The 144179-nt window shown below is 30.1% G+C and overlaps 16 protein-coding genes across 17 annotated transcripts; 10 read left to right on the top strand and 6 right to left on the bottom strand.

Moving 5' to 3' along the window:
- Positions 1–1696: 1696 nt before the first annotated feature.
- Positions 1697–3651, top strand: LOC119604697. Its single transcript, XM_037957476.1, has 4 exons — positions 1697–2028; positions 2097–2631; positions 2689–3558; positions 3634–3651. The coding sequence occupies exons 1-4, from the start codon at positions 1697–1699 to the stop codon at positions 3649–3651; spliced, it is 1755 nt and encodes a 584-aa protein (XP_037813404.1).
- Positions 3652–5413: 1762 nt separating this feature from the next.
- Positions 5414–11291, bottom strand: LOC119604696. Its single transcript, XM_037957474.1, has 4 exons — positions 10863–11291; positions 10259–10802; positions 9269–10129; positions 5414–5485 (listed from the first exon to the last, which is right to left on the bottom strand). Exons 1-4 carry the CDS (start codon positions 11216–11218, stop codon positions 5414–5416), a joined length of 1833 nt encoding a protein of 610 aa, XP_037813402.1. The 5' UTR covers positions 11219–11291.
- A 2600-nt stretch (positions 11292–13891) lies between these two features.
- LOC119604695 lies at positions 13892–15855 on the bottom strand. Its single transcript, XM_037957473.1, has 5 exons — positions 15581–15855; positions 15203–15523; positions 15005–15134; positions 14851–14947; positions 13892–14682 (listed from the first exon to the last, which is right to left on the bottom strand). The coding sequence occupies exons 1-5, from the start codon at positions 15691–15693 to the stop codon at positions 13892–13894; spliced, it is 1452 nt and encodes a 483-aa protein (XP_037813401.1). The 5' UTR covers positions 15694–15855.
- Positions 15856–20513: 4658 nt separating this feature from the next.
- LOC119604694 lies at positions 20514–23099 on the top strand. The gene is made up of 4 exons (XM_037957472.1): positions 20514–20525; positions 21233–21438; positions 21493–22018; positions 22086–23099. Exons 1-4 carry the CDS (start codon positions 20514–20516, stop codon positions 23097–23099), a joined length of 1758 nt encoding a protein of 585 aa, XP_037813400.1.
- Positions 23100–24567: 1468 nt separating this feature from the next.
- On the bottom strand, positions 24568–26460 carry LOC119604692. The gene is made up of 4 exons (XM_037957471.1): positions 26135–26460; positions 25899–26070; positions 25564–25863; positions 24568–25503 (listed from the first exon to the last, which is right to left on the bottom strand). Exons 1-4 carry the CDS (start codon positions 26458–26460, stop codon positions 24568–24570), a joined length of 1734 nt encoding a protein of 577 aa, XP_037813399.1.
- A 12644-nt stretch (positions 26461–39104) lies between these two features.
- Positions 39105–40996, top strand: LOC119604691. Its single transcript, XM_037957470.1, has 2 exons — positions 39105–39944; positions 40004–40996. Exons 1-2 carry the CDS (start codon positions 39105–39107, stop codon positions 40994–40996), a joined length of 1833 nt encoding a protein of 610 aa, XP_037813398.1.
- Positions 40997–43873: 2877 nt separating this feature from the next.
- On the top strand, positions 43874–45752 carry LOC119604690. Its single transcript, XM_037957469.1, has 2 exons — positions 43874–44704; positions 44760–45752. Exons 1-2 carry the CDS (start codon positions 43874–43876, stop codon positions 45750–45752), a joined length of 1824 nt encoding a protein of 607 aa, XP_037813397.1.
- Positions 45753–53159: 7407 nt separating this feature from the next.
- On the top strand, positions 53160–55914 carry LOC119604689. The gene is made up of 3 exons (XM_037957468.1): positions 53160–53999; positions 54059–54925; positions 55870–55914. The coding sequence occupies exons 1-3, from the start codon at positions 53160–53162 to the stop codon at positions 55912–55914; spliced, it is 1752 nt and encodes a 583-aa protein (XP_037813396.1).
- Positions 55915–62582: 6668 nt separating this feature from the next.
- LOC119604686 lies at positions 62583–65132 on the top strand. The gene is made up of 3 exons (XM_037957463.1): positions 62583–63416; positions 63513–64392; positions 65110–65132. The coding sequence occupies exons 1-3, from the start codon at positions 62583–62585 to the stop codon at positions 65130–65132; spliced, it is 1737 nt and encodes a 578-aa protein (XP_037813391.1).
- Positions 65133–65234: 102 nt separating this feature from the next.
- Positions 65235–66802, bottom strand: LOC119604685 (acetyl-CoA acetyltransferase, mitochondrial). Its single transcript, XM_037957462.1, has one exon. It carries the CDS (start codon positions 66678–66680, stop codon positions 65442–65444), a length of 1239 nt encoding a protein of 412 aa, XP_037813390.1. The 5' UTR covers positions 66681–66802; the 3' UTR covers positions 65235–65441.
- A 614-nt stretch (positions 66803–67416) lies between these two features.
- On the top strand, positions 67417–69147 carry LOC119604678 (26S proteasome regulatory subunit 10B). Its single transcript, XM_037957454.1, has 5 exons — positions 67417–67715; positions 67786–67905; positions 67969–68689; positions 68749–68889; positions 68950–69147. Exons 1-5 carry the CDS (start codon positions 67610–67612, stop codon positions 69050–69052), a joined length of 1191 nt encoding a protein of 396 aa, XP_037813382.1. The 5' UTR covers positions 67417–67609; the 3' UTR covers positions 69053–69147.
- LOC119604679 (tRNA (guanine-N(7)-)-methyltransferase non-catalytic subunit wuho) lies at positions 69037–70439 on the bottom strand. Its single transcript, XM_037957455.1, has one exon. The coding sequence runs from the start codon at positions 70323–70325 to the stop codon at positions 69195–69197; it is 1131 nt and encodes a 376-aa protein (XP_037813383.1). The 5' UTR covers positions 70326–70439; the 3' UTR covers positions 69037–69194.
- An 858-nt stretch (positions 70440–71297) lies between these two features.
- Positions 71298–72208, top strand: LOC119604681 (UDP-N-acetylglucosamine transferase subunit ALG14 homolog). Its single transcript, XM_037957457.1, has one exon. The coding sequence runs from the start codon at positions 71401–71403 to the stop codon at positions 71965–71967; it is 567 nt and encodes a 188-aa protein (XP_037813385.1). The 5' UTR covers positions 71298–71400; the 3' UTR covers positions 71968–72208.
- Positions 72209–72441: 233 nt separating this feature from the next.
- Positions 72442–76028, bottom strand: LOC119604680. The gene is made up of 3 exons (XM_037957456.1): positions 74881–76028; positions 74249–74803; positions 72442–73532 (listed from the first exon to the last, which is right to left on the bottom strand). The coding sequence occupies exons 1-3, from the start codon at positions 75833–75835 to the stop codon at positions 72559–72561; spliced, it is 2484 nt and encodes an 827-aa protein (XP_037813384.1). The 5' UTR covers positions 75836–76028; the 3' UTR covers positions 72442–72558.
- Positions 76029–78144: 2116 nt separating this feature from the next.
- LOC119604682 (arginine/serine-rich coiled-coil protein 2) lies at positions 78145–82623 on the top strand. 2 transcript variants are annotated; one of them, XM_037957458.1, is made up of 4 exons: positions 78145–78316; positions 78576–78758; positions 80899–81039; positions 81105–82623. In XM_037957458.1, exons 1-4 carry the CDS (start codon positions 78254–78256, stop codon positions 82305–82307), a joined length of 1590 nt encoding a protein of 529 aa, XP_037813386.1. In that variant the 5' UTR covers positions 78145–78253; the 3' UTR covers positions 82308–82623. The 2 variants fall into 2 exon arrangements, with proteins under 2 accessions (XP_037813386.1, XP_037813387.1); XM_037957459.1 differs by lacking the exon at positions 78145–78316 and adding an exon at positions 80288–80582 and having other exon boundaries at positions 78559–78758.
- Positions 82624–83545: 922 nt separating this feature from the next.
- LOC119604688 (thyroid receptor-interacting protein 11) lies at positions 83546–143634 on the top strand. The gene is made up of 7 exons (XM_037957467.1): positions 83546–83915; positions 88437–88553; positions 133479–136798; positions 137631–137794; positions 137860–138063; positions 142645–142911; positions 142984–143634. The coding sequence occupies exons 1-7, from the start codon at positions 83703–83705 to the stop codon at positions 143310–143312; spliced, it is 4614 nt and encodes a 1537-aa protein (XP_037813395.1). The 5' UTR covers positions 83546–83702; the 3' UTR covers positions 143313–143634.
- The last annotated feature ends 545 nt before the right edge of the window (positions 143635–144179 follow it).

Below are 144179 nucleotides of genomic sequence, written 5' to 3'. Positions count from 1 at the left end.
AGTTGGGCGAATACGACCATATAACACCCTACATGTGATTTAGTTTTCATAATAAAGCATTTAAATTGTACCTTGCCTCAGATTTTGAATAAATTTTTGGACATTTAAGTCAAATTTTGAAGGGTACTTTGTATAGGGGCTATGTTCAATTGATACCCTATAGTTATAAAATTCATGAGGGTCATCAAGGCTAGTATAGAACTTGGTTTTGCAGCTTTTTGTCGAGATGCGATTATATTAAACATAATTATGAACTTAAGAGCCCTATTCAGTTGTATGGGGGATAGGTGAAATAATGGACCGATGTTAACCAGTTCCAATAGGCTTCGTCTTCAAAATTGCGACCTGTAGTTTGATTACAAGGTTTACAAGACCTATTCGGAGGTTCAGTTGTATGGTGGCTAGGTGAAATAATGGACCAATCTTAACCATTTTCAATAAACTTCGTCCCTGTGACAATAAAAGACCAAATTTCATTGAATTAAATAAATTGGCTCAGAAAATTATTCTAAGCCGATATATTTTAAGGTGGGTATAGGACTAATATTATTGTGTGTTACAAACATCAACACAAACCCAATATACCCTCTCCACTAAAGTAGTGTAAGGTATAAAAACTATGTAGTGATAGGACCTAATTTTGTTATACCCTAATATACATATTGGATCCTCATTAGATCCTAACATCTAGCCATGTCCGTTTGTTGAAAATACTATAGAGTCCGAACGAAGTGAGCTACACCGCTATGGTGGTGTTGGGGGGTGTTGTAGAGCAATCGACTCCGAATCACTTCCCGTCCACCGCCTGGTTATCTGTCCTATCGTCAAAACTAAGTTTCATAAAAGTCTAAATGATACTGCTAAATTTTCGTAATGATCGGGCCTCCTTTGACCCTAGCCCCCATTAATAGTCCACTTCAGAAAATTACTTGTATATCAATAACTCACTTATAAACATATAGTATCATAATGAAATTTTGCACAAATAACTTTGATGTAAACGTAGATCCCCCTACCAAAGTTTATAAGGATGGATCCCATATAACCATATATTACAATCAGTTCAACATTACATATAGGAACCATAGAAATGTAAATATTCCCCGAAAATGAATTTATTGTTAATAATTCATTCAAGAATATCGGTATTGCGACAAAATTGTGCACATATAAAACTAATATCAAAAGAAATCGTATTACTAATTGAAACCTTAATTAGTCCATAATTGACCACAGCTCCGACATAATTCATTAACCAATATCTATATTGAAACAATTGGCCTAATCATTTCATAATCTAATAAGGACAACGAATATATATATACTTCTACTTGGTCTACGGTCAATGTTTCCATATGTTACAAACAGAATGACAAAATCAATATACCCTTCATATTTTTTGATAATGGATATAAAAATGGCGAATAAAACAAACTATTTTTGAAAAAATACAAAGTTATGATTATTTTAAACTTAATTAAATATATTTTCTATCAATCACAATCAAACATAACCCCTCATTAACTGTGGCAAATTATTCTCTAAACCCTTCAACTATAAATTGTAAAGGCTAGTAATTATAAATCAAATATCACAAATTTATAAAATATATAAATCAATAAAAAATTCTACAAAATATGAACAAACTATTAAACATTTTAAAATTTGTAACGAACAAAGAGACCACGGAAATATAATGTTATTTAAGAAAATTTTATTAATTAATTTATTAGTGATTTTAACACTATTAACAGCCATTCAAGCTGTAGAAAAAGAAGACAACCTGCTGAGTGCTACTTTAAGAGTAATATTTGCCAATATATTCAAACCGAAATCTATGAGTATCAGTGTTATAGTAAATATAAGTAATCATGAAGATTTTACCTTTAGTCAAGATATATTGGACGATTTAATGAGTATCAATAAAAATATTCAATTACCAGTGACAATAAATCAATATACAGCTTCAAAGTTATTGCATTTTATACAGGCAAAATTAATATTTACCAATTCAGCAGAAAATGTCAGGTAATTTCTATATCTATAGAAATTTAAAATATGTATTTAAATTTGCTTTGACATTCTAACTCTTATAGAAAACGCATGGAGTATCTTTTTCAAAATAATGAAATTCAAAGTTTATCTACAAAATATTTAATTATCTTAAATAATCAGGATTCTCTGCACAAAAAGCTTATAGAAATGCATAACATTTTCCAAGATTTCTTTAATTTATATATTGTTGATGTTGTCATATTACTACCGGAAGCTGATTCTTTGTGTATCTATACCTATAAACCATATGACCTTAAACATTGTGCTTTTACCGAGCCTATACTACTGCAATGTTATTTAAAAGTTCCTGATATACTTTCTTATAATGATTTGTTTCCCATAAAAACTAATAACTTCTATCAGTGTCCCTTAAAAGTAGTTCTCTGGCATACACCACCATTTGTAAATATAACATATCGAAAAGGAATTGCATACTATACTGGATTTGATGTGGAAATATTAAAAGATTTGTCAGATTTTCTAAACTTTTCCATAGAAGTTATACCCAATGAACCTCCAGAATTATTAAGTGGCGAAGTTTTTAGTAATTACACGGCTATAGGGGTTTTTAAATTGGTAAGTTTATAAACCTAAAATTGTTTATCATAAAACCTTATTCTATATTCCCATTAGCTATTGGAACGTAGAGCAAATCTAAGTATTGGTTTTATTGGATGTAAACCCAGACGTTCGCAATTAACTACAGGATCAATGCCATATTTTCTAACAGAAATTTTAATAATTTTTAAAAACTATCAAAAGTATACAGAATATTATCTACTATTTAGGCCCTTCACCAACTCAACTTGGGGTGTTTTTATAATCGTATTAATTTTAAAACCAATATTTAAACGTATACTCTGTAGAAATTTTAAATTACAATTAAGTTTTCGTAATCTTTTGAGACTGCAATGGGTATTTATGATTTTCTTACTACGCCTTGCCTACGAAGGATCTATATTTGAAACCATACGTAAATCACCCTATAAACCTTTACCACTCAATCTAAATGAATTGGTACAACAAAATTATTCCCTAATAACGGACTATGCCACAGCACGTATGTTAAAGGAAATTACTATTCTTGAGAACATCACAACAATTGTGCCGGGAAATCCTTCAAGTATTTTAGAGCTTATAGATGACTTACCCCCCAATACTGGCGTCTTAAGCTGGGATACTATTGTGGCTCAATTTATGAAAACAAGGTTGCGTAATTATAATGACTATGCCATCGTTCGCGATAAAGTTTCCAATGGTATGTGTTGTATATTCTTCCCGCGCTTATCATTTATGGCACCATCAGTAGATTTGCTACTTAACCAGTATAAAATGTTTGGCATATTTAATAAATATATGAAACAGCTCGGTTTTGAATATTTACCTACGACTACAGATCAATTAAGGACACGTTTCAGTTGGAATTCCAAAGCTCCTTTGGATTTGTCAATTCTAGTGGCAGTTTTTAGATGTTTTGCAGTAATGAATATCGCCGCCATGTTGGTATTTGTATTGGAAATTTTAAGTTCTCATTGTAAGGTTTTAAAGTATATTTTTACAAAAATATTTAAATTCTAGAATAATATAACTTCTTAATTGAATAAATCGTCGTATAAAAACTAATTAATATTTATATTGGAAATCTGAGCTAAAGTAAGTAAGTACGGATATCTACTTTACGTCGCCAACTTAGTATTTCAGAACAAAATAATATAATTACCAAAAATGTTCTAAAGAAGTGTTTTAATTTATAAATGTAAAGTTCAAAAAAAACTTAATAATGATCTGAAATAATCGATCATTCCATTTTACATTCAGATAATCATTTGGTCCCCAAAAAATAATTTCAAAAATTATAGTTTCACACTTGAGGTATCATAGACTCGTTTTAAGCCAGCACTGTTTACAGTTTATTTACAAGGGGAACACTAAAGTGACGATTATCTTTATCCTAGTTTACAAGGAGTACATCCTTGGCGAAAAACGAATTAGAGCCAACCAGGTGGTTAGACGTTAGTGGAAATCACTATCTTTTTCGGATGCATTGACTCTTTGTCGAACTGCTGGGTATTACCCATCCCAGCAGTTCCTTCGGACAGTCCCGAACTACCTATTTAACCTGCCACTTTGGGTTGCCCCTAGCCACCGACTGTCCATGTGACTAGCTATTTTAACATGTGCTTGTCCTATTAGGAAAGGATAACGAAGAGTCAGACGAAAATCTTAAGTTTGTTTTTTAAGTGTCCCTTCTCTCGCTTACAAAGGGGACAGACACTAAAGTGAAGATTATCTTCACCCTCGTTTACAAAGAGTACATCCGTGACAAAAGACGAATTAGAGCCAACCAGGTGGTTAGACGTAAGTGGAAATCACTGTCTTTTTCGGATGCATTGACTCTGTGTCGAACTGCTGGTATGGTATTGAAAGTGGACAATTTCGGTGCACTATCGCAAAATTGATTACAGTTATAAAGTTTTTGATTATCAACAATAGTAGATACAAATTAGTTTTGTAGACCTAGAATTTTGAGCCCTATATTTCCAAATAAACTACATAAAATCTTAGTTCCTAACTGTCTTAAGTTCCTAAGTGTAATAACTTTATTAACCCCAATTATCTTCCTATTTAATAAAGACATTTTTACTTACCTTTCTTCTCCACGTAAACGAAGCTTGTTGTTGTTTTTGTTTATGTTTACACTTTTATTGCAAAGCAAACAAGAAGGTGCCCAAGAAGTTTTAGTTTATTTTAAAAATTTGCACTACATTGTTAAATATTTTACAACTCTTTAAGTATATTACAATATCGTAACACTTTGATACACTATTTTTAACAAATATTTTTAATTAATTAATATATTTTTCAAAAATATGCAAGAAAAATTGACAAGAAATTTATTTTTTCAACGGCACATGTTTAAGAAAAGGAGGCAACTAAAAGAAGATACGTTTTGTTGTTGTTGCTTATGCTTATACTTTAATTGCAAGAAAAAAAACGAAAAGGTACCCCAGAACTTATACTTAGTTTATTTTAACAATTTGCAACCAAGTTTTGAAATATTTTTTAACTCTTTAACTTTATTATAATATCGTAACACTTTAAAACACATTTTTAACAAATATTTTCAACTAATTAAAGAATTTTCATAAAAATACAAGAAAAGTTGCCACGAAATTAATTTTTTCAACTGCACGTGTTTAAGAATAGAATATAACTAAAAGAAGAAGGAACAAACAAAACATAAACAATGCATTGATGAGCGAGAGAGAGTGACAGTGCAAATATGACGTCATGATATAAAGAGTAACAAAAAAGGTAAACAAAGAGTTTACAGTACAACAACAACAACGAAATAACATTAACTAGCAGCAGCATGTAAAATTTTTAAAAGCGAACCATTTTTATGTTTTCCAACCGATTTCATAGGTACCTATTTTTGGAATTTATGGGATTAATTTTCAAAAACTTATTGGCCACGTCCAAGACAAATTTTTACCCTTTCAGAACAGTCATATTATTTCTAAACAAATTTTGATTCTGCCCCAAAAGCTAGAAATTTAATTTTCACAAACAAAATTTTTATTTTATAAACAGTTTATAAATTAGATTTTGTATGGAAATTTTGTTTTATAAACCATTTATAAAATAAAAATGTTGTTTGTGAATAAGGGGGAAAATGTAGACACAAAATTTCAATAAATTTTATAAAAATTAATAATATTTAATTTCGACTATAGACTAGACTGGCGAAAGTAGTCCAGCCTATTGGATAGACCATATACTAGAGTATAAACCAGACTATAAACTAGAATATAGACTAGGCTATAGACTAGACTATAGACTAGACTATAGACTAGACTATAGACTATAGACTAGACTATAGACTAGACTATAGACTAGACTATAGACTAGACTATAGACTAGACTATAGACTAGACTATAGACTAGACTATAGACTAGACTATAGACTAAACTATAGACTAGACTATAGACTAGACTATAGACTAGACTATAGACTAGACTATAGACTAGACTATAGACTAGACTATAGACTAGACTATAGACTAGACTATAGACTAGACTATAGACTAGACTATAGACTAGACTATAGACTAGACTATAGACTAGACTATAGACTAGACTAGACTAGCTAGACTAGACTATAGACTAGACTATAGACTAGACTATAGACTAGACTATAGACTAGACTATAGACTAGACTATAGACTAGACTATAGACTAGACTATAGACTAGACTATAGACTAGACTATAGACTAGACTATAGACTAGACTATAGACTAGACTATAGACTAGACTATAGACTAGACTATAGACTAGACTATAGACTAGACTATAGACTAGACTATAGACTAGACTATAGACTAGACTATAGACTAGACTATAGACTAGACTATAGACTAGACTATAGACTAGACTATAGACTAGACTATAGACTAGACTATAGACTAGTCTATAGACTAGACTATAGACTAGACTATAGACTAGACTATAGACTAGACTAGAGACTAGACTATAGACTAGACTATAGACTAGACTATAGACTAGACTATAGACTAGACTATTTACTAGACTATAAACTAGACTATAGATTAGAATATAGACTATAATATTTACTAGACGATAAACAAGACTATGGACTAGACTATAGACTAGACTATAGACTAGACTATAGACTAGACTATAGACTAGACCTATAGACTAGACTATAGACTAGACTATAGATTAGACTAGACTAGAGACTAGACAAGACTATAGACGATATTACAGACTGGACTATAGACTTGACTATAGGCTAGACTAGACTAATAGACTTGAACTATAGAATAGACTATAGACTAGACTATAGACTAGACTATAGGCTAGACTATAGACTAGACTATAGGCTAGACTATAGACTAGACTATAGACTAGACTATAGACTAGACTATAGACTAGACTATAGACTAGACTAGACTAGACTATAGACTAGACTATAGACTAGACTGTAGACTAGACTAGAACTAGACTATAGACTAGACTATAGACTAGACTATAGACTAGACTATAGACTAGACTATAGACTAGACTATAGACTAGACTATAGACTAGACTATAGACTAGACTATAGACTAGACTAGTAGACTAGACTATATGACTAGACTATAGACTAGACTATAGACTAGACTATAGACTAGACTATAGACTAGACTATAGACTAGACTATAGACTAGACTATAGACTAGACTATAGACTAGACTATAGACTAGACTATAGACTAGACTATAGACTATACTATAGACTAGAATGTAGACTAGACTATAGACTAGACTATAGACTAGACTATAGATTAGAATATAGACTATAATATTTACTAGACGATAACAAGACTATGGACTAGACTATAGACTAGACTATGGACTAGACTATAGACTAGACTAGAGACTAGACCATAGACTAGACTATAGACTAGACTATAGACTAGACCATAGACGAGACTATATACTAGACTATAGACTAGACTATAGACTAGACTATAGATTAGACTAGACACTAGACTAGAGACTAGACAAGACTATAGACTAGACTATAGACTGGACTATAGACTAGACTATAGGCTAGACTATAGGCTAGACTAGACTATAGGCTTGACTATAGAATAAACTATAGGCTAGACTATAGAATAGACTATAGGCTAGACTATAGAATAGACCATAGACTAGGCTATAGGCAAGACTATAGACTAGGCTATATACAAGACTAGGCTATAGACTAGACTATAGAATAGACTATAGACTATGCTATATACTGAACTAAAGACTACAACATAGACTAGACCATATACTATAACATAGACTAGTCTATTGACTTGACCGTAGACCAGACTATAGACTAAACTACAGATTAACGCTTGTATTTATAAAAAAATCTTATTTTGCTTTTAATGCACTCAATAGTTAAAGCACACTTTAGCCTTAAAACCCATTAATAAAATTGTGATATTCATAAACAAATAATAAACGTATATTAACTATTGTGCTGATTTATGTTTAAGTTGGCAGCACTGTACAATATGGCTGTCATTTTATGTGTTAGTGTTGCGTACAATTAGGATAAAATATTCGTTGATTCGGTTTTCTTAATTTCATATTTTTGTTTATAATAGATTTTTGACAATAAAAACAAACTTTTAAGAAAAATAAATATATATATGGCTTTAATAAATGTCTATTTAGTTCAGATGTATAAATATAACATATAATTTCTAATTATTATTAAAAGTATCCGAATAACGGATATTTTGCGACAAAATATACATCACTATGACACATTTTCTTATTTTTACTTATTTTCCTTGTAATTTTTGATAAATTTTTGCAAATATAGATAAATTTCTTTGATATTTGACTAATTTTAATGCCGGCGAATATATTTTGCATTAGTATAACACTAATCAATATAATTTACATGGTTAATTACTTTATGGCATTATATTTAACCAACAAACTTTGAAAAAGCCAAATCAAATGATTTTGTCCATCATTTGGTTGACAGACGAGCATTTCCAAATTGCCTAAAAATAGTGCTGGACAATTGGAATATTGTCAAATATTCATGCATTAATCCAATAATGCCTAGATTTGAGTTTTTTCCTCAAAATATAATCGTTTAAAAATTTTTTGGGATTTTATTTACAAATTTGTAAACGTTAAAATTAGAATTTTTAGATTTTATTTTAAAAGAAACCATAATTAGTTTTCGCAATCAACCTAAAATTACCGGAAAAATCTTTATCTGAGAAAAAAAATTGTTAAAAATCAACTTATTGTTGGCTTAAAGAAGGGTCGAGCCTACAATAAAATTCCTCTAATTGTCAATGGTTTATTGAAGGTGTTTTAAGCTATTTCACGTTATAAATACGATTTTCCTGAATTTTGCCTAAAATTGTTTAATAAACCTAAAATAAGTTTTTATAAATACAGCCGTAAGAAAATAAAATATGTAACTTAAATTTTTATTTTAATTATTATATTTTTATTAAATTAAACTATTTTTACATTAAATATTTAAAAAATCTATAATAATTTTACACCAATCCGACTTTAAACTCAACAATTCCATTAGGAATATTCCAAATGAAAATAACAGTAATACACCATAAATACAAAATAAAGCAAATAATAATTGAAATGATAATTTAATAGGTTCCTTTACCTTGGGTTGCGGTTGTCGCGAATAAAATAAATAATAGGATTCAAAGCGACCCATTATACCAGCTGATAATATACGTAAAATTAATTCATCTGTGCGAAATCTTATATAGGTATGACGTGGCATATAAAAGACTATAGGTGTCGTTAGTACGGATTGTTCCAAAATTTCCACTCTTTCATTTGGATTCATTTGATTGTATGATCTGATCGAATAATCCAGTAAACATAAAGCTAACCTCTCACTACTCGAAGAGGAAATGCGTTTATACAATTTACTTGTAGGATTATTTGCATCAACTATAGCGGTATTTGCATCGGGTATAGACGCTCTCAGGACCTTTTCCACAGCTGGAAAGGCATATATGGTAAAATTATTGTCGACAATTTCATGAATGCTCTTAAATGTGTTTCGAGCTCGGCCATCTTGCAAAAGTATATATAATGCTCCCGAATAGGCTGATCTTAGTACAAATGTATACAATAAAAAGACCATTAGTATATAACGGGCAAAATTTTTATGCGGCAGAGCACCATGTATAGAAATTCCAAATAATACGGCGAGTAAATTTGTAAATGGTATACGATTTCCTTTGCCATATATGAAATCCATTAATTTCGATCGACCCAAATAACGTATGAAGTATATGAATAAAATACCAAACATTATACTAGAACTAAAACAAGACCAAATAATATAACGAAATGGTTTCATGAGGCGTTCGAAGGACGTCATTTTCCGGCCCTGGGGAATGGCCAAGACATAAGGTACAAATAAATAACTTTTGCTAGCTTGCATTGCATCGGAACGAATCTTGTTGTACATCAGAGATATTATTGTAATATTTGCTTGGGCCTCAATTATCTGAATTAAGAGAGAAAAGCTTAAAACAAGAATTGCTTTTTATTCCTAACATTAGTCATACATTAGAGCGGGAGAATTTTTAATTACTTTCTTTCAGCTTTTCCCATAGGCAAATTATTCAGTACTCACCATTTTCGTAGCACCCGTCGCAGTACCATTCGCATAAACATCACCTCTATCCGGTGGGTCTGGAACATTAAGATGTATTTTAAAATTCATCAATTCACCCAATAAGCTAAGTAGCGAACCCTCTATACCATGTAATCGTAAGAATTCACCACTTATTGGATCTCTATCCACATAAATATATGGCGGATATTGCCAGGTAGCCACCGATAATTCACAACCAAACATATTATCCACCTTGCTGGGGAAAATTGCCTTCTTAACCTCAAAACCAGAGAAATTCTTTTCTATATCACGAAATGATATATAAAATTCAGGCATTGATGAATGACATTTATTTTTTGCAAAAGGAAAATACGTATAAAGATAAGGATACTTTCCCACCACCATCAAAATATTCACATTGGTGCAATACAAGTTAAAAAGACGACGAAATATTTCCTTGACATGACTCAAACGTTCGTGTTCGGTACCGGTATAGATTAATAGGAAAAAGCCATTACGATGATATTGACCCATAGGATCCACTAGAACGCGTTCAAAGTTTCTGTTAAAAAATAAACTTTTTAGTAATGTACGAAAAACTTTTTTATTTTTAAAAATTTACATGTAAGAAGTGAAACTGTCCAAAAACCAAATACTTTTTTCACGATGTACATTGGCTTTCGGAAATGGTTTTTTGAAGACATGGTCATTTACATTGTCCTCCTTGGCCTTTTCCTGCAATTCTCCTTCCGTGTAAAGCTTAATACCTGGCGATACCATGGCTCGTTTTATTATGTCATTAATTAAATCATTGTGATATAATCTATTCCTTTGATTAATGGCATATTGTCCAATGGTCACTGCTGATATTGTGTATTTGGCAAAATCATTATTAATTATCCAGAGTGTGGCCAATATTAAAGATAAATTAGATGTAGGCTCCACGGAATCCAATACAATTTCCGTTAATTTCGTCATCACGGTAGGTTTTTTTAGTATTTTTTTTAACAAATATTTATCTTCTAGATTTGTATTTGCATTGAATTACCATCTGCCGCCTACATTTATGGTCGACCTTTTTTGTTTGGAATCTATTATTAAACTGTGTTGTTTGCATGAGTAATGTAATTGAAATGTTTTATTGTAACCATTTAGCGGCAAATAATGTAATCATTTTATTAAAAACTAACATGCTAGATTAGAAAGTTATATTTAAGTTATCGTTCGGTATGTAGCTTCACTCATCAACTTTTAACAGACATAGAAATAGAAGAATCAGCCTTCCATCATCAATTCTATATTTTTTAGTTAACTAAATTTTGCTGAAGGGTAAAAACAGTTCAGCTAAGACTAATTTATTACAAATTATTTTGCGTCATATTTATCTCGTTTACACGAAACGTATATTGCAAAATAATTTTATAATTAAATAAATCGAAACATGCATTTAACAAGGTTGTATTCTTTGACTGTACATCAGTGTAAAAATTAGGGTAATATAAATATAAATCTATATCTATCTATCTATCTATCTATCTATCTATCTATCTATCTATCTATCTATCTATCTATCTATCTATCTATCTATCTATCTATCTATCTATCTATCTATCTATCTATCTATCTATCTATCTATCTATCTATCTATCTATCTATCTATCTATCTATCTATCTATCTATCCATCTATCTATCTATCTATCTATCTATCTATCTATCTAATCTATCTATCTATCTATCTATCTATCTATCTATCTATCATCTATCTATCTATCTAGCTATCTATCTATCTATCTATCTATCTATCTATCTACTATCTATCTATCTATCTATCTATCTATCTATCTATCTATCTATCTATCTATCTATCTATCTATCTATCTATCTATCTATCTATCTATCTATCTATCTATCTATCTATCTATCTATCTATCTATCTATCTATCTATCTATCTATCTATCTATCTATCTATCTATCTATCTATTCTATCTATCTATCTATCTATCTATCTATCTATCTATCTATCTATCTATCTATCTATCTATCTATCTATCTATCTATCTATCTATCTATCTATCTATCTATCTATCTATCTATCTATCTATCTATCTATCTATCTATCTATCTATCTATCTATCTATCTATCTATCTATCTATCTATCTATCTATCTACTATCTATCTATCTATCTATCTATCTATCTATCTATCTTATCTATCTATCTATCTATCTATCTATCTATCTATCTATCTATCTATCTATCTATCTATCTATCTATCTATCTATCTATCTATCTATCTATCTATCTATCTATCTATCTATCTATCTATCTATCTATCTATCTATCTATCTATCTATCTATCTATCTATCTATCTATCTATCTATCTATCTATCTATCTATCTATCTATCTATCTATCTATCTATCTATCTATCTATCTATCTATCTATCTATCTATCTATCTATCTATCTTCTATCTATCTATCTATCTATCTATCTTCTATCTATCTATCTATCTATCTATCTATCTATCTATCTATCTATCTATCTATCTATCTAGCTATCTATCTATCTATCTATCTATCTATCTTCTATCTATCTATCTATCTAGTCTATCTATCTATCTATCTATCGCTCTCTATCATCTATCTATCTATCTATCTATCTATCTATCTATCTATCATCTATCTATCTATCTACTATCTATCTATCTATCTATCTATCTATCTATCTATCTATCTATCTATCTATCTATCTATCTATCTATCTATCTATCTATCTATCTATCTATCTATCTATCTATCTATCTATCTATCTATCTATCTATCTATCTATCTATCTATCTATCTATCTTCTATCTATTATCTATATCTATCTATCTATCTATCTATCTATCTATCTATCTATCTTATCTATCTATCTATCTATCTATCTATCTACATCTATCTATCTATCTATCTATCTATCTATCTATCTATCTATCTATCTATCTATCTATCTATCTATCTATCTATCTATCTATCTTATCTATCTATCTATCTATCTATCTATGTTCACTAATGTTCACGATAATTTTGTGAACAGGATCTTATTTATTAATTCTATAAACATCCTAAAGGGTTTTTATTTATATTGTTTCTAGGATAGCGAAGCACCTTGGGTATAGCTAGTTTTGTAACAAAATATTAAAACTAAAATTTATAAAAAATAAACAGAAGGCTCTACGATCAGAGGGACGCATATCTGTGATCACTTAAAAAAAGTAATTTTTCGAGTGAAACATAATGCACTGTCTCGAAAAAACCAGAGGATCTAGGGTCAAAACGACGAAAATCTCCGATCATTTTATTTCTCACCAAAAAATTGAGCGTTTTCTGGCGAAACTGGAGACCTTACGGCCCAAAACAACACAAATCTGTGATCACTTTTAATTCCCACCAAAAATCGATTTTTTTAATGAAAACATAAAAAACACATATTCTGTCGAAACTAAAGGCTCAAAGACCTTAACCTTTGAGCCTTTAAGGTCCTTACCCTAATGTGTATATTTTAAATAAAACAAAGTTTCGCTGACTTACTTAAACATTATATATTAGATATAGTTTTAACTTTTAAAATATACTTGATTATATCTTATTTGGAAAAGGCTTTGACTAATAAAAGTTCCTATTTCTTTTGACATATTTACGCCATTTTCTACGTAAGCGCCTGCGCAACTTTTTACCAAAAAAGACACAAATTTCCAATAGAAACACTAATAAACTTACAGTCAAACCCATAATCAACAGACGATAAGCTGCAAATAAATGAAAATTTTTCATCGGCTTTGGACTGTCATCAGCGGTTTTAGGTTTAACACCATGATAGACCAGTTGACGTTGCCAACGATTCATTAAACCTTCATTTATATAACTGTCAATATAAGTATTGAAACGTTTCAAATAGGCCGAATTCTTTTTCATATAAATTGTTAACTGCTGAGTGAACAACTTCTCAGGCACCACATAAAAATCATTGTTAATGGGAGTTATAAGTTTATAATAACCATAATATTCTTGAGCCATTAAAAGAGCCAATTTATAAGGAGCATAATCCGGAGGATTTTTTAACATTTCAAATGACTCCAATTCGGTGGTATTTAAAATTTCCGCTTTTGATGCAAGCAAAGGCAAATTCGCGATAGAGCTGTAAACCACATCACTCATAAATATACGATATTTGTTGTAGTATAATTCAGCTATTAATTTTGGTAGAGGTTTCTGCAGATCAGATTTAATAAAATAAAACATAAAGGCTTGATAAACGGTGCGCAATATAAAGGTGGCCAATAACCATAACATTAAAAGAAATCGTGAAAACGGTACTTTAGGATCTTTAGCCACGGCTCCACCCAAACTTATGACAACCATATTATAAGCGGGATTATCATTTTCCCGGCCCAATACTAAAGATTTTAATTTTCGATTCAGATAGATGAGTATGAAGACGAGTATATTACCAAATCCATAAATACAAATTAAAACAATCCAAATTTCCTTTTCAAATGGTAGTAAAAGTTTTGTAAAAGGATCATAGCTATCCGTTTTCGAGGAGATTATAAAAAAATAGTTGCTCATGTAGTAGGCCACTGTGGGGGCATAGGGATCTTCTAAGGAGGTGGGTTTATAGTGAAAGGCTCCAATAACAAAATCAGTATTGGAGGTGAAGAGCTGAAATAAGGAAGATAAACAAGAGTAAAATACTTTTTAAAGGAAACTTTAAATTACCTTATTAAACACTCCTAGCTCATCATAGACAGTCTGATTAATTTCCTCATCATTCATCCAACGTATTGTAATGGTAAAATTCATTTTCCTGGACAAATATTCCAATAATTGTCCCTCCAAACCCTGATACCTGTTACGACCATCAACAGAATTACGTGTTAATTTAAAATACGGCATATCTTCCCAGGTGGCACAAACCAAAGGACAACCGTGTAAATTTTTGGTTTTGGCGTAACAAAATTCTTATGCAACCAATGGCCATCAATAAATTTATTATGGACAATGGGAGTAATACCCTTGCAGTGAAAGGACGTAAAGGGTAAGCTATGAAATAACAAAATGACATTTTGCACAGCATGTATAAGTATGTCGGCATGTGTGATACCATTAAGCCAATTTATTTCAAAAATTTCGTAAAGTTCATCGTAATAATGATTGACCTGGGGAACGGTTTGTAGAACAATAAAATAATAACCCTCCACAAAGAGATGATATTTATTAAGGTCTTTATAAAGAAATCTGTAAGAAAAAACAATTTGTTAACAAAATAATAACAATAATTTCAATTTTTCTCACTCCAATGATTCTGATGAATCCACCAATAGTATACAAAAATGCCTCTCATTATCTGTTGGTATACCAATGTTATTTTTTAAACGTATCGCAACATTACCACTCAATAATTCCATGGTTTCATCTATTATATTTTGAAATTCATGCAAGTATTTTTGATTTTTATTTTCAACTTTTATTTGAAAATTGAAAACCCTTAATTGCCTTATATCCACATAAAGTGTATTGATTATCTCTGCGAGAGCCTCGGAAAGATTCCGTGCGATTTCAAATTTATCATCTCTATACCAGTTATGACTAGGGACTATATTTTTCGGTAAAAGTATTAAAATTGTATAAAATATTAATGTATTTTGCGACATTACTTTGAAGCAGCTTTACACTTTGGTGGTTGTTGATAAACTGGAAAAAAACGTAACATAACACTAGGCGTTTATTAGCTAAGTTGTGTAAAGTTTTGATTTACATTATATTTATTTTTTGTAAATACCAACTATGAAAGTTGAGTGGTATATTATATTTAATCATTCGGTATGTAACACATAAAGATCTAAGGCGATCTACTGTATGTATGACTTTCTGTGCAAGGTACTATAAGTAGGAGAACAAAAAACACGATAAAAAATTTTCTGTTAACAAAAAATTCCGATATTGATAGTGGTTAATATCGGCCATAAAAACTTGATCATCTGATCGAAATCAATAGCAAGCGATAGAACTTAAATTTAATTAAAGCTGAGCAATATGAAATAGAAGTTCAAAGGTCATGAAAGATCAAAAAATAACAAAAAACTACTTTTTCATCTTACTCTTAAATAAAAACTCCAAGGAACTCTCTGTCAAGCCCGTCTGTTAAGCAGCAAATGAGCATTTTTATTCGGCTTTAGACTTTTATCAGTAATTTCACGATTGTCACCGTCAACTCTTTTCATTAAACCTCCCAACTGTTCATTAAACCTTCATTTGTATAACTTTCAAATATATAAATTTCTCAGGTACCACACTATTCTAATCGTTTGTCCTGATCATTTACGCTGAACTTTAAACATCCCTCAAGCAGCCAATCAAAACACAGATCGCAATTTAAAAATCAAAAATTGTGAAATAATAATCTGATTCAAAATTCTAAGCATATTTTAAAACAATTTTATAATGGTATGGTATCGGATCACATCAAAAACTAACAATACTTCTTCAAACTAAGTAGCTCAGTCCACTATATTAATACAACTAAATAATAGGGAACCCAAATATAAAACTTTATTCAACTGGATAGGCTAGATTAAAGTACATTGCTTCATATCCTGAAAAATACACTTAGGTCACTATTGGACCTGTTGCGATCTTTTTAGGAATAGTGAAAATACCTTATAAATAGATCTATAAAAATAATTATAGACCAACGTTAGGAAACTCAGTTTTCTGGACGTAGTTTCTTAGAATTTTCCGATCAGTGTTACTGATAAATGTAATATCTGTCCAGATATTTGGATCTACGTTCCTCAGATAAAGTGTTCCAGCGTTTTACTGCCCTCTCCGCTTGCTCTACATTTGTCTGAATCCTATTGTCCGATTTTATATACAAACATGGTTGTGCCAGTAGATCTGTGTGTCCACTAAATGAAACATACAATACAAACCTCGGACTTAATCTGAGTAGGTTTCTTGTCCAGCTCTTATAAACTATAACTATATTTTTATTTATCCTCATGATATTATACTGAATCCGAATATGACATCAGAATTTCACAGTCACATCAAGTACAATGAAAGTCCAATTTTTTGACATTATACTATAGTATTATCCTTTGTTATACATTCTTCGAGAAATTTAGTACATCTCCAGACCCTGATGTACTCGAGAAATTCAAAAGCCATATAAGATTTCAGAGAAGCTCAACCCTTTACAAAATATATCTTTATCGCTGGAGTTCGACCTTTTTTCAACTTTTGTAGGACAACTTTGGGTTCCAGAAATTTTTTTATTCAGTTACAAATTTTGACATTAAACAAATTTTTCTTTAGAAAAATGTTAAATATTTCAACAAACAACTATTCGAATAACTTTCTTTTCGAAAAAAGTTTTATTCAAAAAAATATCAAATCATATGAACACCCTATTTAAATCCCTTACGAGAACGTTATTCAATTATACCGGTCACATACCCTTTAAAACAAACCATATTTTTAGTCACGTGAATTAATGTAGACGTCACGTAAAACCATGTACATATATGTATATACATATGTATAGTGTGTAAACATGTACATACATATAAGGGGCTAACATTTAAACACCCAAATGTTTTTGAACAAAATTTCAGGCACCACAGCGCACGGCCAGACTAAACGCATATTCCACAAGTGCTATTTAGCAAGTAATACTGCTATATACAACCATAAAATCACAATAAATTAATGAATTTATAAAACTCAACGTAACGGACAATTGTTGCTCCAGTTACAACTATAGTGGATATTAATAGATTTGTTTGGCTACATACATAGGCTAAGGTGACCATGTCACACAACCTGCGGAACTATTTATTTTGTTGTCATTAATTACTAATTACACAACAACGACTGAACAGTGTATAAAAATAATATTAATGTGTAGTTAGTTGATTTGTTTACTTAATGTGTAAACAAATTAAATAAAAAACATAAAATACAAATGTATATAAAGTGATTTTTTCTCTTATACACGCACACATACATTTGGATGTGTTTGTATAGTAGCTATGCCTAAAAATATGCCGTGCTGTGTGTGAAATTTGTGCTGTTGAATGTAGGCTATAGTATTTAAATTTTATTATTATGATTGTTTTAAATTAAAATTAAAAAGCAAATAGTATATTTACGGAAAATTTTCATGTAGTTTGTGTAGAAATTTTAGTTTAATTAAAATTGTTAAATTTAATTTAATAATAAATAAATAAAGTTTAAAAATAAACTTATAGACTGAGTTTTAAAATCCTGTGGAAATGAAAAGAAATAAATATGTAACGTAATACTTATGTTGAAAAAAATAGATCTAAGTTTAAATTTCCAATATAGAACTGTAGTAAATTACATATGGGGTATTTCATGTCAATAGACCCAACTTTTTAAAACGATAAATTTGCACCATTGTTAGTCAATTGGACACAATTTTTCAACAATATCGGTCAAAAGAAAATTGCAGTAAGTCAAAGTTTGACATTTGTGCTGATATTTGTAATACACAAAAATATTGGTCATACATCCACCAATCGGCTTAGAATAATTTTCAGAGTCGATTAAGCCCTGTCCGTCGACCGTCAATGTAAACCTTGTAATCAAAAATTGATTACAATTATTGAAATTGAGCTGCACTGAATCCGAATCTGGGCTCATAACTCGAAGTATCGTGTCCTGAAGTTCACATTTTTTATACACTACACCACTATGGTGGGGAGGGTATATTGGATTTGCGCTGATGTTTGTAACATACAAAAATATTCGTCCTAGACCCACCTTAAAGTATATTAAAGTCGATTAAGTCTTGATGACCCTGCCAAATTTCATAAAGATCGGGCCACATTTGACCCTAGCTCCCATACAAAGTCCCCTTCAGAAAATTACTTGAATGTCCCAAATTAACTTATAAACACAAGTATCGCGATGAAATTCAGCACAATAAAATATTATGTAAATATAAATATATTCACAAAATTTTATCGGGCTTGGTCCATATTTGCCTCTAGCCCCCATATAAAGCCTCTTTCAGAAAATTAGTTTTTCATCCATAAATTGCTTAAATGTATCGGAACAAGGGAATATTGAAGATAAATGCTTTATTATGAAAAATAAATCACATTTAATATTCATAACTGGTGTAGGGTATCATATGGTCGGCCACGCCCGACTATACTTTCTTACTTGTTTCTTATAAAAATACTTTTGGAATTGTTTAAAAATGTTATGTAATTGCTGAGATATCATCCGTTGGAGTTGAATGACGGACAGACATAGTTAAATCGAATCAGAAAGTGATTTTGAATCGATTAGAACATCAGCAGGTAGGCATAGATCCAATATTTTTATTCGCTATAAATAATATGTACAAAGCATAATACCCTCCGCACTATGGTAGTGTAGGGTATAAATACCACGAATATACCGAAAACCACGAGTTTTCAAGCTTAAGGTGAAGATATCTCGAAGAACAAAGAAGATATTTAAATTGTTAGATCTTTATTTTAATGGAAAAAATGGATTTTTTTTCAAACCTCAGGACACTATATCTCAAATTCCAGAAGTTTTGGAGAAAAGATACAAATTCAGCGCGGCTTAATACTTAAGAAAAGTATAACTTAGTCTCAGGGTTTCGACTTTTTCAAAATTTTGTAGGCCTGTGCTATCGTTAACGAATTTTAAGTAAGCATTTTGTTGTTAAAAAGTTACCGAATTGCGGTACAGATTTACTAATAATTATTCCAGAGAATGCTCGGAAAAGTTTTAATGGGTTGAAGTCTTAAACCCCAACTAATGATTACAAGTAAATCGTTTTGTAATTAATGAATTATTTTACACTATTCACTTATTCCAAACGTCTATTAGTAATCTTTAACCTTACTAAGTAATGCCTGAAACGCCGACCACAAACGGTAGTTAATTAACATTTAAACAGAAATCTAATAGAATGTTTTAATAAAACAAGACGGTACGCTGAATAGGACAATACTAATTTCAGAATTTTGAGTGCCAAACGCCTGATGTGTTATCATTTTTTAGGAATAGATAACAAATTTTAAGACATAGTCTCCTTGTATACACATATTTATACCCTACACCACTTTAGTGGGGAGGGTGTATTGGGTTTGTGCTGATGTTTGTAACGCACAATAATATTGATCCTATACCCACCTTAAAGTATAACAATCGGCTTATAATCATTTTCTGAGTCGACTAAACTATGTCCGTCCATGTAAGTCGAAATTTTGAGGATAATTCAATGAAATTTGGTACATGATCTTCTATTGTCCACGGGACGAAGCCGAATAGGGCTTTTAAGTTCATAATTATGTTTAATATACTCGTATCTCGACAAAAAGCTGCAATACCAAGTTATACACTAGTCTTGATAACCCTCATGAATTTTATAATTATAGGTCCTCATTTGACCCTATACAAAGCCCCCTTCAAAATATGACTTAAATGTCCACAATTCAATCAACAATAAATGGCTTAAGTAAATCTGAGGAAAGGTACAACTCCACTTAAATGATTTATTTTGAAAACTTAATCACATTTTATTTTTATAACTGGTGTAGGGTATTCTTACTTGTTTTTATAATATTTGATAGTACTTAGTACTTAATCCCACTACATTTCATCCTTTTCAATCTCTGTTGCACTCTCCTTCCCCTAGAGAATTCCAAAGAATGTAATAAAAAATTTTCTGTATAATAAATTACCAAACAAATAGGTGTAATAAATATTTTATTACAAAAATTAAATACTTTTCTTATCATCATTGAAAAATCTACAATTCACAGAAATGTTTCATTCAATAAAGATTTCATTAAAATTTATTATATTTCTATTAGCCCACCAAAAAAGTCTCAGTTTAAATTTCAATTTAAATTCTATAAATGTCAGCGAAATGTCCTCGTATTTACAACATTTTAATAGAGAATTTTTTTCGAAGAAACTAGTGAATTGACGGTGGTACAAAGTGTTCGTCATAAAAGAGCCAAATATTATTTTAATGAATTATCAAGTGAATATTCTAAGAATTTAACGGATATGAAAATAAAATTGGAAGATGTTCATCACAATTATCATCATGATTTTGCTTATTTTAATATAATGTTTATTGATTCATATGAAAGTTTTCGGTAAGTGATAAACTGAAATTAAAATAATAAAACTTATTTATTTTTCATTTTCAGCATAATCGATCCGGGGCCAAAAACTGCCACCGAAGATTTCAGTGAATATTATTTGATTATATTATATTCCCTAAACAAACATCCTGAAAAAGAAATACAACAAATATTTGATTATTGTTGGTCCTATTATACGGTTAATGTGGCCCTATTGCTACAAACTCAGGAAGAGAAACCTATATTATTATACACCTATTATCCCTTTACACCAAAGTTCTGCCATAGTGTTCAATTGTATATAATCAATCATAATAAATCCATAACCAATTTGAAAGGTTCTGAGTTATTTCCCGATAAATTTCATAATTTTCACAACTGCACCTTAATGGCAGCATTGTGGAATGTACCGCCATATTTGACACTGCCAAAAAGGGGAAGAAGTCCAACAGAAATGGAAGGCATGGAAGGCTTTTTATTGAATGTTTTAGCTAATGTCTTAAATTTCAGAATAGCCTACGTAACACCGCCCAATAATGAACAGAGGGGTTTAGTGAAACCAGACGGCACGGTAACTGGAGCCATAAAAATGGTAATTGTACCCTTAAATATATAAAAATTTTCAAGTTTTATTCAAATTTTCTTTTTCTTTCCTCCAGCTAAATGATCGTGTAGCTGATTTAAGTTTGGGTTCTTTTCGCTGTACTCTGGAACGTTCTACAGCATTAAGTCCCTCGATGACATTTTACCAAACCATGCAAGTGTTTACGGTATTGGCTTTGCGTGAACCTTGGACGAGTTTTGAAATTATAGCCTATCCTTTTGATTTTCACATTTGGCTAGTGTTATTAGCCTTAATGCTATTTCTGCTAAGCTCTCCTCATATATTGGATCATTTACGCCACAAAACTTTAAAATTTATTTATGGCTTTTGTTCCCCAAATTTTATCAATATCAACATTATAGCTATAACCTTGGGTCAAACGGCCCACTTGTTGCCTCAACGCAATTTTGCTCGTTATATCTTATTTATGTGGATTTTATTAACCATGATTTTACGTTCCATTTACCAAGGTTCTTTATATGATTTTCTTAAATCACAAAAGACATTAGCTCCTCCAGATACTGCAGCCGAATTAACTGAACGTAAATATCAACTTATTTTGAATATGGCTACGGGGGATTCGTTTTCGGGCATACAAGTTATACGTGATAAACTAATAGAAGTTTTAATTATGAACATAAGTGATGCCGGTGGTTTTCCCTTATTGGAAGCAAATCCCCAAAAACGTTATGTTACCGGTACTCCCAAGGATTTTCTTACGTACTATGTCAATACTCACGATAAATATGGTGTTTTCCATGTTTTAAAGGAAACTATATTTTCCCAGCAGTTGTGTGTGTATTTTACGAAACATTCTTATTTAGTGGGGCCATTCGATCATGTTTTACAAAATTTACGTAATTTTGGTTTAATTGATTACTGGGCTGAACTGGTGTTGGATGATCGTTTTCTGGAAGAGGTGGATGAGGTGTCGACAGAAACTCCCCTTACTCTGGATCAGTTATCGGGTATCGTACAGATTTGTTTGTATTTGTATTTAATAACGTTTATTGTATTTGTTGGTGAAATCTTATGGTTTAAATTTAATAAAAGAAATCGAAGTTTTTAAATGAAAATGCGATTCACAATTTTTTCGTATTTCACTTTTGATGCCATTTAGTTAGTAAGTTAGTTAGTTAGTTAGTTAGTTAGTTAGTTAGTTAGTTAGTTAGTTAGTTAGTTAGCTAGTTAGTTAGTTAGTTAGTTAATTAGTTAGTTGTTAGTTAGTTAGTTAGTCAGTTTCAGTTAGTTAGTTTGTTAGTTAGTTAGTTAGTTAGTTCGTTTTAGTTAGTTAGTTCGTTAGTTAGTTCGTTAGTTCGTTTTAGTTAGTAGTTAGTTAGTTCGTTTTCTTAGTTAGTTCTTAGTTCGTTAGTTAGTTCGTTAGTTAGTTAGTTAGTTAGTTTAGTTAGTTAGTTCGTTCGTTTAGTTCGTGTTCGTTCGTTCTTGTTCGTTTTCGTTCGTTCGTTTTCGTTTTCGTTCTTAGTTCGTTCGTTCGTTCGTTCGTTCGTTCGTTCGTTCGTTCGTTCGTTCGTTCGTTTCGTTCGTTCGTTCGTTCGTTCGTTCGTTCGTTGTTCGTTCGTTCGTTCGTTCGTTCGTTTCGTTCGTTCGTTCGTTCGTTTCGTTCGTTCGTTCGTTCGTTCGTTCGTTCGTTCGTTCGTTCGTTCGTTCGTTCGTTCGTTCGTTCGTTCGTTCGTTCGTTTCGTTCGTTCGTTCGTTCGTTCGTTCGTTCGTTCGTTCGTTCGTTCTTCGTTCGTTCGTTCGTTCGTTCGTTCGTTCGTTCGTTCGTTCGTTCGTTCGTTCGTTCGTTCGTTCGTTCGTTCGTTCGTTCGTTCGTTCGTTCTTCGTTCGTTCGTTCGTTCGTTCGTTCGTTCGTTCGTTCGTTCGTTCGTTCGTTCTTCGTTAGTTCTTCGTTCGTTCGTTCGTTCGTTCGTTCGTTCGTTCGTTCGTTCGTTCGTTCGTTCGTTCGTTTCGTTCGTTCGTTCGTTCGTTCGTTCGTTCGTTCGTTCGTTCGTTCGTTCGTTCGTTCTTCGTTTCGTTCGTTTCGTTCGTTTCGTTCGTTCGTTCGTTCGTTCGTTCGTTTCGTTCGTTCGTTCGTTCGTTCGTTCGTTCGTTCGTTCGTTCGGTCGTTCGTTCGTTCGTTCGTTCGTTCGTTCGTTCGTTCGTTCGTTCGTTCGTTCGTTCGTTCGTTTCGTTCGTTCGTTCGTTCGTTCGTTCGTTCTTCGTTCGTTCGTCGTTCGTTCGTTCGTTTTCGTTCGTTCGTTCGTTCGTTCGTTCGTTCGTTCGTTCGTTCGTTCGTTCGTTCGTTTCGTTCGTTCGTTTCGTTCGTTCGTTCGTTCGTTCGTTCGTTCGTTCGTTCGTTAGTTCGTTCGTTCGTTCGTTCGTTCGTTCGTTTTTTGTCGTTCGTTGTTCGTTCGTTCGTCGTCGTTCGTTCGTTCGTTCGTTCGTTCGTTCGTTCGTTCGTTCTTCGTTTTTCCTCGCCCTTTTCTTCTCCGCCCTCCTCTTCTGCGCCTCTAATTTTTCGCGCGATAAAATTTCGATTAAAATATTACGAAGGCCACTAAATAGCACGCGCTACAAATCATATAAATACCCCATAAATCGTCCTGCTCAATTCTAGCATCTTGAAACATATGCTTACTATTTAGATATTTCGAATTTATAAAATTCTTCGCCCAATAACCAATTAAACCCACAGCATGTATATCCATAATTTCCGCATCCAATTGATTTATCAGATACGAATGTTTCTCTAAATAGAAACACATTCGCTGTTGCATTATAATCTCGGGTATAATATAAAATAATCCAGGCTTTTTATATTTCTCCGTATAATGGATCAGAAATTCCTGTGAGACCACAGCATAAAAATTTTCCTCATAATTATTTTCCAAATAAGCAATAGGTATTAACTCATCCGAAGAATCGATCACAATGCTTGAATGATTTGGAGAGCGTTGATAAAATGGTATATATTTAATATCATTATAAGTGAACAGATTCATAACCGCACGATAACTGGCATTAACCGCCTCATCCAGATTGTGTGGCAGGGAAGCGTGAATTTCATTGCGAAATAAATGGAACAATAAACCAGAATAAATGGAGCGCAATAAAAAGGTACTCCACAACCAGGTTATAAATATTAAGACGGAAGTTGGTAATTGAGGTTCTCGATGAATCGGAGAACCCAAAGCACAGGCAATCATTGAAAATGTTGGTATCGACTGTGATTGATGTAAACGCAACAAACGTGTAAACAAAATGATTATAAACGTAGTCACGGCTAAAGCATACCAGCCACAATTAGGAAATGGATATGACAAAACTTCAAAGGTTTTTAATCTATGAGCTGGTAAGTAGACAACTGATACAATGTAATTCTGATAATGCGGCATTGTGGTGCTATATTTTACATTCATACTCGTACGTTTGCGATAGAAACCAAAGACTATATCAGCAGTATGATCATCGAGCTGGAAAAAGGAAATTTTAAATAAATAACTTTGTAACTTTATTTATGGTACATTATTCACCATTTTTAAAGCACCATTTCCAAAGGGAGCTAAACGATCATCGTGTATTTTTGTACGTAAACTCAATGAAAAATTCATTCTTTTCGCCAAATGTTTTATCACATCCATTTCGAATCCACTATAAGTCATAACACCATCTTTAGCTCCGCTTGGGTATGTATAGGGTGGTATATTACGTACTGCAGCCACTAAAGGACAGCCTTGAAAATTCTTCAATTTTGGCAGGAAATAACCCTGATTAAGCCACGAGTCATTAATAAATTGATTGATTTTTTCCGGTATGGTATTGCCACATTTATACTTATAGGAAAATGGAAATATGTATACATAAATACTTCCCCCAAGGCAGTTTGTAATTGGACATTACAATTTATAATATGATTAGTCCAGCAATAGTCAAAAATCCCCTTCATATCGTTTTGAAGATGACGATCACGTTGCATAAGGAAAATGTGATAGTATTCATTGGTATCATAATCACGGCTATAAGAAACCACATCGATATCTCTGGAACCAGAGAATGTAAATATAATAGTTTTTGTTTTATTATTTTAAATAAATGCAGACTTACAAAAATGCTTCCAAAGAATCCACCAATAATAAATTATGATATCTGAGACCCTCAATTCTTACAGGTTTTTTATAGTCCACAAATACCAATTGTACAATCATATTATCCACCATATTAAAGAGATGTTGCATAATATTAAGATAAAAATTTAAAGGACTCTGACGACGACACGATACAACAATAACAAATGATGGAGCGACTTTTAAGAAAAATTCCTCAACTATAATTCTTAAAGAATTCGCTACAAAAGTATTTAGTTCGTTGGATTGTGTTTGAGCACCTTTTACAATCACCGACTCAAAATTTAATAAACCCGTTAGATTCATTTTATTAGAACCGTTAGAGTGCAATGTACTTTTGAAAATGTCGATTAGTTTGGATATGAAGTTGTTATAATATTAGACTCCACACAATTATTTCCGGAAATTTAAGTAGTAAAACTTTTTAAAACTATCCATTTATAAATAGAGTAGAAGCTATTACATAACTAGTTTCGTAATTAATCAAACACGTGTAAACTTTTGTACAATTAAGCATTAAATCATATAGAGTTAATTGAAAAAGTTTTAAAAAACAATTGTTTCTTGTTAAAAACATATGTACAGTGGGGGAATTCCGGAAAATAGGGAAATAAATAAAGGGCACTTATCAATTTTTTGGTGAGCTGGGCCAAAGATTCTTTACAAGTGTCTCAGATGGGAATCGGACCACCTACGACCTGCCAGACTAGAACATTAACCTACAGGAGGAATATATAAGAAACAAAAAAAATTGAGGTCATATTCTTAAAAAGGAGTTTTTCCATTGTTTTTCTATCCCGAATCCCGGAATATCTAAAAATAAATTCAGATTATCATGCCTAGAATCGATATAGCCTAATGTTACACTCTAATTTGTTCCACTAAAGATCCTTGATGAAGCCTGAAGTGGGGAAATACTGCATATTATTTAACTATTAAAAAGTTTATAATAAAAACTTATTAAAAGCGTGACACGAGGTGTAACTCAAAGAATAAAACAAATAAATATCAATAACAAAATAAATTTCCTTTGACGCACTTTCGAAAAGTATAAAACTAATTAAAACAATCATTCATTATATAATATTAAAAACCACTTTTTAGGCTAATTACTTTATATAATTTTATTTTTATTTATTTATTTCCATTTACTTCTTTACAAACTTATAATATTGATATTTATGACGTAATAGCTCCCATATAAAAATCATAGTTGCCACTATATAACCGCAAATTAAAATCACAAATGCCATATACAATTGCTTAAGACCAAATAACCGATCTGTGGCGTCATGTTCATGATGCAAAAAATTTAAATTAATTTCAGCATGATACCAAGCTTCCAAAAGACCAAAAGTTTTTGTCCATATAAGAATATCATTAAATTGATCAATTAAGAATGAATGTTTACTCAAATAAATACAAACTTCAAAATTCATAACATTATCGGGTAATAACTGGAATACGGATATCTTACGAAAGCGATGAGCATAATATTGAGCCACTACGAGAGGAGCAATGGTAACGCTAGTTCGAGCTTGTTGTAATGGTAAATTTTCCAAAAATTCCAAAGTCAAAGTTTCCGAAGTGGTATTTAATAGTATAATATTTAGAGCATTAAGAGCTTCAATATCCTCTATGGCATTGATACCAATTTTATTGATAATTATTGAATAATTTTCCTCCACCAATTGTTCTAATGTTTGGGGTATATGACGCCTCACATGAGTTCTAATTAAACGAAATAATAAAGCTTCATAAACAGCTCTCAAGATGAGAGCATAAATCATCCATGACATATTCAATATACGAGTAAAATTTCTTTGAGGCATAATACTGCCAGATACGCCCAATAATAATTGTAAAAGTTGAAGTATACTATTTTGATCGTTTTTAAAAGTTGTTTTTGCAGAAATGTTTTAAGATTATTATAGCTCCTATAGCGGCCAAGAATATTAACAATATTGAGTACCATGTATAGGTGCTAAAGGGATATAGAATAATTTCCGTTGATGTTAAAAGATAGGCATCTCTTAGTGAAACGGTTGCTATAACACTTTGAAAGTAATTTATGGTTGAGGTCGCCACTTGACTTCGTTATAATTCTCACGAAAGATCCCATACTAAGGTCGACTTCTCGATTTTTTAACTGCAAAAAATAGAGGTTTTATTATGTACACTAGATCTTTATAAAATTGTAAGATTATTCGCCCTTCTGTCCGTATAGCAATGACCTTAAACACTAAAGGATCTAAATTTGTATATGTTCATTAAAAAGGCCAACAAAAAATGATAAAAGTCGAATCCCTGACACCAAGATATACTTTTCTAAAGGAATACGTTATTCTAAATCCTAAGAATAAAGAATTTCTCCATTACATCCGGTTTTCGAAATACCTGATTTAAAAAAAGTTTAGGCCATTTTAGAGACTTTATAACAAATTCGGAAAGCTCAATACAATGTCGACGTGATCGTAAAATAAATTAATTCAAATAATCACTATTTGTCAATTTATGAATATTGCAAAGTTTAAAATATCTTGAGGAAGGAAATGTATATAACAGAGGATAATTAATACTTTATTTTAAAATTCGAGAGATTGGACTACAAGATTATATAACAGATTGTAACGTCTCAAATATGACAAAAAACTGCATACTTTAAATTTTAAGGACACAATTTCTCGAAAACTTGATGAGATTCTGAGTCAAATTCGGATTCAGCGCAGCTTTATTTTTTTAAAAAAAAGAAGTATATTTGATCTCTGGCATATAAAAATGTTGAGCTATATTATTAGTCCCCCTTTTCCAATTCGATTAAAAACAAAACAATTAATTTGCGTGCACATTTTATTGAATATTTAAAGCATAGACACAGACAGAAATACATAAATATAATATATTTTAAAGTTAATATAATGTTCAAAACCATGTTCAATCATCACAACATTCCTTCCTTTTTGGATCAAAGCCATACCATCACATTTTCTCTTCTCACAAATGACACTACCTGTAACAATCTTATCATATCTCCCCAATCAACATCAATCAATTAAAACATTTTCTTTAAATAACGGCGTTTTTCCCACCTTCTATATATTAACTCCAATAGAAACACCCCCATAGCCACTATATGACCTATTAAGAGAAATATAAAAGCCATTTTTAACTGTTTTAAACCAAAATATGATTTGCCACTAAATGACGTTCGTTAAAGTAATTCGTATTTATTTCTTGACGATACCAAGCCAAGAGCAGACCAAATCCTCGCAACAGCATCAAATCTTCATTGAACTGATCAATTAGGAATGAATGTTTGGAGGTATACATACACATTTGCAAACTCATAATGGTGTGTGGTAAAACCTTAAATAAACCTCCCTTGTTAAAGCTTTCAATATAATATTGCAAGTGAGCATAGGGAATGGCAGCTACCGAATGTTTTGCCTTTTCATGCGGCAAACTTTCCAAATATTCCAAAGCCAGGGTATCTAAAGAGGTATTTAAAATCAGAAAATTTAAAGACTGCAGTAGTGGCACCTCATTGAGTGCTGCAGCACTGGCTAGATTAACAATCATTGAGTAGTTCTTTTGTAATAGTTCTTCCAAGGTCTGTGGCATATTTCTGGTTACATGAGTGCGTATAAAGTGAAACATTAGAGCTTGATACACCGTTCTTAATATTAAAGAAAATATCATCCAGGTGGTATTTAAAATTCTACTAGCATTATAGAATGGTGTATATAGGGCCGGCATACCCAGTAGCATTAAAAGTATATCCAAACTCACTTGATCTAAATGTTTGGGTTTTAGTTTACGAAAAATCCATTTTGCGAAATTTACTACAGACAATGCGAAAGCACATAGAAATACTAAAATACACCAGGTATTATTGCTGAAGGGAAATAATATGATTTCCAATGAAGTCAATATATAAGCTTCACTCATTGTTACCACCGACCAACCGGTTTGAAAGTAATTCATTGTGGAAGTTGCCACAATATCGCGTGCACTAGTTTGACGAAATGATCCCAAACTTAAGTCAGCTTGTCGATCTTGAAGCTGTAATAATAGAAGAACAGAAATATTGGCATAACTATGGTGTTTAATGTTTGGGTGTAAACTAAAGCTATAAGGCAGGGATGGAAAATTCAATGCTATTGTATTTATTTAAATACTTTTTGGGAGTCAGTAGATCATTTATCAGAGCAGTCAATAGATTTGACCAGGGAAGTCTATAGACTAGTCTAGTCAATAGACCCGCCAAAAATAGTTTAGTCAATAATATAATCTACAAAACCTAGTCTATTATCTATTCAACAGTCTAGTAAATAGAATTGTCCATAGACTAGTCTAGTCCACAGATTACAGACTAATACACCGATTGAAAAGTCAATGGACTAGTCTTCAGATTAGACCCTAGGCGAGTAAGAGGACTATTCCATAGACTAAAAATAGTAAATAGACAAGTCCATAGAGCAGTAAATGGACTCATATTATAATTCTATAATTCTAAAAAAATAGTACTATTTCAAAATTTTAACTTTTGTGCTACTAACTATTATTTACCAAATTGCACTATATACCTAATGAACACATTCTTTCTATTCTCTGCCTTACTAAACCCTTTTAAAAGAATTTAATCTTATGACAAACATTTAAGATTCTCCATAACTTGCTTAAACACTTTCTAATTTTAATTTTTTTCCATAATAATTCGAATAAAAATATTATTACTGCTAATACGTAACCCATTACGAGTAATTTAAATGGCATTTCTAAATCCCTTAAATTGATTATATGATCCAAGTGTGAGTGCTCAGTTCTAGCATAATGTACATCTACCTCTTGCTTATACCAAGCTTCCACCAAAGAATAACCCCTAAGCATACCCAATATATCATCTAACTGATCGATTAAAAATGAATGTTTGCTCAAAAATATGCCCAATTTTAAATGCATAATAGTATTAGGTAAGACCCTAAAGACGTTGACTTTATGACGAACATCCGTATAGTATTGCTGAAATATTAAAGGAAGAGCTGCTGCTGTATATCTGGCCTTACTTAGTGGTAACTCTTCCAAATACACTAAAGGTTTTGTGTCATCGGGCGTATGTAAGGTAATAAATTCGGTATTATTAAATATTGGAACCTTTTGTAGAGCATTGAATGTTCCCGGTTCCACAACTAATGAATAATTTTGTTCTACTAATTCATCTAAAGTTTGGGGGTACATTTCGTGTTATGTGCGTTCGTATTACATGAAAGAGTAGGGCTTGATATACGGTTCTCAATATAAGGGAAAACATCATCCATGTAGCACTTAATATTCTAGTACTTTGAAAGATCGGTTTATATTGGGCTGGTAGACCCAATAGCATCGCAATAACATCCAATGAGGCATCTACATTTTTCAATATAGTTTTACGAAATTTACGACGAAGTAAAGCAGCGAGTCCTATTGCAAAAACACACATTAAAGCCAACAAGTACCAGGTACCGATAGTAAAAGGATATAACATGGTTTCTAATGAAGTCAAAATAAAAGCTTCACTCAGTGTCACAATGACCCAACTGGTTTGATAATAAGTTATGGTTGATGTAACCACTTCCCGGCGTTGTTTGGTCTGTTGAAATGATCCCAGACTTAGGTCAGCTTTTCGATCTTGAAGCTGAAACAGAAATAATGGAAATATGTACGCATGATTATGACAGGGGAAGGATTGATGGGAGGGAGAATTGAAAGAAAATGGGAAAAACGAAAGAATGAAAGGAGTGGAAAAGGGGGGCGAAAAGAGGGGGAGGGAACCCGAAGCGCGGAAGCGGAGACAAAGAGGAGGGAAGCGGGAGAGGAGGAGGGGGAGGAGAGGGGGAGGCAGAAGCAGAAAGGAGGGGGGAGGGAGAAAGGAAGGAGGGCCAGAGGACCGGCGCAGGAAAAAGCAACCGAGGGAGAAGAAAAGGAGGGGCAAAGAAGGGGAAAAACAGAAAGCCCGGGAGCGGGAAGACGGAGAGGAAGAGGAGGAGACAGACGGAGAGGAGCGAGAAAGGGGACACAGCGAGCGAGCGAGCGAGCGAGCGAGCGAGCGAGCGAGCGAGGAGCGAGCAGCGAGCGAGCGAGCGAGCGAGCGAGCGAGCGAGCGAGAGCGAGCGAGAGAGCGAGCGAGCGAGCGAGCGAGCGAGCGAGCGAGCGAGCGAGCGAGCGGAGCGAGGGAGCGAGCGCGAGCGACCGAGCGAGCGAGCGCGAGCGAGCGAGCGAGCGACGAGCGAGCGAGCGAGCGAGCGAGCGAGCGAGCGAGCTAGCGATCTGAGTCTATCTATCGATCTATCTATCTATCTAGCTATCTATCTATCTATCGAGCTAGCTATATCTATCGCTATATCTATCTATCTTATCTATCTATCTATTATCTATCTATCTATCTATCTATCTATCTATCTATCTATCTATCTATCTATTGAGCTTATGTAAAATATATAAATTCGGTTTGGACTTTGACATCGGTATTAGATTAATGATGTAGATTCTTTATTTATACGAATTTAAAATAATAAATGTAAAAATTAATAATTGTGAAAATGTAGACAAAAATTTAAGTAAATTAAAAACAATGTCTTTTAAATGAAACGAAAAATGTTTACCATTTATTTATTTTACAATAGCAATTCTACTATTATTTATTATATAAATATATAAATTTAAGATTTAACGTAAACCCCAATTTATAGGTAAATTTTATTATTGACGATATATAATTTATGCATTTAAACGTAATTTGCTGATAACGTGCAATTTTTTTAAGCTAATAGGAGGGAATTATAATAATACTGCAAAAACCTGTTGTAGTGATCAGATCAGAGGAATCAAACCCACGATTTCAACACTGATAGAAGTAGTTCACTACCCTACCTGGGTATCCTGGAGACAAATCTTATATTGAAATTAATATTTTATTTAAATTGTTTTATGATAAAGGCCCTGGAAATATATGATCCTACATGTGATTATTACAAACGAAAATTACCAACTGAAAACCTTCTGAAATACCTTACCATTCTCAAAAATAATCTCAAACAATTACGTCTTAACATCTTATGCAACAATTCCACGAAAAATACCACAATGGCCATTAGATAACCCATTAAAAGTAATACAAAAGCCATTTTTAATTGTTTCATGCCAATAATATGATTTGCTTCTAAATGTGTATTTTTTACATAATTCTCATCGATCTCTTTATTAAACCAGGCTTTGAAGAGACCAAAGCCTTTAACCATCATCAGTATATCATCAAATTGTTCGATTAGGAATGAATGTTTGGTGAAATACATGCACAGTTTAAAATCCATGACTTTTTGTGGCACAATTTTAAAAATGTCTGGTCTTTTATAAATCTCGATATAGTATTGGGCAAGTATCAAGGGAATAGCTACTGCCGATTGTGCAGCTTGATTTAAAGGTAAATTTTCTAAGTATTCTAAAGGCTTCTTGTTATCAGAATCATTTGTTATAATAAAATTAATGCTCCTAAATAAATTAACCTTTTGCATAGCATCAAATGTTGGTCGGTTTACAATCAATGAATAATTTTTTTCCACTAATTCTTCCAGATTCTGAGGCATATGACGTGTTATGTGGTTACGTATTAAGTGAAATAACATGGCTTGATAAAATGTCCTAATGATTAAAGAAAATATCATCCATGTTGCATTTAGTACGCGAGTTGTATTGAAGACTGGCCTATATTGGGCTGACATACCAACCAGTATGGCTAAGACATCTAAAGTAACATGATCCATATGTTTTCGCACAGTTTTACGGAATAAACGTCTAATTATTGCAACAACAACCCATGCGATAAAACCGGTAAAAGCCAATAAGTACCAGGTGTCATCGGTAAATGGAAACAATATAGTTTCCAAAGAACTTAAAATATAGGCTTCACTCAAAGTCAGAACCACCCAAACTGTTTGATAATAATTAATACTTGTTGTTAAGATCAGACTACGTTGTTTGGTTTGTCGAAATGATCCCAAACTTAAGTCAGCTTGCCGCTCTTGGAGCTGGAATAAAAATAAAAAAGAATCCAAGCATGACTATATTGGTTGATTTGGGATTTTCAATGCTAAACATTTTGGATCGATTATTTGGAGAATTCTCTCACTGGTTAGGCCCTAACAATTACAGACGATTCATTAAAAATGTTCTATAAAAAGAAAATACATCGAAAATTTTCTATAAAAAGAAACAATTTCTACAAAAAGAAAATTCATCTAGAATTTGCTTTAAATTCAAAAATCTTCGAAATTTTTCCTAAAATAAGATTTCCATCCGAGATACTGATACTGTCCGTAAATAGATATTAAAATTTTCAAATGAATTTCTACTCACCAATTTTAGAGCGCCAGTTAAAGAACCATTCTGAAGGACCACTCCACGTTTGCTGTCATTAGGCGGTACAATAACATCCAGGGAAAAATTTAACTTCTTCGCTAATTCCAATAAAAGTTTGCCCTCAAAACCACCCGATACATAGGTAACATTATTAGCATCCTGCGATAAGTACACATAAGGTGGAACATGCCAAAGAGCTGCACGCAAGGGACAACCGTAGAGATTTTTTAATTTCTTGGGAAATAAATCCTCATGTATCAAAGAAGTTCCATTATATTCATTCACTAAAGCGATCTGAACTTCATCACAATGACTTTCGGTAAACGGAAAATAAGTGTAAATTAAAACTCGTCCATTAGCTTTCTGTACTTGAATAATACAATTGATAAGATAATGCTGCCAACAATATTCGAATATTTTTTTCATTTCACCTAACACTAAATTATCACGAGTTTGTAGAAAAATAAAATAATATTCATTGCTATTCGAATCGGCGCTATAAGTATGTATTTCCGTTTCCCTGAAAATTTAAATATTACGTTACATTATGTAATTTAAAAATAGTCTTCAGTTTTTTAACTTACAAAAATGCCTTATAGGAATCCGTAAAAATCATATTGTATTGCCGATCTCCTGGTATTTTTCTATAATCATTATTATTCACAATAACTATTTGCAAAGGCCATTCATTCCATTCGGCAAACATTTTATGGAACATATCATTATAAAAGTTACACGTATGATTATTGCGACAGCAAAGGGTCAACACAAAATAACTGGACCAATTCGTAAAATAATGTCCAATAATATAGAGTAGACCGGCTGCTACAAATTTATTTATATGATTATATTGTTCACCCGATTTAGCGTGATAATCGTAATACAAAGCGCTTATGTTCATTTTGCTTGCGATGCACTTTCAACTCTGAATGAAGTTTTACAATTTCTATACGTTTTTATTAGTATAACTTACATGACTTATGATTAATGATAGTTTTAAGTACTTCTTGAAAATAAATAGTAATAAAACTTTTCAAAGAAAAGTTTTAGTAATTATTTAGTAAAATATACTTTCGAATAAACTTTTTAGATTTTGTTTGTATTAAAGGTCAATATCACTTTCACTGGATTATTCAAAACGTAACACAAAATTCATTAGAATACGAGTATTATGCAAGTAAGTTATACCGATATCAACCCCCTTTTTAGGAAAATTTAACAGTATAATATAATTTAAGCATAATTAAAGGTTATAGACAATGTTATATAAAGAGAGAAATTTAAAAAACAAGTAACAAAGTATAGTCGGGCGTGGCCGACCATATGATACCCTACACCAGTTATGAATATTAAATGTGATTTATTTTTCATAATAAAGCATTTATCTTCAATATTCCCTTGTTCCGATACATTTAAGCAATTTATGGACGAAAAACTAATTTTCTGAAAGAGGCTTTATATGGGGGCTAGGGGCAAATATGGACCAAGCCCGATAAAATTTTGTGAATATATTTATATTTACATAATATTTTATTGTGCTGAATTTCATCGCGATATTTGTGTTTATAAGTTAATTTGGGACATTCAAGTAATTTTCTGAAGGGGACTTTGTATGGGAGCTAGGGTCAAATGGGGCCCGATCTTTATGAAATTTGGCAGGGTCATCAAGACTTCTATAAAACTTAGTTGTGCCGTATTTTATCGATATATCTGTATATTTAACATAATTATGAGCTCAGAAGCCCTTTTCGGGGGGTTTTGTTCTATGGGGGCTAGGTGAAATAATGGACCGATTTTAACCATTTTCAATAGGCTTCGTCCTTGGGTCAAATAAAACGTGCGTGCCAAATTTCATCCAATTATCTCGAAAATTGCGACCTGTACCTTGCGCACAAGGTTTACATGGACAGCCAGCCAGCCAGCCAGCCGGCCAGACGGACGGACGGACATAGCTTAATCGACTCAGAAAACGATTCTAAGCCGATTGGTATACTTTAAGGTGGGTCTAGGACGAATATTTTTGTATGTTACAAACATCAGCACAAATCCAATATACCCTCCCCACTAAAGTGGTGTAGGGTATAAAAATCTTCAAAAATTTGTTTAATACACAATTCATCAATTTATACAAATAGAAATAAATTTTCTATAAAATGAAAATTAATAATAAAAATTTCTAAAAAAAAGAAAATCTATAAAAATTAAATTCACACAAAAATTATATAAAACGAAATTAAAAAAAAAAAACAATTTTTTCGAAAATTGTTGTATAAAAAAAATCAAAAAATTTTCTATAAAAAAAAAATTTTCTTTAAAAAAAATTAATTTTCTATAAAAGGAAAATTTATCAAAAATTGTTTATAACAGGAAAATTTATCGAAGATTATCTATAAAAGAAAAATTTAGCGAAAATTGTCTATAAAAGGAAAATTTATCGAAAATTTTCTATAAAAGGAAAATTTATTGAAAATTGTCTATAAAAGGAAAATTTATTGAAAATTGTCTGTAAAAGGAAAATTTATTGAAAATTGTCTATAAAAGGAAAATTTATTGAAAATTTTCTATAAAAAGAAAATTTATTGAAAATTTTCTATAAAAGGAAAATTTATCGAAAATTTTCTATAAAAGGAAAATTCATCGAAAATTTTCTATAAGGAAAATTCATCGAAAATTTTCTATAAAAGGAAAATTCATCGAAAATTTTCTATAAAAGGGAAATTCATCGAAAATTTTCTATAAAAGGAAAATTCATCGAAAATTTTCTATAAAAGGAAAATTCATCGAAAATTTTCTATAAAAGGAAAATTCATCGAAAATTTTCTATAAAAGGAAAATTCATCGAAAATTTTCTATAAAAGGAAAATTCATCGAAAATTTTCTATAAAAGGAAAATTCATCGAAAATTTTCTATAAAAGGAAAATTCATCGAAAATTTTCTATAAAAGGAAAATTCATAGAAAATTGTCTATAAAAGGAAAATTCATAGAAAATTGTCTATAAAAGGAAAATTCATAGAAAATTTTCTATAAAAGGAAAATTCATAGAAAATTTTCTATAAAAGGAAAATTCATCGAAAATTTTCTATAAAAGGAAAATTTATAGAAAATTTTCTATAAAAGGAAAATTCATCGAAAATTTTCTATAAAAGGAAAATTCATCGAAAATTTTCTATAAAAGGAAAACTCATCGAAAATTTTCTATAAAAGGAAAACTCATCGAAAATTTTCTATAAAAGGAAAACTCATCGAAAATTTTCTATAAAAGGAAAACTCATCGAAAATTTTCTATAAAAGGAGAAGTTATCGAAAATTTTTCATAAAAGGAAAATTTATTGAAAATGTTCTATAGAAGGAAAATTTATTGAAAATGTTCTATAAAAACAAAATATATCGAAAATGTTCTCTAAGAAAAAAAAAAAAAAATATCGAAAATGCTAAATAGAAAATTTATCGAAAATTTTCTATAAAAAAAAATTTATCGATAATTGTCTTTTAAAGGAAAATGTATCGAAAATTGTGTATAAAAAAAATTTATGGAAAATTTTCTATAAAAAAATTAATAAAATTTATCGAAAATTTTCTATAAAAGTAAAATTTATCGAAAATTTTCTATAAAAGTAAAATTTATCGAAAATTTTCTATAAAAGGAAAATTTATCGAAAATTTTCTATAAAAGGAAATTTTATTGAAAATGTTCTATAGAAGGAAAATTTATTGAAAATGTTCTATAAAAACAAAATATATCGAAAATGTTCTCTAAGAAAAAAAAAATATATCGAAAATGCTAAATAGAAAATTTATCGAAAATTTTCTATAAAAAAAAAATTTATCAAAAATTTTTTTATAAAAAAGAAAATATATCGAAAATTTTCTATAAAAAAAGAAAATTTTTTTATAAAAAACGAAAATTTATCGAAAATTTTCTATAAAAAAGAAAATTTATCGAAAATTTTCTATAAAAAAAGAAAATTTATCGAAAATTTTCTATAAAAAAAGAAAATTTATCGAAAATTTTCTACAAAAAAAAAAGAAAATTTATCGAAAATTTTCTACAAAAAAAAAAGAAAATTTGTCGAAAATTTTCTACAAAAAAAAAGAAAATTTATCGAAAATTTTCTATAAAACTAAAATTTCTCGCAAATTTTCTATAAAATCAAAATTTCACTCAAATTTTCTATAAAACGAAAATTTCTCGAAAATTTTCTATAAAAAATACTAAAAATTCTCCATTAATAGCAAATTCGCCAAAAAAATTACTATAAATTAAAAAGCGTTATTTTTAATAACATGTAATAGGTCAAGTGGATTCAGAAAAATAATACAAAATAACGAACAACCACAATTAGTAATTTTAAGTAAACATTATATCAAGGTTAACAAATAAAAAAACTAGTTGTTTGCCCATTCTTGCACCGATAAATATTTTATAACTTTATTTAGACATTAACAATGTCAACATTTTAATTAGTAACTAATTAAATTAAAACAACAATCAACTACTGTTTCACTACATTTAAAGAATCACACAAAATCAGTTTCGTTTTACAGTCTAACGCCATGAACGTTTCGATATTTCAAGACGCAAATATTAGACGTATCGGAGTTTTAGCTCAACCCGAATACATAAATGTATTTGTGGCCAATGCTCTACGTTTTGTTATACAAAATGTTTTTGCTAATATTACCAATGATTTTGTCTTTACATTATCAACCGGTGGAGGTCTGGTGGGATTTTGGTTTAATGATATAATGACCAAATTATTTGCAACTTGGGGTTTTATGGCCGTACAGCTGGTAATTTTGGATAAAAGGACTAAATATATGGAGGTGCCGGGAAAACGTTATTGTAATATGATTGTGATAGATTCGTTCAGAAGTCTGGAGAAGACACATATTGCGGAATACAATAAAAATTCTGATGGTTTGGAGTATTATTTTATATTTCTACAGATACGTGATAAATTACTTGAAAGGGAAATGCAAATGATTTTTAGATATTGTTTTGATAACTATTGGATACATTGCAATATTATGGTGCAAACGGCAAGAGGAGAAATATTTATTTACACTTATTTTCCTTTTAAGGAAAATAACTGTTTTCAGACACAACCGGAAGTTATAAATAAATTTATAGGCGAACGTTTCGAGAACGATGTAATGTTTCCAAATAAATTAAGAAATTTTAACAAATGTCCTTTGAAATTAACCACTTGGGATATACCACCGTTTGTAATTAATGGAACGGGATTTCAAGAAACGGATCGTGAAATAAACGGTTTTGAAATAATTATAATGATTGCTATAAGTAAAAAATTAAATTTTACTTTGGATATAGATATGATTTCCATAGATAACTATCATATGAATCAAACTCCAGCAATTATACCTATGAGAATGGTGAGTGGTAATGCAATTCAATCTAAAACAATTCAAACTTTAAATCTCTTTTATTTTAGCTCAAAAATCGTGAGACCAACATAACTATGGGTTATTTTCGACGTACAGCTTTAAGAGATCAACTTGCTACACCCAGTTATGTCACATACTATTTGCCTTTTGTAGCTGTAATGCTGCGTAGACAAACTCAATTTCAGTCTATGGGAATGTTGACATTTCCTTTCGATAAAATCACTTGGATTTTGATAATAGTGATTTATTTGTTAATTGTTTTAATGAACTGGTTAAATGTTAAAAATCGAATAGTACAAAATTTTCAAATACATCAAGTCTTTATGGGTATGCCTATAAAAAATACCCCCAAGGAAAGCTCAAAAAGAGTACGTTTAATGGTTATGCTTGTTACCTCATTCATTTTACGTTCCGTCTATCAGTCGCTACTTTTCCATCTATTTCGTACCCATTTCTATGAGTTACCGCCCGTAACTCTAGATGGCTTAGTAGCCCAAGGCTATAAAGCAGTTTGTTCTGCTATGTCGTTAAATTTCATAGTAAACGTACCACAAATTCAGGACAGGTCACTGCCTTTATATGTCATCCACAGTACCAATGAAATGTATCCCTTGTATTTTTTAGAAGTTAATCAAGATCAAAATTTCGTAGCCATGTCTATTTTCGAATTCACTTTATTCTACGCTCTCGGTATATTATCTCGGCATAATGCCTTGCAGATCTTACCCATTAATGTAAATGAACAGCAGATTGGTTTCTATTTCGTGAAGCATTCGTATTTGGTGGATCAATTTAATAATTACATTTTATATTTTCAACAAGCTGGTCTCTTGCAGAAATGGAAAGAATGGTCTAATATGGAACATCTAGTGAGTCAACAGAATGGTCATTCAACCTCTTATGAAAATGTTTTCATGGTTAATTTGAAACAACTGCTGGGATTTTTCTACGTAGTGCTAATGATGCACTCGGTAGCGTTTGCAGTTTTTGCTCTGGAATTATTGTCAAAGAAAATTAAGTGGTTACAAAGGATTTTTTAGAATTAATAATGAAGTTATGTTTATTATAAAGTTATAATGAAATTTTAAAATTAAATTAAAACAAAATACTTTTTGACAGATAATAAACTTATTTAAAACAGGATCCAGGAACACTACAAAATGATTAAAGGTTTAATAATTTCGAAGCTATAGCTCTCTTTAAAAATTCTTGAATTATTATCACTCATTTTGGAATCAAAACCACGTCTTCATATACATCATTGTTATATTTAATGAGTTAGTACGAATATTTAATGAATATTTAAAATTACCGAATCATTCCAAATAATGATAAAAATTTTATTCAAATTATTTAAAAAATATTTACATACTTGAAAATATTTCTAGCACTTTCTAGTTATTTGTAACAAATTATTAGAAATTGCAGAAATATGTGGAAAACCATATTTTTCAGTTTAAGATCACATATAATTGGGTTTCAGATTGCAATGAAAATGAAATTAATAAGTACCGTAGTTGGTAATGTTGTTGCCCGAAGGCTGTGGGTACGATTCATACCTGTGACTGTTGTAAAGGAGCGCACACCAGACCTGACCAAGGTGTATTTCTACTACCTATCTACCTACCAACCTAACTACCTAACTACCTACCTACCTACCTACCTACCTACCTACCTACCTACCTACCTACCTAACTACTAACTAACTAACTAACTAACTAACTAACTAACTAACTAACTAACTAACTACTAACTAACTAACTAACTAACTAACTAACTAACTAACTAACTAACTAACTAACTAACTAACTAACTAACTAACTAACTAACTAACTAACTAACTAACTAACTAACTAACTAACTAACTAACTAACTAACTAACTAACTAACTAACTAACTAACTAACTAACTAACTAACTAACTAACTAACTAACTAACTAACTAACTAACTAACTAACTAACTAACTAACTAACTAACTAACTAACTAACTAACTAACTAACTAACTAACTAACTAACTAACTAACTAACTAACTACTAACTAACTAACTAACTAACTAACTAACTAACTAACTAACTAACTACTAACTAACTAACTAACTAACTAACTAACTAACTAACTAACTAACTAACTAACTAACTAACTAACTAACTAACTAACTAACTAACTAACTAACTAACTAACTAACTAACTAACTAACTAACTAACTAACTAACTAACTAACTAACTAACTAACTAACTAACTAACTAACTAACTAACTAACTAACTAACTAACTAACTAACTAACTAACTAACTAACTAACTAACTAACTAACTAACTAACTACTAACTAACTAACTAACTAACTAACTAACTAACTAACTAACTAACTACTAACTAACTAACTAACTAACTAACTAACTAACTAACTACTAACTAACTAACTAACTAACTAACTAACTAACTAACTAACTAACTACTAACTAACTAACTAACTAACTAACTAACTAACTAACTAACTAACTAACTAACTAACTAACTAACTAACTAACTAACTACTAACTAACTAACTAACTAACTAACTAACTAACTAACTAACTAACTAACTAACTAACTAACTAACTACTAACTAACTAACTAACTAACTACTAACTAACAAACAAACTAACTAACTAACTAACTAACTAACTAACTAACTAACTAACTGAATGACTAAGAGTTTGAGTTTTGCTTTCGTCAGTTATAAACTTTACGGGCGGGTTCTCATATGGGGACTAAGATCAATATAATTTCTGGGTAAATATTGCTACTTGCTGAAATCGCTTACTAATTTCTCATTGAGGATCTAAAAGCCAATGTTTTTCTAAGCTTAATAATTTAATCAGTATTCAATTAGATTAAAATGCAATGGAATACAATATACAAGGAAAAATTAGAAGAACGGTTATAAACATCTACCTCAATAAGATAATATAATTATTTCTGAAACTTGTTCTATGGTACATTGTTCTGATTCTTAACTCTTTCTAAGAAGTTGGAAAATGATTGAAAAAGTTCTAGAAAAGTAAATGTGACATTGAAAAAGATGAGCTCTCTCACCGTGTTTTTTACAAATGTAATTCCGTAACTGAATGACTAAGAGTTTGATAGAGAATTTTTGCTTTCGTCAGTTATAAACTTTACGGGCGGGTTCTCATATGGGGACTAAGATCAATATAATTTCTGGGTAAATATTGCTACTTGCTGAAATCGCTTACTAATTTCTCATTGAGGATCTAAAAGCCAATGTTTTTCTAAGCTTAATAATTTAATCAGTATTCAATTAGATTAAAATGCAATGGAATACAATGTACAAGGAAAAATTAGAAGAACGGTTATAAACATCTACCTCAATAAGATAATATAATTATTTCTGAAACTTGTTCTATGGTACATTGTTCTGATTCTTAACTCTTTCTAAGAAGTTGGAAAATGATTGAAAAAGTTCTAGAAAAGTAAATGTGACATTGAAAAAGATGAGCTCTCTCACCGTGTTTTTTACAAATGTAATTTCGTAATCTGATTTATTTACATTCAAGTTCACAAAGCAAGCGAGAGTCTTAACCACTTCCATAACAAATTAAATTGTTATAAAATTTTATATCAATGTTAACACACAATAAATATTTATCTAGGACTATTCAGCTATTTTGATTTTCTACAAAATTCAAGGATTAATTTAATTATAACTAAAATAAACATTTTAATTAGACACGAAGTCCTTTGCTGCGTAAAATAAATAATTCAATGAAATTTTGGTAAAATAGGAAACACAATGGAAATACAAATACCCCATTTTCTTTTTGGAAACAACTATAAATCTAAACACAACTGTAAGTGTGTGCTGCTATATTTAAGGATAAAAGCAAAAAGAATTAAATTTTTTCATTCTGTCAACATGAACGTTTCGGTATTACAAGACGCATACTTACGGCGTCTGGAAACATTTACCCAACCGGAGGAAAGAAATTTTCTAGTGGCAAATGCTTTGCGGTTTATCATACAAAATGTTTTTGCCAAACATTCAAATTCATTCGTTTTTGCAATAGCAGCCGCTGGTGGACCATGGGAACTTTACCTTTATGACATCATGAATAAATTATTTTCCACTTGGGGATTTATGGCGGTACAGTTGTTAATACATGATCGCAAAACGGAACGTATAGAAGTATTGGGCAATTATTACAGTAATATGATTATGATTGATTCTTTTAAAAGTTTGGAGAATATTAATTTAGTGGAAAATAGACAGAATTATGACAATATAGAGTATTATTTTATTTTCCTACAAACCCATGATGAGCTTGCAGTCCAAGAAATGGAATTGATTTTTAGATATTGTTTTAATAATTACTGGATACATTGCAATGTTATGGTGCAAACGGAAAAGGGAGAAATATTAGTTTACACTTACTTTCCCTTTAAGGAAAATAACTGCTTTCAAACGCAACCGGAAATGATAAATCAATTTCAAGGAGACCACTTTGTAAGTGAGGATATATTTCCTGATAAATTAATTAATTTACAAGGATGTCCCATGAAAGTAACGACTTGGGATACACCTCCCTTTGTGGTAAATAAAACCAATAAAAGATATCCCAAATTAAAAGTAACAGGCGTGGAAGTGCTTATAGTTACTGCTATAAGCGAAACTATGAATTTTACTTTGGACATAGAATGGATTTCGTTCTACAAAAATCAATCACCAGATGCGGGTCTTTTAGAAAAGGTAAGTGAACTATTTATTTTTCTTAATATCTTACAAGAGACTTTTGTTATTTCAGTTACGACATCGTGAAACTAATATTACCATGGGTTTCTTTCGTCGTACCAATGTAAGAGACAAAATAGCCACGCCCAGTATTGTTACCTTCTACGTCCCCTTAAAAGCTTTAATATTACGCAAGTTAGCCTCACATGAATCCATGGATATATTAACATTTCCATTTGATGCCGAAACTTGGACTTTGATTATTGTGGTTTATGTTGTAATGGGAATTATTAACTCTGTGCGAACTAGAACAATTAAAGGAAGTATATTTCAAACTTATGAAATTATTATGGGCGTAACAACAAAGGATATCCCCAAAAGATCTTCAACAAGAATACGTTTTATGACAACAATTCTCAGTTCATTTATATTAAGATCCGTCTACCAATCCTTATTGTTTTTCGTATTTCGTTCCAATTTCTACCTGGCCACTCCTCAAAGCATAGAAGGTTTAGCTACCGAGGGCTACAAAGTTGTATCCACCGAACTAACAATGCAGTTTTTACTCTATGTACCTCAAATCGAAAATAAAACTTTACCCGTAATAGTGACAAATAGCTCTAGTGAAATGTCTCCCATGCGTTATGTGGAATATCGGCGAAATGAGAGTCTGGTTGCTATATCCATTATTGAATTCGCTTTGCGTTATGTTCGCGAGGAAATGACTTTTGGAACCGCTTTACGAGTTTTACCCATGAAAGTTAAAGATCAACAAATTGGTTTTTATTTGGCAAAACATTCATATTTAATCGATCGTTTTGATGATTATATCATGCGTTTACATCAATCTGGTCTAACAGACAAATGGCGTGAATGGGCCAATTTGGATTTTCAGGTTTCAAGGAAGCGTGTTAAACCCACTGCTTATGATAGTGCTTTAATGATTAATTTAAATCAATTTGCTGGTTTTCTAATGCTGATGATATTTTTGCATATATCTTCGATAGCACTTTTTGCACTGGAGTTGTTATCACAAAAGGTGAAATGGTTGAAAAGGTTCTTTTAATTTTATATAATACGAACTTTTAATAAAAAAATAAATTTGCACGTGTTTGAATAGAAATTGAGTTTAAATTTACAAACAGATGGTTTTTGAATAGAATTTCTCAAAAAAAAAACTTTTATAAAAAATGAAAAGAGAATTTATCGAAAATTTACTATTAAAAAAGAATTTATCGAAAATTTTCTATTAAAAGAGAATTGATCGAAAATTTTCTATGAAAAGAAAATTTATCGAACATTTTCTATGAAAAGAGAATTTATCGAAAAATTTCTATGAAAACAGAACTTATCGAAAAATTTCTATGAAAACAGAATTTATCGAAAAATTTCTATAAAAAGAGAATTTATCGAAAATTTTCTATGAAAAGAGAATTTATCGAAAATTTTCTTTAAAAAGAGAATTTATCGAAAATTTTCTATAAAGAGAGAATTTATCGAAAATTTTATATAAAGAGAGAATTTATCGAAAATTTTATATAAAGAGAGAATTTATCGAAAATTTTTTTTATAAAGAGAGAATTTATCGAAAATTTTCTATAAAGAGAGAATTTATCGAAAATTTTTTTATAAAGAGAGAATTTATCGAAAATTTTCTATTAAAAGAGATTTTTTTCTATTAAAAGAGAGAATTTATCGAAAATTTTCTATTAAAAGAGAGAATTTATAATAGAAGAGAATTTATCGAAAATTTTCTATAAAAAGAGAATTTATCGAAAATTTTCTATAAAAAGAGAATTTATCGAAAATTTTCTATAAAAAGAGAATTTATCGAAAATTTTCTATAAAAAGAGAATTTATCGAAAATTTTCTATAAAAAGAGAATTTATCGAAAATATTCTATAAAAAGAGAATTTATCGAAAATATTCTATAAAAAGAGAATTTATCGAAAATTTTCTATAAAAAGAGAATTTATCGAAAATTTTCTATAAAAAGAGAATTTATCGAAAATTTTCTATAAAAAGAGAATTTATCGAAAATTTTCTATAAAAAGAGAATTTATCGAAATTTTCTATAAAAAGAGAATTTATCGAAAATTTTCTATAAAAAGAGAATTTATCGAAAATTTTCTATAAAAGAGAATTTATCGAAAATTTTCTATAAAAAGAGAATTTATCGAAAATTTTCTATAAAAAGAGAATTTATCGAAAATTTTCTATAAAAAGAGAATTTATCGAAAATTTTCTAAAAAAGAGAATTTATCGAAAATTTTCTATAAAAAGAGAATTTATCGAAAAATTTCTATAAAAAGAGATTTTAGCGAAAATTTTCTATAAAAAGAGATTTTATCGAAAATTTTCTATAAAAAGAGATTTTATCGAAAATTTTCTATAAAAAGAGATTTTATCGAAAATTTTCTATAAAAAGAGATTTTATCGAAAATTTTCTATAAAAAGAGATTTTATCGAAAATTTTCTATAAAAAGAGATTTTATCGAAAATTTTCTATAAAAAGAGATTTTATCGAAAATTTTCTATAAAAAGAGATTTTATCGAAAATTTTCTATAAAAAGAGATTTTATCGAAAATTTTCTATAAAAAGAGATTTTATCGAAAATTTTCTATAAAAAGAGATTTTATCGAAAATTTTCTATAAAAAGAGATTTTATCGAAAATTTTCTATAAAAGAGATTTTATCGAAAAGTTTCTAAAAAAAGAGATTTTATCGAAAAGTTTCTATAAAAAGAGATTTTATCGAAAAGTTTCGATAAAAAGAGATTTTATCGAAAAGTTTCGATAAAAAGAGATTTTATGGAAAAGTTTCTATAAAAAAAGAGATTTTATCGAAAAGTTTCTATAAAAAAAGAGATTTTATCGAAAAGTTTCTATAAAAAGAGATTTTATGGATAATTTTCTATGAAAATTGAATTTATCGAAAAATTTCTGTGAAAATTGAATTTATCGAAAATTTTCTATGAAAATTGAATTTATCGAAAATTTTCTATGAAAATTGAATTTATCGAAAATTTTCTATGAAAATTGAATTTATCGAAAATTTTCTATGAAAATAGAATTTATCGAAAAATTTCTATGAAAATAGAATTTATCGAAAAATTTCTATGAAAATAGAATTTATCGAAAAATTTCTATGAAAATAGAATTTATCGAAAATTTTCTATGAAAATAGAATTTATCGAAAATTTTCTATGGAAAGAGAATTTATCGAAAATTTTCTATAAGAAGAGAATTTATCCCAAATTTTCTATAAAAATAAAACTTATCGAAGATTTTCTAAAAAAAAATATGGAAAATTGTTTCTATAAAATGAAAATTTATTTCTGTATAAAAAGAAGTTGTAGAAAATTCTACATAAAAATGATTTTACTCTGATTTGAAATGATTTGATTATGATTTTAAATCCGAAAAATGAACCTAGGTCTCATTGTGCGCTCCATTGTATCTAAATTTTGTTAGAATAATCCTTACGTAAGTGATTGATCTGTGAAAGGCTATCATTTCTAGGAATACTTCAATCAATATTTGTGAGGGTCGCTGCCTAGATATTTTAAACCTAATTTTAGGTTGTTCTAAAACCTTTTTTTAATTTTTAAAGACGCACATTTTAGCCTCCCCATTTAGTCTTGTAGTATAAAGCCCCCTTATATTCTCATAGACTTATTTGTTACACCCCCTTATATTTGTACTGATTAAGTATCTGATAGTCCATTTTTTTCATAATTTACATATTTGTAACAAATAATTACACATATTTTCTCTGTTTTATAGTTTTTGATAATTAACGCCAAAAACTGGAAATAAATATAAGCAAATATTAAAATATAAATAAAACCTGAACAAACATTTTAATTAGGTAACTTGTAATTAATTAATTTTTTTCCAACCCCTTCTAGAAATCCAAAAACTGAATACGGATATAAAAAGTATTGAATCACTGTCCTTCAAAACATGAACGTAACGCTTTTACAAGACGCACATTTAGAGCGTATCGGAGCTCACATACAGCCGGAAGAAATTAATCTTTCCGTGGCGAATGCTCTAAGATTTGTTATACAAAATGTTTTTGCTAATATAACAAATGCTTTCGTGATTACCATTTCGTTACCGGGAGGACCAATAGAATTTTGGTTTCATGATATAATGAGCAAACTATTCGCAACATGGGGCTTTATGGCGGTACAACTGGTGGTCCAAGACCACAAGGTCAAGCGTATTGAAGTAGCAGGAAAACGCTATTGTAATATGATTATGATAGATTCGTTTAAAAGTTTAGAGAGGACTTATATAGCGGAATATAATAAAAATTCGGATAGTTTGGAATATTATTTTATTTTCCTACAAACTGCGGATAGTCGTATACCACAGGAAATGAAAAGGATTTTAAGATATTGTTTTGACAACTATTGGATACATTGCAATGTTATGATACAGAACGCCAAGGGAGAAATATTAATCTATACATATTTTCCATTCCAGGAAAAGAACTGCTTTCAGACTGAAGCCCAACTGATTAATCAGTTTAAAGGAAATCGTTTTATAAATGACGTAATGTTTCCGAATAAGTTAATAAATATGCACAAATGTCCGTTAAAGGTAACAACTTGGGAAGCTCCACCATTTGTGATCAACAGTACAAGTCCATATTATCCAGTACATGACATATCTGGTTCTGAGTTTACCATAATAGTGGCCATAAGTCGTGCTATAAATTTTTCCTTAGATATTGATATGATTTCAATAGATACTTATGACAAAAATGAAACTCCTTTAAGTGGTCCCTTAAATAAGGTAAGTTGTTTTATATATTTCTTAAAATTTTATCTAAATTGTAATATACAATATATTTTTAGCTAATAAATCATGAAACTAACATTACCATGGGTTATTTTAGACGTATGACGGAAATAGATCAAATTGCCACACCGAGTTATGTTACCTATTATCTGCCCCTGGTAGCGGTAATCTTACGTCAAGAAACTGAATTTGAATCTGTCGGTATATTCACTTTTCCATTTGATAAACTAACATGGGGTCTAATACTATTAGTTTATGGTTTAGTATTGCTATTGAATACACTTAATATCAGAGAACGTAGAGTAGACAATTTTCAGATATATGAAGTTCTTATTGGTATGCCAATAAGAGTTATACCTAAAACAGTTTCGAGAAGAATACGTTTCCTTACCATGCTCATAAGTTCATTCATCTTGCGTACAGTTTATCAGTCTCTACTATTTCATCTATTTCGTACACATTTCTACAGAGCCCCACCTTTGACCATCGAAGGTTTAGTCGAAAATGGCTATACAGCTGTAAGCACAGAAATGTCTGTGTCTTTTATATGGAATGTACCTCAAATCAATGACATATCTTTGCCCTTAGTACTAGTATATAGTTCAAATGAACTGTTTCCTTTCGTCTATTTGGAAATGAAGCCAAAAGATAATTTTGCCGCCATTTCCGTAGAAGATATTGCTGTATTTTATGCACATAATATATTAACTTTTGGTAGAGTCCTACAAATTTTACCCATCAATGTTAATGAACAACAAATTGGTTTCTATTTCGTTAAGCACTCGTATTTAGCGGAACCGTTTAATAAATATATTTTATATTTTCAACAAGCTGGTCTCTTGGAGAAGTGGAAGGATTGGTCCCATATGGATTTTATAAACGAAGATAAGCCCAGTACCACAATGTATGAAAATGCATTGATGGTTAATCTGAAGCAGCTGGTTGGAATATTTTTTGTAATGTTGCTTTTACATTTGCTTTCGATTTTATGTTTTTTTCTTGAGTTATTATCAAAAAGATTTCAGTTTTTAAAAAGATTTTTTAAATAATTATTTTGATTAACATTTTAATAAAGTATTGATGTAATGGATGTAGTTGTTAATAAAGTCAAAAATTGATTATGTAAGGGATCTTTTGTACGATCAGCCATTTTCAGGAAAATTGGATAAGTACTCTTTGACTTCAATAAATGTTAGTTAGTTAGTTAGTTAGTTAGTTAGTTAGTTAGTTAGTTAGTTAGTTAGTTAGTTAGTTAGTTAGTTAGTTAGTAGTTAGTTAGTTAGTTAGTTAGTTAGTTAGTTAGTTAGTTAGTTAGTTAGTAGTTAGTATTAGTTAGTTAGTTAGTGAGTTAGTTAGGTTAGTTAGTTAGTTAGTTAGTTAGTTAGGTAGTTAGTTAGTTAGTTCGTTAGTTAGTTTAGTTAGTTAGTAGTTAGTTAGTTAGTTATGTATAGTTTAGTTAGTTAGTAGTTAGTTAGTTAGTTAGTTAGTAGTTAGGTTAGTTCGTGTTGCTAGTTAGTTAGTTAGTTAGTTTAGTTAGTTCGTTAGTTAGTTAGTTAGTTATTAGTTAGTTAGTAGTTAGTTAGTGTTAGTTAGTTAGTTAGTTAGTTAGTTAGTTAGTTAGTTAGTTAGTAGTTAGTTAGTTAGTTAGTTAGTTAGTTAGTTAGTTAGTTAGTTAGTTAGTTAGTTAGTTAGTAGTTAGTTAGTAGTAGTTAGTTAGTTAGTTAGTTAGTTAGTTAGTTAGTTAGTTAGTTAGTTAGTTAGTTAGTTAGTTAGTTAGTTAGTTAGTTAGTTAGTTAGTTAGTTAGTTAGTTAGTTAGTTAGTAGTTAGTTAGTTAGTTAGTTAGTTAGTTAGTTAGTTAGTTAGTTAGTTAGTTAGTTAGTTAGTTAGTTAGTAGTTAGTTAGTTAGTAGTTAGTTAGTTAGTAGTTAGTTAGTTAGTTAGTTAGTTAGTTAGTTAGTTAGTTAGTTAGTTAGTTAGTTAGTTAGTTAGTTAGTTAGTTAGTTAGTTAGTAGTTAGTTAGTTAGTTAGTTAGTTAGTTAGTTAGTTAGTTAGTTAGTTAGTTAGTTAGTTAGTTAGTTAGTTAGTTAGTTAGTTAGTTAGTAGTTAGTTAGTTAGTTAGTTAGTAGTTAGTTAGTTAGTTAGTTAGTTAGTTAGTTAGTTAGTTAGTTAGTTAGTTAGTTAGTTAGTTAGTTAGTTAGTTAGTTAGTTAGTTAGTTAGTTAGTTAGTTAGTTAGTTAGTTAGTTAGTTAGTTAGTTAGTTAGTTAGTTAGTTAGTTAGTTAGTTAGTTAGTTAGTTAGTTAGTTAGTTAGTTAGTTAGTTAGTTAGTTAGTAGTTAGTTAGTTAGTTAGTTAGTTAGTTAGTTAGTTAGTTAGTTAGTTAGTTAGTTAGTAGTTAGTTAGTTAGTTAGTTAGTTAGTTAGTTAGTTAGTTAGTTAGTTAGTTAGTTAGTTAGTTAGTTAGTTAGTTAGTTAGTTAGTTAGTTAGTTAGTTAGTTAGTTAGTTAGTTAGTTAGTTAGTTAGTTAGTTAGTTAGTTAGTTAGTAGTTAGTTAGTTAGTTAGTTAGTTAGTTAGTTAGTTAGTTAGTTAGTTAGTTAGTTAGTTAGTTAGTTAGTTAGTTAGTTAGTTAGTTAGTTAGTTAGTTAGTTAGTTAGTTAGTTAGTTAGTTAGTTAGTTAGTTAGTTAGTTAGTTAGTTAGTTAGTTAGTTAGTTAGTTAGTTAGTTAGTTAGTTAGTAGTTAGTTAGTTAGTTAGTTAGTTCGTTAGTTAGTTAGTTAGTTAGTTAGTTAGTTAGTTAGTTAGTTAGTTAGTTAGTTAGTAGTAGTTAGTTAGTTAGTTAGTTAGTTAGTTAGTTAGTTAGTTAGTTAGTTGTTAGTTTTAGTTAGTAGTTAGTTAGTTAGTTAGTTAGTTAGTTAGTTAGTTAGTTAGTTAGTTAGTTAGTTAGTTAGTAGTTAGTTAGTTAGTTAGTTAGTTAGTTAGTTAGTTAGTTAGTTAGTTAGTTAGTTAGTTAGTTAGTTAGTTAGTAGTTAGTTAGTTAGTTAGTTAGTTAGTTGTTAGTTAGTTAGTTAGTTAGTTAGTAGTTAGTTAGTTAGTTAGTAGTTAGTTAGTTAGTTAGTTAGTTAGTTAGTTAGTTAGTTAGTGCCTTTTCGAGAAAACAATCTGATAAAGGTAATAATATCTATATATGATAACTGAATTCAGCATTAATCCATTAAATAGTGTTCAACTTTAAATTTAAATCATAAACTTTGATGGTGGGTATATGCAGAAAGTGAGAACATCTAAACTATGAGTACTACAAATGTTTTAATTATGTGTAACTTCTTTATTTGAAGTAGAGCAATTATTACAATATTACCAGTGACCTCAACACTTATAAATAACCATTTAAAATCTAAATCAAAGTTAAACATTTTAATCAATAAATCTAATCAAAGCAAATACTGCATAGTAAATGTACTATAGAAAAGTTTTCTCTAGCTTTGTATGGATAATTTTTTTAACCACCATAAAAAATAAGAACCTTAGCAAATATTAGTTTTTTTTAACATTACTTAACTAAACATTTAAATTGGACATAAAAAAATGTCAACTCTTTTACTATTTGCACACATAAACGTCTATTATATTTTGAATATAAAATCATATACTCGACGACCAACAACATGAACGTGACAGCTTTTGAAAACGCGTACTTGAATCGTATTAACACTATCACTCAATCGGAGGAAATTAATTTACATGTAGCAAATGCCTTGAGATTTGTCATACAGAATGTTTTTGCTAAAATCAGCAAAACATTTGTGCTAACCGTAACAACCTCTGGTGGCCCGGTGGAATTTTGGCTACACGACACCATGAATAAACTATTTGCCACTTGGGGTTTAATAGCAGTGCAACTAGTAGTTTTGGATTACACAATCGCCCAATTAGATGTAGCGGGAAGACGTTATTGTAATATGATTATGACCGACTCATTTGATAGTTTGAAAAAAGCTAATATTGCAGAATACAATCGATATTCAGATAGTTTGGAGTATTATTATATATTCCTACAAACACGAGATTTACTTTTTGAAAAAGAAATGGAAAAGATATTCAAGTATTGTTTCGACAACTATTGGATACATTGCAGTGTAATGGTGCAGGATTCTAAGGGTGAAGTCTTGGTTTACACCTATTTTCCTTTTAAGGAAAATAACTGCTTTCACACTAAACCGGAATTGATAAATCGTTTTATTGGGAATGGATTCGAAGGAGACGAAATGTTTCCAGATAAGCTAAAGAATTTGCATGGTTGTTCTTTGAAATTAAGCACCTGGGAAATACCGCCATTTGTAAAAAATACAACCAATAGAAGATTTCCAGATATCCATGTATCGGGTTTTGAAATATCTATACTGATAACAATTAGTGAGAAAATGAACTTTACTATCAATGTAGAGTGGGTGGATATAGAAACCTATGAAATGCAGGAATCACCTGAGAGCAAGCCATTGTCGATGGTGAGTAAAATTATTAAAATTATAAGAAAATCCATTAAAACAAAACATTTCTTTTACAGTTGCAAAATTATGAAACTAATTTTACTATGGGTTATTTCCGTCATACAGCTGATAGAGATAAAGTTGCTACGCCTTCTTTTGTCACCTACTATATACCACTGGCAGGTATAATCCTACGTAAGCAAGCTAGTCATGAATCTATGGGTATATTGACATTTCCATTTGATAAAACTACTTGGATATTAATTCTTATCGTTTATACTATTATTGGAATGTTTAATATTTTCCAAAATAAACATAAAACCTCTAGTATATTCGAAATATTAGAGGTCATTCTCGGTATGCCTCTAGGCAATGTATCGCCCTGGACTTCGACTAGGATACGTTTTATGACAACAATAATATCATCGTTCATTCTACGGTCGGTCTATCAGTCATTACTTTTCTTTATGTTTCGTACAAACTTCTATCAATCCACTCCCATGACTTTGGAAGGTCTGGTCGAAGATGGTTATAAAGCTGTATCAACCGAATTGACTCTACGATTTCTACTCTATGTTCCACAAATTGAGGATAAAACTTTACCCTTAATAGTGATTAATAACACCAGTGAACTGTATCCCTTACGTTATCTGGAATTGTATAGTAATGAAAGTCTAGTAGCCATGTCTATAATCGAATTTGCCATACGTTATGTTCACGAAGAATTGGCTCCCGGTGGTGCTCTTACGGTTTTAGGCATAAATGTCAAGGATCAACAAATTTGTTTCTATTTACCCAAACATTCGTATTTTAGTGATATTTTTGATCTATATATTATTCGTTTACATCAGGCGGGTTTGTTGGAAAAATGGCGCGATTGGGCTAATTTTGAATATCCAGTTTCCCAAGAGGATTCCTCTACAGCCTATGAAAATACCTTGATGGTAAATTTAAATCAATTGTATGGTTTTTTATTATTCATGATATTTTTACTATTAATATCCATTGTATTATTTGTACTGGAATTATTGTCACTTAAGTTTAAATGGTTACAGAAGATTTTTTAAATTAATCACAAACTTATGAAGTATAAAATTTAAAATAATCACTTGCAATTTTAATAAAATAAATGTTATTGTTTTAATACTTATATGAAATGTTTAAGGTTAAAAATTTGGATTTAAAATTTTGAGGAAAATATTTGTTGTGGGGAAGAAATTATTTGGAAATAAATCTGTTATTTATATATGGCTGATCTGGTCGGGATAAATTTTGACATGGGAGTAGCCAAGTTTAAGTTTTTAAAAGGAACCCTACAAATGCTCCAGGGTCGGCACTATTAGGGCTCCTATTAATATGTAAAATTTTAAACGCGTGCCAATTTTTATTTCCCATCTGATTTCAAAGACTTTAAAATATGTATGTATATTGTTGGAAAGCGTACTGATAGTGATTGTAGATTTAAAAATTCCAAAAAAAATCTTTAAGAACATACAACAATCTGAAAGTTATCTTTACGGAGAACATTTCCTATCCTTTAAATACTACACTTCTTCACTCTTCCGAATTTGACCTATTTTTTTATAAAAATTTTAACCTTAGGCCAAATGTTATAAAATTCCAAACCTGGGATCAGAATACGGAAAAAAGCTTTGGAAATCTTGACATCTTCTCAATTTATGCCCAACATATTTTGCCGGACCCTAGGGAAATGTGAACCAAATTGTAATAATTCTCGGAATTTTCGTTCCAATGATTGAGAAATACAGTTTTTTCATAGTTGATTCAAAAATTACAAAAGAGAAGTTTGCTGCATTTGTTTCTTTACCCCTTATTTCATAAGCACATACATAATTCAACATTTTGGGGTTATTAATTGTCCCTTTAGAATGGCAATGAACTTGATATGAATTCATATAGACATTTCAATTAGACACCTAATTACCAGCTCATTAAATGTACTATAAATATTTATTATAAATAAATAAGTACTTATAAATAATGTCTAGTAAAAGTATGTTTAATAAACATTGTTTATTCATCACTTGCAACATTTTTATTAGGGCCCTCAGGTGAAAAACAATTAACCGATTAATCAATAAAATAAACAAAATATTTTTCCGACTTCAAATCCATATTTGCAATATGTTAAATGTTCGAACAATACAATCTCAAATATGGCCGATAGAGTTTTTTCTTAAAACAAGTTTTTTCTTCATCTCGGGAAGGAAATTATTTGAAAAATTGACCTTGCAAAAGAAAATTTTCATTTGAATCTAAATGTTGAGATTTTGATATCAAATGTTGTCCGGTTTATACATATTCAGTAGTATTTGTCCTTAGATCGAGAGCAGCATACATATATCAATTTGGAGTAAATTATTTTCTAAATTGCTACCTAATTCTGAGCTAATAATTTTACAATTATATATTATATATATTAAAACGCGAAATGTTAGTATAGGTAGGGTATAAATATACCACCATAGCGGCACTAATTTCTTAACAAACCAAAGTGAAATTGACACTTATTAATTGGATGGTAATTAAATAATAAATCATACTAATTGACCTCATAAACAATTGAACTATTTAAACCTAAGTACCACAAAGAAATTCTATTATTCTCAGTTTCAACATGAACCTAACGGTATTTGAGGAAGCCTATCTACGGCGGATCGAAACTATAATGCAGTCGGAGGAAATAAATCAGATGGTAACAAAAGCCTTAAGATTTGTCATACAAAATGTATTTGCCAATATTACTAACGCCTTTGTCATAACGATATCATCTGAAAAAGGACCAATACAATTTTGGCTACACGATATCATGAGTAAAATATTTCTATCGTTTGGCTTAATAGCAGTTCAACTAGTAGTATTGGATGACAAAAAATCTGATTTGGATTTACCGGGAAAACGTTATTGTAATATGATAATGATTGATTCATTTAAAAGCCTGGAAAAGACAAAGATAGTGGAGTATAATCGAAATTCCGATAGTCTAGAGTATTACTTTATTTTCTTGCAAAGCTATGATAAATTAATCGCCACAGAAATGGATAAGATTTTTCGATACTGTTTTAATAACTTTTGGATACATTGCAATGTTATGGTACAGTATGGAAATGGCGATATCCTTATATACACCTACTTTCCTTTTAAGGATCAACAATGTTTTCAAACTCAGCCGGAAATAATTAATAAATTCAATGGTGAACGTTTTGTAAATGAAATAATGTTTCCAGATAAATTAAGGAATTTAAACGGATGTAATGTGAAATTAACCACTTGGATAGTGCCACCATTTGTTATGAATAAAACAAATAGATTTTTACCACAACGTGAAATTTCTGGCTTTGAATTGTTCATAATGATTGCCATAAGTCGTGATATGAATTTTACACTCGATGTTAATGTGATTTCAATCGATACCTATAACCAGAATAAGACGCCTGAGACGGGTCCCATGAGAATGGTAAGCTCAATTAAACATTAGACATCTTTAACTTATGTTGGGAAACAATTTTCATATTTCTTCTTTTCCTTACAGTTAAAAAATCTAGAAACCAACATTACCATGGGTTACTTTCGTCGTACCTACAAAAGAGATAAAATTGCTACATCCAGTTATGTTACCTATTACTTGCCCCTAGTAGCCGTAATACTTCGTAAACAAAGTAAATATGAATCGTTGAGTATTTTTACGTTTCCCTTCGATAGCACAACCTGGATCTTAACATTAATATTTTATGGTTTAATAGTTATATTGAATAAGATTAATGTGCACCGACGAAAAGCGAATAGTTTTCAGATTTATGAAATTTTTATTGGCATGTCGGTGAAAAACGTTCCCAAGACTTCATCGAAACGTATTCACTTTATGACTGCCCTATTAAGTTCCTTTTTCTTACGTTCCGTCTATCAGTCATTGCTGTTCTATCTCTTTCGTACTCACTTCTATAAATCCCCACCGCTATCTCTAGAAGATCTTGTAGCTGAGGGATATTCAGCTGTTTGCAGTGAAATGTCTACGATTTTCATAGCAAATGTTCCACAAGTTCTGGACAAAAGTTTGCCAATAATTACCATTTACAGTGCAAATGAAATGTATCCATTATATTATTTGGAACTCTATCGTGATCGAAATTATGCTGCTATATCGATTTATGATTTTGCTCAATATTACGCCTATCAAATGTTACCGATCGGTGAGGTATTGCTGGTATTACCCATTAATGTTAACGAGCAACAAATCGGTTTCTATTTGGCAAAACATTCGTATTTGGTTGAACGCTTTAATAGTTACATTTTGCTCTTTCAACAAGCCGGCCTACTCCTAAAGTGGAAGGATTGGTCAAATTACGATTATCAAATCTCTAAACTAATCAGTTCATCGGGGCCTAAAGAATTTGTTTTTATGATCAGTTTAAATCAGTTGATTGGATTCTTTTTCGTAATGTTATTATTATATTTTGTGTCGTTTATAGTATTTTTACTAGAACTACTATCGCTAAAAATTAAAATTTTAAAAATGTTTTTTGAAATTTCTTTTTCGAAAAAAACTAAATTTATAAAAAATAATTGCAAAAAAACAAAGAAACGTGTTAATTACTTTAAGTAATTGCTTGTTTCTGAAAATTTATTAAATGTTAAAAATAAATATTTAAATATTTGTTGTATGTACCTTGCTTCAATTATTATTAAAATGTTAAGAAGAAATGATGAATAAATATTAATTAAATGTGCTACTCACTTATTTGTATTTTTTATTAAAATTAATATAGTCTATAGTCCAGGTATACTCTAGTCTATAGTATAGTCTATAGTCCAGTTTATAGTATAGTCTATAGTCTAGTATATAGTCTAGTATATAGTCTAGTCTATAGTCTAGTATATAGTCTAGTCTATAGTCTAGTATATAGTCTAGTCTATAGTCTAGTCTATAGTCTAGTCTATAGTCTAGTCTATAGTCTACTCTATAGTCTAGTCTATAGTCCAGTCTATTGTCTAGTCTATAGTCCAGTCTATAGTCTAGTCTAGTCTATAGTATAGTCTATAGTCTAGTATATAGTAGTATAGACTACTCCAGTCTATAGTATAGTCTATATTATAGTCTACTCTATAGTCTAGTCTATAGTATAGTCCATTGTTTAGTCTATTGTCTAGTATATAGTATATAGTCTAGTATATAGTCTAGTATATAGTCTAGTATATAGTCTAGTCTATAGTATAGTCCATTGTTTAGTCTATTGTCTAGTATATAGTATATAGTCTAGTATATAGTCTAGTATATAGTCTAGTATATAGTCTAGTCTATAGTCTAGTATATAGTCTAGTCTATAGTCTAGTCTATAGTCTAGTATATAGTCTAGTCTATAGTCTAGTCTATAGTCTAGTCTATAGTCTAGTCTATAGTCTAGTCTATTGTCTAGTCTATAGTCTAGTCTATAGTCTAGTCTATAGTCTAGTCTATAGTCTAGTCTATAGTCTAGTCTATAGTCTAGTCTATAGTCTAGTCTATAGTCTAGTCTATAGTCTAGTCTATAGTCTAGTATATAGTCTAGTCTATAGTCTAGTATATAGTCTAGTCTATAGTCTAGTCTATAGTCTAGTCTATAGTCTAGTATATAGTCTAGTCTATAATCTAGTCTATAGTCTAGTATATAATCTAGTCTATAGTCTAGTATATAGTCTAGTCTATAGTCTAGTATATAGTCTAGTCTAGTCTATAGTCTAGTCTATAGTCTAGTCTATAGTCTAGTCTATAGTCTAGACTATAATCTAGTCTATAGTCTAGTCTACAGTATAGTCTATAGTCTAGTCTATAGTCTAGTCTACAGTCTAGTTTATAGTCTAGTCTATAGTCTAGTCTATAGTTTAGTCTATAATCTAGTCTATAGTATAGTCTAGTATATAGCCTAGTCTCTAGTCTAGTCTAGTCTAAAGTTACAAAGTTCGCAAAGCAACAAAAAAGTCCATATATTATAATATTTGGAAAACGCAAACATCGTCAACATCTATTATTTAAGTAAATATTTAAATAATTTACTAATTAACCAATACTTTTACAACTACGCATTTAAATGTCAATTATTTTAGGCAGAAAAAACAAAAACTGAATTTATTCTCAAAGCATATAACGACATGAACGTAACAGCATTTCAAGACGCTTACTTAAAGCGTATAGAAACCATAATACAACCAGAGGAAATAAATTTTCTTGTAGCAAACGCTTTGAGATTTATTGTACAAAATGTATTTGCAAATATTTCGAATACGTTTGTCATTACCATATCATCCGCTGAAGGACCAGTCGAATTTTGGCTGAACGATTTAATGAGTAAATTATTTGTTAGTTGGAGTTTTATGGCATTACAACTAGTTGTTCTGGATCAAAAAACCAAACAAATGGAAGTGCCCGGAAAACGTTACTGCAATCTGATTTTAATAGATTCTTTCGAAAGTCTCGAGAAAACTAATATTGCCGCCTATAATCGAAATTCCGATAATTTGGAATATTACTTTTTATTTCTACAAATACCTGATCATAAAGCTAAAAGTGAAATGAGAAGAATTTTTAAATATTGTTTCGATAATTACTGGATTCATTGCGATATAATGTTGCAGAATTCAATAGGAGAGATATTGGTTTATACTTATTTTCCTTTTGAGGCAAACAATTGCTTTCAAACGGAACCCAAACTGATTAATCGATATATGGATGATCGTTTTGTGAATGTTGCAATGTTTCCAGATAAATTACAAAATTTACATAAATGCCCCTTGAAATTAAGCACTTGGGAGACAGCACCATTTGTTATAAAAGCACCAAATACAAAGTTTCCAAATATATCTGTATCTGGTTTTGAAATCCTTACCATGATTGCCATTAGTCAACAAATGAATTTCACCCTGGACATTGATTGGATTTCTTCGGAGACGTATTATGAACAGTCAGATTCTGGACCTTTGTCGAAGGTATGTGTAATCGTAAAAGTTTAGAATAATTACAGTATTATATTACATTCAACTGTATATGATTAAATGTGTATGTTTACAGCTTAAGAACGTTGAAACAAACATTACTATGGGTTATTTTCGACGTACAGCCGATCGGGATAAAATTGCTACACCCACCTATGTCACCTATTACATACCGATAGCCGCTATTATAATGCGCAAACAAGTGCAACACATATCTATCGGTATGTTTACATTTGCTTTCGATAAAACTACTTGGATTTTAATGATAATATTTTATGGCGTCATCGGAGCAATTCATAGTTTTAGAAATACGAATGGAACATTTCAAATATTTGAAATATTCATAGGTATGCCAGCAGCAAAGTTGCCTAGGAGAGCATCGAAGAGAATACGTTTTGCCACAATTTTATTAACTTCATTCATAATACGTTCCATCTATCAGTCGTTGTTGTTCTTTCTATTTCGCACCAATTTCTACCAACCAGCACCGATTACCTTAAATGCTTTAGTTGATGCTGGTTATAAAGCCGTATCAACTGAATTAACTAAAGAATTTCTACTTTATGTACCAGAAATTGAGGACAACTCCTTACCACTGATAACACTCAATACCACAGATGAAATGTACCCTTTGGATTATGTTTATCGCAATCCTAATGAAAGTTATGCGGCGATGTCTATTGCGGAATTCACTTTACGTTATGTTAGAGAACACATGTCAGTTGGAGAAGCCCTTATAATTTTACCCATTAATGTCAAGGACCAACAAATTGGTTTCTATTTAACGAAACATTCATATTTAATCCAACAGTTTGATTATTATATTTTGCATTTTCATCAAGCTGGCCTTTTAGATAAATGGAGAGAATGGGCAAGATTATATTATCGAGTTACCAGAAGTCGTATCTCTACCGCCTACGAAAATGCATTAATGATAAGTCTAAAGCAATTGTCTGGCTTTTTGCTTCTGATAGTCACATTATATGGAATATCAATGATCATTTTTGGTCTTGAGCTGTTATCAATGAAATATTGTAGATGGTTGCAAAAGATTTTATGATTCAAAAAGAATTAATTTTTTGTAAATGTTTAAAAATGTATGTATTGGGAAATTGAAATAAATCTATTTAAAAGAAATCATAATTCTATTAATATTAAGTTGGGCAAGGTTATAACAACAGCTGAAGTTTATAACTGACTTGTGGACTTGAGGACTCTCTGGAATTCTTGGATATGCACCGACCCTTATCATAGGACATATGTATAAGCACTCAACATATGTACAACTAGGAATTAGGTTTTTAGAGTATTAAAATTTTCATATAAAATTTCCAAATGTTCTATTATTTTTTCTGAATGAGGGCTTTAGTATTCAATGTTTAAAAGTCCTAAAATCTTTATATTAAAAACGGAATAACAAACCAAAAATATATTCTCTTAAGTAAACAATATTAGCAAATATTAATTTAGTCATTGTTAATAAATACTACATAGTAGTAAATACTTAAATTAAACACTAATTAACCAATACTTCTACACCTATTTAAATGTCAATTATTTGTAGGTGGAAAAAATGCTAGTTAGTTTATTCTCAAAGTAATCATATTTATCAACATGAACACTTCGGTATTTCAAGACGCTTATTTAAGACGCATCGAAACGATTATACAACCAGAGGAAATAAATATTCTTGTTGCAAATGCTTTGAGATTTATTGTACAAAATGTATTTGCCAAAATGTCGAATACTTTTGTCATTACCATATCATCCGCTGAAGGACCAGTCGAATTTTGGCTGAATGATTTAATGAGTAAATTATTTATTAGTTGGAGTTTTATGGCATTACAACTAGTAGTTCTGGATGAGAAAACCGAACGTTTGGAAGTTCCCGGAAAACGTTATTGTAATCTAATACTAATTGATTCCTACAAAAGTTTAGAGAAAGCTAATATAGCGACATACAATCAAAATTCCGATAGTTTGGAATATTACTTTATATTTCTACAAATACCTGATCATAAAGCTAAAAGTGAAATGAGAAGAATTTTTAAATATTGTTTCGATAATTATTGGATTCATTGCAACATAATGTTGCAGAATTCAGAGGGGGAAATACTGATTTATACATATTTTCCTTTTGAGGCAAACAATTGCTTTCAAACGGAACCCAAACTGATTAATCAATATATGGGTGAACGTTTTGTTAATGTTGGAATGTTTCCAGATAAATTAAAGAATTTACATAAGTGCCCCTTGAAATTAAGCACCTGGGAGACGGAACCATTTGTTATAAAAGCACCAAATACAAAGTTTCCAAATATATCTGTATCTGGTTTTGAGATTCTTACAATGATTGCCATTAGTCAAAAAATGAATTTCACCCTGGACATTGATTGGATTTCAACTGATACTTATTATGAATCATCAGAGTCTGGTCCATTGTCAAAGGTACGTGTAAACATTGTTTAAAACTTTAATATCATTACACCTTTATATTTCCTTAAAACGGTTATGATTATATATTTTGATTACATATCATTACAGCTTAAGAACCTTGAAACAAACATTACTATGGGTTACTTTCGACGTACAGCTGATCGAGATAAAATTGCCACGCCCACCTATGTCACCTATTATATACCGATTGCCGCTATAATAATGCGCAAACAAGTTCAACACATATCTATAGGAATTTTTACATTTGCTTTCGATAAAATGACGTGGATTTTAATGATCATATTTTATGGCATCATAGGAGTAATTCATAGTGTTAGAAGTAAAAGGGGAACTTTTCAAATATTTGAAATATTCATAGGTATGCCAGCTGCAAAGCTACCTAGGAAAGCATCGAAAAGAATACGTATTGCCACAATTTTATTAAGTTCTTTTATACTACGTTCCATATATCAGTCGTTGCTGTTCTTTCTATTTCGCACCAATTTCTATCAACCATCACCGATTAGTTTAAATGCTTTAGTGGATGCTGGTTATAAGGCTGTATCTACTGAATTGACAAAAGAATTTTTACTGTATGTACCAGAAATTGAAGATAAATCCTTGCCATTGATAACACTCAATACCACAGATGAAATGTATCCCTTGGGTTATGTGGATTACTTTCGTAATGAAAGTTACGTGGCCATGTCTATTATTGAATTCACCATACGTTATGTACGAGAATACATGGCCGTTGGGGAGGCCCTTCGTATTTTACCCATTAATGTCAAGGATCAACAAATCGGTTTTTACTTAACAAAACATTCGTATTTAAGTCGTCATTTTGACTATTATATTTTGCATTTTCATCAAGCTGGCCTCTTGAATAAGTGGAGAGAATGGACAAATGTCTATTATCAAGTTACTACGAAACGCTCTACTAGCGTCTATAGTGGAGAATTAATGATAAGTCTGAAACATTTGGCGGGTTTTTTATTTCTAATAATCACTTTATATGGAATATCAATGATCATTTTTTGCTTTGAGTTATTGTCAATGAAATATTGTGTATGGTTGCAAAAGTTCTTATAATTCACAAAGGAATGATTATGTAATTTTTGTAATAAATCAGGCTAGACTATAGACCAGACTAAAGACTATACTATAAACTAGACTAGAGACTAGTTTAAAGTCTAGTATTTCTTAACTGTTAGTTTAAGGTAAATTTATTTCGAAAGCCTAAAGATATGTTATAGATTCTGCTCAATTTTAAAATATTTATTAAATATGTAAATGTTTACCCAGACAAAAAATATTGTATGCTACATCTGGTAGTGTCTCCATATTGATGTTTATTAACTATAACTAATACTTTTCTCAGCCTTTATTTTAAGCGAATTTTCAGGTTTATATCATCTCTAACGTCCACTTTTATAAGGTGTAAACAAATTAAATAATAGCCGAAACCACCTAAAATGAATATTTCGTATCAATATTACAGTACGTTACAATTACCAGCTCAAATTCATTATACCTAATATAGGAGCGTAGCATAAAATGACACTGCAAAAATAAATTTTAATGAAAAAAAATTGCAAAACAAATCTTTATATAAAAAAATACTACTCCTACCACTTTCTTATCTAAAAAATATACATATTTAAATTAAAATAAATGATTAAATAAATAACACGCGTTCATATAGGAAAACCTGTTTGTTTTGCCTAAATTAAATTTGCAAATTTTAGAAAAAAAAATAGAAAAACAATTAAAAATTCTATAAACGTTTGATGAACTTCTAAAATACAAAAAAAGAAAACAAACTAAAAGTTTTTAAATCTTTATGCTTAATTTTATTTAAATACATTGTATTAAATAAAAAATATAGAACAGTAAAACATCATACGATCAACATAGTAGAAGATTACATAATTATTAATAAATTTTATATAAAAAAAATAAACACTTTAAATGCAAGACTGGTTTATAGGCACTTTTAAAAAGTCATCTAACGCCTGATTACTTTTTTTTACAAATTTACAATTTTTGTACCAAAATTGAGGAGGCACCACCACCACCGTTGCAAATGGAGGCACAGCCGTATTCACCGGCTTTGAGGGCATGAGACAAATGGGTAATCAAACGAGCACCAGACATACCAATGGGATGACCTAGGGAAACAGCGCCACCATGTACGTTTACTTTGCTGGGATCAACATCCATTTTACGCATGTTGGCCACCACGACCAAAGAGAAGGCTTCATTAATTTCCCACATGGCAACATCTTCCTTTTTGATGCCAGCTTTCTCCAACAATCTGGGGACAGCTAAAGCGGGAGCAATGGGGAAATCAATTGGATCGGTTTCGGCATCTTGGAAGGCCACAACACGAGCCAAAGGCTTCAAGTTCATTTGGGCAGCTTTGTCGGCGGTCATCAAAACCAAAGCAGAACCGCCATCGTTTAAGGTGGACGCATTACCAGCGGTAACGGTGCCATTTTCTTTTTGGAAAACAGTCGACAGTTTGCCGAACTTGTCGAAATTGACACGTCTGTATTCTTCGTCTTCGGCAACAATGATGTCGGCCTTGCGCTTTTGTTGAATGGTTACGGGGGCAATTTCAGCCTCGAATACCTTATTGGCCCAGGCCTCAGCAGAGCGTTTGTAGGAGTTGATGGCGAAATCATCTTGATCTTGACGAGTGATGCCCATTTTTTTGGCGGTGTTTTCAGCACAGTTGCCCATGTGGAATTTGTTGTAAACATCCCACAAGCCATCGAAAACAATACCATCAATGAGGTTAACACCACCATAGGGAGTTTGGCCACGTTTCAAGTAGTAAGGGACATTGGACATAGATTCCATACCACCGGCCACAGCAATATCAGCTTGTCCCAACATCAAAGATTGACTGGCAATCATGACGGCTTTCATGCCAGATGAACACACCTTATTGACAGTTGTGCAACAGACATTCTTAGGCAAACCTGCGAAAATGGCAGCTTGTCTGGCGGGAGCTTGACCCAAACCGGCTGACACTACATTGCCCATATAAACTTCTTGGACATCTTCCTTGCTAATGCCGGCTCTTTGAACAGCTGCCTCAATGGCCACAGCGCCCAATTGCGTGGCAGAAAGGGGAGCCAATTGTGATTGGAAACTGCCCATGGGAGTACGGGCAGCAGATACAATTACCACATCATTGATTTTTGAGCTAAAGAAACGGGTCTGACCAAGAGTGCCCATTAATCTGGAAGCCTTCAAAAATGCAGCCATCTTGACTTTTATGTTGTGGAAAATTTATTTTATCTATTCTATCACAAGCAGCGAACAACCCAACTGGTTGAATGGAAAAAAACGAACTAAATTAATATAATCCACACGGGTTTTCTTTCTTTTTTACGGAGCAGAGCTGTCAAATTGCATAACATCTTCAGATTCCACAATATTTCCAAAAGAAAGCAAAAACAATAACAAAACAACAAACGGCTGTTATTTTTAAATATGTACTACCAAAACCATTAACTTAAAATATTGTTAGTTATTTTAGTTTTTTATTTATTTTTTAAGTTTTTTCTTTTTTTTTTAATTAAGAGCACATTTGCACACTGTATTTTTTAACAAAAATTATAATTTTTTTTAATAATTGTTAAATCTTCTAATACAAATGAGATTTTTAAACTGTCAAAATATTGTGGTACTTAATAATATTGACAGTAAACACTTCCTAAAGTAGTAACAGTATGATTACAATTAGAATCGCTGACGTCAAACGATAAGCAACAATAACAATTCATCTATTATGTCTAAAAGTTGAAAAAATTGAAAATAGTCGAAGAGAGTCGGAAAAAAGTAGAAAAGAACGTTCCTTTAAAAAGTTAAGGGTGAAAATAAAAAACGAAAAAAGTGGAAAGAAGTTCAAAAAGTCGACTATTTGTTTTAACTATTAAAACTAATATTGTACCAATGAAATTCTGTTTCATTGAAAACAAAAGTTGGCAGCATCTTTTTTCAATTTTCATTCTGAACACTTCCCTCCAAATCGATGACAGCGGCATTTTTTGTTTTCGCAAGAAGAAGCATATTTGACAAATATAAATTTTGCAAATTCACGGAGCCTACGAAAATAAAAGAATACTGAAAATAATTTTTTAAAACATATAGATAATTCTCCAAATAACTAAGAAAAATACGTAAAATACACTATGACTACCGGTAGTGCTCCTGCTGATGGTGTACGAGAGAAGGCTCTCTTTGATTATCGTAAAAAATTGTTGGAACACAAAGAAGTTGAATCGAGACTTAAGGAAAGTAAGTACACAAAGTTCCAGTGATATGGTAATCAATTTTTAACAATTTTTTGTTTTAAATAAATAAACAGAACGTGAAGAAATCAAGGAACTTACAAAACAATATGATAAATCAGAAAATGACTTAAAGGCACTACAAAGTGTGGGCCAGATTGTGGGAGAAGTATTAAAACAATTGACAGAAGATAAATGTAAGTAGAGTTTATAAGGATAATAAGAGAGTTGAATTTAACACAAAAATTCCATATTAACAGTTATTGTGAAAGCCACCAATGGACCCCGTTATGTGGTAGGCTGCCGCCGTCAATTGGATAAAACTAAGCTAAAGTCAGGCACACGTGTAGCCTTGGATATGACCACTCTAACAATTATGCGTTATTTGCCACGTGAGGTAGATCCTTTGGTTTACAATATGTCACACGAAGATCCTGGTGATGTTACATACTCTGCTATTGGTGGTCTGTCCGAACAGATACGTGAGCTACGTGAGGTTATCGAATTGCCTTTATTAAATCCAGAGCTTTTCCTCCGTGTGGGTATTACCCCACCAAAAGGTTGTCTTCTGTATGGCCCTCCTGGTACTGGCAAAACTTTGCTAGCTCGTGCTGTAGCCTCTCAGTTGGATGCAAATTTCTTGAAAGTTGTCTCCTCAGCTATTGTCGACAAATATATTGGTGAATCGGCACGTTTGATCCGTGAAATGTTCAACTACGCTCGTGATCATCAACCCTGTATTATATTTATGGATGAAATTGATGCTATCGGTGGAAGACGTTTCTCAGAGGGTACCTCGGCTGATCGTGAAATTCAACGTACTCTTATGGAGTTGCTGAATCAAATGGACGGTTTCGATGCTTTGGGTCAAGTGAAAATAATTATGGCTACCAATCGTCCCGATACTTTGGATCCTGCCTTGTTGCGTCCTGGTCGTCTTGATCGTAAAATTGAAATTCCACTGCCTAACGAACAAGCTCGGTATGAAGGAAATTTCTTAAATTTGTATTATAAATTAATTTTTTTGTTTTATATTTCAGTATGGAAATCTTAAAGATTCACGCATCTAAAATCGCCAAACATGGTGAAATCGACTATGAAGCCTGTGTGAAACTTTCGGATAATTTCAATGGAGCTGATCTGCGTAATGTTTGTACAGAAGCTGGTCTTTTTGCAATAAGGTAAATCTTAACTCAGAAATTAGAAAAAACTAATTTTAAATTCTTTTTTTATCCCTTCAGAGCCGAACGTGAATATGTTATCCAAGAAGATTTTATGAAGGCTGTACGAAAAGTATCCGATAACAAAAAATTGGAAAGTAAATTAGATTACAAGCCCGTTTAATATTGATCTTTCATTTTTATTCAATACACACATAAAAACATTTACAAAATCAATATAAAAAACTATTAAAATAAAACAAATGTACTTTTATTCTATTTTGATGTTATTGTCACATTTATCCTTCTATTAGGATGTCATTTCTTCATTTCTGTTTCTCTTCAATGCGTCTTTTTTTACGTTCCAAATACTCGCTAACATTATCGTATTTCTTTTTAAACCACACTGATATATCCTCGGGAGTCCAAGTGTATTCTTTGAATTGTTCTTCTACCATTTCTATCCAATTTAAAGGTGCTTCAAGACCACTTGCTTTTATTACTAAATGATCATTTACAACTCCGGTAACATATAACCTATCCAAAGCGTATGCCAAATTACAGCAAATCATATCGCTAAAGGCTAGCAATTGTGGAGCAGAAAATTGCCATTGTTTATCATTATTTTGTGTCAATTCGTATGTAGCCACGCATTCATTAGGTTGGTGCAGTAAAACAGATATTTCATATTTACCGCTTTCTAAAGACTTTAGAGCCAATTTAATGCCAGGTGCCGGTAATTCTACTCTATTAAGTTCTTTGCCTTCTCTAAAATCCCACAATCTTAATGTTTTATCGCCAGAAATTGTAGCCAGAACATCATCGTTTAAAAGTTCCAAGCCGGCTACAAACTCTTTGTGACCCAAACAATAACTGTGTACATCATAGGTGGCAGGATAGTTGGTAACTCGTACTTTGTCATCTCTGTCACAGGTTATTATAAACTTTTCATCTTTGGACCATAAAATATCATAAACAATACTTAGGTGACCCAACAATAACTTAGGCACAGCTTCATAATTCTCACAATCGTATTCATAGCAATCGCCAGTTTTGTCAGTAACTAACAAACGTTTTGAATCACTGCTAAAAGCTAAAGCTGAGGAAGCTCTAGCCAATGACCTAATCGATATCAGCTTCGCATGTTCTGGTCTTAGATGATACAATAACAAGGCCTTCTGACCGGCCGTAGTTACCGCCAATAATTGATGATCTGGTGACATCTTTACATGTTGCAGTGTTGGCAGCTCCTTTGAAAAATTCTGATGCTGCTTTGTTTCCTCTTCCTGTTGTTCAGCATCATTGTTTATTTGGCTCACTATTTTCACTCCACATTTTGTTAAATCTTCCGGCAAAACAATTTCCTTAAATATTTGTAAGTCATTAGGATTCACAAATATTATACGTTTTGCCAAGGCAATGACTAATTCGGGTTCGGTATAAAATATTGTACTCATATTTGGTGAAATTTTTTCAACAATTAACTGATATAAACAATAAATATTTCATCGACACTTAATTCCCACGTTATTTTTTTATTGGAACATGTACAAAAAATGTAAATAGAAAGTACCAGGGTTGGAAAAGTTTATGCTATTGTAGTATTTTATACTAAAACTGAAAATTAATTAATATTTACGAATCACATTGTGAACAAGTGGAAGACTAACATATTACATTTTAATTTAGTATTTATTAAAAATTCGAAGAATGATTAAAAATTTTTAAATTTTATTTAAAATTCAGAATTTTATAAAAAATTCAAAATTTCATTAAAAATTAAAATTTTTATTATAAATTCAAAATTTATTTAAAAATTAAAATTTTTATTATTAATTCAAAATTTTTACTAAATATTTGAATTTTCACTAAAATTGAGATATTATTAAAAATTCAAATTTCACTAAAAATTCATATTTTCTCTAAAAAATTTAATTTTTCTTAAAAGTTCGATTTTTTCATTATATGCTTTATCACGTAATTTAAAATTTCCAATATAAAAACAAATTTTGACAAAATTTAAAATTTTATTAAAAATAATGTCTTTAATGCTTATTAAAAATTAAAATTTTTACTACTTTCAATATTATTTTTTCCAAAAATACAAGTTTTCACTCAAATTATCATTAGTAATTAAAGTTATCACTAAAAATTTAAATTTCTATCAAAAAAGTAATTTTCACTAAGAATTAAAATTTAAGTAAAATTCGTATTTTAACTAAAAGTTATAATTTTCACTTAAATTCTTATTTTAACTAATATTAAAATTTTCTTTAAAATTAACATTTTATTTTTACCAAAAATTTTATTTTAAGTTAAAGAAATTATTGGTGTTACAAATTGCAATACTTTTTTCTTCTTGGCAACACTTAAAAACATCTGATAAGATAAACACACAAATCAGCCGCTGTCATCTTAACCCTCAAATGACATCATAAAATTTCAACAAAAACACAAAATCATAGAATCTTAAAACACTAAACAAAATTTATTTATTAAAAATACAAATAAATACAATCAAAAAGCACAAATATGGAAACAAAGCCAGTTTGGTGTATCCTTGGCTCGGGAGGACATACAGCTGAAATGTGCATAATACTGCAAGGACTACTGCAAAAGACCAAAGATCTCAACAACTATAAACCCATGAAATTTCTTGTGGCAAATACAGATAAAACTTCCAAGGACAAAATACAATTAACAATGGATGAGTTAAAACAAAACGTCAGCGAAGATGATTTTATTTACATACCACGAGCACGAGAGGTAGGTCAGAGTTGGTTTACCACAGTATTTACATTTCTTTATGCTCTGGTCTGGAGCTTTTGGTTGGTTTTTAAAGAGAAACCCCGCTTAATATTGTGCAATGGGCCCGGCACTTGTGTACCCTTTTGTATAGCCGGCTTTCTCTCGAAGCTGGCACGAAGATCAAAAACAAAACTGGTGTATGTAGAAAGTTTTTGCCGTGTCCATGAGATATCGATGTCAGGCCGTATACTCTTGCCCTATTTGGATGTTATGATTGTGCAGTGGGAACCACTGACGAGAATTGAATATTTGGGTCGTAAAAAGATAAAATATTTTGGAAACATTTTGTAAATGTTGCGGCCAAATTTTATAAAAGTTAGAAATCTAAGATATTAAGAAAAACACAAAGGATTTTGTTTATAGCAAGTAAATTTAAAGGAAGGCGATTAATTGTTACTGATAATTGTTATTGATAGGAAAATTTTATAAAATTTTGTTCTTTTACATATTTTGTTATCGTAACAAAATACAAGTAATTTTTTTCTAAACACTTTGTAAATTTGTTCCAGCACTTGCTTCCTTTATTTTCTTTTCAATTTCGGTAATGATTAATAAAGCGAAAGAGACTAAAAATCTATTAAAATTTAAAACACTAAGCACATAATTAAATTATTGATATTTTATTTTATTATATTAATTACAAAATAAGCAATAATTCCATGTTAAAGAATTCGAAAAAATAACAATTTTTATAAAAGATACCAAATATTGTTATAGCAAACTAAACAGAAAACACATTTTGTTAATATTTTTATATTATAAAACATACAAGAAACAAGTAGATTTTAAGAAAAGAAAACTTAAAAAAATATAATAAAATATAAATGTAATAAAAAAGTAAAATTTGCAAAGCCTCCTTCAGAGTTGGAAAAATTCTTAAAATCATTTACCTAAACACTCATCCAAATGATCATTCATTTCGGACTCTTCCACCTCGCGCGCACATACCGGACATTGCCGTGTTGTTTTATAAATACTACGTTGGCGATAGAGTCGAGTGTTTTCATCTTCGGATGAAGAATTTAAATCAACTTTTGTTGTTTTCGTAGACGTTGACTTCTTTGAGTTGGGTGAACGTTTTATTCCAGCTCTTTGTAAAAATTCCAATTCATCATCATCTTCTTCCATGCTGCTAGCAGAAGCAATACGTTCCAAAACATCATCAGAATAGCCAGCATTCCTTAAAATATCTTTTGTAGATTTTCGTGAAGGACGTGTCTGCCTTTTAGGTCTAGCCTCTTTGGAGATGGCCGATAATTTTTTCATCGCTTTTTTCGGTGGTAAAATCTTAATGGCTATACCAGTACAACCATTCAAATGTTCTGCCATTACAGCTCTAGTCATTTTTTCAAGACATATGGGACATGTTATTATATCATAACCCTCATCAAATTGATGACGAGATGAGGTGGGTTGGCAATCATTTTCCCTCTTGAATTCTTTCATTAAAGTATCCTCCCCAAAGAATTCATCTATAACACTGGTGTCTGCCAATTCAGAGACTATAGTAAGATCTAAATTCTGTCCCGCAGTATCATCATATTCGTCATCGATTAGCTCTATGTCATCGTCACACAAATTTATAGACTCATCCATTATTTCTTTCTTAATCATGGTCTGACGTTGATCGAGTGTCATGTTTCTATTAATTTTCGGCTTTGTAATGCATTCCGAATCTGAATCATCTTCATCATCAGAGGATAAAGTTATAACTTTATTTGTTTGTTCCTGCAGCATGATATCATCGTCCACAACAATCCAATCATTTTTATTCGATGAAGATTTTTCATCGGCCACAAATATAATATCGTGTGTGTCACGCGACTCAGTTGAAATACGTCTACGTTTCGAATCACCTTTAATAATCGATGAAATTTTAATATTTTAAAAGCGTTTCATGTTTGCAATTTGGTAGTTAATTATAATAGATCCAATTAAACCTCTCTGCTACTTATTTGCTTCCAAATAATTTCGTTTAAAAACTTTTTTTTACAATATATGTCCTTTGAAATTTCGAACATACATATCTTAAAATGACTATATTCTGGAACAACTCTTAAAAGTGTTCGATTAAAATTTAAAATTTTCTATATTTTCTTTTTAATCCTTCCGACTTTTCCAACAAAAGTTTGAATTATCGAATAATAGTTTCAACTTTTAAAATTGTTCGACCTGAACTTAAATTTTCTATATTTTCTTTTTAATCCTTCCGACTTTTTCAACAAAATTATAAATAATAATAGTATAAATTTTCGCACAAAAGGTTTTTAGAACTCAGATATTCTAACTATTAAAATCATCAAATTCCACAAAAAAAAATGGATTTTCTGCTCCAATTTTTTACTAAACTCGATCTAACAGTATAACTCGATATTTTGATTAAATAATATATTATTTAAGATCCAACTTTGGATTTTACGAGAAACCCGAAAACTCTCAATTTTAAAAACATTGAACTTATTCTATTCAAAAATATTTCGAACTTATTTTCAATTATCAAGCAGTTGAAATAATCTTAACTATGGCTTTAATATATGAATAAAATTTAAAGGACTACATTCTATGCACTCACCTTGAGGTTTATCATTATTATAATTGTTTATTTTATCCCCAAATCCACCACTACCTTTTCCTGAATCATTACCAGCCGCATTATTGCCAAAACGTTTAGACCATATATCTCTTAAATGTTTACGATCAACTTCTCCTTCAGGACTAGACGATATAGACGTGTTACTTGTGCCATAAGATGACGAAGTTAGTGTACTACCCCGACCCCAATCTTCACGACTGATTGTTGTTGGCTTGACACCAGAAACAGGACGTCCGCTATTGCCATTACTATTACCAGAACCTAAACCACCTAAATCTCTAAAGCCCATAACATTGCGTAGATTACCACCCGGAGGCACAACAGCTCCACGTGTTAAGCTATTATTGCGACCACCGGAGGAGGTTGCAGGCGATGAACTAACATTAAATGGATCTGTTGATAGGCCAGGATATGAGGATGGTGGAAACGCTTTGGCAATGTCAGAAGTAGCTGGTGGTTTTGTATTAATGGTAGTAGATGATTTTGTTTTTGGGTTTAATAACATAGTACCACCACCATTTGTTTTAACCGGTCCTAAAAGGGAAAACAGGAAAGGTGTGTTGTTAAGATGAGGGGGGTAAGTTTGAAAATGTCAATTTTAAAACACGAACCTTTAAAGCCATTGTTAAAATTATTAAAACCCTTGATATTCGCTAAAGTTGAGCTGTTAGAACCTGATTTGGGAAGAGCAGTGCTCTTAGTTTGTGGTGTAAAGAACTTACGTAAATCATTACCAGCTGGTGCAGATGGGTTTTTATCATTTTCCTTATCTTTGGCAGCTCGTCCCTTTTTCTTTTTCTCTGGCTCTTTTATTTTCATAAAAGTACCGCCACAATTTTGTAAATGTGTGGCCCACCACTGATCATTTGGTCCGGGAGCACGATTCGAAGTACGCTTTACATAACCGAAGAAAGGTGAACGATCCTGGCAAATGCCATTACAACGCCACCAATGCTGCTTATACAATTCGACCTCATCATGGAAGGTGTGATAGACGGTGATATTTGTGCCAGCCACTTTATTTATAGCTCCCATGATTTTCTTAAAATTCGGACCATGACCACCATTACCCTCACGTATGTTTAAAACAAAACAATATGCATGTATCATTTCATGCAACATGGTCTCAACCAAGTCCTTTCTGGGTCTCAAACTCAACAAGGGCTGACTAAGACGTATGGTTATATCCATGCCATAGCGATTCCGTCGCGAATAACAAATTCCTGCACAGCTATACATACGTTTACTCCATTCCAAGGTAACACACTTTAAACGACTCTGAAAGAATTTCGTATCGAATTGACCGAAAAGTGCAAAAATATCTGGTGTGGGATCTAGCGTCTCCCACTGAGGATGCACTAAATTTTGTGTACGATTTAGAAAATCTTCATCTAGATTCGAGTGTGGATTACTGCGTTTAATTTGTAAAGGTTTTTTTGATACCACCAGATTTGTGGAAGGTTTCTTAAAATCAATTTCTTCAATATCACTATCACCATCACCAGCTTCGGCATTCATGCGTCTTTGCATTTCCAATGCAAACAAATAGTCAGCATCATGCGACATGATCTTGGAATAGTTTTCTTTTTTACAGATGTATTAATAATGAAATCTGTTCACTGTTTAAAATTCTATGTACTACATCGATTTTTTAAATTCCCGGATAATCACAACAATAAAGAATTCTCATCAAAATTTGCAAATATTTGGCGCTTTTCACAGCTGCTTGAAAATAAACAAAACTAGTGTAGTATCCCTGCCAGCAATTTTGTAGACGACTATGAGAAAAATTCACTTCTAGTTTACGTTTACAGACTGACTATAAGTTATATACAATGTAATGCAGAGCTGTCCCGAAATTTCGTATTTGGCAACGTAAAGAACCGACTTTTACGAACTTATATCATAACTTGTATTAAAGCGAAATGTAATTTAGATAACTAGTAGTTAAATTTTAAATATATTTAATTAAAATGTAATTAATTAATACAGTAGGGAATACAAAAGAAAACTATAACTTGACTTTTCTGCAACTAACTTTAAGTTAGTTAATAAAGAGTTACCTTTAAGCTAATTTTTTAGTAACTAACTTTAAGCTAGTTGAAAAGTCATGCAGAATCGGATAATTGACTACTGCGTAGGACATCGCCATGTTAAAATAGTCAGTTGGCTCCATTAAAAATAATCCAATAATCAACCATTACTAGTTGATGAAAAAGTCGGCTTTTAATGCATTTAAAGTTAGTTGAGTTGCTGGCAGGGATACTACAAGAAATCTTTGACCGAAACTAATACATACAGAGTGATTTTACTAAAGCGACACGGCCACACATAAAATTTGTTTGACTCAAACGGTAAGTTTTTTGATTGTGTTAGTGAAAAAACTCACATGTATATGTGCGGTGTGAGTTTTTTTTTACTAAACAATCAAAAAACTTACCGTTAGAGTCAAACAATTTGATGTGTCGCCCAAAGTAAATTAATAAAGTAGCGACACGAGTTGTTGTACAACAAACGTCTACAAAAACCACAGGCAATTTGTTTTTGTTCGAAATACTCAACTGTCAAAATTTGTTTACAAAATTGAACCAATTATTAATGGAAAATATGGCATTATTGGTGCGCTTTCCAAAAATATGTTGTTATTTATATTAAAAGTCACAGAGTTTTCTTTATTTTTTAAAAATTAGAACATTTTTAAAAATATTATACACCTAAAATACACTTTTTCACATTAAATACAACAAATTACTCAGAAATTTGTACAAAAGCACGCGTTAAAATTAAAACAAATATGGCAACATAAACATTTTTGACAAGTAAGCCCACAAATAGCAAGTTTAAAAAAAATAGTCAGCTGTTCAAATGAGTCTACTTTATAAATTTACTTTGGTGTCGCCATGGCGCTTAACACACTTGGATAATTCCATCAATAATGACAGTCAAATGACCGGTAAAATGACTGTTGATGTAGTAAAGGGTTTAATTGGCATATGAAAGAGTGAAACAACTACATTTTTATTAATATATATATTAAAATCTATATTTCCATCAACAATGACAGCCAAATGACCGATCAAATGACTGTCACTGTGTTTCAGAGTTGTATTTTTCGTCGTTATAAATTCATTGTTTCTACGAAAGCCAAAGGTCAAGAAGCGAAAAATTAAAAAAATTACCAAGTCTATAAACTATTAAAAGTAAAGAGAATTATTATAAACTGATTTTAAAAAAGTGCAGGAATATGAGCTGAAGATAAACACTTTGGAGTTTAATTAATCTATGGTAACATGAATACTTACTTTTGATTTTTATATTTCGATATTTCTATGTATTTCCTTACAAACAACTAATTTCCACAAATTAAAAGGAGCATCAGAGGATTTAAGATTCTGCGAGGTATGTAAAATGGTTAAATGATTGTTAATTTATGTATATGCTTAATATATTAACAAATATATATCCGTCAGTTTTGACGGATATATATTTGTTAACTGTGATGGATATATCCATCAAGCATGATCAGTCAATCGTGACTAATATTTATATCATCCTTGATTACTAAACATCAAAAGAGTGAGCAGCTCAAATATATGTGTTAAAGTCGATAGAATTCATAAGAGCGAGAGTGATGCAAAATCACATGTACACAAAAGTTTCCATCACTTTTTACATATTGCCCTTAAGAAACAGATAGAAACTTTTGATGGATATTTTCATCACTGTGCCAGTCAAATGACCGGCCAAATGACTGTCACTGTTCTTTTAGGGCAGTGAATGAAAATTTAAAATGGAGTATTTTCTGGTACTTCGAGGTAACACTGAGTACAAATGTATGCAACTCTGTTTTCTAATACTATATTTTACAGTCATTAATTAAATTGTCGAAAATAATCAATATTAAAAAAAAACGTAAGAAGAACGTTTATCAAAGTGATAGAAGAAAAATTAAATTTTGTTGCAAATTAAACCAAATTAATATAAATGGAAGGTCTTGTAAATTATAGTAGCGAAGATGAACAAGACGATTATTCCTATACAAAAGTGGTAAATATAAAATTAGTTACTAAGTAAAAGACATAAAAATATGTTAGTTTGCAAACGAGAAAAAAAGATGGCTGACTACTAGGAAAATCTCCTTAGTGTAGAGAAAAAAGAAAATACATACTAAAAAATTGGATATTTTTAGGGAAAGAAAAAAATATTTCAAAAACAGAAGTTATAGAAATTTTGTTATAAAATATTAGTTTGTACTTTTAAATAACACCTTATTTGCTGTTTCTGAATAGTTGCCAAATTCCTTTAGGCTGTACGAGAACGTGGTAGCGGCGGTAGTGGTGCTAGCACCGGACGAACTGCCGATGCCAGTGGATCGTTGAAACGTTCCTATGATCATCACTCGAAAAGTGGCAGTTGCGAACGTGATGTCTCACCCCATCGCAACAAAGGCGAACAACGTTTCAAAACAGGAAATAGCAATTTCAATGAGGTAATAATAAATTTTATGTCAAATTTTTTATTAAATTTATTAAATTGCTTCTTATATGGTGTTATTAGTTAAAAATATGTACATATACATTCTATGGAAGTTGTTACAGTGTCTTCGGTGTTAGGAGAACCACATAGAATGTTTAGATGTTATTTTTGGTTTTTGAAATAGATCAACATCAGCATAGAACAAGTGTTAGATGTCAATCATTTTGCTATGTAACTAGCAAGTTTTATTTCAGTCGAAAATTTATTTTTTTCATACAATTTTTGTTTGAAATTGAAATTTTATTGTTGTGTTGATATAGTGCTCTAATAAAGGAAATGGTAATTTAAAAGTATCTGCTTTTTGACTTTTTTTAAGTTTTCTTTTATAAATTTTCTAATCATTTCTAAAGCAAAAAATCGCTTAACTTTTACATACACCGATTATCTGATAGTTCCAATTTAAAATTCGAAAATGTCGAATGTTACTTAAGAAGTTAAATAATCCTATCAATCATTAGGATTTATTCAAATTTAAAACCAAAGGGTGTCCTATTCGTTGGAATTTTATATAATTTTTATCTATTTTTTCACAATCCTATAGAAAAGTTACTCAGAGCAAATTACGTATCATTTCCATTGAAATCCATCAAAGTTAGCCTATGTATCGATTTAATTTTTTTAACTTAAATAATGATTTTAAACAAATTTCAACTATATTTTGAAAATTTTAAGAGGTTTCATTTTGAAAAAAGTAGTAGATGTCTTATGTTGAAGAAATGGAATTCTGTGATAGGATTTATAAAATAAAAAATATTAAAATTCGCACACAACGTCTGACTTAAAAGAACTATGTATTGTGAAAATATAACGAGATATATGACCATCAAACATGCTTTCGACGTGTTTGCAATTTCATATATAACAATGATTTCAAGAAAAACTGTAAATTATTTTCTCCAGCAAACCTTTTATTAAATAACTTTTACAGTTTGATACAAAACTTTGTTTATGGAAAAATTTGATTTCAATATACAAATTCAACTCGTCTAAATTTATCTTAAGTGATATTTTTCTCATTACGATTTTTCTTATTGGTCAAATCCAAGTTGAAGCCTAAACGAAACTTATTAGAAATACATTTTATAATTTTTTGACTTATTACATTCTGTAAAATCGCATTAAGATCTAGATTATTAGCTACTTTCTCTATTGATGGTATGTTTATCAAACTTTGCTGTATTTTAGATCGTAAAGTTAAAAATAATATGTTTTGAATCTTAATTTCCTTTTCATACCTAAAAATTTACCAACAAATTTGAAAAAAGCTATTATTATTTTCAAGTCCATTGTGTTTTGTTGTAGCTGTTAAATTCTGATAAAACTTTTCGTTTAGGGATTTATAAAACTCTCGTATATTTATTTAAAATATTATTCATTTTTTATTGTTGTTTTATTTAGTTTTACTCATTTTTACATTATTAATTAAATATCAACTTTTGTTATTATTATATTATATAAACCAAAAAACCAAAAACAAAAAAGAATACAAACCTAAAGTTTTTATACCATAAAAAACTCAACCTAAAAAGATTTCCAAAAAACTACTACCGATCACCATATAAAAAGTTGTTACAACATCACTACAACTCTATGTAGAAAGAGTTAGAAATATGATTGAAAAACTATCACATATCAATTATCAATTAGTAGCCGCAATGTAACACAATACAGGCTTTATATGTATAAGTCGCCTGACCAACTCCTTCTCTACGTCCCTCTAAAATGATTCAATGATTAGTAGGAGAGTCTTTGAATTGAAAAAATGCAGCTCTTAAACGTGAGTATAATTAATTTAAGTTTTAATAACACTTCTATGAAATTCTTTTGCAGACGTTTGTTTTTATCTTAAAAAAATAAAAACAACAATTATTTATTTCATTTTATATAAAATTAGTATTTTTCAAAAATAATAAAAAAGGTAAAGGAGTAAAACTAAATTTTAAATTTTTTTTGTTTATCTTTAGTATTTTACTAATAGTATTTTAAACACAAAAGGTTTAGCATAGTTTTTTAAATTGATATATAAACTTTGCTCTTTTGCAGCTGGAGTTATTAACATTTTCAGTATTCTTGCACTAACATTTCTCTTACAGGACAAATACAAAATCGACAGAAGAGCTGACAAATCGAGAGATCACAGAGATAAAAGAGAGAGTAAAGAATCAAGAAATACTAGAGATTTAAGAGATGAAGGCAGAGATAATGATCACGGTCATAAATATGATTACAAAAAGGTATATACATAAGTCTGAGATTTACAATACATAAACATGAGCTTATTTTTTTTTAATTTTTGCAGCATGACGATCACAAACGTTATAGAGAACCAAAAGGAAGGGACTATAAACGTGATGGTAACGATTATTACCGGGACGATAAAAGATATAATCGTTATGATGATAGAAAATCATCATATGCCTCCACAAACTGTAAAGATCGTTTCAATAATTCTAAATCTCGTTATGACGAGAGAAAACAATATGATGATCATCGTTTCAATGATGAAAGAAGAACAACAAATGAAGAGAGACGTGGTGGTGGAAGCAGTTTAGGTTCCAATTTTGATGATCGAAGAAGAGGAGATTTTAGTGACAGACGTAATTATAATAATGATGATGACCGAAAAACGGATCGCCGTAATAATGATGATCGCAGAACACAACGTTCCTACAATGAAGATCGTTCAAATGCATATCGCCCTAGACGTTCAAATTCTCCATCGCTTTCACAGCGTAACAGTAGCAATAATAAATATAGTGAACGTAAGGATGACACCAGACGTGAGCGCAAACGTCACTCACGATCTCGATCTCGTTCTCGTTCAAACTCGGCCGATAATTTGAATGAATCTAATTTAGCGCCAAATAACAATAATTCTACACAGAGAACGGCTGCAAATGAACTCGCTACAGAAGTCAAACGTCCAGAGGTAGGAGAATCACAAACATCGGAAAAGAAACCTCTACCTTCAGCTCGAAATTTTGAAGCTCTTTTATCCCTGCCACTTAGTGAAAATGCACCTAAACATCCTAACGTTGTTACAGTACCTGCGGTCAGTGCTGCTGCAGCTGGTTCAAATGTGGCAACTGCTACTGTACAATTGCCCAGTTATTATAATCCAAATGTCATTAATCCTAATAAGTATGTTGAACAAATGCAAAAACGTAAACTCATATGGGGAGCGAAAAAAACCGAAGATTCAGCCTCCAAATGGGGTCATGCCCAATTCTCGCAGGATCAAGATGGCAAAGTTGCCTCAAAATTCATGCGTCTTATGGGCATTAAAAGTACAACTGGTAGTGGAGGCGGTAGTGATTGCACTACTTCACCAAATGAAAGTGAAAAAAAGTCCCCGATATCTACCTCCCCTTCGAATAGTACCGATGTTAAATCTCGTGAAGCCATGTTTTCTTCAATGGAACAACAATATGAAGTAGCACGTCAGGTTACACATACTATGAGGGGCGTTGGTTTAGGCTTTGGTTCATCGAGACCTTATTAAGTTGCCTCGCCCTGGACCCTTAACTAAAATAAAGAATTAAATGCGAATTTTAAAGTTTTTATTCTTTAAGGCCTTATTTTGTAAATTGAACGTTTGAAAATTGGAAAAAAATATTTCAGTATTCTTTTTCTATTTAGTTAAAGAAAGCGTTACATTTTACAAAATGAGAATATTTATTTCATCAAACAAATATGAATTTTGTTAATGTGTGTATAAGTTTTACATTAATTTTATTTAAAAAAACAAAAATGTAAACAATATTCTAGTTATCCTGAATTTCAAAATAAATAAATGAGAAATGTGTATTAATTTAAAATGTTGTGTAAATTTATTACAAGTTAAAATCAGTTAAAGGCTAATTGGATATGAGTCCGCAGTAATGAGTTTAGCAAAATTAAGGCGAATCATGCCAGCTTTCTGGAGAATAATTTTATTAGTGATGAGTTTAATTATATTAATTTTATTAGTGATTTGGCATTATACCGTTCGCATTCTAAATTTATATGGAATTTGGTTTGATTTCTTGAATTTTTTACCAAGGATATCTCTTGATTCAGTTCTAATCAGATTGTAAATATAATTAAATTTTGTTTGTGAATTTCCCTAATTAATAGGAATCTGTAGGGGGTAATTTTAAACCATCGGAATAATAAGGTTTTAAAAATTACATAAAAATGTTTAATCCGATTTTATTTTTTTAAGTACAATAAAAAGACAAAATCTTCTACTATTTAAAAAGTATGTACCCCTCTATACGAATTTGAAGTATTAGGAACTGAATTTAAAGTTAACAAATTTGAGACCAAAAGTCGGATAACATTTTAAAATCATTTTTTTTTTTTTTGGAAAACTGACGATTTCTGGGTATATTAGATTAAAATTTTAAATATGGTGTGAAATACTCTACTAGATCTAAAACTGCATTATTTCACTTGGAGAGTGCTATTAATTCGCTGGACTTTGGCTGAATTTAATGTCAATAGCAAGTTTTAATCAACTCGCCTTAAACCTAATTAATTTATTTTAAAATTTATTTCTTAAATAAATTATATTCTTTACTTGTGTTTTAAAAAATTTAAATAAATTAATTATAAATAAATTTCCCACTGTATACTTTACAGCGGTTGTCATTCCAAAACAACTAATGCAAAATCAACCGCTTTATTTTGTATTTTCTCCAGACCAGCTGTTGTTGACACAATAACAACAACAACATAATATCAAAATAATAAATACAACACAAAAATTCTATTTTGCCAAGTTGTCATCATCCCCAAAAAAATAATAAGAAAATTTTGCCTAATTTTTTTTACATAAAATAATCTATATATTTTAAATAAACAAAAGAAAAAGTGTATGTGCAAAAAGTGTTTGTTGCAGTTGTAGTGTTCCAAAATGTCTTGGTTAAATAATAGTTTAAATACGATAAAGGGTCAACTGACGACATTGGCCCAAGAGATTCTTGAAGAAACTGCAGGTCCTGGCGATGCCGAATATCATCGCAGTGCCACACCAACGGTAGATAATAGAACTGCCATAGAAATATTGGCCGATACGCAAAAAGATAAAGAAGATTTAGATAAATTGTGCTCTGAAAAAGATATTGAGGTAAGAGTTGGGATTGAAGAAGTGTGATGTGTGTGCTGCATGCATTGAGAGAAAGAAACGTTGTATATACACTCAACTGCATCTAGTATAGATAGAAATTTCGATTTTTTACCAATTGTTTGTGTAAAATGTTAACTTTTTTATTCCAAAAGGAAGTAACATGTTTTTGTTGTCCAACATTACAACACAACTCCTATTTTAATCGATTATTACACTACTTCCCATTTGCTAGTTAAACCTTTTTTATTAATGCTTTCAAGCTGCTAATAAAATTAGCAAACAATAGTGTAAAGTTGTGCAATTATTACTAGGATTATGCCCCTCCTCCGTCGTTTTGTCATTACAACATCAAGGTCATGAAAAATGGTCATAAATAATGATAATTTTTGTAAATTGCATCCTTACAAGTCTTAATAAATATGTACATACGTATGTACATATGTATGTATTTTATATTTCTATTGCTTGTATGCTGGAGAAATTTTCTTTAATTTATGATTAAAATCATGCATGCTTGCATTAATTTACGTGTTTTCGTTGCGGTAAGTTTACATTTTATTAATTGTAAAACTTTGTGGTTTTTGACCAATATTCATAATAAAATGTATTACTTAATATCGCCTTAATTTTAGTTTGAATTGCAATATTTTTCACAATACATACATACATATGTATATATTTGAGGTTTTATTTTAAACTTGGGATTTATTTACTCAAAATTCCTTTACATAATGTAAACATATTCTAAGAAAAATATGTACATATGTATGTATATATGTATGTATGTATTTTTGAACTTGAAGGCGATAAAAATATTTTTTCTGCGAGTCATTAGATTGGCTTTATATAAAAATTTCAAAATATGACGTGTTAAAAAAAGAATGGTCTCAATTGCGCAAATGGCGTCAAATGCGCCAAAATAAACAATTGGACTCCGTTATCTCACCAATGTTGGATATGAAGTATCTGCTAAGGAAACTGTTTCTCTTAGCGGATAGAGAGGGGCATTCCCTGTCTTTTCAACTGCGACAGTATTAATTCAAGGAGAGCCCAAGCCGTAATGCATGTCTGCCTAGTACCTAGCTCCCGGTTTTTACTGATATTAACATTGATATATCCCAACTATTTCTGGTTATAAGGTGTCTTGTACATTTAGCATTGAAAGAAGTTCGCAATAACTTGGTTCCCCCATTTTCAGCCTTTTAAAGAAAGTATACTGCTTTTGATAAAACTTAACGGGTTTGCTACTGAAATTGCGTTGCTTATATGTATTTAATGTTAGATCCAAGCTTTAGATTAGATATCTTAAAGATGCCTGCAGTTTTGACGGAGATTAAACTTTTATCTTTAAGATGACCAATTGGACTTTCAGATGTCATGACAGATTTATAATGATATAACGACTCAAATATAGCGAAAAACAGGATATCTCAATAGCCTGATGTGATGGAGAAATTCTGAGCTTTCTGAGGATATGGATTTAGCGATTCTCAATCCTTTAGAAAAGTATACTTTGGCCCCTGGGTTAAAAATTTGCTGTCCTGTGTGATTATGGATTTACTATGGAAAATTAAAGACATTGAAGCGATATAGTATACTCACAATTGGGACGAACGACGAATTTTTCGGAACGAATATTCGTCGTCAGAAATAGAACACACTTGGGTATATGAAGATGTACACAATCATTGCGTATGACGTAATTCGTCGTACGTAACGAATTGTGCGATAGGTTTATTTCTATTTCTTACGCAGACGAACGACGAATTAATTGGGGAAAATTGTTTTAAAACCAATTCCGGTAGCCCGAATTTGCTGAAATTTTGCGGTTGTGGGTACAGCTAATGACAATACAATATTATGTTCGAATATTCGAAATTATATTCGAAAATTCGAAGTTATGTTCGAAATTTTTTTTATGCTCTTAAAATAATCTCTGGGTCATAAAAACTAAAAATAAAATTTTGAAGCTGTTAAAATAATCTCAAAATTGGGCATATTCACAAAAATATAATTTTAGTTCTTTTCGAGCCCAATTTCCTACATTTTCTAATTTCGAAATAATGTTCGAATAAATTTTAAAGCTGTTAAAATTATCTCAAAATCGTGGAGATTCACAAAAATATAATTTTTGTTCCTTTTTCTTACTTTTTTCAATTTCGAACAAACAAATTTTGAAACGAATTCGCAGTACGAATAATTTGATTGTGATCCATTCGACGAATTTACGCAACGAATTTTTGTCGATTAGTTTGTCGTGCTATACGAAATTCGTCGTTCGTCCCAATTGTGCGTATACCAATAGGCAAGAAATAGACATATGTATATGAAAAAATAAAAAATATATTCAAATATAGACCTGATCCTCATAAAATTTTCAACAGCCTTTGTCTATGTTGCAACAAAAGATCATACACCAAATTTTGTTGAATTATCTTTAAAAGTTTTAATGTTGTCTATTTTATAAGTCGTTTAATAGAATTGTCCAAATATGTTATTCCTATTCAAAACCACATAAAGGGTTGCTAGCAAATCCCACTATGTACATATATTACATATATTTTTATATAAGTCTTGAATAAATTGTTTTTTTCCAAGGAAAAACTTTCAGATATCTTTTCTCTTATGTAGCACTTTCAACACAAATAACATACTTAAAGTACAATTTTGGAAAACAAATTTTGAATTTGAATTTTACATTAGTTTTTTGAATTTTATTCACCTATTTTGCTAATTTTTATCAGATATGACGAAAGTATATCTGATAGATGTATTAAAGACATTGAGCCCGCTGATATCTCAAGTTTTCAAAAAAATTCAGTAAATATTTGAACTGATCCTTCTCATAAAGGTGAATGCTAAAAATATGAAGGAGAAGTACTTTTAAGCTATACACTTTAAGGTACACAAAAGGCCTATTTTGGATAAAAGTTTGTGTGTTCATTTGAAATACATATTTGCCAACTAAATATTTTAATTATTACTACTTAAAATTTTTTTATACACTCCTAAAACTATGCTCTGTAAAATTTTAAATGTGAAAAAAATAATATTGAAATCAATATTGCCAGAAAATGTTTTGAAAAATCAGCACCCCCATAAATTATCCCTTCATCAACTAAGTTTTTTGCCTACCTTTTTTAAGAGAATTTTGTTTTTTGTTCATAAATAAAATTCAAAAACAACAGGTAAAAAGTAAAATTATGTTTTCCAATTGAAAATAGAGATTGTGTAGAATGGGAAAACCAAGAAAAAAATATTAAAATAAAAATTTTGGTGCATTTGTTGTTGCATTTTTATTATTTTTCATCAGAATTTGCACGTCAATAAAGTATTTTGCATATTGAAATTTCCAGTTAATTTCGTTGGGTTTTTCAAATTATTTTTTAATTGCTTTTTGGAATTTATTGTTTTATTGTTAAAAGGACTCGTGTTAAGTATTTTTCAATGCATATGAGGTAGAATATCAAGATTCTAGCATGTAATAGTTCTATAGTGGTAAACGGTGATATCCCCATACTTAGAGTGGCTAGGATGGTACTTAGTGTTAGCTTTATTGAATAAGAATCAATATTATACAATTCTAAATGAAATTCACACAGTACTCCCCAAACAGATGGGGTTTCCGTAATGTAGTTTTTGTTTATCAATACAAAATGACCAAAAACCCAGATTATATTTGTTATAATCTATAGATTTATACCCCACTAAAATTTTTTTCTAGGTCCAAATCCATTGATTTCCTAATATATCATGTATCCAATTCAAAATTACTTATTATTTTCGAAATTAAATCAAAGAAACGATAGATTTCATGTTAAGTCAAATATTGAAAAATTCTTATAGGTATATAGGATAATAAATCGGTTAAGAAATGTCCAAACTTAGTCGTTCCACTACTAAAATATCTAAAAATTGTTATTCTAATACATAGGAGTAATAAAAATATTAAATTTTATAAAATAATGCAGCAATATTAAAAAAATGAACAAAAAACCTAAAAAAGCAAAATACTTTATTGACCTTAAAAATTAACAATACGTTCACGTTTTAAAATATAAGATATTCTTTAAAAAGTACAACAAACAAATTGCTTTATTTTGCTAAAAATAATTGTTCAGAAAAAGTTTTTTTCTTAAAATTTATAAAATTTTACATAGGCGAATTACTTAATTGATTCACTGTCATATGTCAAATTTTGTTGATATTTAAACTTAAAATATGTACAATTATTCATTGTAATCTTCTTTAGAGATTTACAATCAAAATATCATAGTAAGAAGTAATGCATAATGTGAAAGGAATGTGTCCAACTGATTCCAATTTATGTTATTCAAATTAAAATAAAATCAAGCAAGAGTGTTAAATACTGCTATGTTTAATTTAATATAATTCTTACTATAGCATATTGATATATTGACGCTTTAAATTAAAAATAAGAGAAAAAACTTTTTTTCTTTCCAAAATTGAAAAATAAAATAATGCAATATAATTTTATTAAATCTCCGATTTCTTTTGCAGATTTTGGCACTTCGCAAACAGATTGAAACTTTACAAAATCAAATAAGTGACACTGGAGGAGGTAGCAGTGGTAATACAACAAGTGGAGGTGCCAATAGTGGACGTACTTCAAAAACGGTAAGTTATATTTGGCTTTTATTTAAATAATCAACGAAATACTTCTTTTTAAATAACTGTTCCAGTTGAGGTTTGATAAAATTAAACTGAAAATATATTTTATATTTATAACGATTTTAATAAATATGGAATTAAATACATAAAATTTTATTAAAGAAGAATATGTATTTATTTACATTTTGATAAAAAAAAAATGCAACGTGTGCAACGTATAAATGTTTGTTGTTTGTTTGACAGAGTTTTCTGTTTACAATCAAATGCATTTTCAAGATAATCGTCTGTTATCAAAAGATAACAATATTTGATGTAATATACATATTTATGTTGTATGCTTATAAAAAATATTATTCATATTATACTTTAAAGTTTTATTTTTTACCTGTCAATAAGCACATATTATTCAGCTTTTTAGGAATTGATTCATTTTGGATTGAAGCAATACATTTGAACATATTTTATAGTATCAAAAAACTGCCTTTATTCAGTTCAACCATTGGTCAGGAGAAGAACAAAAGTATTTCAATTAAATAGTAAAGAAATCATTATTTTATACTTCTGGTGTCGGAAGGCATTTACTGTGAATTTGTATGTTTAATTTTTTTTCATTATTTCCAAAAATATTTGAATTATGCACATTTTTGGAATAATGATTAGGCCTACTTGAAAAAAAAAACGTTTTCGTTTGTATCTGTCATTTTTTTCGGATTTTCTATTTGCTTTTTCGCTCTTATTTTAACAATATAATGTTTATCATTATTCGTTTTCTGTTTGTTCATTTTGTTTTATATTTTTATTTACTTTATTGCACACTCGTACAATAAAATAAAAATCCTACATTTATACCAATTTTTCTTTTTTCGGTTACAAACTCACATTTATCTGCCATAAAATATGGTCGTCATTTAATTCAGAGAATAGCACATTTGATTAAATTAAACTTTATCGAAAGGTTATCCGTTCGAAAATGTATTTTGTAACCAACTGTACTGCAAAGAATATGTCATAATATGAAATGTTAATTAGTTTAATATAATGAATGATAACAATTTTATTTTTCTGATTTTTATTATATTGCATGTTCAATAGTTTTATTGGTTAAATGTTATAGTAGTAGTTATTAAAGATTTGTTGAATTATTCGAAATATGGACTTGTATGTTGCAAACTTTAAAATATTCAAACTAGTGATTATAAAAACATTTTGAATATTTTATAATAAACATTGTTGAAAGTTTAAATAAGTTTCTTTTAAATGTTTTTCCAATCATCTGTGATACACCTCAAACTCCTTGAAATATCTGTAGAAGTGATGCTTTTGTCTTTTATGTTGGGAGTAAATAAGAGGCATACCACCGCTTCTTCCGTTCCCTAAATAAAGAGAAACTAGATTCTTTACATCCATTTGAATTTTTACGTAAGACCGATAATGTGGTAATTGTCTCATGCCGTATATAAACTCAACCTCCAACGCATGCTATCCAAGTTAAGAGTGGCTGATTGATATTACCTGGTTTTACCAGTCTGAAAATTCAACCCGAACTCCTTCAAATATCTGAGTAGACGCTATGCTTTTGTCTTTTATGTAGGAAGAAAATACCTCCATATAGTTGAAATGGTAATAGAAGAAAAATAAATAAAAATTTCAGTATCATGCTCTGCACTCTAGGACATAAAATATTTCTCATTGTGTCTAGTTCCACTTCGTCTTCAACGACTCAATTTCTTGCGAATGCTGGAATTGAGCTGTGACGGGTTATTATTCTCACTAGAGTGCCTATACTCTTCCAATCTAATCGTAATAGTACTCAAGTTGCTTAACCTCGGACAGAATCCTATAGTCGTGAAAGATAGGAAGTTTTACCATCCTATCTGTTCTATTAAGGTCCAGATCCGAACCCTGCTTGACCCCAATTTCATTATAATAAAATGAAAAAATTAAAATGAGAATGAAAAATCTTTGAAAGCTCAAGGTTCGGACAGGTTTAAAAATGGCATAGAATAATGCGTTCCAAATCTGAACCCATTAGAATCTAATGCAGAATCCCTTCACCCTAGACATTCGGGTAGACTTTCGAATTGAATTGTCTCTGAAGCAGGACATTAGTGTGTAGATGTAACATAGACTTTAGAGAACACCCTCTCTGCGGTCTCGGAAATTTATTGCTGAGGAGGGCTTGATCATGGAACTTTCCAAGACGCTAATAGCGGAAAAGTGTGATATTTAGGTTTCATAATAGAAACACAATGAGTAAAAGCTTAGATTCGTTAACCTGGGCTTTACGACAGCGTTGGATCATCAATTTGATGATAGTAAGAATCCAGATGTACATTCTATAGCAGGATATAACCCTTGGTTGTTTTATGATTTCATTCGATAAAATAAAGCTAAAAACAAATGTTTGAAGACACTTCATAAGAAGCGTGCGAAAAATGTACTTTCAGAATAAAACATATCGAGGGACTATATTCAATAGTCCCTATCTAAAATAATACAAGTTTTCAGGAGAGCAAAAAAACTGTTTATTTCGCTAGTTAGTGAAGATTTTTTAATTTTTTCTTCTACAATATATTTCTACGACCATATACTAAACCCTTATATAAAAAGAATTTTAAATTTTGCATTATTTGCAAAATTATTCACAAATTTATATCAGATAGAGCTTATTTTTCTACGAAAATATTCATTCAACCAACAGAGTTTTTCATGGAAATATAAAATTTTTATTTGAATTAAAATCAATAAATATTATATTTTATACAATTTAATGGAGGAAAATAAACCAAATTGTTGAAAAAGCAACAGATTATAATGTTTTGGTCCAAAATCAAAGTTATATGGTTAAACACGACAATAAAATTTATTTAATTAGTATCATAATGAGCGATATCTCAAAAACTATTAGACCGATTTTAAACATATTGACGGATTTGTGTTCAGCATGTCCAAATTATTAAGAAGACTTGTTTTGCAACAGAAAATCATCCAAAGGGATAGAGTTTGAAGCAATTTTTGGATAAGATAGAGAGTTTTGCATTCAGAATTTTTCTTTTTTTAAGATAGAGAAATTTAAAAAAAGCTATAAAATTGCCAAAAAATATTTTTTTTCTTTGAAATTTATATTACTGATGCGGGATAGGTTGCTGAATATTTTGCCATCAAAATCTCATTTTCATAAAAATGACAGATAGCGACTATTGAATATAGTCCCTCGATATAAAAAATTCAACTATAAAATTGCTCTTGTATAACTAACAGATTGATTTTTGTTAAAAAAAAAGTAATATTTCTTCTTCCTACGACAGTGAAAGAACATATTATTTAATCGTTTCATTTGGACGATTTAATTACATATCAATTTAATTATAAATTCTTTTTCAGAAACCACATAAATAACTTTAAAAATGTTCATGCGTCCCCATTTTGTTCTATATATTCTTTTTTTATCTTAAATAATGCTGATAGAAACCAAATTTTATTATCTTTAAAAACCACCCTAATTAATGTCTATATTTTGTTTATCATATTTGATTGTTGCTGTTGTTATTATAACAATTTCATTAGTTCAAAATGCAAATCATGTCCTACACTCTTTCAACAGGATTTTTATCTCCCTCAATGTGTATATGAGAATGTAAATTCGATAATATTGATTGATCTTATCTTACCAACATTTAACACTATCTATATATTTATCTATTTAGTCCATATTGTGTTGTCACAACATCTATCACCTGGTCTAAAAAAAATATGGGTGGGTGGGGGATATATTAGTAATAATATTTCTCCCCCATTGCAGCTTTTTCTTTGGACGCTGTGGGTATATAAGTGGCTTCACTGACTAGATTATATTCATTTGTATATTTTGAACTCTGTCATAGTGAACCTGCATAAAAGTGTATTACATAAATTACTTGCAATTTAAATAGTTTTTTTTGTTAATTTTTTTCTTATATTAATTGCTGTTATACATTTAATTTTTTGACCTGAATTAGTGTAAATTTATTTGTATACGTTGTGTTTTATTTTCGTTCGTTTTTTCTAAAGAAACGTGTTAAGCATTTTAAACACTTGTTGAAGGGAAATTTATTTATCTAAATTCAAATTTAAATATTTGTTTAAAGCTGTTTTGTTGGCGGAAGTTACACATAATGTTGTCGTTGTAATAAAGATAAGAAAAAACTAATTATTATAAATACAAAAAAGAAATTACCATAAGGTAAGTTTAAGAGTTGTTATTTTATACTTTTTAACAAATATTATTTTTCCTTTGTGTTCAAAAGAATATTTTCTTTTTCAACTAAATGATTATTAGTTAAGACAATTTGCGTTTGAATGGACATCTAATAGAAAATATGTACATTTCTATAATATGCGAATACTTGTATAAAAATTTGTTTTACTTTGAAATTTAATACACACGATTCTGATTACCCTACAGACCGTAACAGTTGTGTGTAGATGATTTTGTTTAAAAATATATTATTGTAATTTAATTTTGAATGGTTTTAAATCAGTTTAACTTTGCATTTTTGGTGAAGTTAGTATAACATTTTTATTGTAATTGAAAATCCCTCAAATTTTAAAATAATTGCTTTATCCGTTCAGGAGCGCCACCTATCGGAAAAATTAAGGTTTAGAATTTTTATCTCTGTTCCTTGCTACTTGAAAAGGCAACAATTTAAATTTCTTCCTTGCAGTCCGTTGTTTTCGGACTAGCAAAATGTGTTTTGGAAGGACAAATAGAAAATGTTTTAAAATCCTGGTAAAGCTAATGTTTTGCTTTAATTTTTTACCGAATAAATTAAAAAACGTTAGAAGTTTTCCATATAAAGTTAATTTTAAAACTGCGATCAACAGTAACAGAAAAATTATAGGTTAAGGACAATGTAAATCTCTAAGCAAGAGAGAAAAGAGATGGGAATCCTTCCCAAAGTTTATCATTAAAAAAAAACAACTTCATCCCATAATATAGACTAGATTACATCCAGATCCCACAATGTTTCTGAATATAAATATGTATAGTGAAGTTTATTCCCTAGCTATTTTTTTCCTTTGTATTGTAGGACTATGGCAAATCATTTGCTCTATAGTCTTTCAGCATTTTCACGTAACTCACAAAAGTCGGTAGGAGTATTGTTTCATTTATCTATGAAAGCTCAAACCGAACAATATCCGGTTAATGTTTATACCTAAAGTTCTTAGGCAACTTCTATTTAATTCTTTTAGTACCCCAGTTGCCTTTGCATCGAGGTTTGAACGTAAGGTGTTAGACACTGCAATTTATTCTACAATTTCTAAATTTATTGTTAGTATCGCGAAATCTGTCAAAAATCTTCCTAAAATAGTTACAAATAAAAAACCCTTCTAATTCAGTAAAATACGAATCTTTTTAGTTCGTTTGTCAGTATCTGGGTATATAACGAAACTTTGTTTTAGCTAACAGTTCTATCAACGTTATCAGATCTTTTTGATATGATGATTTAACTACATGTCTCTCCATATAAATAGCTACAACAGGTACCGATGTAACGAACACCAGCATCAGTTCCGTTGCCTTGCATATCACTAGGATCTCAACTTAAAGATCTGCAGGTTTTTGTATAAATGAATATATTTCGTCATCCATCAGTTCTGTTGCATTGCAGATCAATAGCATCTCAGCTTCAAGATCTGCAGTTTTTTATATAAATGAAAATGTTTAGTCAAATATTGTTTTATTTTAAACACCTCTTAAAACTGTTAGGGATTGTCCTATAATAGTGACAAGATGTTGAAGTGCTTCACGTGAACACTTGCCGTGTTGGTCTTATTTCATGATGGTACTTTTTCAACCACTTGGTGAGTTGACTAGACAACTCACCACCGCTCCTTTGTGTTTCTTGCCGGTGACAATTTTTGTACATGGTTTTGCCGATTCATGTACAAGCACTTTGGTCATGTACTCGAGTTATCTAATCTTTGACCATTGCTGCCTCGTTGTTTAACTTCCCAGATGCAAAAATATCACTTCCGTTTACAAGCACGCAGATGGGATGGCCTCTATTGAGGCGGCAACAGCACCAAAACTAAGAGACCAAAACACGAATCCATTAAATAAGCCGAGAACTTTGTTCTTACTCACAGAGAACACACTGTGGTACCTGGAAAAGGAAGGAAAATTCAATGCCTCTCATCCATCACCATTCAAACCATTACACTATACATTCATTCGACTCATTGAGAACAACATCCGACATACTTACTCTAGATATATGTGTGGGCAAAATCCGTATACTCCAATTCCACAGTCACTCCTCTGTGGGGTGCATCAGTCTTTTAAGCGACATTATCTTCCCTCAAATTTAGTCTTAAACCACAGCCACCACATGCACCCCGGTGGGACCTATCCAATAACCGGAACAAGACAAAGTCCGAAACTCTACCCTGCTGGCTATCCAATAATACCTATACTCTGCAGTTCAAACAAATCCACATAACTTCTACAGCCTTCTAACGCCTCAATAAGATCACTTTCAGTAATTTTCATTGAGTGCTAGCAACTGGGCAGTCATTGAGGTTGGAGCCGTTTCCTGTCAAGATGTCGTAGCTTTATTAACGATGTTTGTTGAATATATATATGTTGAATGCTGGTAGGAACACAATGTAATTTAGATACTTATTCAGTTTTTTACTCAATGGCACAAAGTCAGTCAATACTATCCTTGTTTTCAATGATGATTTACTCCAACTATATATGTATATTGTAAGCGATCAGATAAGTTATTTAATTACAGTTTTTCACGTAATATAAATGTTTATGTAAACATTGTTTGGTCTAATATATAAAATCAAAAGCTGCGTTCAAAATGTAGCATTCTCTCTTAGTCCTTCTTGCCAAAATGTTTTCCACCCATTCCATTTGTTTTTCACTTTATTCAGTTCAGTTTCTTAGTTAAACAAAAAAAAAAAAAAACACAAGTGTATTTTTGTCATTTTAATTTTTAACACACATATGAAACATATGTTAGACTTATTATTAAACAATTTTTTTCTAACTAAACTATATACGTTTGTTTGAATATCTTTGGAAAAAGGTATTTTGAAATCTACACGTAGATACATATTTGAAACTTACAAATATACAAAGTTATTTTGTGACACATTAAATAGAGTTACTGCAAGCATGCATACCTGCATATTCATACCCGGCCAAGTAACGTTAAAATACTCTATAGTATGTGTGACTGTAAACAAATATTAATGAACAAATGTTTCAATTGTGTGTTTAAGTTATAAGAAAAACTAAAATTAAAAGCACTATTTAACTATTTTTCTTTATTACTCGTAGTTAGATACTTTTAACAAGTACTTTTGTACAATTAGTAATTAAATGAAGGCCAGTTTAATACTAATACTGGCAAATGTAAAATACATATTGCAGTGTGTTTTAAAGTAAAATATTTACTTAATTTTTTGTTGGTTTAAATTTATGTCATCTTGTTTTGAAGTGAAACATTTTTATTTTTGCATAATATCTAGTGTCTAAAAAAATTCCTTTTGGCAATGGAACGGAAATAGGTGAGAATTATAATAAAGCGAACAAAATTGGTAAATCATGAGAAACTGTGAAATATAAAATTTGTTGCGGTGATTTTATTTTTTTTTAGATAATTTTTTGTTGTGAAAAAGTGATATTTAGCGATATGACGCAATTTAGTATAGAATATGTGCAATTTGTTGCTTTTAGAAAAAGTAAAAGTTTATTTCAAGTTTAAAAACATGTTTACTTTTTTTTCGTTAATGTAATGTTATATTGAGCATTGCAGTTCTATGGAGCGATTCTTATGAAATTTCATTTGGTAGAGAAATTTTAAGTTTATACATCACTTGTTTATGTCAAATTTCATCACTATAATTGTATTTTAAGCCAATTATGAACGTTTAAGCCAACTTATGAACGTTCTTTAAAGTACCTTTATGGTGGCTAGGGTCAAATGTGGACCGATTTTTTCCCTTAATGTGGAATAATCGTAAGATGATTCAGTCTCCTGGAAGTAATTCCTTAAAATTAAAATTTAATCTAATTAATGTTCATTAGGGACATTTTCAGCTCTATCGGTCAAGAACTGCCGGTCAAAGTTGGACATTTTGGTCATACAGGGTTTTATTCAAATGAGTGTAACTTTTCACTTATTGGTCCTAGTAAAAATTGTCCAAAGGAGTTCAGATATCTACTGATGGCCTACTATCCCATAGTACTAACCTTGGTGCAAATTTCATCCAAATCGGAAGACATCGATTTTTAAAGTTGGGTCACTTGACACGAAATTCCCCATATATATGTCCAACATCAAACTAACCTCGGAAATGCTTCTAGCGACGTGACTTCTCGTTCTCGTACCAATTTTTCCAACTTTTCCATGTGGAAGAGTTGCTTTCCCTTGAACTTAATTTAAAATTATTGTAAGATGATTCAGAAACTCAGTCTCCTGGATATAAATCCTTAAAAATTTTTATTCAATGTTCCTTCCAATGTTCAAAGCATTTTGATCTAATTTTAACAAAGGCTATTTAAAGGCAAGAAAAGTGTTCCAGTGTTTAATTGCCCTTATCAAATGCTCTGCATTCGTCATATTCCGCTCGTACTGTTAATATATGTACGTACTAACAAAGTCATTGAGGAGACTTTTCGTCTTCCTGGACGACAATTTCTGTCGTCCTACACATGATTGATACCAAGTGAATTAGCTCTTTCGTTATTAATAATCTTCCAGTAGATTGGTGCCCATTGATCTTACCACCGAATGAAAAGTCAGTTATAGCTTTCTTACAGTGTAATACTTTCTTAGACTTAAAACTTTTCTGCTGATGATGATTTGTTCCCCTTTGGATGTCGGAATTCCCCTTTGAATGGTAATGGTAATGTTTTGAGCTGGGGACTATAATTTGGAAGACGATATATCTCCCATCTTAGAGTCGTCTATGTGGCATGATTGATGGTCGTTCTTACGACAACTGAAACTTCACTTCGGAACGATTAGGCCCATAATTGTCATCTAAGCGACAACTTTATCAAATAGAAAATATCGATGATAACTGAGTTTTTTAGATCTGAATACAACAGATCACAAAATGTTTCTTAAGTTTTGACAAATTATATAATTCTTAAAATTTAAGTACAATTTCGGGCGTTAGTAATCTCTATAAAACCTGCTAAACTTAATATCCAAATTATTTAAATTAAAAACAAATTATTACTGATTGTGCTCATTCAGCAAAGTGTAACACATTTTAAAATAATTTCACATTCAATGATCAGTGAGCTGTAGTGTATAGTGATCATATATTAAAGATTATTTATTATTTAGGTCAATATGTTGCATTTAAGCATGTCATCATCAGGTATTGGAGACCTTGTAATTTTATTTTTATTTAATATGTACACATATAATTATAGAAAAAGCGAAAATTTCTATTGTTTTCCATGATTATTAAATAATTATGAAAAGCGAAGCCATGCTTTTTTTTCTACAAATTGTTCTCAAAATTATTTAGACCCTAACATGCTTGCCTTGCTAAATTGCCACAATTTGTGGACACTGCTATTGCGTTTGTCATTGTTAAAAGGTTGACCAAGTTTTTTTTTTTATCTGAACAATAATGAAAATGAAAACTCATGTAAACAATAACTTTTAGTGGACATTTTCTATTTTAAAGTTTTATTTTTGTTCATTTGATTTTTTGCATGTGCATGTCAGTCATATTTTTCTGTAATTTTGTCGTTAAAAGATTGTTTTATTGTCATTTAATTGCAATTATTATTATTGTTATTTTTTTTTCTATTAATATTTTCCATGTAGTTTTCCATTGTAAAATCTATGAATGCATGGAAAAAGTTTAGGTTTATTTGTAAAACCTACAAAAACAGAGTTACGCTTGACAAGATATTGACTTTGAAAATGTTGCTGCTGGTTGTAATAATGACAAAAATAATAATAATACGTTTATAACGTGTTTCGTAAATCAATTTTGTTTTTGATTTAAAATAATGGATAATGTGCTATTTGTTAAGTGAATTCCCTAAAATTACAATTTGTTTTTTTTTGGAACTATTTTTAATTGAGTGATATTCTAGTGCTCAAAATTCTATTTTTTAATGAAAATTCGAATTTCTAATGATTTGATTTTTTTATAGTGAATATCCAAATTTTAAAGAATTTTCGAATATTCAGAAAAGTATCGAATTTTTGTGGTTTGAATTCGTTTTTTTGCAGAAATTCAAATTTCTAGATAAAATTCGAATGAAATAAATAAATTCGAATAAAATGAAATTTCGAGCATTTAATGAAATTTTGAATTTTTATTGATTTTTTTGAAAATCTATGAAATTTTAATTTTTTTGTAAAATTTAGAAAATCTACTGAAATTTTAAAATTTTAGTTAAAATTTTGAATTTATGTTCAGTTTTTATTAACGTTTCGAGTTTCTGGTGAATTTTTGAATATCTAGTGAAATTTTTAAAATAAAATTAAATTTCGAATTCGGATTTTTCGAATGAAATTTCGAATCTTTAGTGATTTTTTTGAACATCTTTGAAATTTTAAATTTTTTGTAAAATTTAGAAAATCTACTGAAATTTTAAAATTTTAGTTAAAATTTTGAATTTATGTTCAGTTTTTATTCACCTTTCGAGTTTCTAGTGAAATTTTTGAATATCTAGTGAAATTTTTAAAATAAAATAAAATTTCGAATTCGAATTTTTCGAATTTCTAGTGAAATTTTTACAAAAATTCGATTTTCCCGTGGAAATTCTATTTTTAGGTAAAAACTCTTAGGCGAAAATTCGAATTTTTAATAAAATTTTAAAAATCTGGTGAAATTTTGAATTTCCAGGGAAATTTTGAATTTCTAATGAAATTTTGAATTTCCAGGGAAATTTTGAATTTCTAATGAAATTTTGAATTTTTAGTGAAATTTTAAATTTCTAGTAAAATTTCTTCTGAAATTAGAATTTCTGGTGAAATTTGAAATTACTAGTGAAATTTCGAATTGTTAGTGAAATTTTTAATTTCTAGTGAAATCCCGAATTTCTAGTGAAACTTCTAATTTTTAGTAAAATTTGCAATTTCTAGTGATGTATCAAATTTCGAATTTCTCTAAAAATTTAAATTTTTAGTGAAATTTCAAATTTCTAGTGAAAATACGAATTTCTATTAAAATTTTAAATATTTGGTGAAATTTTGAATTTCTAGTGAAATTTTCAATTTCTAGTAAAATTTTGAAATTTCTGGTAAAATTTAAAATTTCTTCTGAAATTAGAATTTCTGGTGAAATTTGGAATTACTAGTGAAATTTCTAATTTCTAGTAAAATTTCGAATTTTTAGTGAAATTTCTAATTTCTAGTAAAATTTCGAATTTTTAGTGAAATTTCTAATTTCTAGTGAAATTCTAATTTCTAGTGAAATTCCGAATTTCTAGTGAAACTTCTAATTTTTAGTAAAATTTGCAATTTCTAGTGATGTATCAAATTTCTATTGTAATTTGGAATTTCTCTAAAAATTAAAATTTTTAGTAAAATTTCAAATTTCTAGTGAAATATCAAATTTCAAGTGAAATTCTAAATTTCTAGTGGAATTTCAAATTTCTAATTTTCAAATTGGATTTTTCAAAAAAAAAAAATTGAATTTCTAGGGAAATCTAATATTACTAGAGAAATTTAGAAATGTTGGTAGAAAATCGATTCTATTGAAAGTTTCTTTGCTAAGCTATATACACATCTAAGTCCCATAAGGACTTGACTCATCATTGGATCATTATTATTTGAAAATTATACTGGTTAAGCTGTGACTGTAGGTGATATTTAAAACACTCTTTTTAAAAAGCCAAGTCGTTTTCCATGTTAAAAGTAGTCTACCATTTCCTTTAACACATTGGACACGTGACAGCTGTCACATCATGGTAAAAAACCATGACAAAATTTTAAGTCGATTAACATGTTAATTTTAACCCATAAGCACTTAAATACCAAATAATTACAAGATGTAAATCAAATTTTTAATTCTAACATCATCAGATAATTTTAATATTTTGTTACAAAAACTGAATGAATAAAAGAGAGAGCGATTGTATAACACAAATGTAATAGTGAGCATGCAGCCAGCATGGCGTACTTCCGGTATTTTTTGTTTTGGTTTACAAAAATTCTAAATGTCAAAATGTGCAAGCGCATTTTATCTAAATATTGGTATTTATTTAAAAATTCTACATACGTGTATGTAGTTTTTTTTATCAAACGATAACCTGTGTAAAGTCTGTATAGTATAGGCCACCGTATTGACCCGTATATTTAGTACATGGTTTTATTTGTTGTTTTTGTAAATTGGCCTAAATGGATAACTATAAAATGTTGTCTATGTTCATCATTTAATCATTAGTTGTCACACACTTGTGTTTATTTAGTGTTCATGGGTTTTTTTTTCTTTTTCTACTTTATTTTCTAGTTTCTATGCTTTACTGATCACCACTACTGATCATCATTTCAATTGCTCTTCATTTGTTTAATCATAGTTTAGTCAATATCAATAAGTATACATATGTATTTGTTAGAGTTTTTTGCTTTTGCCTTGTTATATGTATTTGCCATTGTTTTGGTATGTGTGATTGTTAGGGTCTTCCCAAATCAAAAAAAGTATTCGAACATTTTGTGAGAGCTTTCATTAATGATTCTAAATGTGAATGTAGATGTAGGTTATGCTCTCTAAAACAATATAGAGTTTTTATTTTTAGGGCTTACAAAAAGTAGTTAAGCACTCGGAATTAGATAGTGTTTACACTCTTCTTAGTCATTTATGATCCCCAAATAAGAGCAGTACCGTGGAAAGATTATTTAGGTAATCTAGTAGTTTTTACAAGTAAGAGATTTTGATCTCCTCGCGTATTGTTGGGACATTGACAGTGCTGACTTCTTTATTATTTTTCAACATTAGGTGATGATGCCATTCTACGTAGTTGCATGCCGTATAGCTTATTAAGTTTATAACAGAAGAATTTTGAACTCATGGTCTGGAGCTGGTAGTGGGCCAATTAGCCAGTGCTATTGATCTGATTTGAATTTTATTTAATATAAAGGCTCTGCTCTAGAATTCTAATATTGTTGATCTGAATGGGTTTACAATTTTCTCGTCTTAGATTAAATGTAAAATGAGTACTGTATGTTATGCCTTTGAAACGTCTATATACCAGTTCAGGAGTAGGAAAGAGTACAGAAACCATTTTAGATATTTATCGAGATAACATATTATAACTATATCATTTTGTTTATTTTTGAGTTGTTGTTCTTATGGCAGTTGTCAGTGTATTTATTGGCATTAACTTCTATAGCTTTAAATAGCATTATCCAACATCTTCTCATAATGAAGTATAAATGTGACTTAACAAAGCTATTAAAATAGTGCTTGAGTATATTTAGTAGATTCGATGCACGAACACTTACCTTGACGGCCTTATTTTACGGTAGTCTTTTTCATCACTTTGTACATGGCTGAGCCGAGCCTTGTACAAGCACTTTGCTGGAAAACTCGAGCTATCTGATCTCTTGCCATAGTAGTCCCGTTGCGGAATGACAGGCAGTATGGGATCAATCCCAATGCAAACCCCGACAAGGAAAAAACAATCACTGGTCTAAAGTCAATAGAAGGGGCGACAAACCCCAACATCAGGTGAAATCAATCTTCTGGTGATCACCCTTATGATGTCATGCAAGATTGCATTATTTAATATGCAATCCCCATCAACTAATGACCCATTCCAGTGCATTCCTTAACCTCTTAAAGCCCGCGCAACCACACTACTGAGATGGCTCTGTTGATTCGGCAATAGCACCTAGAGACGTATTTGGTAGTCCGAAATACCCAGCCAATAAATCAGGATCCCTCTGTATGTCAGATAATGTGACAAAGGATGTATAAATTTCCAAAGTCAATTCGAACCATAAAGAACGATCTACGGAATGACAGGCAACTACCAAGTGTCAACCTGAAAACTCCCAAAATATACTGGCGCCCTACTACGCAAAGAGTAAGAAATACTCAACGGGTTCAGGAATAGACCCCATGTCTAATCATTTCAAGGAAAGGCCAATTGAAGATCACCAGTTTATAGTCCCGGCAGACTAGAGGTATTGGTAGCACCTCTATACCCCGGGATTGCAATACACCAAAATGGAATTTTTCATCAAGGAAACATGTCCCGGGGGGTATGTCGTTACAGTATGGCTGATAATATTTATACCAGAACTGCTCAATAAATGACACCTGTATCTGTGTAACACATCTTAAGAAAACAATTACAATGCGTTTTTGTTCCGCTTCCCATATGATTGATATAAATAACCTGATCCACAACCATTTAATACCTAAATGAAATGTAAATGTCATCCACAAAATAGTATTGTCAGTGAATTCTTTACAGTAGTTGTGATAATTGTACCAGATCTTCAGACCAAATCTTTTAAATACCTTATCATTTCTATTCCTGGTATACGTTAATCTATATATATAAAATTCTAACGTTACTGACTGACTGACTGACTGACTGACTGATTCACTGACTGATTCATCATCGCACAGCCTAAACGGTTGAAGCTAAAGAGCTGAAATTTGGACAGGAGGTTGGTCTCCCGCCAAATAGATCCACTAAGACGGGATTTTTGGAAATTCGAATGTTTAGGGGGTAAAAAAGGGTAAAAACGGGTAAATTCGGTAACCTTATATCTCCTAAACTAGAAAAGATACAAAAACAGTTTAAAGCTTATCGCCGTTCATTTAAAAAATAAACGGACAGGTGTCTGGTACTTTTTTAAAATTCGGCCCCTTTAGGGAATAAACGGGTAAAAACTGTATTTTGGTACTTTTTTCGCACCCCATGTATCTTTTAAACCAGTGCACATTCAAAAAATATTTTTGACTCCTTCATAACTTAACGAAAAAATAAAAATATGAATTTAGTACTTTTTGGATATTCGGACGTTTAAGGGGTTAAAATTGTACCTATTTTTGGTACTTTTTTCATAAAACATTGTTTTTGGTTTATTAACTTATACATATGAATACATAATAACGGGCTCCCACTACGATGTTGCAACTTTTTGGAATAGAATTTTTATTTCGTTAATGGGGAGGAAAAAAGTACCAAAAGGGGTAAAAACGGGAAATTTGATTTTATTTAACCACAATGATCCAATTTAGATAAAATGGGGTGTTATTTGGAACCCCGGTATCAAGTGATATTTTTTGGTACTTTTCATTCTCCAACTGGTCCTTTTTGAGTTTTCTATGATATTGAAATAGAAACATGAAATTAATAATAAAGGGACTTTTCGCTACTTTTTCGTTCTACACAGGTACTTTTTTGAGTTTTCTTTAAAATAAAACCTAGAAACATGAAATTAAGCATGTAGAGCTCGGAGTAAATGAGAATCTATAAAATGGGACTTTTTGGTACTTTTTCGTTCTTCAAAAGGTACTTTTTGAATTTTCTATAATATTGAACCTAGAAACATGAAATTAAACATGTAGAGACCGGAGTAAATGAGAATCTATAAAAGGGGACTTTTTGGTACTTTTTCGTCCTTCGACTGGTACTTTTTGAGTTTTCTATAAAATTTAACCTAGAAACATGAAATTAAGCATGCGGAGGCCTTAGTTAATGAGAATCTATAAAAGGGGACTTTTTGGTACTTTTTCGTCCTTCGACTGGTACTTTTTGAGTTTTCTATAAAATTTAACCTAGAAACATAAAATTAAGCATGTAGAGCCCTTAGTAAATGAGAATCTATAAAAGGGGACTGTTTGGTACTTTTTTTCGTCTTTCGACTGATACTTTTTGAGTTTTCTATAAAATTTAACCTAGAAACATGAAATTAAGCAAGTACAGCCAAGATTAAGTGATAACCTATAAAAGGGGACTTTTCGGCACTTTTTCGTTCTTCAAAAGGTACTTTTTGAATTTTCTATAATATTGAACCTAGAAACATGAAATTAAGTACGTAGAGCCCGGAGTAAGTGAGAACATATAAAAGAGGACTTTTTGGTAATTTTTCGTTCTTCAAAAGGTACTTTTTGTGTTTTTTATAACATGAAATTAACCATGTGGAGCCCGGAGTTAATGAGAATCTTTGGTAATTTTTCGTTCTTCAACTGGTACTTTTTTAATTTTCTATAATATTGAACTTAGGAACATGAAATTAAATAAAAGAGGTCTTTTGTTACTTTTTCGTACTTCATTGGTACTTTTTGAGTTTTCTAAAATATTGAATATATAAACATAAATTTAAATAGGGGACTTTTTGATATTGCAGATATACATACATTTACAATAATATTTATTTTATTCCATTACGATGAGGGTAGCGAAGCACACTGGGTATAGCTAGTTAAAATTAAATATTTTCCAAAAGGTGTAAACAAATTTATCATAAAACCCTAATGATTTTATGAATGAACTATAAAAAAATTTCATAGAGAAACCCTAATTACCAGGTATTATGCAGGTATGCTGTCTACATTCATTCAAAATACTTGTATTTCGTATCATTTGTTGTTATCAGTGTATTCTAACATTAATACACACACTCATACATATTTATTATCATCACTCAATGTTAATGGCTGTAGCTTAAACACAATTTTCCATTAAATATTTTAAGTTTTTTTTTTGGTTACACTTTTTGGCATGTGCATCCGTTCGTTGTACTCTCTCATACATTGAAGCACACAGTCTAGTACATGTGTCAAGCTACCGTGCTACCAAATTGGCCTTTAATTTGGTAGGTACATGTGTGAGTTTTATATACATATATTTTGCCTCGTGCTACACACTTTCATAACTTTGTAAAATGTTTGAAATTTTTTTCTGTGTGTGTTCATGTGTGTTTAGAATATTCAATATCACAGCAATAAAATTTGATGTATTTTATTTTAATGTCTAATCATTGCTGTTAAATTGGTCAATTATACAATATTTTATTTAATTTTTTGTTGTTTCTATTTTTGTGTCTCTTAAATGCATCATTCAATCACATTAACTATTATAAATGTTCATGTTTTTGGAGGATTTTTTTTTTAATTTTTATGTAGATTTAAATGATTTGTTTTATTTGATATTATTTTTCATTGTCATTTAAATATAGTTTGGTTTAAAAAGTTATAGTGGAATGCATAAGTTAGACGATTGCAATAGAATCGAATAGCTTGGGCGAAAGAGAATAATTCTAATTAGAAATTTTAATGCAAAAATTATAATGTTATTGCAAAACAATGAATCAATTTGATTATATTATGAGAATACTTCTCCCTGCAATGAGGTCAAAGAACAGTTCGCTAGTAAAATCCCCAGATGGATAGGAAGTGATACATTTCTAGTCTGGTAACTGAATCATTAGTGACTGGAACATAGGGAATTTATTAAGAACGTAAGCTTAAAATCTAGTTACAAAAACATTAGTTGCAGAATCGATTTGATTTTGATCAATTCACATTTTTAGGTCCCTATATGAAGAACTGATTGAGCTAACTAGATTAAAGAAAACTGACATACAGCATCTCCTCTTTATATAAATGGGGGTTTACCTAAACTACGTAGTTTACAGCTTTTCATAAGTTTTTTTCTGTGAGTTGGCTAGATCTCAACACTGACACGCTCAGGTGCATCCTAGTTTAAACAACTCTTTCGTACATTATCTGGTGTATAACTGTAGACCATAATGCCCCTGCTCTTATGAATTCTCATTTACAAAGAACGGTTTATCCCCGAACTTTAAACTAAATCTTGGTTTCGTTTCAAACTAGAGACACTGGTAAAGGAAGGTATAATAAATTGTCCAATTTGAGAAGTGATTGAGGAGCTAGGGTGTCGAACGAGGCACAACTTTATAAAAAATTAACTGTAACATGTCGGAAAGCCTTCGGTGTTAGCTCTATGGACATAATATTGGATTATTTTTGAGACCAGCTCAATGATATGGACTTGGCTGTTCTAACGAGACTGCTTAGCGCGCTATACAGTTTATAACACAATAGAATTATTGAACACGACGATCTCGAATGGCCGCCTCAATGATGCAGTTTAACCCTTTCTTAAGATTTTACTTTCATTTAACTTTCACCATAAAGTATACTAATCGGCTAAGAATATCTTTCTGAATTGATGTAGCTATGTCCGTCCGTCTGTCTGTCTGTCTGTCTGTCCGTCTGTGTGTGAATGTAAACCTTGTGCGCACTCTACAGGTCGCAATTTTAAAGATAATTTGATGAAATTTGGAACATCCCAGTAATGAGTATTGCAGGTAATGTAGTTACTTTACTTTATTAATAAAATTATTTAATTTTTTTGGATAGGATTTGTAGCCAGATGTATAGAGCGTATATCTAATAAGGAATTAGTTAATGGTTTTAAACCTAGTCGATATTAGAAGATTTTTAAATATTGATTTTTACCTTTGTGTAAAAACTATTCCAAATAGTACCATAAAACAATTTGTTAATGGAGCATTGGGTAATAGAATAGACTAATAAACACAGAAAATAACTGTAAAGCCGGTTTTAAATCCGGAAAAGTCTGGTAAGCACATTTGTAACCAGTAATTTTTTGGTCATCGTCAAACAAAAATAAGTAGTTATTCACCCAAAAAGAAAGCACTTACACTTTGCTCCAATATTACTTGTCTACTTACCGGGTAAGTAAATATTTTGCTGGGATGCTCTTCTTTTGACCAAAGCTTATTGAAAATGCTTAAAATCGGTCCATTAATTCGGCCAGCCCCTATGAAACCGTACCCCTCAAATAGGGCTTTTGAGCTTATAAAAAATAATTCAGAAAATCACTTGAAGGTCAAAATTCACTTATAAATGCTACAATAAAATTCTACATAAATAACTTTAATGTAGACGTAAATCCCTGCTCGCATATAACCTCTCTTTTAGAAAATTTCTGTTTTGTTAACAAAACTTTCAAATATTTCTGAATTAAGGTTAAAATCAAAATTAATGCTTTATTATTAAAAAATATTACACATTTTAAACATAATCACTGGTGTAGCTATTATTGTTCGGCAATTGTAAATATCTGTGAAAAAATTGGCATACATACCGTATTTGTTTCATTTGTCAATTTTACCAGAAGATATTTAATTTGAGGTACATTTTGTCTAAAAAAGCAATATTTTTTTGAAAATGGAAATTTGTTCAAAAAATTAAAAAAAAACTTTAAATATTTAAATAAAGCTAAACAAGATTTATTACCATTAAGGGCATTATCCTCTTAAAGCAAACGAACATGAATTCGAAAATTATCTCGATTTCCCCCTTAAGCACTGGTAAGAGAGCGCCCAACATGGCCGATTGTGGCCTAGCTGTATTTCTTCGGATTTCATGTTGAATGATTTAAGTCTTTATGCTCCTAAATATAATACATACCAACAGTTTAACTTCATTTTTACTTTAAAGAAAACTTTTAACATATGTATAGACCACCCACATTTTAAATTCAATCTATGGATGAAATTGTATGATTATATAAAATTTGCATTAATTTACACTATAACACGAAATAATATCTATATGAATTCATTACTAGCAAACTACAATCTCCGTTAAAGGGTTAAAAAAAATTAAAACAAATTTTCATGCTTCTTAGTTCAATTGCATCCATACATTATTTAATTTTTGTATTTTTTTTGTTTGTTCAAAAAATCACATACATAACAATTACTTACTTACAATTTTATGATTCATTTGAAAACCAAATTGATTTTTCTTTTCAAAAATAAAAAGACAACGTAATATAACAGAATAACAAATATGTATATAAAAAATCGTTTAAAAATTAAAGAACAAAAATAAAAAAAGAAAATATTAACATAAAAAACTAGCACAGAATCCAGAAGAGAAAAAACACTAACAAAAAATATACATAAACACCTTAATACATTTACATAAATATACTATACTACTTACAAATATAAAGAAAGATGCTAATGAACTGCAGAATTAAAATAAATATAGAAACGTAGAAAAAACCTTTTTACTTAAACTTTTTCTATTTGTATTTGCACACGTACATATACATATACCTGTATTCTATATATACAAAAATTTTTCAAAACCTTTTTAGTTATAACCTCATTGAATACTATAGATATTTATAGTAGTCGTAAGAAAATAGGGTCTCCGACCGTTGCCTTTTTAAAGTTTACCAATATAATTTTAATGCAAGTGGAGTACATAACAACGTCACATCATATCACGATCACAACAAAGTCTTCGTCCACGTTTTTTTTTAGACTTAAAGATCTTAGAAGACTCTTCTTTTCTTGGTTTCTTTTTTTTTTTGTTCATACATCATTTTAACTATTTAGCACTTTGGTGTTAAAAACATATTTCAACATCAACTCGAATTGTATGATGATAAATAAATATGAAATTAAAACGAAATAATATTGGAGAAAAAACAAGAAGAAACAAATAGGAATAAATCTCGTAATATTCAAATATTTAGCTCTAATTCCCATGATGTAAAATATATATAGAGATGGAGTTTTATAAAAAAGTAAAACAAAGATGACGATGAGTGTAGAGCAATCTAACAGCTTGTTTCTTTTTAGGGATAAATATGTATGTGTTTTAGATCAGTAAGGTTTTGAATAGATATTGGGTTTAAAAACTCGAGACCACTAAAGCATACAGAAAATAACGAAATTTAGGTTCGTAGAACCAATGAAGTGACCTTAATAAGCAGAGCATCTCTATACTAGCTATGACTTTCTTCCATCTTTTTTTGAACCCGGCCGAAAGAACTGCTCATCTTTTGAGGCCAACAACGATTACATCAATTTCGGATCCTCTATTTTAAAGTAATGGGGTATTGAAAGAAATGGCAGTTAGTTAGTTAGCTAGTTAGTTAGTTAATTAGTTAGTTAGTTAGTTAGTTAGTTAGTTAGTTAATTAGTTAGTTAGTTAGTTAGTTAGTTAGTTAGTTAGTTAGTTAGTTAGTTAGTAGTTAGTTAGTTAGTTAGTTAGTTAGTTAGTTGTTTGTTAGTTAGTTAGTTAGTTAGTTAGTTAGTTAGTTAGTTAGTTAGTTAGTTAGTTAGTAGTTAGTTAGTTAGTTAGTTAGTTAGTTAGGTTAGTTAGTTAGTAGTTAGTTAGTTAGTTAGTTAGTTAGTTAGTTAGTTAGTTAGTTAGTTAGTTAGTTAGTTAGTTAGTTAGTAGTTAGTTAGTTAGTTAGTTAGTTAGTTAGTTAGTTAGTTAGTTAGTTAGTTAGTTAGTTAGTTAGTTAGTTAGTTAGTTAGTTAGTAGTTAGTTAGTTAGTTAGTTAGTTAGTTAGTTAGTTAGTTAGTTAGTTAGTTAGTTAGTAGTTAGTTAGTTAGTAGTTAGTTAGTTAGTTAGTTAGTTAGTTAGTTAGTTAGTTAGTTAGTTAGTTAGTTAGTTAGTTAGTTAGTTAGTTAGTAGTAGTTAGTTAGTTAGTTAGTTAGTTAGTTAGTAGTTAGTTAGTTAGTTAGTTAGTTAGTTAGTTAGTTAGTTAGTTAGTTAGTTAGTTAGTTAGTTAGTTAGTTAGTTAGTTAGTTAGTTAGTTAGTTAGTTAGTTAGTTAGTTAGTTAGTTAGTTAGTTAGTTAGTTAGTTAGTTAGTAGTTAGTTAGTTAGTTAGTTAGTTAGTTAGTTAGTAGTTAGTTAGTTAGTTAGTTAGTTAGTTAGTTAGTTAGTTAGTTAGTTAGTTAGTTAGTAGTTAGTTAGTTAGTTAGTTAGTTAGTTAGTAGTTAGTTAGTAGTTAGTTAGTAGTTAGTAGTAGTTAGTTAGTTAGTTAGTTAGTTAGTTAGTAGTTAGTTGTAGTTAGTTAGTAGTTAGTTAGTTAGTTAGTTAGTTAGTTAGTAGTTAGTTAGTTAGTTAGTTAGTTAGTTAGTTAGTTAGTTAGTTAGTAGTTAGTTAGTTAGTTAGTAGTTAGTTAGTTAGTAGTTAGTTAGTTAGTTAGTTAGTAGTAGTTAGTAGTAGTTAGTTAGTAGTAGTTAGTTAGTTAGTTAGTTTAGTTAGTTAGTTAGTTAGTTAGTTAGTTAGTTTAGTTAGTTAGTTAGTTAGTTAGTTAGTTAGTTAGTTAGTTAGTTAGTTAGTTAGTTAGTTAGTTAGTTAGTTAGTTAGTTAGTTAGTTAGTTAGTTAGTTAGTTAGTTAGTTAGTTAGTTAGTTAGTTAGTTAGTTAGTTAGTTAGTTAGTTAGTTAGTTAGTTAGTTAGTTAGTTAGTTAGTTAGTTAGTTAGTTAGTTAGTTAGTTAGTTAGTTAGTTAGTTAGTTAGTTAGTAGTTAGTTAGTTAGTTAGTTAGTAGTAGTTAGTTAGTTAGTTAGTTAGTTAGTTAGTTAGTTAGTTAGTTAGTTAGTTAGTTAGTTAGTTAGTTAGTTAGTTAGTTAGTTAGTTAGTTAGTTAGTTAGTTAGTTAGTTAGTTAGTTAGTTAGTTAGTTAGTTAAAGTGTTAAAAATGAGGATGTATATAATTGTATGAAATCCGAAGAGATACAACTAAACCTATGTCGTACGTGTTATCCGCTGCTTTACCAGTACCTCAGGTAGAAATCGAATCTACGATTAAATTAGCACATTTGGTGTTAATTCGATTGGATGGCCAGCCTTCACATACGATCTCTTATATTCGGTATAGGTGATGATCTGGTCAGATTTCAAAACTTCATAACATATCATTATGGTGTAGATTAGTTTACCCAAATGGTGTAGATTGGTTAGCGTTCCGGTTAAAAAAAACTGATATAAAACTCTAGAGAGAACAAAATTCTCAAATCGAATAAAATAAAAATTGTTTTTGGTCCATACAAGTTAAAAATAAAATATTATTTGCTTGAAACTACACCCTGTATTTTTTAGCAAACAAAATAAACCTTTAAATACTTAAAAAAAAACTTTACAACTTTTATTGTTAAAAAATATGTATATTAAAACACTAAATAGTAATTAAAAATATTAAAATAATAAAAAAACTAAATCGGTTCTTATTACAGGTGTACAAGTACAAGTATTATCATGTCAAAGTGAAGAGATTAAATGCTCTAGTCTACTATGTAGTTTTAAATTGCATTAAAATAAAAAATTTTATTTGAAAATAGTAAATCAACTCATATAAAACGGAAGCAATTTAATTTATATACATACATATGTACATATTTTTGTACTCTATGAATGTTTGTGGTTGAATAAATGATCAAACTATTGATCGTTTATCTAAAAAAATAAAAATACACAAAAATAAAAAAAACCTTAAACAACTTTTATCTACAATTGTTGCCATGTTGTTTCTACAGTCAAGTTTAAATTTACAAAAACAAAAAACTTATTCTCATCATGTAATACATGCGAAACTAATGGGTTTAATTTCATTGTATTTACATATTTGTTTGATTTTATTTTAATCCAAAATAATAAAAATAATTATAGTATATGTATGTATGTATGTATTGAACTGAAAGCAATGTTCACTAGGTTATGCAGTTAGTTGTTTTTGTTGTTGTCAAAATAAAAATTGCATTGTCAGTCTTTTGTCAAAATGATTGTAATAATAAAAAATTGTTTACTTGCAAGAATGTTTAGTTTATTCTGAAAATAAAATGTTTAATTGCTGAAAGCAACGGACACATTAATAATTATAATTAAAATAATGCTTTAAAAAGTTTTAATATATAGTGAATTTTTTATTACATTTTATTAATGTAATATTTATAAATGTATATTTAATTTAATAAAAAAAACATTAATTTTTGAGTGACAAAATAGAGAGTTTTTTTGAGTCCATGTCATTTGCAAAGGAAACAAGTAAGAAAGTATAGTTGGGTTTGGCCGACCATATGATACCCTACACCAGTTATGAATATTAAACGTGATTTATTTTTTATAATAAAGCATTTATCTGGAATATTACCTTGATTCCGATTTATTTAAGATTATTTATTGACGAAAACTTATTTTTTAAAAGAGGCTTTATATAGGGGATATGAGCAAATGTGGACCGATCCCGATAAAATGGGTTGGATGGATTTGTATTTATATATATAATTAGGGTAGGGTATAATTAAGTCTTTATTTGTAGCATTACATGCTCATAAGGTTAATATCCTTTGAATTATTTTTTATAAAAATTTCATTAAAGGCTAGGCATTGATAGGCAAGGATAAAAATTCTATTGGCTGAACAGTCAGTAGGGAGGCTACGTGAAACTTCACCACAAATTGGATATATGTTGAGGCCGGTTGTTCTAGAACTTAACTTGTTTCACGTGTCAATTTTTGTCCAGATTATGCAATAGGTGGTCATACTTCAAGTATATAAATATTGTTCAACTCGGCAAGTACGATGATGCATTATCGAGCGGTTCACATACATACAGCTGTATAGCGAAGTTATTTTTTGACATGTATCGGTGGAGATTTAGTACTGATCACTCAATCATTTTATACAATATCGGAACAGCAAGATTCCAAATTTATCCATACCACAAGTACTGCCATAAAGTGCTTTGAGTACTTTGTTTTTATTTCGAAATTTGTGAGAAATACATGGGGTATACTCGGATGCTGAAACTGCTGAACCTAGAATTATAAAATCTTTACACTAGATGTATTGGATCAGATGGGTGTACTTTTTCAAAATTCTTACTTTTAAGAAAAATGTGTAAAGAAATTATATCTTTTATGGCCCTTTATAACTATTTAACTAATAAAAATATTAAGATTTTTCTATTTATATTGAACATATCTTATCAAAATTTTAAAATTCAGCCCATTTTGGGTGTAACCAGTAGAAAACTGTATTCTGGTACTTTTTTAGTACATAAAGAAAACTTTTTCGATTTATTGATTTAAACATATTTAATTACTGACTAACAGCAATATCATTTGAAACAAAACGTTTGCTATTTCTCTGGGGAGAAAAAAGTACCAAAAAGGGAAAACGAAAAATTTTGTTTTATTCAAAATTATTGAGCCAATTTTTATAAATTTTGAACCAAATTTTTAAATTACTCACACAAAATAAGCTATTTGGTGTGTTATTAATTCTGGTAGAAGGCCTAAATGGGATCAAATTCGGGTTTGGTACTTTTTGAAAACATAATTTTTCTTGAGGAAATGAATGTAGATTTGAATCATTTAAGTTATATAAGTGATATACATTCAAACATAGCGTTTTTTGAAAACTAAATTCTAGAAAAGTTTACTCCTGGGCGAAGAAAGGGAAAATGGTACTCCTTTTATTAGTACTTTTCATAAAGAAAGAATTTATTCAACTATTTCTCATTGAATAAGAAAGAGGGTGATTTTTTGTACTTTTTCGTTCATCAAATGGTATTTTTTGTATTTTCTTTAATATTAAACCAAGGCACATAAAATTTAATATAACTTAATGAGAATCTATTAGAGGTGACTTTTTGGTACATTTTCCTTCTTCAAATGGTACTTTTTGTATGTTCTATAATATAAAGCCAAAACACAAGATTATTGAAAAAATGAATCAGATTCTTTAAGATATAAAAATTTATAATAAAAATTTTGTATTAAATTCATATCATTTCATATTCATATTTTTGCATGACTGATCATGTTTGATAAGAAAATAGATACTTTTCAAGAGGTGTGGAAACCACTATAGTTTCCGCCCATTTTTATTTCAATTACTGATGGTCAAAATGGTTGAATATAGCTGAAAAAGTCTCTATTTAATAGTTAAATATTTAAAAATATCCGATAATAATTATTTATTTTTGTATGAGGTGCCACGCCTACTATTTTATGTCTGCCCATTTTGGTATAAATTACGTCAAATTAATTAATTATTAATTTTTATTTTGTATGCTTAGTTCACTTCTTGGGTATCAGTCTTTTGTCATTTGTCTAATAATTTTTATCTTTTCTATATTTTCAGGTGAGTAGTTCTTTACAAATTGAATCAACATTATGTAGTAAGTACGAAAACTATTTTGTTTTAAAATTTGTCGCTAAAAATTTTAAGTTTAATTCTAAAGCTTCATAGGGCTCCTATGAGTTCTAAAAATAAAAACGTAGATATTTGCTGCTATTACTCAGCGATGAATTATCAACTTTGTCAATTGTGCATACATACTTTCAAACATAAACATATAAAAAATACAAGTTAAATACTTTTCTGTATTTTTGTTCATATATAAAGATAAAAATATAAAAGTCAATTAACTTTCAATTCGTAATTAAGTAGATACTTAAGAGACACCATTTTTTTCGACTATACAATTTTCAATATTTGATAAGACACGAAAAAAATGGCAGAACAAAAACAAAATGAAAAAATAAATAAATCGAGCAAAGTTAATTAACGCTTAACGAAAAAAAGTACAACTGCAACAACAACAACAAAACAATATTGTGCTAGTAATTATGAGTTCTTTCTCATTCACATGTACAGCAATAATTCATAGTATGTCTGTATGTAAAAATTTCTGAATTCTAAAGTTGTTTTTGTTAAACTGAAAAAGGCAGAAGAAAATTTTGTTGTTGTGTACGTGTGTGAATATTATTTATTAGTAATGGTTATCTTTGTTAATTAAACATTTACAACTTAAATGATACCAACAACAAACACACTTATATTCCTATAAGTATAAATACACATGCAATATTAGATACCTTTTTTTATTATGTATGTAGTTTGAGAACGAAACTAAAGAATAAGAGATTAAACCGCGTTAAACTACAACAACAAGTCTTAATTTACCTTAGATAAAGAGTGCAAACAAATGCACAATCCGTCCATATGGATGAAAATTTGTATTCGTTTACACACGAATGTCGTCGGGACACCCATATCATTGGCTAAGCATTTGTATGTATTGTATGCCTGTGTGTATTTACGTGTCTAAATATTTAAGCCGGTGTTTTGTTGTTTTTGCTTTTTATGACTCTCACTTTAATCAAATACATTTATACCTTTAATAATTTTTTTCGAATTTCATTTATTTATTTTTGTTTCTTTCATACAAAAAAATGTTTTCGTATGTATGTGTTTGTTTTCTGTTTTCATTTGTATTTGTTTGTTTTTTTCTTTCGCCTGATAAACGTATTTACATGTTTAAGTTTGGCTTAGTCCTATATTTTACAAATTTAATGAAAAAAAGTAAAACAAATACTTGTTGTTTATGTACCTTATTTAAAAAAATATTTTGAACCTGGTGCTCATATCGGCTTATTTTAGGGGTTTCCATTTTGTAATCTTCAATTTGGAGGTAAAGATAATATTAAAAAAATTATGAAAATTTAAAACATTCGATCTAAAATCAAGACCATAGACTGACTATATAGTTAATACTACAGACTGATCTACATATATGCAAGATTACAGACTGATCTATAGCCAAAACAATAGACTGATCTAGTCAAGACTATGGACTAAGCTATAGTCCATACTTTAGACAGAGCTATCGTCGAGACTGATGTAGTCAAGACTATAGACTGATATATAGTCAAGACTATAGACTGATCTATAGTCAAGACTATAGACTTTTCTATAGAGAATACTATAGAGATTTCTATAGTCAAGACTATAGACTGATCTATAGTCAAGACTATAGACTGATCTTTAGTCAAGACTATAGACAGATTTATAGTTACGACAATAGACTTTTCTATAGTCAAGACTATAGACTGATCTATAGTTACGACAATAGACTGATCATAGTCAAGACTATAGACTGAACCTTAGTCACGACTATAGATTGAACTATTGTCAAGACTATAGACTAATTAATAGTCAAGACTATGGACAGATCTGTAGTCAAGACTATAGATTGATCTATAGTCAATACTATAGATTGATCTATAGTCAAGACTATAGATTGATCTATAGTCAAGACTGTAGACTGATCTATAGTCAAGACAATAGATTGATATATAGTCAAGACTACAGATTGATCTACACTCAAGACTACAGATTGATCTATAGTAATGATTACAGACTGATCTTTATTCAACACAGTCTAGTCAATACTATAGATTGATCTATAGTCAAATCTATAGATTGATCTATAGTCAAGACTATATATTGATCTATAGACTATAGATAGATCAATCTATAGACTATAGATAGATCTATAGTCACGACTATAGATTGATCTATAGTCACGACTATAGATTGATCTATAGTCATGACTATAGATTGATCTATAGTCACGACTATAGATTGATCTTTAGTCAAGCCTATAGATTGGTCTGCAGTCAAGGGTATATATGGGTCTATAGTCAAGACTATAGATTGAAGACTTATCATTACTGACTGTCTTAGAGTCAAGATTATAGCTTGATCTATTGTCAATATTATAGATTGAACTACAGTCAATATAGACCGATACATTTTTTAAAATGGAGTATTTTATTTTTATTGCATCATCGTTTTTCTTAAACATAATGATAGTTTTTTCTTATTACAAACCTTCATTGTTTTCTTCCAGCTTTTGTTTTTGTATGTTCAAATTTTCTTCTAAACTGTACCTGCAATATATTAAATATTGTTCTGTATGTGCAGTATATCAAATATTAATAAATCATTGTGTGGTTTAACAGCAACTTTGTGGTTTTCACATAATTTTATTAAAATTGTAAAACAATTTTATATTAAACTATAGGGGAAACCCTAAAATTCTACCATTAATAATTTTAAGATAACGAATGTATTTTCGTTCTTTTTTAAGCTATATAAACAAAATAATGTAAATAATACAAAATATGTTGAATATTGAAGTCATTGCCTGCGAAAGTATATCTATAGTAAAACCAAAGGATTTATAATTTTGTCCCCTTGTGTAATACAATTCTTTTTAGTGTACAACTATAACGGAAAGTAATATTTAAACAACTGTACTAGAAATTGTGCTTTTAATGTTTAGGTAACCACTTATTGTAAAAGTGTTATTAACGAGTCTGAAATTGTGTTAAAAGCTTATTGACAGAATTGGGTTTTTATTAAACATAAACACATGTGGTTTTGCATTTTCAATATTTGTTTAACTTATGGAAAATTTGTTTCTATGTAGATTTATGTTTTTTTTTTTTGCATAAATTTGTAAATTTAAATTTATTTCGAATATATTGTTTGAAATTGCATAAATAAACAATTTCTAAGAATAATTCCTTTTACCACAAACGTTTTTTTTAATATGTTGTATACAATTTTATATTTTTAATTTTCTAAGAATCAATGAACCATTTTTATCGTAAAATACTTATATTGTGTTTGAATAACTGACCACAATCAATGGTTTTGAGTTGTTTGATGACATGCAGCTTGATTTCTAATAAAATTTAATACTCCTAAACTTACCCACACAGTTAAGATTTCAAATATCATGTTAAGATAGTAGTAGTGAAGTTTTGATTGATTAAAATCGTTTAACAGAGAAAAGACTTTGGGCAGGAGATAATAAATTTTGTCCTTTATTACCATAAGTAATTTTTAGAATTTAACAAAATATAATGGTATCTCTTTTGGATAAAAGTTGTGTTAAAATACAGTGAATGCCACAGTCTTTGGTGCAGGGAACATTTAAATTTGAGTACAAATTCTTTGTTCAATTTTTTATATTCGTCCAACAATATTGAAATCAGGGCAGTTAGTTAATGAAATCATTTTAATGAACAATTGTTTGAAGAGCTTTTTATATGATGATCTGTAGTCAACAATAAAGACTTTATCCGATCTATAGTCAATACTACAGGCTGATCTATAGTCAAGACTATAGACTGATCTATAGACTGTTCTTAGCCATGACTATAGATTAATCTTTCGACTGATTTATCAAGAATGTGGACTGTTCAATAGTCAAGACTAAACTATAGACTGGATTAAGTCTGTAGACTGATCTTTATCGAAGACATTAGACTGATCTGTTGTCAAGATTATAGACGAATCTATAGACAAGACTACAAACTGATCTGTAATCAAGATTTTAGACTGATCCACAGTCAAAACTATAGACTGCTCTAGTCAAGACTATAGACAAGTTGTGAGACTATTATATAGTCAAGAATATAGGCTAATATATAGTCCTGACTTATCTAAAGTCAGTACTATTGACTGACTTATAGGCAAGACTATAGGATTAATTATATCCAAACAAAATACTGATCTACAGACAAGACTATAGATTGATCTGTAGTCAAGAGTATAGACAAGTCCATTGACTGATCGGTAGTCAAAACTATAGACAAGTCCTTAGACTAATATAAAGCATGGACTATACAATAATATACTGTTAAAAACATATAGTCAAACTACAATCAGATCATAGTTAAGTCTTTCGACTGATTTATCGATTCTATATTCTAGACTTTGTCGAAATTATAGACTGAGTCTATAATTACTATACACTGTTCTATTTTTTAGGCTGTCGGTTGTTCTTTAGTCAAGGCTATGAACTGATCTGTTGTCAAGATTATAGACTGATTTATAGTAGATTGATCTGTAGTTAAGACTGTGAACTGATATGTTGTCAGGATTATAGACTAATTTATAGTCAATATTATAGACTGATCTATAGACAGAAAATACTTTAGACTGACGTTTAGTCAATATAATTTCTATTTTTTTTTTTTAAATTTTGCTTTTCAAAGAATTCTTTTAAAATTCTGATTTTTTTAATTTTTCGATTCTCTGATATTAACCATCCAAAAATGTGATATCGCCGGCGTGGCAGTTTTTCGCGTTCGTATTCTATCAGAGCAATACAATTTTCTACAATACAATCATCCTCATTATTACCACAACTGTAATAATTCTACACAGATATCACACTAATACCAACTAAATGATAAACACACACACACGCAGATATCAACTAACACCTTTATAATTATCACAGTACGAGTACAGCAACAATTACAATTACTATTTGCATATGAGCAATAATTGTGTATGTAATGTATGTCTGTTTGTATGTACGTATGTAGGTGAGAAAGAGCAAGTGAGTACTTGAGCATGTGTGTATGACTTGCACTCTATACGGGTGTGTTGTTAGTGGTGAGTGATATAATAGGAGAATGTTTTTTTTTTATACAATACAAGCCAAGTGAAAATGCTTTGGTCGCGGGGTTGCTAGAGTTAAGCTACAGGTTAGTTTTGTCATTCGTCGATCACAAGAGCCAACGTTAACAACGTGTTTAAAACTAAAAACGCGCGTTTTTATATACTTTAATCCAGACTAAAATAAAACAAAATAATATATATTTGAAACTCGTGTTCTGAAACAAATAAAATTAAAAAAAAAAAAAAACATTTTTACGCAAATATTCCATTTTTTTTGAAAAGTACATAATTTTTTTGTTTATTTCATTTTACGGTTATTTGACACCGTCTCAAAAGTGCTGGAATAATAGCAAACGTCGTCGTTGTTGCTGTTTAGACTCTGTTTATTTGTTTGTTTCACGGTTTGGCACTTTAGTCTCAACAAAATTTGCAAAAAAGCTGATTCAACAAAAATTTAACGGCTCAGTTCAAGTAACTTTTTTTCCAATTTTTTTGCAAAACAACAATATAGAATTTATTGTATATTCAAGTGTTGTCTAGTGTTATTATATTTATAATTATAATTAACAAGAAGAAAAAAAACAATAACTACAACAACTAACAAAAAATTATTAAAAAAACCCCTTGCGTAAGGTGAATTACTTGTGCTGCTGTTAATTGTAAAAATACTTTTCCATTTTTATAAAATTTTATTTTAATAATTGCATAATTGTTTTTGTAATATATTGAAAGAAAAATTAAAAAACAACAAAAAATAATGTATAAAAAACAAAATGCTAATTTTTGTGTTGGAAAGTATGAAAATTTTGTCAAAATGGCAAAGTTGATGGAAAAGAATTTGAAAAGGCCTCCATAGCTTAATAAAAAAAGGTGAGTTTTGAAAAATATATTTTGAATAATATTTATTATTTGGTTTTAGTAAAGAATAGACTTTTTTAAGATTAAAAAATTTTAATTAATTATTAAGTTTTTTGTGAAGATCTTTCTAAATTAAAATTCGAGACTGAATTCTCCATTTTGCTGAGATCGTAAATAATCTTAAATTCTTAGCAAATCAGGTCAGGTCAGATCTATAGCCAAGACTGATCTACAGTAAAGACTAATGCTAAGACTATTAACTAATCTTTAGACAAGACTGCAGAATGATATATAGTCAATACTACAGATTGATCTATAGTCAAGACTATGGACTTTTTTATAGATTAATCAATAGTCTACAGTCAAGACTAAAATCTGATCTATAATCAGGACTATAAACAGATCTATAGTCAAGACTATAGATTGATCTATAATCAGGACTATAGACAGATCTATAGTCAAGACTATAGACTGATCTATAGTCAAGACTATAGACTGATCTACAATCAAGACTACAGACTGATCTATAGTCAAGACTATAGATTGATCTGTAGTTAAGACTATAGACTGATCTATAGTCAAGATTATTGACTGATCTATACTCAAAACTATAGATTGATCTATATTCCAGACTAAAGACTGATCTATATTCCAGACTAAAGACTAATCTATAGTCAAGACTATAGACTGATCTATAGTCAATATTATAGACTGATCTATAGACAAGACTATAGACTGATCTATAGTCAAGACTACTAACCTATAGTCCATACATATAGTAGAAAAACCCGCGTAAGTAATCTAAAGTTCATATTTTTTTAATTAATAAAATATTTTAATTATGTTTACAATATCTTCTCAATACTGTACAAGGATTTAAGAAAAACTTGATTGTTTTTTTTCAAAACACTTTAATGAAAACTTAATAATCACAAGTCAAACAATTTAAACATTTTGTTTTTCAAGTATATTATTAACTAAATAGTTTTTATTGTTTCATTGTATTACTTTTAGCAACAATTAAATTGTCAAAATAATCTACAAATCCCCTCTCGGTTAACCCCACCACCCCCTTTCTCCTCAACCGACATCACTTTTCACGCAACAGCAAAATATGAAAAGTGAACTTTAAAAAAAAAAAAAATAACATAATAAAACAAAAGGAAGTTTAATTATTTAACAACATTTAACATGTAAGAGGTCACATGCATTATAGTCAAGTCAGTCGTAGTCGTCAGTTAGACAGTTTTTAGTAGCAAAACAGCAGCATTTAACTAAAACTCAAGACAGAGGTGGTTGGTTGGTTGGTTGGCGGTGCTGATGCCAACCAAATCAAAAAACACACCAGTTAAAGCCATTGTGAAAAAAAACATACTTAAATACACTTGCCAGATTATAATTGTTGCAGTAGCAAGAAAATTAAAAATATTATTTTAAAAATTTATCTTATGAAAAATATCATTCAGGTCAGTGTTAAAGTTTAGAAATAAATTTTGAGTGTTTTTTTATATTAAAATTAACAAAGTGAGAACATGTTAAATACAGAAAAACACAAGTTTAACACCACACACAAGCACGAGTACAGTTGTGGTTCAATTATTAAATGGAAGATTTTTTTAAACGTTTTCTTTTTTCATTTTCCCTTAAAACAAATTTTGGGCTAAATATAGGGGAAGGATTCGAAATAGCTGAAGTAACTGATAGTATTTTAAACTAAAAAAAAATATATATTTATACATACTTTTGGCATCGCCTGCAACTTATCTTTTATTCTAGGGGTGACTGATTGAATTTTATTTTTATACCCTACACCACTTTAGTAGGGAGGGTATATTGGGTTTGTGCTGATGTTTGTAATACACAATAATATTGGTAATATTAAAATCATTTCAGAGTCGATTTAGCTATTTTCGTCCGTCTGACCGTCCGTCCATGTAAACCTTGTAATCAAACTACAGATCGCAATTTTGATGATAATTCAATGAAAATTGGTACATGATCTTGTATTGTCCCAGGGACGACGCCTTTTGAAAATGGATAAGATCGGTGTATTTCACCTAGCCACCATACAACTGAACCCCCGAATAGGGCTTGTAAACCTTGTAATCAAACTACAGGTCGCAATTTTTAAGATAATTCATTGAAATTTGTCACATGATCTTACATACAACTGAACCCGCCGAATAGGGCTTTTAAGTTCATAATTATGTTTAATATGCTCCTATCTCGACAAAAAGCTTCAAAACCAAGTTCTATACTAACCTTGATGAACCTGATGAATTTTATAATTATAGGGCTTCATTTGAACTTAGCCCCTATACAAAGCCCCCTTCAAAATATGACTTAAATGTCCACAATTTTATTCAACAATAAATGGCTTAAGTAATCTGAGGCAAAGTACAATTTCACTTAAATACTTTATTATGAAAACTAAAACACATTTTATTTTTATAACTGGTTTAGGGTATGGTCGCCTTCCCCCGACTATAATTTCTTACTTGTTTTATATTTTAATGAAATTTCCCAATGAATCACAATCTCCTTTTAGCCCCAAAGAATTAGTCAAGGGATTTAAGGGACAAAGGTTTCCTTGAGGTTAAGGGAGGTTATAAAAGTTCTGGGTTATCGTTTGGGGTCTAAAATGAATATAAAATTCACAGCTAAATTTTAAACTAGGTCCCATAGATCGACTATACTGAAATTTGGAAATCATGAGAACTACCATGATCTACATGAGAGTTCTTAAAAATTCGTTCGAAACTTGTAAAACTATTTATCTTTTACTACTTATTTTGGAAAATTCTTAGACTTAAAATTGTGCTTAAAAAATCTCTAGATCCAAATCTTAAAATAATCTCTAGTTCAAGATCTTAAAATAATCCCTAGATCCTGATCTGAAAAACTTAATAATTTTGAACTTATGAAACTTAGTTTAATGTAGTTTCAGAATAAAAGCTTTTTAAGTTATGCCCATAAATTTGATCTTAAGTTCGGAAAGCTTTAAAGTTTATTACAAAAAAAAAGGCTTTTTAAACATCAATTGACCCCAAGTGACCTATTTTTACGTTCTTTTCGTTTATGTTGCAATTCAATAAAGATTGCAGTATATTATCTATTTTGTAAAAAGCATTACAAATTAATATTGCAAATTGTATTTCTTTGTTGAAATTTTTTGTGTTTAAAAAAACTCTCTTTCCCCTCTTGTGATCAGAACAACAAAAGTCAATATCTGTTGAATTGAATTATTAAATATTTCGTATTAACCTGCCGCCGGTATTTTTTTTCTTTTCACAATAAACAATTATTTTTTTAAAGATAAAATTAAATATTTTCTTTATTAAAATTTTAAAGATAAGATAGTAAAGTGTTTAAACAAAAAAAAAAATAAAATCACACAAAGAAATTGTTTTTATAAACGAAACATATAAATATGATTTGTCTAAACTTTAAAGCAAAATGAATATTTTAAAAAAGGGTTTTTACGTAGTACAGCGAACATTTTTTTTGTAATAATTATTAATAAATAAATTGTTTAAATATTGATTTTTATTACATACTAAGTGCATACTTCAAAATTTACAATAGCTAGATAGAAAATGTTAATTATAAACACAAAACAACTAATGACTCATGAAAAATTATTATAGAAAATAAATATTTTTTAGATTTATTTTTAATCATAATTTTTTTTTTTTTAACTTGATTTGTTGAAATTTAATTATTATTGTATTTTTTTTATTTTGGGGTGGTAAATATTTTTTTTAGATTTATCTTATCTAAGAATTTTATTTCAATGGTTGTTGACTAATTTAAAAAAAAAAGAATACTACCAACAACTAATTAATTAACGTTTTAATTGTACAATGTTTTTACACATTTTTAAAATTTTAAAAAAAATTTTTTCGCTCCTAAATTGAATAACTACACGTTTTAGTAAATAATTTTTATTTAAGCATTGTTTTAAATCAAACGTTTAAAATTCTTTAAAATATTCCGTTTAAAATTGATGTTATGTGATAAAATATGAGAGAATTTCTTTAATTAACTTGATGTAATAATTTTAATTGACTTGCATTCTGAGAAATATTTCTCAAAAGGGAAAATAAGCAAAACTTTTGCTTTCATTGTTTCATAGGTTAACATTTCGTAACTAAGACTAATATTGCTTAAGCGTGCTGATAGTGGGAAACTAATATTAGTTACGAGATTTTAAACTATGACTATTTTTAAGTACATACTTAAATGTTATATTTGAAATATTTCCCTTTAGAATTTTTAAAAACTTTTTACTATTGCCCCTCCTTTATTTACCTTCTCTTTTATAATTCTTATATTGGTTTACCTTTTAGGCTATTTACCACTCTTTTTTAGAGTTCTATCAATATTTAATGTAAAAAATTTCCACTAAAGTCTTTTTATCTAAATCCCTTTAATCATAGTATAACTATTTTATGTATGAGCTTACACAAACATATATTTGAAATAATAAAGTTCTTAAAATATCTATGCCGGAATCCCATAGATACAGACAAATTATAATTCCCCTCCCAAAAAAAGAAAAAACACTTGTTTAACCAACTAATATTTGAACAACGGCCAACATTTTTATATTACTCACCATAAAACCTAAAACTAACAAATATATATTTTTTGAAGATATGAGAATAGTAACAGTAAAACGAGAAAAAAAAGCGAAAAAAATAGAAAGACAGGAATTGAAATATAAAATTAAAATAAATATAATACAATATACAAAACAATTGTTTATACATATAAATCAAGCGATAAAAATCCCAAACAAATGACACTAATAACGTTGATAATGTTGGCAACGACGACCAAGCTCTTGATGATGACAATCGATCATGCGTCAGTTTTTTTGGTAAATAAACATGATAAAAAATCGGTTAAATAAACAAAAAATGAAAATAGATAAAGTAACAGAAAAAGTAACAGAAACACTTGATTACCTAGAAATACGAGGTAAAGTTATGGGAATTGTTATCAGTTTATAAAGGGGAAGAATTGAGGATCGGTTTAACTAAATGACTAATTAGCTTGAAATGATGAAATTTAAATAGAGAAGTAGTAGGTGGCCATTTGTAGGACCCCGGCAAAAAATTTTTGCCAATTGACTTAAATGAACTATTCCTAAAACTAAAGTGTACTTTTCAAACTAATTTGGTCAAATTGGTTATTTAAATCCAGTTTTTCTATTAATAAACAACGGATTAGATCATCTGCTTAGTTCTTAGGTCGCCTTCATATAACTTTTTGGAATTGAAACCCATCTTTAAATACAAAGAACATGTCAGTTGACTTGTTTTGTGTCAGTTCCCTTCCCTTTATATAAATATTTGATACCAAAATCTTTAGTAAGTTAGTTTGAAAAGATGATGTATGTTACATAAAATCCGAAGGAATACACCTAGGCCTCTACCGGGCCTGTTGTGCGCTCGTTTACCAGTACCTAAGGTGGGAATAGAACATACGACCATCGGTCTAACAGGCTAGAGCTTTATCCCCTATTTCTTTTTCCACTATTTTGTTTCTTCATTGTACAAATTCCATATAATTTGTACCAAACAAATATTATCCATGTATCGAGACGTAGTCTATATATCATTTGCCCTACTTAAACCTACTTCTGAACCAGACTGGAAAGGCATAGGATATGAGAGGACAAATTATCTGCCTATACAGAAGAAGACCTACTCTCCTATCTAGACCTACTGTTCGGATACAGGCACTTACGTCGGCCCTTGATCATCACAGCAACTGACTTTCTCACATTGAGACGAAGACCCCATTTGGATAATTATTCCGCGAGTACAGCCAAATACGCATTCATCCGTGCATTTACCGTTCTAGCCCTCGGACCCGATGCCGCCATGAGAATATCATCTGCATAAATAAGCAGAAGATTGCCTTCAGGAGGCGGGGATGTCACTCATGAGAACATTGTACAGTACGGGACCCAATAAAGAACCCCGATATACTCCCGCTAGATCTCCAGATCTCTTGCTAGATCGAGAATCTCCCACTCTCAAGCTAAATATTCTGTCCCTAAGGAAGTCAGTCAGAATCCACAGTCCCCTATCGATTCCCTTATCCAAAAGCTTATAAACAATGCCCTCTTGCCTGGCAAAAGCCTTCTTAAAGTCCAGACTAACAGCAATCGTAGGGTATCTACTGTCAAGGCCCTTTGATCGTATAAGCATTCATGTTGAAACCACATTTTGTATAGAAATTTATTGTTCGATGGCATTCGACATCATCTCAAAAAGGAAAACTACGATCACTTTTTTTCACAATTTTTCGGTTAAATTAAATTTGCTTGACCATTTGATGTATGAATAATATTCACTTAGTTAGTTTGAAAGGAGGATGTACATATATACATCAAATCCGAAGAAATACACCTATCGGGCCTGTTGTGCCTATCGGACCTTAGCCAGTGCCTCAGGTGGGAATCGAACCCACCAACCACTATCCTACCGGAGGCCACAATATTCACTTAAGATTTTCAAAATTTTCGGAACCGCAATAATAATAATAGCAAGCTTATCTAGCTAATATCTAAATTTTTTTTGGCTCGAAGGACCAATAATTAATATCTGAATTTTTTCTTTAAATTTAAATGTTAATTGCTATTAGAAGGGCTTGATCCCATTTGAATCGACTATAAATTGTATAAATTGCTTGTTTGACTTCGACCCTTAGGTTCTTATTCGAATTTCTAAGGAACCTATCAGGCTCGAAGGATCAAAAATATATATTTTTCTTTTTATTTAATCTCCATTAGACAGAAAAGGCTAGTTCCGATTTAAATCGAATTTAATGTGTTTTGTAAAGAGCTGATGCTTTCATTTCGACCTTTAAGTCCTTTTTTTTACAATTTCTGACATAGTTAAAAAAAGAGAAATGGTTGATATTCATATTGTGTTGGTGTGAAAGGCCTATTAATGTGTCCGTACCCAGGTGTTAGGTTAAGTTCCCATATAGTGTTTTTTATGCAACCTTGAGTACGTTAGTTTATTGGAAATTATTTCTCTTTTACTCTTACATTCAAAATAGTTCATGAGAAATTTTCAAAGCTCTTAAAATAATCTGTAGATCCAGATCCTAAGATGATCTCAATATCTAAAAATAATCTCTATATTCTTTAATTAGAGTGTTTTTTATGCAAGTTTAAGTACGTTAGTTTATTGGAGAGCTCTTTGACGATACTAGTTCTCATCAGAGATACATTACTGAGATGATTTTGGTTATAAAATGACTCAGTAAACTTTCCAGATGCCGAGTGAGGTTGATTTTGAGAAATAAGAAACATTTGTAAACTTGTAGAGGTATTAAAACTTTGATTTCCGATATTTCCAAGGAACTTTTATAATTGCTAGAAATATCTTCGATATTTTTCGCAGAATTATACAAATGACTTTTCAGATACTGAGTGAAGTTGAATTTGTGAAATAAGGTTAATTCTGATTTTCCAGCTGTATTCAAACTGATATTTTAATACCCGATTTTTCCAAGAAACTTTCATAATTGTTAGAAATGCCGTATATATTATTGTAATCTTTAGTTAAATCTTAAAAACTTATATCAGCATCATTTAATAAAAAGTGAATACCAGTATTTTTTTTTAATCAAAACTTGATTGTGGGAATTACTTTATTTGCTAGTAGTCAGTCATACTAAAAAATAATTGTGTTAAACACTTTATTTAAATTAAATACATATGCCTATATATACGTATGTACTATATAATACTAGTGTTCGATTAAAAACAAACTTTTCCCTTAAGTAGCTATTTTAAATTATAATAATTTTAATTGATTTAATAACTGTTAGATAAATTAACAGCAATAAATGTGACGATGATTTTCAAAAAATAATTCATTTAAAATTCAAACAATTTATAAATATTTACAAAAAAAAATATATAATAAAATATGTGGTGACAGTTGAACTTTTATAATTGAATAAAATAGTAGAACAGTTATTATAATTAATAGTATTAACTACTTTTAATACACATGTTGTGTTAAAAAAGATTCTTAAACACAAGATTTTATTTTCGTTTTTAGCAAAAAATTGTTTACATTCGATTTTTTTCAAAAAAAATTCATTTGTATAAACAATTCGCTTTACATTAATATTATGGCACTTAACGCTTAACGTCTTTATACAGTTATTTAAATTTTGACATGGAATCAACAGTTTTTTAAATCATAAATATTTTTTAACACTTATAATGATTTGTAGACAAGATGCTTTCAAAAGAAATACACAAATTAAAACGGCTGCAACTTGAGCCTGCAGCATGCGTGTCAAAGCATATTTTCGTTGCACTTAACTAATGTCACAGACATGTACAAATACAGCTATAGAACAGCAGTGGTGGGCCCAAAGAGAACAATGAAAAATATGTTAAAAGTTTATAATTGCATCATTCAATTAGACCTTTCGGGTTTCATTATCATTTGTGCTATAAATGTGTAGATCAGTAGTTAACAGAAAGAGAATACTTTAAATGAGTTCAAAATTTAAACGTCTATGTATTGGTGTGAGTTGTTATTGAACTAAATATATATTGTTGTTTATATAAAGTTGAAAGTTCATATTATTTTTATAATGAAATCCTTTTTAACTCTCTGCTCTAGAACTGGATTGGTTCTCTTTGCTTTAAACAGCAGATTGCTATCAAAACCTGTTGTTTACGGATGCCAACCTCTGCTGTAAAGACTTTTAAAATCATGTGTATTTTTATACCCTACACCACTTTAGTGGGGAGGGTATATTGGATTTGTACTGATGTTTGTAACATACAAAAATATTCGTCCTAGACCCACCTTAAAGTATACCAATCGGCTTAGAATCGTTTTCTGAGTCGATTAAGCTATGTCCTGGGTGGCTGTCCATGTAAACCTAGTGTGCAAGCTAAAGGTCGCAATTGTCAAGATAATTGGATGAAATTTGGCACGCATTTATTTGACCCAAGGACGAAGCCATTATTTCACCTAGCCCCCATAGAACAGAACCCCCCGAAAAGGGCTTCTGAGCTCATAATTATGTTAAATATACAGATATATCGATAAAATACGGCACAACTAAGTTTTATAGAAGTATTGATGACCCTGCCAAATTTCATAAAGATCGGCCCCCATTTGACCCTAGCTCCCATACAAAGTCCCCTTCAGAAAATTACTTGATTGTCCCAAATTAAGTTATAAACACAAATATCGCGATGAAATTCAGCACAATAAAATATTATGTAAATATAAATATATTCACAAAATGTTATCGGGCTTGGTCCATATTTGCCCCTAGCCCCCATATAAAGCCTCTTTCAGAAAATTAGTTTTTCATCCATAAATTGCTTAAATGTATCGGAACAAGGGAATATTGAAGATAAATGCTTTATTATGAAAAATAAATCACATTTAATATTCATAACTGGTGTAGGGTATCATATGTTCGGCCACGCCCGACTATACTTTCTTACTTGTTTCTATTTTACTTATTTCATTTAACAGTTTTTGGTTTTTTTAGTTTTTAGACTATAAGTGTTTAACAAAACCATTGAAGCATCCAAACATAAACTCAACATAATGATTATAGAAGTACAAAAAAAAAAAACATAAATCGTCCACTAGAAAAAAAACAACAATAACAACTCATAAACTTACTAACCTAATGGATGACCATTGAGAATTTAGTTCGTCATAGGCCATTGTGCAGAATAATGTCATATGAGGAAGGTTTGACTATAAACACACATAAATACATACATAAAGTACATTTAACATGAAAAAGACAAACAAATAACCTAAATATGATGCCATTAGTATATAACCACATACCAATATAGATTTTAAATAAACATAATTTTTTGTTTTCATATTTAAATATTGAAAATATGTTTAAGAGTTTTTAGGTTTGGTTTGATAAAATATGTTTAACAGCCTTCAAAACTCATATTTCAAAAGTTAAATACATATCAATCAATCCTAATTTCTCTTAACTGCTTACCATATACATATATTACATATAAGTAGTTCTTAATGATCGTTATATCAAAGGAGGTATTTGAAAAGAAAATTTCGAGAAGAAATATGGGAACTGAATCTCGAAAATTCGACTATACATATCTACGTTGACAGCCTTGCACCAATTTAGGCTCTTAACTCCAACGTTATTAAGTCGAAATGTCTTCTCATTGGCACAACTTACACAACATCACTTTCAGTTGATATGGGTATACTCTCATGGTAAACCTATCAAAATTAATAGAACTGGGCTTTGAGTGGAACGGAACTCAGGTGGTCAAATATCACCACTTGTAGAATATCGACACAGTTCTGGCCCCAAAGGGCTTATTATTAGGAACTCGATTAGGCTTCTCACGGGCATAATAAGTGGGCACTGTATGATTGGACATACATATGTCGGAACGTATGGGCTGCCCACGTTATAGCTACTGTATAAGTTGTTTGGATGAGGAAAAAGAGGAATCGGTACAACTCCTTCTATGTAACTCTCCAGGCTTACAAGAGCACATACTAATCTATCTAGGTAGAGCTATTTCTGATTCTCTCAGGGAACCTAAGGAACCATGTAGTCAACGAAATTAGGGAAATTAGCTCTTAAAGCGAAAGCCATTGTAACCATAATAGTTTAAAAAAGCTTTAAGCTTAGAGAGACGAAAAACTCAAAGAAATTCTAAATCATCATCTGGAATTGGAAAAAATAGCAATAAAGAGAAGCAATTGACTGCCTGAGAGTTGCACGACCAAATATCGTAACTGTAACGAATCAATGAGTTAGAACAGAAGATACCAAATCCTATCGAATAAGGAGAAGCAATTGACTGCCTGAGAGTTGTACAATCAAAAATCGTAACTGTAACGAATCAATGAGTTAGAACAGAAGATACAAAATCCTATCAAAATTAACAATCCCAATTAAATGTCGATTGTGAGACCGATACTTTGAGCAACAGTAATAAATTGGAACAACAACTTAAAGTTTTACATGAAGTTAAAACCTCCGCACAAAAAAAAAAGATTTTCTAACAGAGAGATGTTTTATGGGGGCTGGAGGTTAATATGGTCCTAGCTCTTATAAATTAATTTTTGTCTTTAAAATAATTTTCTGAAGTGGACTTTGTATGGGGGCTAGGGTCAAATGAATCCTGAACATTATAAAAATTGGCAGTATCATAATGTTCGGGATATTTGGAGAGATACAAGAACATTAAACATATTTATGAACTCAAAAGCTCCATGCCTAGCCCTAGGCGAAATTATGGACAGATTTTAACCATTTTCAATAGGCTTCGTCCTCAAAAGAAGAGTATGTGCCAAATTTCACCAAATTATCTTGAAAATTGCGACCTGCAGCGTGCTCACAAGGTTTACATGGACATAAAGACGGACTGACAGATAGATAGACGGCCATAGCTAAATCGACTCGGAAAGTGATTGTGAGGATGTAAGACCAATATTTTTGGGTGTTACAAACATCAGCATAAACGCATAATACCCTCCCCACTATAGTGGTGTAGGGTATAAAAACGTAACCAATATTTTTGTTATTTGCAGCCCTAATATATATGCAACTCTTTCGAGTATACTTTAAGCAAACCCGATTAGATATTGTAACTAAATTCTTAAATAAAAACATAAATCAAAAAGATGACATTTTAACTGTCAATGTTGTCATTTTATTAAAAAAAAACTTTTAACACCAAGCAAATTGTTATTAAATTCTAAATAAAACACCTTAAATACATTGTATCCTAAACAATTGATTTAATAGTTATTTAATATTTTTTAAATTTATTATAAAGTATTAAATATTAAAAAATATTTAAACTTTTTATTTAACGACTTAATTATAAAAAAAAACAAGACGTTTTTTTTCCAAAACCACAACTCAGTTTTTATGATTATATTTTATTTTTAATATTATTCATTAATAATTTTCTTATTTTTATTTGCATTTGTTTTAAAACCACACATTTTGTGTTATTTTTTTTACATTTATTATGGGATTTTGGTTTTGTCTTGAAAACTTTGTAAAACCCCACAGCTTTAAATAAACTTAAATTGAGCGTTTAAAGTTTGCTCAAAAGAAAACCAAAAGGGGGAATTTCCAGCTTTATTTTAAAATAATAAATAAATAGTGGCATTAAGTTTAAAAATTTATAAGAAAAGCTTGTGATAGAATCAAGCATTAATTAAGCTTTTAAAAGCTTATTTTAATATTAAATAGTTTTAAGCTTTAAGCGCTTGACATTAAATAGTTGCAATGAATAAAGTTGCATTAGGAAATAAAGAAAAGCTTTTAATAAAATCCTACTTTTAGTAGTGGCTTAAGCTTTCTAAAGCTTTAAGCTTTACATTTTTGAAACTATACCTTTCTTACTTTCAGTGTAGCTATTCTTTGAAGTATTTATGTAATGTGATAAATATTCTTTATTTTTAACAAGTCCAATACATTTAACTTTAAGTGTTAATTGTTTAAATTTTTAACCACTAATAAATTATAAACGTAATGTTCATGGTAAAGTAAATTAATATAGCAAACAAGCGTAATACGAGATGGTTATAGTTTTGTTTTTCTTCTGAAATACTTCTTATTTTAAAGAAATATTGATTTGTAACAAAATTATCACTTTTTCGCGCACAAAAAACTGCTGGCGATTGCCTAGAAACAGCAAAATATTGTTTAAAATATTTCACACTTGTTGAAGCCTGTCTTTGCATTGATTTTGTATTGAATTTCAAAATAAAAAGTTTAATGGCTGCTGCACGTTTTACAATAAATATAAAACTATATTTAATTTAGTATTGTGTTTTTTTTTTTCGTTAAAAACTTTTATTATTCAAAGCTATAAACACATTTTCAATAAAGTTTTATAATTTATGAGAAAACATGCCTCATGTAAATCGAATTTTTTTTAATTTTCTTTTTTTTTTTTCTTTTACTTTTAGCCTACCGATAATAATGTCTCAAATTTGGAAGACAGTTGGTGCTGGGAACCAGATAACAATAAAACCGAAAATGATCACAGTTCCGAAACCTCTAGTGGTAATGGCAATGAAATGGTTAACATTACCTTGGAGGAAATCCCCTTGGGAGCTTCAGCCAAGGCTAGCACAAAAACGAAAATACAACGTTTGGGTGCTGGATCCTCGTCTCAGAATGCTGAATTACAAAAGCGAATACAACAGCTAGAGGAGGAGAATAAGCAACTGAATAATTCCCTGGAAGAATTGGATACTCAGCATAATTTGGCCATGCAAAATATGCTAGAGCTTAAGACCGACTTGCAGGAAAAACTAGCCAAGGTGACTAAACATTATGAAGCTTTGAAAGCTACAGAAAAGAAAAAGTTTAATGATTTTCAACAAGAGATAGAGAAATACAAAAAGAAATCCGAACAATTGGAAAAGGACTATCACACAACTAGACAAGAAAATCAGGAAATAAAACAAAAACTGGAGTCTACGGAAAGAGAAATGAAACGATCCCTAGAGGAAATGGCTGATTTGCAAACATTGTTAGAAAAGAAATCCTTAGATAACAATGAACTTTTGCAAAGAATTAAGGAGCTGAGCATAGAGAGTGAACAGGAAAAAGTAGATCTTAATCAAAAACTAGACATGCTGTCCAAAGAACTGGAAGAATTGAAAGTAACAAAAAGTAAAAAGACTTCCGAATCCTCTAATAGTTCCACCAGCAAACAAAGTGAAGATGAATTTATTGTTGTAAGAGAACAAGATGCCACATCTTCAGGTCCTGCCACACCGCCCAGCAAGGAAGAGCTTAAGGATAAAATAGTGCAACTAGAAAATCGTGTCTCGGAATTGACTTTGGAAAATGGCAGCCTTTCGTTGAAGTTACAAGATCGTCAAATGGAAAAAGATCTTTCCATTAATGTGCTTAAAGAATCGGTTAAAACTTTACAAACTGAAAATGATGAATTGGCCGATAAACTGCGCATGACTCTTATCGATCTGGAAGATCAGCAATTTAAGATTAACGATCTTAAAGAGAAAGCTTCGGAGGCCATAATAGCTCAAGAGCAACTAAAAGCTTTAGCGGAGGAAAAACATAAATTCGCCCAAGAAATAGAACAAATGAAAGAAACTCTCAATAAATCTCTAGAATTGGAGAAACGTTTACTTATAGCAGAACAGGAAAAGGAAACACTACAAATCGAGTTACAAAACCAAAAGGCGTCACAACAAAGAATCAATGAATTGGAGCAGAAAATACAAAATCTTACCTATCAAAATCAACAGTTACAACTAAATGCCGAGTGTGAAACCGAAACTCTAAACAACAGCAATGAATTGGAGCAGAAACTTAAAGTTTTACACGAGGAAAATGATCACTTAAAATCCGAATTGGAACGACTCACCGATTCCAATTTCTCACGAGCCATAGCCGATGAAAAACATTGCATTACCGATTTGGATGAGGAGGACGAAGATGAAGGCTTCAGTTTGGAAAAGTTGAAATCACTACTAAAAGTATTTACCACACAAGATGCCAAGGAAATGCAACATGAGGATGTAGAAAAATTATATAAACATTTAAGAGATAAACTACACAAACTAGAAGCCACCGAAAGAGAATTGGCTCATATGTCAAGCGAAATGCTGGAATTGCAGGACAACAAATTGGTTTGGGATCATGAAAAGAAAACTTTAGAGGCTGACATTTCGCAGTACATATTGCAATGTGATGAACTAATGAAAAACAATGAAATATTGTTGAATGAATTAGAAAACTATAAACGCAACAAATTGGAAACGATATCGGAAAATAATGAAGAAAATATTGTACAATTGGAATCGCAACTGGAAGAGTGCAATAATCTCAATCGTACTTTGGAGCAGGAGTACATAGAACTTAATGAAAAAATTGAAGAATTGGAAAAGGAGAAACAATTACTAAATGAGAAATTAAGAACGTCCCAACAACAATGTGAGGCCTTAAATACAAAAGAAAAAGATTTAAATCTTCAGGTGGAAACATTAGAATTAGAAAAATGTAATTTACTGCTTAAGCTAAATGGTGTTAATGCCAGCCATGAAGAGCAACAAGAAGACTCACAAGCTTTAAGAATTTACCAAGAGAAATGTGAAAGTTTGGAGAAGCAACTAAATACTTTAGCCAAAGATCATGCCGATTTAGTGGCAGCTTTGCAAAAACAAAAAGAACAACTTTTGGAGGCCATACAAAAGGGTGATAACACTGAAAAACTATTAAGAGAGGAACAGCTTTTGGGAGAGCAACTAAAGGAGAAAGTTAAATCTATAGATAATCTGCAATCTTTAAATGAAAAACTACAAGAAAATTTGAAAGAAGCTAACTTACAGACAGAACAATTTAAACAGGAACTAATGGCTAAGGATATTGTAGCTGAAAGCTTAAAGCAGGAAGTAAAAACTTTACAAAGCTATTTGCAAGAAGCGGAAGGTTTAGTAGATAGTAAATTGGTATTGGAAGAACAATTAAATGAAAAACAACAAAAAATAGAAGAGTTGCTAAAGGAACTTAAAGCTGTTAAGGAAATAGAAGAAAACATGAAACAAGAATTAGACAAATTAATGGCTGAGAAAATTGATGCTAATCTGTTAGAGCAACTTAAAGAAGAAAAAGCTTTATTACAAGATAAACTAAAAACTTTAGAAAATGAGCTAGAAAACCTTAAACAAACTAATTTAACTGAAGCTAGCAACAATGAAGAACAGACAAACCATTTAGCACGTATAGCCGAACTAGAGTCACAACTTCTCGCCACAGCTGATTTGCAAAAATCCCTAGAAGCTTTAAACTATGAAAAACAAGAAATGATTAAAGCTTTACAACAAAAACATGCAGAAAATATGCAGTATTATATGGAAATACAACGTCTAACACCCTTAGCTCAACAACAGACAGATAAAACCTGTGATAAGTGTCCCTCTCTGGAAACGAACATAGCTGAACTGCAAAAACAACAGGAAAAGTTACAGGATCAAATTAGTTTCCTTAAAGAAAAATCAGATATATTAACGACCAATCTTTTGACGGAACAGACTAACCAGAAATTGGTACAACAAGAAAAGGCAGATGTTATGGAACAGAATGCTACATTGCGCAAGGATTTGGAACGTTTAAGAGCTCATCTTTTGGAAAGTGAAGATATGCATACCCAAGAAATGGTCGAACTGCAAAAGGAATTTGAGGAAACCAAGGCCAAAATGATAGCTCTTGAAGATGAGGTGAATAAGTCCAGCAATGCTTATACATCGGCTAGGTGAGTGAAAGTTGTTTATAAAATTTATTTTTTATAACTTAAAAAAACCACGTTATCAACTGGTTTATGCCTGAATGTTTAAAAATTCAGTTACATTTTTATTTAAATTAAAATTTAAATAAACGATACAGTTTTTGATTTAAATATTTAAAATTCCAACAGTTATTCAATTTCATGATGAAATTTAGTTCCGCATTTTGCTACCGTTTTTAACTGCTGTCACAGACATAAATAATATTTATTCTAACTTAATTTTGCTGTTATCAGGTATGGCAAGTTAATTAACCATAACTCAGACAAAGAAACCAAATTATATATTAATGACAAACACAAAACACCTGTTCAAACTTTACACCAAAAAAAAAAAAAAGAATGAAATGAATTTAACGAGCAAACAAATAAAAAATAATAATAAATTTCAAAAGAAAATAATAGAAATATTATCATCTAATTACTGAAAATACTTAAATTAAAGCAAATAGTAACGTTTAAACGAAATATATAACAGAGTTGCATACAACACAACAAAGACAAAGACTATAAAATTTACAAAAAACAAAAATGGTGTTTAAATAATGACGCCATATTGGCGGCCATAACTTATTTTCAGTTACTTTTTTCGTTTGCAGTTATTTAAAAAATGAAATAAAATCTTATCGCACAATGGAAGAAAAAAAAGCAATTGTGGAACTAATTTCAATTTTTAAGGTGTTTTTTTTTTATATATTTAAAATTTTAAATATGTTTTTATGGCTACAAACGTTCTTAGATTTTCGTTTAAATAATAATAAAATATGATGCTGATTTAGATATTACTGTTATTTGTTTACAGCATACGGGCCAATCAACATGCCGAAACATTGCAGGCTCAATATGCTTTGGTAGTACAGCAACGAGATGAATTAGTTAATAAATTAACAGTGGCTGAAGATCGTGAATCGAAAAATCAAGCGGCTTTAACAAATCTACAGTGTGCTTTAGAACAATTTCAAAATGGTAGGAAATTTCTTTATTAAAAAAAAAAAGTTAAAAAATATTTAATTTGTTTTAATTTAATCTAGACAAAGAAAATGATATCAAATTGGCCACACAACGTATACGCAAAGAATTGCAACAGCATTTGGACAAAGAAACACAATTGCAATTGGAAATTCAACAATTACAGCAACAATTATCGGATGCCAATCAAGGACTAAATGCTGCCTCCAGGCTTTCCGATCAATTAGAAGCCAGTCAACAAACTATTAATGTTTTAAGGGAAGAGGGTAAGTTTGCTTTTTATTTAATTTTTTTTTTAAATTTTAAAATATTTCAATGTAAATAATTCTACATTATTATCATAATGTTCACTAACTAATCCAAACAAGAACTTTTTGTGGCAAGGTAAATTCCCAATAAAAATCACTAACTACATAACATTGTTTTATATATAAGGAGTGAGATCGAAAAATTCTTAACATACATATATGTTTATAAAAAAGAAACCACTAAACTTACAGCTTTATTTTTTTTTTATTTGATTGAAATTATTATTACAATTTACAAAAAAAAAATACTTTTATAGTTTTAATCACTAGTGATGAAATTTTGAACCCTTTTCGGAAACCCTTCCATTAACGTTTTTATAGTGCTTTCTGTCACTTTGCTCGAACATGTAGTCCATCTCCGTTTAAAATCTACCACACTTTTGGACACCTTTTTTGTACTCTTCAATTCTCTTTTAACAAGAGCCCAATATCTCTCCACTGGCCTTAGCTCCGGGCAGTTTGGAGGATTTGCCTCTCTTGGTACAAATACCACATTATTGTTCTTGTACCACTCAAGGGCTTGTTTACCATAGTGACAGGATGCCAAGTCAGGCCAAAAATAAGTGGACACATTATGAAGTCTTATGAATGGAAGCAGCCTTTTTTGTAAACATTCCTTGATGTAAATTTCGGTATTTATAGAGCCCGTTGTAACAAATGATTGGCTTCTTTTGCCGCAACTGCATATTGCTTGCCATACCAAGAACTTTCTGGGAAATTTTGTCTGCTTTTGGGTCCTAAACTTTTCTTCAACATTCCCTCGAGCATCAGCAACATAAAACTTTTGACCTGGAAGTTGCGAAAAATCTGCCAGAACATACGTTTCGTCATCCATTATGCAGCAAGAATATTTTTTTATAAAACTTGACTTCAATTTCCGTGCTCTGTTTTTGGCCTCTAAATTTTTAGCAGCGTTCCTGTCAGGAACTTTTTGAGCCTTGTATGTTTTTAAACCTGCATTAGCTTTAACTTTTCGTACCAAATAGTCCGAGCACTGAGCTAACCGGGCTGCTTTCCTACCGGATGTGTTGGGAGCTCTTTTGAAAATGCGTTCTATTTTTTTGGCTTTAGAAACATCATGTGGACCATTCCTTCTACCTGAACCAGGTTTTCTATCAACTGACAAGTTCTCCCGGTACTGTTTAATAACATTGGAAACAGTTTGACGGCAGACCTTTGTATGCTTGGCCAACTTTTTGTAAGACCAAGTTGGGTTTAGTTGAAAATATTTAATAATTTCAGTACGCACTTTTTTCTGGTCACTCATTTTAATCAGATTAACAAAAAAATTAATATAATTGACATTACACATAATAACTGACATGTTTTTCAAAGGTAACTTGATCAAAAAAAAAAATCAAATAATACTTTGGTTGAAAAATATAATGAAAAACGTGTGTTAAGAATTTTTCGATCTCACTCCTTATATATTAAAGTGTAGTATGTGGCACATATTTGTTTGAAATTAAAATACTACACTTTTTATACATATTTATCACTATTTATTTAGCTAAATACTTTGTATCAACAACACCACCACCACCACTTGTTTATTATACAATCAAAAAACCAACCAAACAATCAATCAATCAAAAAATGCCTCATCTTATTTGTAATTCTTAAAAATAAATATCAGCTGGTAATTCTGGGATTTATTTCATTTGTTACCCTCGGAATTTCAGTTGGTATCAGTTTTTTTGAATTAATTTATAACACCATATATTTACGAAAATCCAAAAAAAAAAAAAAATGCAAAATTGTTATCAAAAAATTATGTTTTCATTATGAAAAAAAAAACAAATCAATTCGATTCAAATCAATATATTAGTTATAGTAAAAGTTGCAAAATTATTTATGTTTAGTTTTTTATTTTTATATTATTTTAATTTATGTTTTATTACTTATGGTTTTTGTATTTTTGTTTAAATGTTGTTTTTATTTTTTCTTGTACTAACCTCTTTAACAATTTTATTTGAATATTTTAATTGTTTTAATATTCTCTTAACAAAACATCATTTATGTTTTTCCATCATTTTTTATAACAACTTATTAGAATCCTTATCAGAATCTGTTGTCTAAAACTTTTTCTGATTTTAGTAGGAAAGGTTTCGAACAGATCTCAAAGGATTTGTGTTTGTTTGTATTACTTTAAAATACATTACATTGTATTACTTTTGAATACAAATCTATAGGCGAGACAATTATCTGGTTTTTCTTCGAGGCTGGTCTGTAGTCGGACCATAGTCTGGTCTATAGTCGAGAGAATGGTCTAGTCTACAGTCCATATAATAGTGGAATCTATGTTTGAGACTATTGCCTGTACAATAGATCTATTGTTCTAGACTATTGTCTAGTCTATAGTCAAGTTTATAGTCTATAGTCGATACTATAGTCTGGTCTATAGTTGAGATAAAAGGTGGTATATGGTTTGTTCTATAGTCAAGACTAAAGTCTGGTTTATAGCCCAGAAAATAGTATCGAATATAGTCAAGAATATAGTCTTATCTATAGTTGAGATAATAGATTGGTCGAAACTATAGTCTCTTCTATAATCAAGACTATAGAAAGACTGTAGTTTTTCCTATGGTCTATAGTCGAGACTATAATCTGGTCTATAGTCGAGCTTATAGACTGGTCTATAGTCGAGCCTATAGGCTAGTCTATACTATATAGACCAGATTATAATCTGGTCTATAGTCTATACTATAATCTGGCCTGTAGTCGAGACTATAATCTAGTCTATAGTCGAGCCTATAGACTGGTCTATAGTAGAGCCTATAGGCTAGTCTATAGTCGAGCCTATAGACTGGTCTATAGTCGAGCCAATAGACTGGTCTATAGTCGAGCCAATAGACTGGTCTATAGTCGAGCCTATAGACTGGTCTATAGTCGAACCTATAGACTGGTCTATTGTCGAGCCTATAGACTGGTTTGTTGTCGAGCCTATAGACTGGTCTCTAGCCAAGCCTATAGACTGGTCTATAGTCGAGTCTATAGACTGGTCTATAGTCGAGCCTATACACTGGTCTATTATCGAGCCTATAGACTGGTCTATTGTAGAGCCTATAGACAGATCTATAGTCAAGCCTATAGACTGATCTTTAGTCGATCCTATAGACTGGTCTATTATCGAGCCTATAAACTGATCTATTATCGAGCCTATAGACTGGTCTATAGTCAAGACTATTAACTGGTCTGTAATCAAGATTATAAACTGGTCTATAGTATAGACTATAGTCTTGTCTACAGTCAATTCTATAGTCTGTTATATAGATTATAGTCTGTTCTATATTGGATACTATAGTCCGGTGTATTGTCGTAAGTATGTATTGACTGATTTGTAGTCGAAACTATTGAGTGGTTTGTGGTTGAGACTATAGTTTGGTCGATGCTATAGTTTTACGATCTACTGCCACGCCTAGTTAAGCTTAATGTCAAATAAGCAGACAATTATGATGATTCAATTTAAAATATTGATATTTACCAATTTTTTTATTTAGTGGATATGACTCAGAGTTATCTTACTAATCTTTTGTTGTAGTAGGGGTTGAAAATACAATATTTCCTTTTACAAGTTTTCTAAGAAGATGTTTAAATTATTTAAAAGTAAACCGTAAATCATTTTAAATATTAAACTTGAAAATTAAGGTTTTTGTTCTCTACATTTTATTACACCTTTTATTTGCACTATTTCACTTTTTTTTATCACCTATCAATAGCTCATCACTTACTTGTATATTCGATTTTTTTTGTGTTACATTTTATTACTAATCTCTAAAATACTAACTTGCTCATCCATTAATAACAATTGTTTGAAATATAATTTTTTTAAGTTACAGTTTTTACTATCTCTACAAAACAGTAAAATTACAAAACAAAAAGCAAGACTGAAATCAAAACCAAACTCTATGCAAGTTTTCAAACAATCTCATTATGTAATGTGATGATTTACAAATTTTGAAATCACGTTGCATGTGGAGATTATTTGACATTGCATCTTAAACTTCATTAATTTTATAATTTTTTTTTGTCTGTTTTTTTCTCAAATTTAATTTTTTTTAACTATAAATTGTGTTGTCCTTTTGTTTTTTTTTTAATATTTAAACAAAAAAATATTTTAGCATGATTTTGTTATATTCTTCTTAGTTTAATTTTTGATTTTCATTTTAATTTTAAAGCAACTTTGTTAGGGTAATTAAATGTAAAGAAATTTGTTTTCAAATTCGTTTTTTTTTAAATAAAATGCATTTGTCTGGTAGAGTATTACATTAGGTACTGGTGTAGAATATGTCTGCTTAAGCACTATTCTGAAATACTAACCAGTACTTATGTCATACTTACAACTAGATAAATGTTAATGCCACATATTAATACTCTCCCCTCCAAAAGAAAATGTTCAGTGCATGATGTGTTTTAAGTGAAAAAAAAGTGTTTTCTATTGTTAAATGTGTTAAATTTAAGAAAAACTATTTAATTTTATAAAAAAAAATTTCTTCTAAAAATACTAATATTTTTTTCTTGCTTTTATTTTTTATATAGTGGAATCTTTGAAACAATTAAATATGGACTTGGAAAAGAAACTTTCAACCACGGAATCCAGTCAAACGGATAAAATCGAAAAGAGTCTTATTAAAAGTTTACTGATTGGTTATGTGGTCAGTGGCAATCCTAATGATAAGCAACAGATTTTAAGAATGATTTCATCAGTATTGGATTTCAATCAAAACGAAACCGATAAAGTAGGTCTTAATAAACAGCAAGGAGGCTGGCTGGGTAGCTTACTGGGAGGAGGTGGTGGTTCACCAGGTAATTTTAATTTAAAACTTTAATAAAAACTAAAAATATCTTAAAGGTAACAATTACTTTTTCCATTAACAGGTTCTCATTCAAAAGACAATTTAGTTCAGGCTTTTGTGGAATTCCTCGAGCAAGAATCTCAACCCAAACCACAACAATCACAAATGCCCAATTTATTAAATATAACCCATACACCAGTAACAGCAACAGCTGCCTCTACTAATTCAACGCCCGCCTCTAGACGTTCATCAAATATTGCAAATCCTTTAGGGGCAGCTAGCGGTGCCGCAACAACTTATCCCGCCCCCGTACCTATACAACCCTTATTACTCAATTCTACTGTGTTAGATGATTTTGCACCTTCACGTAATTCCAGTTCTATTTTAAAAGATATTCTAAGTGATTCTTGATTATTGTAATATTAATTGTTTATGTCCTATTTTATATATTTTTTTTAATTTTCTAAATAATAGTCCTGTTGTTTGTAAAAAATATTTATATTATATATTTTTTTCCTATACGTAAACGTGCAATTATTAAATTTTGTATCGTATATTGATTGTTTTTGCCGTTCTATATGCTAACGATGTATTTAAAAAGTGGCCCAATGTAAATAATTGTCTTTTTGATATTTTAGATGAAAAAAAAAACAACAACAAAAGAAATTAAGTTACTCTATATAATAGGTATGAAATAAATATGTAACGAAATAAATATCACTTATAAAGTATTTTTAAAAATTTTGCAGTCTTTATTATTTATATGAAAAGCTTAAAAGGAAGCAGTTATCTTTAGATTTTAAATCCGAAAATTTACCAGAAAGGTGATTTCCAGCCAGATTCTGCCAATAGTTTTCGAGTTTGAAGAAAATCGGCAATTTTGAGGAATGTTGGACCTAAGGCCAATATTAGACATTTTTAATTTATTTTTGGGTATCATATGGTCGGCCATTATGTCGCATGGGTGTTTGTTTACCTGACCCCGGAGAGCCGGGATTTTGTATACCTAAGGCGTTTTCTAGTCATGGTCAACTAGATCTTAAAGGTGAGCGTGTAAAAGATTATACAGTGGATCCATTGGAACCATCAGGGACCATGGCGCTCATGGAGGCCACACTGCCCAAGCCATTGCCTGAGGCATCGGTCACAGAAAAGTCTTTATAAGAGAAATGGTAAAATATTATAAAATTATATTTTTTAAAAAACTTTCATCCTTTCTTACCATTTTTAGTTCTTGGTTTTTTAAAGACTGGATCGTTATTGCTGATGATGGTGAGG

This window comes from Lucilia sericata, unplaced genomic scaffold, assembly GCF_015586225.1.
Source record: "Lucilia sericata isolate MDLA Ls3-8-SP2 unplaced genomic scaffold, ASM1558622v1 Contig000418F_arrow, whole genome shotgun sequence".
Classification (NCBI taxonomy): domain Eukaryota; kingdom Metazoa; phylum Arthropoda; class Insecta; order Diptera; family Calliphoridae; genus Lucilia; species Lucilia sericata.
This window is presented reverse-complemented; position numbering and strand designations above follow the sequence as displayed.

Excerpts from the sequence above, each read along its gene's own strand:
- LOC119604697 (XM_037957476.1), top strand. The coding sequence starts at position 1,697 with ATGTTATTTAAGAAAATTTTATTAATTAATTTATTAGTGATTTTAACA. Across the intron at positions 2,029-2,096 it reads AATTCAGCAGAAAATGTCAG|AAAACGCATGGAGTATCTTT; the intron begins GTAATTTCTATA and ends TAACTCTTATAG. Across the intron at positions 2,632-2,688 it reads CTATAGGGGTTTTTAAATTG|CTATTGGAACGTAGAGCAAA; the intron begins GTAAGTTTATAA and ends TATTCCCATTAG.
- LOC119604696 (XM_037957474.1), bottom strand. The coding sequence starts at position 11,218 with ATGACGAAATTAACGGAAATTGTATTGGATTCCGTGGAGCCTACATCT. Across the intron at positions 10,803-10,862 it reads GACAGTTTCACTTCTTACAT|AAACTTTGAACGCGTTCTAG; the intron begins GTAAATTTTTAA and ends ATTTTTTAACAG. Across the intron at positions 5,486-9,268 it reads CGCGACAACCGCAACCCAAG|GTACCTATGAAATCGGTTGG; the intron begins GTAAAGGAACCT and ends TTCCAAAAATAG.
- LOC119604695 (XM_037957473.1), bottom strand. The coding sequence starts at position 15,693 with ATGGAATTATTGAGTGGTAATGTTGCGATACGTTTAAAAAATAACATT. Across the intron at positions 15,135-15,202 it reads ATTTACACGGTTGTCCTTTG|GTATCAGGGTTTGGAGGGAC; the intron begins GTTTGTGCCACC and ends TGGTCGTAACAG. Across the intron at positions 14,683-14,850 it reads CACAGTGGCCTACTACATGA|TATTGGGCCGGGAAAATGAT; the intron begins GCAACTATTTTT and ends TAAAATCTTTAG.
- LOC119604694 (XM_037957472.1), top strand. Across the intron at positions 21,439-21,492 it reads GATTCATATGAAAGTTTTCG|CATAATCGATCCGGGGCCAA; the intron begins GTAAGTGATAAA and ends TTTCATTTTCAG. Across the intron at positions 22,019-22,085 it reads TAACTGGAGCCATAAAAATG|CTAAATGATCGTGTAGCTGA; the intron begins GTAATTGTACCC and ends TCTTTCCTCCAG.
- LOC119604692 (XM_037957471.1), bottom strand. The coding sequence starts at position 26,460 with ATGAATCTAACGGGTTTATTAAATTTTGAGTCGGTGATTGTAAAAGGT. Across the intron at positions 26,071-26,134 it reads GATTCTTTGGAAGCATTTTT|AGATATCGATGTGGTTTCTT; the intron begins GTAAGTCTGCAT and ends CTCTGGTTCCAG. Across the intron at positions 25,864-25,898 it reads TACAAACTGCCTTGGGGGAA|TATAAATGTGGCAATACCAT; the intron begins GTATTTATGTAT and ends TTTTCCTATAAG.
- LOC119604691 (XM_037957470.1), top strand. The coding sequence starts at position 39,105 with ATGAACGTTTCGATATTTCAAGACGCAAATATTAGACGTATCGGAGTT. Across the intron at positions 39,945-40,003 it reads CAATTATACCTATGAGAATG|CTCAAAAATCGTGAGACCAA; the intron begins GTGAGTGGTAAT and ends CTTTTATTTTAG.
- LOC119604690 (XM_037957469.1), top strand. The coding sequence starts at position 43,874 with ATGAACGTTTCGGTATTACAAGACGCATACTTACGGCGTCTGGAAACA. Across the intron at positions 44,705-44,759 it reads ATGCGGGTCTTTTAGAAAAG|TTACGACATCGTGAAACTAA; the intron begins GTAAGTGAACTA and ends TTGTTATTTCAG.
- LOC119604689 (XM_037957468.1), top strand. The coding sequence starts at position 53,160 with ATGAACGTGACAGCTTTTGAAAACGCGTACTTGAATCGTATTAACACT. Across the intron at positions 54,000-54,058 it reads AGAGCAAGCCATTGTCGATG|TTGCAAAATTATGAAACTAA; the intron begins GTGAGTAAAATT and ends TTTCTTTTACAG. Across the intron at positions 54,926-55,869 it reads CCTATGAAAATACCTTGATG|AATGGCAATGAACTTGATAT; the intron begins GTAAATTTAAAT and ends TTGTCCCTTTAG.
- LOC119604686 (XM_037957463.1), top strand. The coding sequence starts at position 62,583 with ATGAACACTTCGGTATTTCAAGACGCTTATTTAAGACGCATCGAAACG. Across the intron at positions 63,417-63,512 it reads AGTCTGGTCCATTGTCAAAG|CTTAAGAACCTTGAAACAAA; the intron begins GTACGTGTAAAC and ends ATATCATTACAG. Across the intron at positions 64,393-65,109 it reads AAGTCTGAAACATTTGGCGG|GAAAACCTGTTTGTTTTGCC; the intron begins GTTTTTTATTTC and ends GCGTTCATATAG.
- LOC119604685 (XM_037957462.1), bottom strand. The coding sequence starts at position 66,680 with ATGGCTGCATTTTTGAAGGCTTCCAGATTAATGGGCACTCTTGGTCAG.
- LOC119604678 (XM_037957454.1), top strand. The coding sequence starts at position 67,610 with ATGACTACCGGTAGTGCTCCTGCTGATGGTGTACGAGAGAAGGCTCTC. Across the intron at positions 67,716-67,785 it reads TGAATCGAGACTTAAGGAAA|AACGTGAAGAAATCAAGGAA; the intron begins GTAAGTACACAA and ends ATAAATAAACAG. Across the intron at positions 68,690-68,748 it reads CTGCCTAACGAACAAGCTCG|TATGGAAATCTTAAAGATTC; the intron begins GTATGAAGGAAA and ends TTTATATTTCAG.
- LOC119604679 (XM_037957455.1), bottom strand. The coding sequence starts at position 70,325 with ATGAGTACAATATTTTATACCGAACCCGAATTAGTCATTGCCTTGGCA.
- LOC119604681 (XM_037957457.1), top strand. The coding sequence starts at position 71,401 with ATGGAAACAAAGCCAGTTTGGTGTATCCTTGGCTCGGGAGGACATACA.
- LOC119604680 (XM_037957456.1), bottom strand. The coding sequence starts at position 75,835 with ATGTCGCATGATGCTGACTATTTGTTTGCATTGGAAATGCAAAGACGC. Across the intron at positions 74,804-74,880 it reads TTTTAACAATGGCTTTAAAG|GACCGGTTAAAACAAATGGT; the intron begins GTTCGTGTTTTA and ends TTTCCCTTTTAG. Across the intron at positions 73,533-74,248 it reads TAATAATGATAAACCTCAAG|GTGATTCGAAACGTAGACGT; the intron begins GTGAGTGCATAG and ends CGATTATTAAAG.
- LOC119604682 (XM_037957458.1), top strand. The coding sequence starts at position 78,254 with ATGGAAGGTCTTGTAAATTATAGTAGCGAAGATGAACAAGACGATTAT. Across the intron at positions 78,317-78,575 it reads ATTATTCCTATACAAAAGTG|GCTGTACGAGAACGTGGTAG; the intron begins GTAAATATAAAA and ends AAATTCCTTTAG. Across the intron at positions 78,759-80,898 it reads GAAATAGCAATTTCAATGAG|GACAAATACAAAATCGACAG; the intron begins GTAATAATAAAT and ends TTTCTCTTACAG.
- LOC119604688 (XM_037957467.1), top strand. The coding sequence starts at position 83,703 with ATGTCTTGGTTAAATAATAGTTTAAATACGATAAAGGGTCAACTGACG. Across the intron at positions 83,916-88,436 it reads GCTCTGAAAAAGATATTGAG|ATTTTGGCACTTCGCAAACA; the intron begins GTAAGAGTTGGG and ends TTTCTTTTGCAG. Across the intron at positions 137,795-137,859 it reads TTTAGAACAATTTCAAAATG|ACAAAGAAAATGATATCAAA; the intron begins GTAGGAAATTTC and ends AATTTAATCTAG.